Source organism: Magnolia sinica, chromosome 3, assembly GCF_029962835.1.
Source record: "Magnolia sinica isolate HGM2019 chromosome 3, MsV1, whole genome shotgun sequence".
NCBI classification, from domain to species: Eukaryota; Viridiplantae; Streptophyta; class Magnoliopsida; order Magnoliales; family Magnoliaceae; genus Magnolia; species Magnolia sinica.
The window spans coordinates 72,779,324-72,923,502 of NC_080575.1; the positions used below are offsets into that span (position 1 = coordinate 72,779,324).

Here is a 144,179-nt window from a genome sequence, read left to right on the forward strand (position 1 = left end):
ACCCATATGCCAGGTTCCGATCCTGAGATCCTACAAAGAGGATTTTCCAACGTACATTTATCTCGTAAGAAGGATAACCACAAGTTTACCCAAATCACAAAAGCAATATCATCATCATATATCCACTAATATAAACTTTATATACAATGCTGAAAAGGGAAATACATATGTTAAAATAAAATCAAAACTCTAGAAGACACCTGCACGCTCCAAGATCATCGCCGCTACGAACAACGCCACCTGCACATATCTATCATGCCTAAGCTTATAGAAAGCTTAGAGGGTGGTGAAAGTGTGTGCGCAAGATAAGTGCCAAGCACACAATTATAACGTCATAATCATACAAGGTCAGAAATACTTGCGAGATTATGAATCATATGATATCAGAGTAAGTAGAAATATTGACAAGTCCATGAGTCATATAATATCAAAATACGTAATACAAATCAGCTATACAAATGAGGAGTTATAGAGAGCCAAATATCAGATGCCGAGGGTACAATGCAATATGTAAATTTTGCTAAGTCCATCTAAGCCATATAAGTGCAGAAACATAGCAACCCAAAATGTCATATGCTGCGGATGTTATGCAATATGTGATGTGAATGAAATGACCAAGCTGGAGTGTCAAGCCGGGATGATAGTGCGTAGTATCGTAGGCTATGGGATCCATCACAACGGACTTCTATCCAAACCAGTCCCATACCGAAATTTGGATAGTCAGACTCAATATGGTAAACTCCTGATCTCAGGTTCGTCGCGCACCCCAACCGTAATCCTGGCCATTGTGAAGGTGCACATAACAAATAGTTGCTCACCACCAGGCTAAGTGGATAGTGAATGAATGAGTATGTAACTCCTGCTCCACAAATCAGTACTGTACATCTCTTGGATCATTACCAGGGTCTAGTACACTCTACATGGAATCGCCGCCCACTGACACGCGACCAAGTAAGTGGAAGAGACCTCGCTATCCGCCTGGTCAGTAGTCCGTCAATATCTACCTGGCATGTCGATAGCGGACCCATTCACGAGATGGTCAAACTCAGCCTAGTTATGCCACCTACCCTCGGGCGGGTAAGGCCACACCCCCTCCCAACCGACCACAACATAGTGGGAGACACGGCCTACTGGTATATGACCCTCATGCACTCATATATATCCACTCGGTCTCAACGTTGGGGCGTCCTCTAGTACGAAGAGGGTTTAGGGATTTTCACCTAAGGCATCTATGATAACATGATACTAATAACATATTTTCGGTATCCCATTTGGCCATTCACGATATGCCTGTGAGGGCATACAGTAATCACAACACACAATGCAAGATGCATGAGTCATACAATCCAGTCATGCATTAATCATGCGCATACCGTGCGCTCATGTGAGATAACCTCTACCTATCAGGGAATCTCATAACCTGCCCAATGACGTATGCAAGGGTCAACCACATCTCATAACAAATATGCAGATGATGCGTATGGGCATGTATCATGATCCTATGCTTTCACATAATCATAATCAGTATCAATAACCGGCATCGACAATCGGTCACGACAATGTGGACATTTAACCAACATGCCCCCAAGGAATGGCCTACATAGAGCCTAACATATGGTGGACCCATTACCTCACAGAAGGGCCAAATATACAACACCATGGGCCTCACTCAAGAGCCTAATAAACATCACGATGGGCCTTTCACATGGGCCTAACATACATCACAATGGGCTTCATCGCCAGGTCATCAAATGTATCTCAATGGGCCTCATCACATAAGCCTTATATACATCACATTGGGCCTTAAAAACGGGCTGAATATACATCACAATGGGCCTTAAATACGGGCCGCATGTACATCACATTGGGCCTCAAACATGGGCCAAATGCACATCACAATGGGTCTCTAATATGGGCCGCATATACATTACATTACGCCTCGACAATCGTCCCCAACAATCAGAATCAGCCTCAATAATTGACTATATAATCAGAATCGGCCTATACAATCGGAATCAACCTCGACAATCGGCCCCGACAATTAGAATCGGCCTCGATAATTGGAATCAACCTCGACAATTGAAATTGGAATTGGCCTCAACAATCGACCTCGACAATCGGAATCGGCCTCGACAATTGGAATCAGAATTGGCCTCAACAATCGGCCTCGACAATTGGAATCGAAATCGGCCTCAACAATCGGCCTCAACAATTGAAATCGGTATCGACAATCAGAATCGGCCTCGATAATCGAAATCAGTATCGACAATCGGAATCGGCCTCAATAATCGGCCTCGACAATCGGAATTGGAATCGGCCTCCATAATCGGAATCGGTATCGACAATCGGAATCGGCCTCGACAATCAGAATCGGTATCAATAATTAGAATTAAAATTGACCTCAATAATCGACCTCGACAATCAGAATCGACCGCGATAATCGGGCTTGATAATCAGAATCGGTATTGACAATCGGAACCAGCCTCGACAATTGAAATCGGAATCAGCTTCAACCATCGGCCTCGATAATCGGAATCAGAATTGGCCTCAATAATCGGCCTTGACAATTGGAATTGGCCTCAACAATTGGCCTCGATAATCGGAACAAGTATCAACAATCGGAATTAGAATCGGCCTCAACAATCATAATCGGCCTTGACCATCAGAACCAGCCTCAATGATCGGCCGAACAAGGCCTAAGGGAAGGTCACAATGTGGACATTAACCATCATTGTCCATCAATGTGGACATTTAACCAACATTGCTCCCAAGGAGTGGTCCACATAGAGCTAATAATATCGTGGGCCCATGGCCTTATACAAGGGCCTCATACAATTACCATGAGCTGTATCAATGAGCCACACCAACGGGCCTCATATACATTAAGTGGGCTATATTAATGTGTTGAACCAACGGGCCTCGTATACATCAAATGGGCCACAATACATGGGCCTAATACACATCACTATGGGCCGCATCACATGGGCCAAAAATACATCTTAATGGGCCTCATCATATGAGACATAAACACATCACATCAGGCCTTACCCATGGGCCTCGAATACATCACAATGGGCCACAACCCGTGGGCTTCAAATACACAATAGGTGGGCCCTACACATGGGCCTATATACATTACAAGTTGGCCCTGCACATGGGCCTCAAATATACCTCATGATGGCCTCATGGATGGGCAACACCAATGGGCCTCAAGTGGGCTTAGACCACACCAAAAATCATTTCAATAGTTGTAGGTGTAATAAGTGTATCACTGTACACTATCATTCCATGGGGCACATGGCCCACTAATGATGGTCAGCATTGTCCAAACATTGACCAGGTAAATCAGAACCATCCAAACATTTCCCATGTAAATCAGCACATCCAAACATTACTTATGTAAATCAGCATCGTCCAAACATTACCCATGCTAATCAGCACCGCCCAACCATTATCCCTGAAAATCAGCACCATCCAAACACTGTCTAGTACCATCCAGCACCATCTGGACTGTATGGATGAAATAAATACATCATGGTGGGGTCCCATAAAACCTGGTGACGTCAAAACAGGTGGGACCCATAGAACTTGCTAACATTAGTCCAGCGGTGGGTCCCACCATTTAGACGGCTTGGATACAACATATACATCATGTGGGACCCACAGAACTTGCTGACGTCAGTCAGCAGATGGGTCCCACCATCTGGACGACTGAATATATATGTAACGCCCTGAAATTCGGGGGTGGAGCATAACTCAGCTCCCATGTTCCAAAACATCACTTATGTAACGTAATTAATGATGGATGTATGTTGACTGTATTAGTGCATAAAATATGGAATAGATTAAGCCAAAACACAGATATGATTCAGGGATAAGTGAATAAAGCAAGCGGAAGACTTATAGAAAAATATGTGTACAAGTGTAAATCCCTGAAGTACATATACAAACCAGGTCGTATGAAAGTGTTACTTAACAAAATTATAAGTATCAAGTTACATCATTTAAATTCCCAAAAATAATCCCAGCATCCCGCGCATCAGACCAAGGCTCGCTAGAACCCGTCTGAAAACTGCATATAAGAGAAGGCAGCCTCATCATCATCCATCTCCCGCTCTGCCTCAGAAGTCGCATCAATATCTGCAACATCAGAACCTAAGACGGAGTCTGGTGGGTGTTTAACATCGCCCCAGAACGTGGGAGTGAGTGATCAACTCAGTGGAATAATAAGGCACTGGTTAACATGTTATCAGTTCAATCAAACAGTAATGATAAAGCAGAACAATTAAATAAATCCTAAGTACTCTTGTTAATGCAAGGATGTATGCAAAATGATGCGTGCCCTCACGCGTACACCCTTAGCGTCTTCATCTTACGTTACGCATGACACCACCTCAAAGTGCGCCACATCTACAAAGCACATGCAAATGCGGTGCATGGATATGATTACCAAGTTGTTATTAGTCTATTTCATATAGTAGGATTAGGAAGCTAAGATACCTTCCTCATATCACCATCCAAACAGTGATCCATTCTAGGGTCGTCAATCCTAGTCATCTCATACGATCATATATTTGAGGTCGTAGCAAAGGGCTCGTCACCAATCAATGCACGCCTTTCATACCTTCGTTACTACACCAAGGCTCGTCACCTCAATGCGGTATACAGGTATGTTCGAGGTCACTACAAAGGGCTCGTCACCAATCAATGTAGGCCGACAGCACGAATATAGTATCCCATACCACCATAATCGGCTCATGAGTTTAGTTGCTCACTGGTCACTACGGGAAGGCTCGTCACCCCAGCGTAGGCCGACAGCTCGACCACGATGTCCCATACCACCATGTCCGGCTCATGAGTCTTAACGGATCAAGGTACTATGGTTAATAGAATTTCACTGGTAAGTTCGGTACCCTAGATTCAAGCAATAGCGTCCATACATGGTGAACATACATTAGACAATCGGGTTACTTGACGAACTCGACTAGCACGAGCGTACGTTGGGTTGAACGACATAGAGTGCACAAACACTCCGCGTGGCCAAACCACTGCCGACAACTCTAATACGACTCGGGTTCGTCTAATACGTCCTACATGGCGAAAGCAATCTCAGCCACGACCATGAAGCGGATTACCGATTTCCTGGACTAATACATAGTCCCAAACACATTACACTACAACAAATATTCATATTGAATGTAAAACAGTAAAAGAACAGCAACTTAAATCAAGTGGTACTCAAGCATCTGAAGAATATCAACTTAACATAAATGTAAGCATAAGTAATGCTTGAATTTAAATAACATGGAATGTAACTTGCATAAACGAAATCATGCACATCAATAGGAGTGTTGAGAATCACTTCTCAACGCCCGCAATTAGTGTAATAAGTTACACTTTAGATCATTCATGCATTTCTACAAACACTTAGAATACATGGTACAACATACATGACGTATGTTGAAACACAAGCATTTGGACAATTCCTTTTACCAAGGAGTTGTCACACATACATCTAGCATACATACATGACAAATAATCATGGCAAACACAAGTGCATATTTTATACGTATACGGTACTTTATACATACACATAGAATACACAAATTTCAATATAACACATGAATATCAGGAACGCAAAGTAAACACAACATTTGGCATGCGAAATCTCATCCATAACAAGAATAAATCACTAACTGGCATTGAAAGCCTTGAAAACCATAACCTATACACTTAAAGTCCGCACCTTAAGCCAAAAAGAAACACCAAACTGATTTAGAAGAGTTGTCTTCGTCAACGGTGATAGAATACCCTAAAACAAGGATAGAAATGAGATACAACAACACCAAGACTATTCTAAGCTCTAACACAGATTAGGGTTAGGTTAACTTACCCCATGATGAACTCAGAACCGTCAGAATAACGATTCAAAGTGAAGGTTCAAAGATGAAGAAGAACAAGAAAGAATCCAAGATGATTCACTAACTTCTCTCTCACTATCTCTCTCTTTTCCACTCTCTCTCCAAGCTAGGGTTAGAGAAAATTCGTATGGAAAAGAGAGTTAGGGTTTAAGGACTATAAATAGGCCTCAAATTGATGAAAATAACCCCAGGGCCAAGGTATACTTAAGGTATAACCAAAACCTGACTCTCGCGTTCCAACGAAGCACTTCTGGTGGGCCTATAACCACGAAAGGTCGGACTTAAGCTCATTGACCATGGATCTAGGTCAGGCTAAGTTTTCGTATCGACCGGCTCTTCAGATCAGCCGTGGTGGACCACACTCAATTCAACGGTCACAGAATCTCGATCAGGTCCACAAGCACAAGGATATGCCTGGGCCACCTTCCCTGATCAGAGGGTAAAATTGGGTTAGAATTCAACGGTCAGATTGCTTAAAATCGTCGCGCAAGCGACACGACTCAGATTCATAAAAACTTATTAAATATCCAACCGTTCTCATACTCTTCACTCCGAACTCAATCAAATCGACCCAGAACATCACATGGACTTAATTTTCGAAGTGATGGTCAAGCCCAACATAGTGACCCCAACAGCCTAAGATCATCGCTATCGGACTTTCGACGCACGGTCCAGGTCCGATCCAGAACTTCCAAAAATTCCCCAGAACAACTGGATTTAGCGATGGATCCCAGATTTCAGAGTAACGTAGCGCTAACTAATCTACAAGTTTTGAGTCATGCAGATCCAATTTAAAGTGATTGATGCGAATTTCACAAGCAATCGAGTATAGCGTTAATTACCCCAAAAGCAACTACTTAAGGAAAGATTAGCACAAAATTTCCAAGGTCGTTACAATCTACCCCCCTTAAAGAAAATTTCATCCTTGAAATTCATACCTTCATATAATCCTCAAGGATCAGAGGGTAGGTCTTTCTGACCTTAGCTTCAGATTCCCAAGTAGCCTCTTCCACACCATGATGCGTCTATAGCACCTTCACAAGAGGGATAACCTTGCTACGCAATACCTGCTCCTTCCTGTCGAGAATATGCGTCGTTCGCAGTACATAAGTGGCATCCTCACTCAACTGCACTTGCTCCCAACTGATAATATGTGAAGGATCAGGAACGTACTTCTTCAGCATAGAAACATGAAATATGTTATGCACGCCCGCAAGAGGTGTGGGCAAAGCAAGGCGGTATGCTACCGCTCCCACTCGATCCAGAACTTGAAATGGACGAATAAATCTCGGCGTCAGCTTCCCCTTCTTACCGAACTGCAGAACTCCCTTCATAGGAGAGACCTTCAGAAAAACATGGTCTCCAACCTCAAACTCAAGCGGTCGACGCCTCGTATCAGCATAACTCTTCTACTTACTCTGCGCTGTCAGAAGTCGATATCAAATGATGTCAACCTTCTCTGAAGTCACCTGCACCAACTCCGGGCCAAGCAAACTACGCTCACCAATCTCTGCCCAACAATGTGGTGCTCTGCATGGGCGACCGTACAATGCCTCATAGGGAGCCATGCCGATACTCGCCTGGAAACTATTATTATACGCGAACTCTGCATACTGAAGACAATCATCCCAACTGTTCTTGAAATCCAAAACACAAGCTCGCAACATATCTTCCAGGACTTGATTCACGCGCTCCGTCTGCCCATCTGTTTGAGGATGAAATGCGATGCTGAACTTCAGTTTCACACCCATTACTTCCTGGATACGAGTCCAGAAGATAGATGTAAAACGCGTGTCTCTATCAGACACAATCTCCAAGGGAACTCCATGCAGACGCACTATCTCCTTGATATACAACCTAGCCAACTCGTATACAAAGTAAGTGACTCTGATCGGTAAGAAATGCGCCGACTTCGTTAATCGGTCGATGATCGCCCAAATAGAGTCATATCCCTTCCTCGTCCTCGGTAACCCAGAAATAAAATCCATAGAGATGAAATCCCACTTCCATTCAGCTATGGGCATGGGCTGCAACAACCCAGGAGGTCGGCGATGCTCTGCCTTGACCTGCTGGCACGTGAGACAACGAGAAACAAATTCAGCAATCTGGACCTTCATATTGTCCCACCAATAAGACCTCTTCATATCCTGATACATCTTCGTGCTACCTGGATGCATCGCAAGTTTAGAACTATGGGCTAACTCGAGAACCTCCCGTCTCAAGTCAGGGATGTCAGGAACACATAACCGGCCACGAAAACGTAGGCCCCCATCAGAACTAACACTCCAGTCGGAGTTCTCATCTGTACCAACCCGCTTCCTCATCTTCACCAAAAGCTCATCATCTGCCTGAGCTGCAACGATCCTCTCGTCGATAAGGGGCTGTACACGAATGTGTGCGATAACCTCATACGGCTCAACCACCGTAAGCTTCTGCTCAAAATCGTGCATGAACTCCAACATATCCCACTCTGCTATCATCAGTGGAGCCGCAAACTCAATAGCCTTCTTATGACTCAATGCATCTGCCATAAGGTTCGCCTTGCCTGGATGGTAAGAAACATCGAACTTGAAGTCCTTCAATGTCTCCATCCATCTGCGCTGCCTCATATTCAAATCATGCTGCGTGAAAATATACTTAAGGCTCTTGTGGTCGCAAAAGAGCTCGAACTCCTAACCATAGAGGTAATGTCTCCAAAGCTTTAATGCGAAGATGACAGCTGCTAACTCCAGGTCGTGCGTAGGGTAATTCTCTTCGTGTTTCCTCAACTGACGCGAAGCATAAGCAATCACCCTGTCCTTCTGCATAAGGACACAACCCAGGCCAACGCGAGAGGCGTCAGTATATATAATATACTTAACCCCTTGCTCTGGCAATACTAGCACAGGGGCGGACGTCAACTTGTCCTTTAGCTCCTGAAAAGCTAACTCCGCCTGCTCATTCCAAGCAAACTTCAAATCCTTCCGTGTCAACTGCGACAACGGTCTGGCAATCTTCAAGAAGTCTTGAATGAAGCGTCGATAATAGCCTGCAAGACCCAGAAAACTCCTTACCTCAGTAATTAAACCAGGCTGCTTCCAGTCCTGCACTGCAGCTACCTTGGCAAGGTCGACAGCTATCCCTTCCTTGGACACCACATGTCCAAGGAACTTAACTTCCTCTTTCCAGAAATCACACTTCTTGAACTGTGCGAAAAGATGATTCTTCCTAAGAGTATCCAAAACCGCTCTTAAGTGCTCCTCGCGCTCCGCCCGACTCGCCGAATAAATCAAGATGTCATCAATAAAAACAATGACGAATTGGAACAAGAATGGTCGAAACACCCTGTTCATCAGATCCATGAACACGGCCGGTGCGTTCGTCAGATCGAACGACATCATAAGGAACTCATAATGACTGAAACTAGTCCTGAAAGCGGTCTTCTGCACGTCCCCATCCTTGACGCGTAACTGATGATACCCTGACTGCAGATCAAGCTTCGAAAAGTACCGTGCCCCCTTCAACTGATCAAACAGATCATCAGTCCTGGGAAAAGGGTACTTATTCTTCACAGTTACCAAATTCAACCTGTGATAATCAATACACAATCACAAGGAACCATCCTTCTTCTTCACAAACAAAACAGGTGCTCCCCAAGGAGACACACTAGGCCGAATAAAACCCAAATCTAGCAAACCATCCATCTACTTCCTCAACTCCTCCATTTCACTCGGAGGCATATGATAGGTGGGTAAAGATATGGGCGCCGCACCAGGCATAAGATCGATAGCAAAATCAATCTCACGCTGAGGAGGTAATCCAGGAATCGACTCAAACACATCTTCAAATTCCTGAACTACCGGCGTACTAACCAATGCCAATTCAGCCATACTCTCCAACAGAGAAGAATAATAATCAATACGAAGAGGGTAACTGACCTGAACTGGGAAAGTAACAGTCTCGCCCTCAGGTCCATGGATCGTCACTGATCTAGCTTCACAATCAATCTCAGCTCGCAACCTCGAGAGCCAATCCATACCAATAATAACATCGTAATGATAAAGTGGTGCGACTAAGAAATCAACACGGATCGATCCACTTCCAAGATCGACTAAACAATCCAAACAACGCTTGCCCAAAGCAGAGGAAATCCCCGTAGCGGTAGTAAGCGTCACTCCTTGCATAGGAAAAGATCTCAAACCCAAAAGCCTAACTGCTGCATAAGATATAAGAGAAGTAGTGGACCCTGTATCCACCAACATAGAAACGGGAATACCTTTAATGTGTTCTGTCACCTCGAAAGACCTCGGCACTAAGTCAGACATAGGCGCTTCAGCTGAAAGCGCATGAACTCGAGCCAGCTACTGACGATTCAACGGAGGAACCATGGGCCGCTGAGGTGGCCTGAAGCTAGGAACTGTAGGTCTGAAGGATGGATGAGCTGGCACTGATCGAAGAGGTGGAGGAGAGATAACCTGAGGCATCGGACGGCTAATCCTCTGCTGTGGAGTAAAACCACTGGCTCGCATACGGGAGAAGTAAAAACGGTCCAAATGCCTTATCTTCCCACAATAGGAACATCGAAGATCAGCTCTCATCTGCTGAGCGGGCGGCGCTGAACGCCTTCGAGGAGAATTTGCTCGCGGCCTCTTACCGAGGAAAGGTGCACCCTGAAAGTCCGGTCGCGGCCTAAGAACCATCGGTGCTCGCATGCGGGACGCTCTATCCCCGTCCTGCTCTGCTCACAAGGACATGCTCACTAGCTCCGCATAAGAAGAAATGCTAGCACAGCAAATCTTTGATCAAATCTCAGGTCTCAATCCCTCAGAGAAACGTCGCATCCTCATCGGCTGATCACCCAGGATCAAAGGAATATACCGCCCCAACTCAGTAAACCAATTCTCATACTCCGTCACCGACAACCCTCCCTGGCGGAGGCGAAGGAACTTACTCTCCTTCTCATGTCGGTACGTAACAGGAAAATACTTCTCGCGGAAGCGCGCCTCAAACGCCTGCCACGACCACACAAAATTCTCCTCGACAGTGCGAAGAACACTGTCCCACCACAGATTGGCCTCCTTCTCAAACATGAAGGAGGTAAGCTCAACCTGCTCAACCTCAGAGCAGTGCAGTGGTCTCAGCATCTTAGAGATGCGGTCGATCCAATACTCAGCCTCCTCGGGTCTTTGAGAACCCGCAAAAGTAGGAGGTCGCAAGCGCTGGAATTGCTCAAAAGTGCTGCTGGCACTGGCGCTCCCAGATAGAGGCATAGGGGAAACAGGTGGAGTCGCCCCCACTGACTGAGCAAAGATGACAGCCATGGAAGAGAGGAACCCCTGCTGCTGCTGCTGAAACTGTTGCTACTGCATAAACAACATCATCTGCTCAAACCTATCAGTAGGCGAAGCAGACGAAGGTGCACGGTTCGGCTCAGGAACCGAGGGTGTGACTGGAGGAGCCATAGGTGTCGACCCAACACCGGCATGAGATGGACCCACCTGCGGATCTGACTGGCTATCGCTCAAGGGAGGAACCCCAGCAAGCGACTCAATCAAAGAGAGACGGGCCGAAGACTTCGAACCCTTAGGAGGCATCCCTACATTCAACAGAGGATGCAACCTGTCAGATTCTACGTCACATAATCCATCCACACAACAACACAACACAACTCCAAAGGCAAACAACATGCATTCCATTAATCAAAATCGTCGTAATACAAGTAGTGCAGCAATACATGAATCACGACTAGGAAATCATGTAAACAACAACATCTAACACTTCAAACAACCACAGCAACTAAAAACACCCACAAACAACTCCAACAACTACAACAACTACAACAACCCAACTACAAGCCAACAACGGCTACATACAGAAAGAAAACAACAAACAAAGCAAAAGACGGCCACGACGACAGCTACTCATCGGAATCAGGAGATAGAGGCGGAGCACCCTTATCCTGCAAGCAACACAAGATAGACTTCAGAGTTCGAGTCACCTTCTTAAACTTATGTTTAACAAGGCCTCGAAGATCAACAATATCCTGGCGTAAAACAACCTGCCCTTCTTCAAGCCGTGTAAGATGGGCATCTCTGGCAGTCTGCTCTGCGCCCAGCTATGGCGCCACAGGAGGAGAGCTATCACTCGAATCCTGTGCCTCATCTCCTTCCTCGTCCTGCTCTATTTCTTCCTCAATCTCCGCACCACCTTCAGCATAACTCTCTTCATCACCGCTCTCAGACTCAGCCTCACTCTCTTAGGCATGCTGACCAGAACCAACCTCTATCAGCTTAAGAGTCTTCAGATTGATATGACGAACAGGAACCGGCTTCTCAGCTCCAAGCTTATAACCAAACTCATGTGAAAGCTTGCAAATGAGGCGGCCGAATGGAAGCGACTTGGTCCTCTTACTTGAACGAGCGATGAGAATAATCTGGCGCAGGACGTACGTCGGCACACACAACTTCGCTTCCTGCCCCAACTAATATAGAAAATCCACCATCAGGCGCGTACACTCGCTGCGATTGCTCAACCTTGGGTATACATTGAACATAAATATGTGGTGAAGCAAACAGAAGTCGTCCGTCATGTAGGTAGCCAGAAGACTCCTATTCGGCTGCCATTCGACCACACGACCACACAAGGATTGGATGCGACGATCCCTCTCGCGCACACTGTCCACATTCTTCTCGTTGGCATGCACTTCACCGAGTGACACCTTCAGGAGTCGGGATATCAAAGCAACATTAACAATACCCACTCGACTGCTACCACAAGGAATCTTGAACTGCAGAGGCTCCAGCGAAGGCTCAAGAATATTTGCATAAAAAGCTCAAACAGTGCTAGCATTCGCGCGATAGTCGCCTTCGAACAAGGGACCCCAACCAGCCCCTTCTAGGCGCTCCAACAACATAAACTCACCAAACAGCCGCGGATCAACATAAGCCTCAAAAAGGACTCTACGGCCTTCATAGACTCCATGCGACAACTCCGCTAATAAGGTCCTATTCATGAGTGGCGGACGTGCTCGTGGCAGCACCTCTCGGCCTCCGTGCACGGGTTGGGTGGCTCGGCCCGGCTTCATCCACGGGCGCTCTCTTCTTCCCTATCAAGGAAAGAAGGGAAGAAATGGAAAAGATGGCCGTCACAATCTCAAAGAGGGCCATGAGAAATGAGAGAAAGAGAGAAATAGGAAGATGGTGAAGCTTCCACACACCAAATAGCCAAAAAAGGGGATGTAGAAGCTCAAATGAGAAGGAAAGAAAGGGAAATCAGCAATGGGAATGAGGATTTCGAAATAGGGTGATGGGTTTGCACGAAAAATGAAAGAAGAATAAGATTTGGGAGAGATTTGGAAGGATTTGGAGAAGGTTTTCAAGAAAGGGAAAGCTTGAGAGGGGTATTTGTGAAGGAAATAGATGAAAGAAAGGGTTTTAAAGTGAAAACCGTGGAGGGGTGGGCCACACAAGGCCTAGGATGCGTCGGCCCGCACTGGCCCGCCCGGCCTGGCCAGCTGGCCGGCGAGCCCTCGCCGAACCGGCGATGGTATCGCCGGTCTCTGGACCTTCCGGCGATGCCTCGCCGTTTTGGCGAGGTCCTCCTAGTCCCCCTTGCTTAGAAAAGTGTGGTTCCCTCCTGGGCCCCACTGGAAATGCCCCGATCGGCCCCTTGCATGATTTGACGCCTACCGGGCCATTCTGACAGAAATTTGATTAAAAGAGAGATTTCTTGAAGGTTTAAGGGTTAAAACAAGATGATAAACCATCTACACTCATTAATAGAAGATTTAGAAAAGGTTTCGGGTCGCTGTGTGTGATTAGGAGAGAGCACAGACTCGATATCGGCGAAGGTTTTCAGTAAACTTTCGCCGATCGAAGCTACGGAGCACAAACACAAAATCTACGATAGACGTGCACCCAAATACACTAAAGTGGCTACAACGTGCGGTGTGTGACCATAACCCAAGTCTGGTTTAATCCAGATCATGCTCTGATACTAACTTGTAACGCCCTGAAATTCGGGGGTGGAGCATAACTCAACTCCCGAGTTCCAAAACATCACTTATGCAACATATTTAATTATGGACGTATGTTGACTATATTAGTGCATAAAACATGGAATAGATTAAGCCAAAACACAGATATGATTCAGGGATAAGTGAATAAAGCAAGAGGAAGACTTATAGAAAAATATGTGTACAAGTGTAAATCCCTGAAGTACATATACAAACCAGGTCGTATGAAAGTGTTACTTAACAAAATTATAAGTATCAAGTTACATTATTTAAATTTCTAAAAATAATCCCAGCATCCCGCGCATCAGACCAAGGCTCGCTAGAACCCGTCTGAAAACTGCATATAAGAGAAGGCAACCTCTTCATCATCCATCTCCTGCTCGGCCTCAGAAGTCGCATCAATATCTGCAACATCAGAACCTAAGACGGAGTCTGGTGGGTGTTTAACACCGCCCTAGAACGTGGGAGTGAGTGATCAACTCAGTGGAACAATAAGGCACTGGTTAACATGTTATCAGTTCAATCAAACAGTAATGATAAAGCAGAACAATTAAATAAATCCTAAGTACTCTTGTTAATGCAAGGATGTATGCAAAATGATGCGTGCCCTCACGCGTACACCGTCAGCATCTTCATCTTACGTTACGCATGACACCACCTCAAAGTGCGCCACATCTACAAAGCACATGCAAATGCGGTGCATGGATATGATTACCAAGTTGTTATTAGTCTATTTCATATAGTAGGATTAGGAAGCTAAGATACCTTCCTCATATCACCATCCAAACAGTGATCCATTCTAGGGTCGTCAATCCTAGTCATCTCATACGATCATATATTTGAGGTCGTAGCAAATGGCTCGTCACTAATCAATGCACGCCTTTCATACCTTCGTTACTACACCAAGGCTCGTCACCTCAATGCAGCATACAGGTATGCTCGAGGTCACTACAAAGGGCTCGTCACCAATCAATGTAGGCCGACAACACGAATATACTGTCCCATACCACCATAATCGACTCACGAGTTTAGTTGCTCACTGGTCACTACGGGGAGGCTCATCACCCCAGCGTAGGGCGACAGCTCGACCACGGTGTCTCATACCACCATGTCCGGCTCATGAGTCTCAACGGATCAAGGTACCATGGTTAATAGGATTTCACTGGTAAGTTCGGTACCCTAGATTCAAGCAATAACGTCCATACATGGTGAACATACATCGGACAATCGGGTTACTTGACGAACTCGACTAGCACGAGCGTACGTTGGGTTGAACGACATAGAGTGCACAAACACTCCGCGTGGCCAAACCACTGCCGACAACTCTAATACGACTCGGGTTCATCTAATATGTCCTACATGGCGAAAGCAATCTCAACCATGACCATGAAGTGGATTACCGATTTCCTGGACTAATGCATAGTCCCAAACACATTACACTACAACAAATATTCATATTGAATGTAAAATAGTAAAGGAACAACAACTTAAATCAAGTGGTACTCAAGCATCTGAAGAATATCAACTTAACATAAATGTAAGCATAAGTAATGCTTGAATTTAAATAACATGGAATGTAACTTGCATAAACGAAATCATGCACATCAATAGGAGTGTTGAGAATCACTTCTCAACGCCCGCAATTAGTGTAATAAGTTACACTTTAGATCATTCATGCATTTCTACAAACACTTAGAATACATGGTACAACATACATGACGTATGTTGAAACACAAGCATTTGGACAATTCCTTTTACCAAGGAGTTGTCACACATACATCTAGCATACATACATGACAAATAATCATGGCAAACACAAGTGCATATTTTATACGTATACGGTACTCTATACATACACATAGAATACACAAATTTCAATATAACACATGCATATCAGGAACGCAAAGTAAACACAACATTTGGCATGCGAAATCTCATCCATAACAAGAATAAATCACTAACTGGCATTGAAAGCCTTGAAAACCATAACCTATACACTTAAAGTCCGCACCTTAAGCCAGAAAAGAAACACCGAACTGATTTAGACGAGTTATCTTTGTCAACGGCGATAGAATACCCTAAAACAAGGATATAAATGAGATACAACAACACCAAGACTATTCTAAGCTCTAACACAGATTAGGGTTAGGTTAACTTACCCTAAGATGAACTCAGAACCGTCAGAATAACGATTTAAAGTGAAGGTTCAAAGATGAAGAAGAACAAGAAAGAATCCAAGATGATTCACCAACTTCTCTCTCACTATCTCTCTCTTTTCCACTCTCTCTCCAAGCTAGGGTTAGAGAAAATTCGTATAAAAAAGAGAGCTAGGGTTTAAGGACTATAAATAGGCCTCAAATTGATGAAAATAACCCCAGGGCCAAGGTATACTTAAGGTATAACCAAAACCTGACTCTCGCGATCCAACGAAGCACTTCTGGTGGGCCTATAACCACGAAAGGTCGGACTTAAGCTCATTGACCATGGATCTAGGTCAGGCTAAGTTTTCATACCGACCGGCTCTTCAGATCAGCCGTGGCAGACCACACTCAATTCAACGGTCACAGAATCTCGATCAGGTCCACAAGCACAAGGATATGCCTGGGCCACCTTCCCAGATCAGAGGGTAAAATTGGGTCAGAATTCAATGGTCAGATTGCTTAAAATCGTCGCGCAAGCGACACGACTCAGATTTATAAAAACTTATTAAATATCCAACCGTTCTCACACTCTTCACTCCGAACTCAATCAAATCGACCCAGAACATCACATGGACTTGATTTTCGAGGTGATGGTCAAGCCCAACATAGTGACCGCAACAGCCTAAGATCATCGCTATCGGACTTTCGACGCGCGGTCCAGGTCCGATCCAGAACTTCCAAAAATTCTCCAGAACAACTGGATTTAGCGATGAATCCCAAATTTTAGAGTAACGTAGCGCTAACTAATCTACAAGTTTTGAGTCATGCAGATCCAATTTAAAGTGATTGATGCGAATTTCACAAGCAATCGAGTATAGCGCTAATTACCCCAAAAGCAACTACTTAAGGAAAGATTAGCACAAAATTTCGAAGGTCGTTACAATATAAAAATAAATAAATAAATCACAGTGGGTTGTACTTACCATTGTACATTTTTGGACGGTGAGGATTATACCCCAGCAGCTGTGTAGCTGGTGTAGGCGTATAATAGCCAATAGCCTATCACAGAGGTGGGTCCCACATGGGCCCACCATAATATATATATATATATATATATATATATATATATATATATATATATATATATATTTGGACGAGTAGCAGTGTCCAGGCCCTGGACGACCTGGATAATGCATCATGGCCTGGCCCACTGTTCAGTCATCTGGATGGTGTGGACCAAAGCACATACATCACGGAGTGACCCACCTCAGTGGCCAGTCCAGCAGGAGTGTGACACGTGTACAGGTGGGCCACAAAATGGATGGAATGGATGTAATACAAACATCATAGCAGGGTGGGCCACTGCTGGACGATCGGCCCACCCAACATCCCTACCCTGCTGGGCGTTAAACAGATGGACGGTTTTGATGAATCACATACTCACGGTGGGTCCCACTTAGACATGGGTTGCCCAGGAAGGTGGGTCGATCCCAACCTCCACCCAGTCTAGTGGGCTTATTGCAGACTGATTTCTGCTCGTTGTCACTGGGTCTGCCCTAATCTGGGTTCATGTCCTAAAGTAATCTCTCCAAAATGGATGGTATATGTCACGCCCCAGACTCAAAAACTAGGCTTACAAAATTCCCGATCACCGAATCCGGTACCGACAGCTTCCGTAGTACCCCATTCTCGGCTCCCAGCGCACATACGCCAGATTTTGATCCTGAGATCGTACAAGTAGGATTTTCCAATGTACATTTATCTCATAAGAAGCATAACCACAAGTTTACCCAAATCACAAAGGTAACATCATCATCACATATCCACTAATATAAACATTTGAATACAATGCTGAAAGGGAAATACTTATGTCAAAATCAAGCTCCAGAAGTCAGCTACATGTTCCAAGCTCCACGCAGCTGTAACCTAACATTACCTGCATGCATCTATCGTCCATAAGGTTATAGAAAGCTTAGAGGGCAGTGTAAGTGTGTGTAAAAGGTAAGTGCCAAGTATTCATTACAATGCCATAATCATACAATATCAGAAATACTAGAAGATCATGAATAATATGATATTAGAGTAAGCAAAAATACTCACAAGTCCATGAGTCAATCAATATCAGAATACGCAATACAGATTAGCTATGCAAATGTAGAGTCATAAAGAGCCAAATATCAGATGTCAATGATGCAATGTAATACACAATTCCTAATGAGTTCACGAATAGCGTCAACCGTACCTAGACCATATAAATGCAGAAACACATTAACCCAAAATGCCATATTCCGTGGATGTAATGCAATATGTGGTGCGAATGGAATGACCATGTTGGAGTGTGAAGTCGGGATGATAGTACATAATATCGTAGGCTATGGGGTCCATCACAAGGGACTTTTATCCAAACCAGTCCCATACCTAATTTGGATAGTCAGACTCAATGTGGTAAACTCCTAATCTCAGGTTAGTCGTGCGCCCCAACCAAAACCCTAGCCATTGCAAAGGTACACGTAATAAACAGTTGCGCACCAGCAGCTCGAGTAGATAGTGAATGAATGAATGAATATGTAACTCTAGCTCAATAAGTCCACATATCAGTACTGTTCATCTCTGGGATCATCACCGGGGTGTAGTACACTCTACACCAGCTTGTCGCCCCATCAAGCGCACAACTAGGTAAGTGGAAGAGACCTCACTATTCGCCTGGCCAGTAGTCAGCTAATATCTACCTGGCACATCGATAGCAGACCCATTCATGAGCTGGTTAAACTCAGCCTAGCTATGCCTACTCCCTCAGGCGGGTAAGGCCACACCCCCTCCCAACCGACCACGGCACATTGGTCTCGATGCTGGGGCATCCTCTAGTACCAAGAGGGTCTAGGGATTTTCACCCAGGGCCATCTATGACAGCTCGATGCTAATAACAGATTTTAGGTGTCGCATCTGGCTATCGACGATATGTTTGTAAAGGCTACGGCCTTGATGTTGTTAGGGCATATAGTAATCACAACACATAATGCAACATGTGTGAGTCATATAATCCAGCCATGCATCAATCTTGCGCATACCACGCACTCATGTGAGATAACCTCTACCTATCAGGGAGTCTTATAACAACATGCACAATGACATATGTAATGGTCAACCACAAGTCATTACAAACATGTAGATGATGTGTATAGGCATGTATCATGATGCTATGCTATCACATACTCATAATCGGTATCAATAACTAGCATCGACAATCGACCTCGAAATCAGAATCGACATCAACAATCGGCCTCAACAATTGGAATCGAAATCGGAATTGGCCTGAACAATCAGCCTTGATAATCGAAATCGGAATGGGCCTCGACAATCGAAATTGGCCTCATTAATCGCCTCAACAATTGAAATCGGAATCGGTATCGACAATCAGAATCGGCCTTGATAATCGAAATCAAAATCGACCTCAACAATCGGCCTCGACACTCGAAATCAGAATTAGCCTCAACAATCAGCCTCGACAATTAGAATCAGAATCGGCCTCAACAATCGAAATCGGTCTCGATAATTGGCCTCGATAATTAGAATCAGAATCGACCTTAACAATCTGCCTTAACAATTGGAATCAGAATTGGCCTCAACATTCGGCCTCGACAATCGGAATCGGCCTTAATAATTGGCCTCGAGAATCAAAATCGAAATCAGCCTCAACAATTGGCCTTGACAATTAGAATCAAAATCAGCCTCAACAATCTGCCTCGACAATTTGAATCAGTCTCGAAATCAGAATTGGCTTCAACAATCAGAATTGCCTCAACAATTGAAATCGGCCTCAATAATCGGCCTAGACAATCGGCTTAAGGGAAGGTCATAATGTGGATGTTTAACCATCATTGCTCATTGATGTGGACATTTAACCAACTTCGCTCCCAAGGGGTGGCCCACCTAAAGACAAACATATAGTGGGCCGATGACCTCACACAAGGGTTTAATACACTTCACAATGGGCCGCATCCATGGGCCAGAAATACATCACAATGGGCCGAAAATACATCTCAATGAGATACGACATATGGACCGTAAATACATAATAGGTGGGCCTCAAATATCTAGCAGGTGGGCCTCAAATAGCCAACAAGTGGGCCTCAAATATACATCACAGGTAGGCCTTACACATGCAGCAAGTGGGCCTAGTCATCACAGCTGGGCCTACTAGCGGTCCAACCAAAGAATGGCCTGGATAACATACACATCACGGTGGGTGACATCATTAAGTCGCATCAATGGGCCTAATATACAACAAGTGGGCTGCATCAATGGGCCGCACTAATGGGCCTCATACACATCAAGTAGGCTGCATCAATGGGCAGCACTAATGGTCCTCATAGATGAGCTATAAATATATCAAGGTGGACCTCACAGATGGGACACAAGTATATTAAGGTGGGCCTCACAGATGGGAGCTTGGATTACATCTAAAATCATCTCAATAAGTGTATCACTGTACACATCATTCTATGGGGCGCATGACACCCTAATGATGATCAGCACCGCCCAAACATTATCCAGCATTGTCCAGCACAATTTGAACAATGTGGATGAAATAAATTCATCATAGTGGTGTCCACCGTCCTATGGACGGAGTGGATATACAACACATCATCAAGGTGGGTCCCAAGTTGACAAAACAGGTGGACAGCTGTGGATATCAGTCCCACAGGACTGTTAATGTCATCACAGCAGTGGGTCACACTGTTTAGACGTTTAGGATGAATCACATACATCAAGGTGGGGTCCTCACAGCCCGTCCAAATGGACGACGTGGAATACAAAACATACATCAAGGTAGGGCCTTACATGGCACCGTCTAGTAATGGATGGTGCTGATGATCACATGGGTAAGACACATAAATCATGTGTGGGCCCCACAAACTGCTAACGTCATGGGTAGTGGTTGTCTAACAGTTGGACGGCCCAGATATAGAATATATACATGAGGTGGGTCCTGTAAGTGCTATGTTTTCTATCTCCTATGATTGTCAAATTTTGTAGTTCCAAAAGCTCTTGGAATTTGTATCTTGTTTAGTTTGTCTTCTAGTTCAAGAAGTTCCATTTTAAGATTCAAGTACAAGTTCAAGATGATTCATTTTAAGATTTAAGCATCACAAGTATAACAGTTCAAGTACAACATCAACTGATAGTTCAAGCTTTCAAAGCTTCATTTAATTTAAGACAATAGTCTTTACTTTAGTACTTAAAGCTCAAAGCGAAATACAACTCAAGTCTTCAAGTTCAAACTACAAATTCAAGCTTTAAAATGTTTCAAATTCAAGCTTCATGTATGTCAAGATAACAAGTTTCATGTTCGTCAAGATCAACTATCAACCGAAGCAAAAGAGTTTTCAATGTTCAAACATCACTTATAAGGTATGAATGATCCTAGTTTGACCATAGGTTTGGTCATTTAGAATGCATACTTTAATTGGATCACTTCATAAGTGTATAGACTATTTTTTGACTAGTCTTAGACTATGTTCGACTAGTCCTAGTACTGGTTCAACCAGTCCAAGAAAAGCCTCGACCTATCCTAAGTTTGTTACTAATTTTCAGGATTTTCTGTTATTGCCTCGACCAGTCCTGGAGACTGCTCGACTAGTCCAGTGAACAGTGCTCGACCAGTTGAGCAGGCTCGACTCAAAGTCCAACAACTAAATTGGGTCTCACACAACCAGTCATGGACAGGACTCGACCGGTCATGGAGGCTACTTGACTGGTCGAGCAGGCCCTTTGACCAGTTGTGAAACAACTTTATCTTATCACGCCTGAAATTTTCAAAGGTTTGTTAGTCCTTCGACCAGTCGAGCTATCCTCTACACTAGTCGAATGATCAATTTCTGCACTTATAAATAGAGCACGATTTTTAGAGTTTTGTATCTAATTCAAGCAAAATCAAGACACCACTCTAAGAGATAAGTTAATGATATTCTCAACCTATATTGTGCTCATTTAATATTCTATTTAATTAGCTTTTTTGTATTTGATTTTGTATTCTACATTCCAATCTTATTTGAAGAAGGGATTGAAGTTTTCCCATTTATTGGAATCAAAATCAAATCAAGCTAGCCCAAAGTGATTTAATCTAAAAAATCATTTAAAATTAGAACCATTACATAAGTGAGTGTGGACATTGAACATCTACGTTGAACTTTTACTCCGAATTGGCTCTACTAAGCCGCATCAAAGGAGAATATCCAGATAAGTATTTGACTATTTTGTAAATCAATTATTCTTTTGGTTTCTTTGAGATTGTGCTAGAAAAATATCTTTCTTTTGGTTTGTCTAAGGTGATCTAGAAAAATCAGAGTGTGTGGTTTTTGAATTGTGTAAGCCCACTTGAAAGACACAATTGTGAAGGTTTTAGGTGAACCTTGAAAAACCTATTTCTTAGTGAACGCCAATATCCACTGTGTGAGGATATTGGGAGTGGAGTAGTTGTGTGGGTGTTTTTCTAAACAGTTGGTGTACATACAAGCGAACCACTATAATTTCTGGTCTTGTGGTGATTCATTGATTGTGGATTTGTGTGAATGTTGTAATTTCCCTTTATGCATTTGTGGAGAATGTTATAATCTTTTTATGTATGTGTGGGAATGCTGTAAAATTTTCTTTATTATTTTATTCTTTATTCCTCTATATTAGTTTGAGATTTTGATACACAGACCGTTCTAGGAATCAGGTTGTCCTACCATAAACCATTGGTTTTTTATGTAAGCTTGTCCTCAGAACAACATTTGTATCAACCTCTCAATACTTGTACGTTTGAGGTTGTTATTCATTTCTACATTGTGAGATTGTTTGAGTGTTATCTTTCTTTTCAATTGTTTACTTCTGCATTTAATTTTTAATTTGGCATAGTCCTATTCGCCCCCCTCCCCCCCCCCCTCTAGGACTCTTAGCTCGGCCTTTTCAGGTCCACACGTGTGGGACCCACCACCACTAGCTATATGGTATGTATATATATATATATAATATTATATTATTTAAATATCTCATAGATCCAGCATACATGAGTGTTGGACGGCTTGGATGTACAATATATCCTCCACTAATCATCGTCTAAGAATGGACAGTGAGATATACAATGCATACATCTGTGGGCCCCACCTCCACACATGCCACACGTGTGAGGTGGCCCCACGTCCAGGGAAAAGTGGATGGAAGGTGTGGATGTACACATACATCTTGCTGATCCACACATGAATTGGATGGACGGTGTATATAAAGTGCATACATCAGGGTGGTGTCCCACCGTCCAGTTGCTGGATGGCTATGATAAAACATATAACATCAAGGTGGGCCCCCACCCCACACGTGCAGCACGTGTGGGTGGGTCCCACGTCAGATCACGTCCATCAAAGGGATGAACAACGTGCATAAAATGCATACATCATAATGGTGGTCCCCACCGTTTGGATCAAGTTGACATTTGTATTTTCTCTTCTGTCTAAGTCTGTCCAAGCGGACAGGCAGGTGGCATGCCACTGGACGTCAGTAAGGTGGGCCCCACAAATGGGATAGCGTGGATAAGATCATGGTGGGCCACATATCAAAAAGGGAGAGAGAGAGAGATGGAGATCAGAGAGATAGAGGGAGGGACCCCGCCACTATGGGCCCTCCTTATACGATGCATACATCAAGTGGGTCCTAAATCATGTGGACCCTTCATCAAAATTAAATGAAATGAACACCCACCGTAGGATTTTCTTCTTCCTTCTTCGACCAACACATTCTAAAGCTTCAAGGGAACAAGATTCAATGGTTGAGATTGATTTTGGAGGGTGAGATTAGGTGGTAAGGAGTAGGCCACATCTAATTTCTCTCATGGAAGTCATGGACGTCCAAGCTTGCTAATGGAGAAGGAAAATGAGAGAGAAAAGAGATGTAAGGAGAGTGGGATGGGTATGATGGGAGAAAAGGTGAGTGATGGGTAAAAATGTGATTGATGTGTACTTGACATGTAAGGGTGTGTAAGAGAAAGAGTTGACTTGAGGGGGTTGCTTGTACTTGACATGATGTGTACTTGATTGATATGATTGATGGGATTGATGTGATGAATTATTTTGGGATTAACAACGCGTAGCATTTTCCTCAAACTGAACGTTGGCCGACATCTCCTGGCCCGGGTGTCGCCTCGATGCGCGAGACGTGGCGTTGGAACAGCAACGACGACGTGGTCGCAAGGGTACAAATCTCAGGTTGAGCTGACTCTGGAATACGGGACATGACTCAGGATCATGCGTAAACGTCGATAACAGATTGTGGGTCACCGAAATTTGACAGAGAGGACCGCGGAGGCATACGAAAGAGTACGAGATAGGATACGGGTCTCACGGTGTGGATACCCTATACATACATCAACATGGGGTCTACAAGGGTGGGCCACCCCACTTCAGTAGATCAAGCTGATATCTGTGTTTTCCTGTTAACTAGGCCTGCATGACCGAGGACGGGCAACGGGCTGGCCCACTTGGTGAAGGGCTTGGATAAAATACATAAATCATAGTAAGGTTCTGGGCCACACAACACTAGACCAAGTTGATCTTTGCAATTTTCGTTCATTTAGGCCTATGTGACCAGCTTGTAACACAGGCCACAAACCAGGCTGCAAGTGGTTGCTGGCTAGTGGTCAGCATGGTGGCCCACTGGATGGATGACATAGATAAAATACATTCATCCTGGGGGCCATCAATAAGGGAGAAAGAGAGAGAGGAAGAGAGAGACGGTGATTGAAGGGCCTCACCACTATGGGCCTCTCTAATACATACATCAATACACACATCAAGATCGGTCCGCAAATGGGATCCATACCATTAATCAGTAGGCCCCACTTGTTCCATCTTCAAATAAATAAATCCTAAGCTGATAAAACACCCACCTTTGATCATGGACTTCTCCTTCCATCAATGCATTGTAGAACTCCAATAGATGAGATTCAACGGTCGAGATCGGTTTTGGAGGGTGGGGATGGGAGATATGAAGTGGGCCACACAAAGCTCTCTCATGGAGCTTGCTTGGACTTAGGTTGCTTGGAGAATGAGAGAGAGAGAGGTGATGGGAGAGAAGTGATGGGAGAGAGGGATGGTGAGTGATGGAAGGGTGTACTTGTGTAAGAAAGAGAATTGACTTTGGGGACGGGTGATTGTACTTGGGGATGGGTGTGAGTGATGGGAGTGATGTGTACTTGATTGATGTGATTGATGGGATATTCTCTTGAGATTGCAACATGCGGTATTTTCCTCGAACTGAACACGACACATCTCCTGGCCCGAGTGTCGCCTCGGTGCGCGAGATGCGACGTTGGAACCGTAGTGACAGCGTGGTCTCAAGGGTACAAGTATCGGGTTGAGCCAACTATAGAATACGGACATGACTTAGGATCATATGCAAACACCATTAATAGATCACGGATCACCGGAATTCGACCGGGAAGACTGTGGAGGCATACGGAACGATACGGGCTAGGATACGGGTCTCATAACTATAACCCAGGACATTGGTGTGTACCAATAGAGACCGTGCACTCAAATCCTATCTATCAAGGACTTGCGACCTCTACCATCACCAACCAATGTCCCAAAGCTTGATTTAAAATCACTACCAAATGAGCTTAAGTATGTATACTTAGGTAAAAATAAAACTTATCTTGTGGTGATCTCTTCATTTTTAGACAAGGATCAAGAGATTAAATTGTTGAATGTTCTAAGGGACCACAAAGGAGCCTTGGGTTGGACCATTTCTGACATCAAGGGTATAAGCCCTTCCATATGCACCCATCAAATCCACCTCGACGAGGACATCAAACCAATTAAACAACCTCAAAGGCATCTCAATCCAAACATGATGGAAGTTATAAAAAATGAGGTGATCAAATTGTTAGATGTGGGAATCATCTACCCAATATCTGATAGTATTTGGGTGAGTATAACTCAAGTAGTCCTAAAGAAATATGGAATAACTATCGTGTAAAATTCTAATAATGAACTCATACCAACACGTGTCACCACTAGTTGGCGTGTTTGCATTAATAATAAAAAGTTGAACCAGGTCACAAAGAAGGACCATTTCCCTCTACCATTCATTGATCAAGTTTTAAAGAGGGTAGCAGGTCACTCCTATAGCTTTCTTGATGGATATTCTAGATATAACCAAATAGGTATGGCCCTAGAAGACCAAGAGAAAACCACGTTCACTTATCCATTTGGCACGTTTTGCTTTCAAATGGATGTCATTTGGATTGTGTAAGGCCCCAACAACTTTCTAATAGTGTATGTTAAGTATTTTTTTCAAATATGGTTGGGAAGTTTCTTGAGGTTTTCATGGACAACTTCTTTTTATTTCGGAGTAGTTTTAAGGAATGCCTCAACAATTTATCTCATCTTATCTAGGTGTGAAGAGAAGCACCTTGTCTTAAATTGGAAAAAAATGTCATTTCATGGTTCAAAAGGGAATTGTTTTGGGCCATGTTATCTCTAAAAATGGAATCGAAGTAGATCACTCAAAACTGGACATTATAGCTAATCTGCCTATCCCCCAAACTATTAGAGATATTAGATCACTTCTAAGGCACGCTGGTTTGTATAGAAGATTCATTAAGGACTTTAGTGCCATTACTAGACCCTTGACTAATATTCTTCAAAAGGATGTCCCATTTAAGTGGACAGATGAGTGTGCAAGTGCCTTTAATAAAATTAAATCATCCCATACTACTGCACCTGTCATACGTCCACCAGATTGGACACTTCCTTTTGAACTAATGTGCGATGCAAGTGATTATGCCATAGGGGCTGTTTTGGGCTAAAGGAAAGATAAATGGCCCTACAATATTCACTATGCGATTAGAACTCTAAACTCGGCCCAAGTGAACACTCAACAACTGAAAAAGAGTTACTTGTAATAGTTTTTACTTTGGATAAGTTTAACTCCTACTTGCTTGGATCCAAAGTGGTCATTTTTACGGGCCACTCGGCTTTGAAATATTTGCTATCTAAGAAGAATGCAAAGCTGAGACTTTTGAGATGGATCCTCCTACTCCAAGAATTTAACTTAGAGATAAAAAAATAAGATAGGAGTAGAAAACGTAAAGGCCGATCACCTTTCCAAATTGGTGTTAGATGATTCCACTGAGGAGATGCATATCTAGGACACTTTCCCTTATGAACAATTATTTGTATTCTCCAAATTACCTTGGTATGCGGATATAGTGAACTATCTTGTAATAGGAAAAATGCCATATCATTAGAAGTTACAAGATAGGAAGCATTTTGAAACTGAGGTTAGGAACTTCTTCTAGGATTACCCGTATTTATATAAATATGGTACTGATCAGATTTTTTGATGTTGTGTCCCAGAGGATGAAGTTCAAAGTGTTATTTCTTTTTACCACATAGAAGCATGTGATGGCTATTTTTCTACTAAGAAAACCACTGCAAAAGTCCTACAGTGTGACTTTTACTGGCCCACCATGTTTAAAGACACCCATGCTTTCTGTGTTGCTTTTGATAGATGTCAAAGATTGGGAATAGTGTCCTAGTGTAACATGATGCCTTTATCTCTAATTTTACAATTGGAGATATTTGATTGTTGGGGTATTAATTTTATTGGCCCATTTCCATCTTCTTTTGGATTTCTTTATATATTGGTTCGTGTGGACTATTTTTTAAAGTGGATCGAGGTAGTTCTAAGTAGGACCAATGATAACTAAGTGGTTATACGATTCCTCAAGGAAAATATTTTTTCTAAATTTGGAACTCCAAAGGCCATCATTAGTGATGGCCGGTCTCACTTTTGTAATAGGACATTTGAGGCTTTGATGAAGAAATATGACATCAAGCATAAAGTGAGCACCCTATACTACCCACAAACAAGTGGGCAAGCTGAAATTTCTAATCGGGAAATCAAACACGCTTTAGAAAAAATTATAAGGTCAGATAGGAAGGATTGGTTCCTTAGACTATCCGATACTTTCTAGGCTTATAGGACTGCTTATAAGACCTCGATTAGAATGTCTCCATACAGATTGGTGTATGGGAAGGCTTGCCACTTGCCTGTGGAATTGGAAAAAAGAGCCTATTAGGCAATAGAGAAATTAAACTTTGATATTGACCAAGTGGACAAAGGAAATTAGAGTTGAATGAATTTGAGAAACTAGGGAGAGACTCTTATGAAAATTCTAAAATCTACAAATAGATGACCAAAGCTTTTCATGACAAAAATATCTTCAGGAAGAATTTTGAACCTCTGCAAAAGGTCCTATTGTACAATTCTCGTCTCCAATTCTTTCTGGGAAAGTTAAGATCAAGATGGACAGGGCCCTTCATTGTGAAGAATGCTTATACTCATGGGGCTATTAAAATTAAGAATCCATGTAATGGCAATGTGTACAAGGTTAATGGTCAGAGATTGAAGCCTTGCATGAAAAACTTTCATTTGGGTGAGGAGTCTGTCTCTCTCATGAGCTAGAATATTCATATTGATGCTCCTAGTCTGACGGAGCATTAATATAGGATTTGTATCATATTCAATTTTTTTTTAGTGTTACCTATCAGGTGAGTTCTTTATGGTAAGTATTATCCACTCTTTCTTTTATTTTTATTGTTCTCTACATTACATTTTCATTACATTGGGGACAATGTAGATTTTAGGTTGGGGCGTGTGGATAGTCATCCATGTGAGTTTTTATATATATATATATATATATATATATATAAGGATATGTTTATTTATTATTTTTTTTTTTTAAGTTTAAATTAATTTTTTAAAGTTTATGGGGAATCTTTTCAACATTTTGAAAATAATACTTTTATATAGAAGAATGTGAACATGATATTATGCGAATTCCAAAGGGAAAGTTAATATTTATTTTATGTTGATAGTAATCAGAATTCTGATAACTGAAAATTATAGACTTGAGTTCGATTATCTAATCACTAGTTTAAAATGAGTTGTAATTTGATGTACTGAATTCACAATACACCATAGTTAATTAAGTGAAGAATATGATATGTGAACTAGAATAACAAATTTTGATTCAAACAAGGTTGAATGAACTAGTACCATTGATATATGCTTATAAGAGAGAATATTGAAGAAGAAAAAAGTGATGGAAAAAGAAAAATTTATTATAGAGCATGAATGCAATGACCATAATAATCGTGTCAGTAATCCGGAGTAAGGATACTTAAGTATCCATTACTGTTACCATTACAAGTACGATACCTCATGTCATGCCCCAAACTCAGGAACTAGGCTCCCAAAATTCCTGATCGTCGAATTCAGTGTCGATAGCCTCCATAGTACCCCATTCTCGGCTCTCAGCGCCCATGTGCCAGATTTCGATCCTAAGATCCTACAAGGAGGATTTTTGACATGAATTTGTCTCATAAGAAGCATAACCACAAGTATACCCAAATCACAAGAGTAACATCATTACCACATATCCACTAATAAAAACATTCAAGTATGATGCTGAAAGGGAAATAAATGCTTATAATAAAATCTCCACAAAGCTTGGCCGCATCCTCCTCCTCCTACTCATCTATGACTGTGTCGAGATGTCACCTGCATGCATCTATCATGCATAAGCTTATAGAAAGCTTAGAGGGTAGTGTAAGTGTGTGCGCAAGATAAGTGTCAAACATGTAAATGTCAGAGTAAGTGAAAATATTAGCAAGTCCATAGAAATGTCATCAACCTCATCCAGGATATGCGATGCAAAAACATAACAAGCCAATGTCATATACTGAGAAAGTAATGTAGAAACATAATGGGTCAAATATTAAATACCAGATCCAATATAATATGCAATTTTGAAGAGCTACAAATACTATCAACCTCATCTAGGTCATATAAATGCAAAATATAGCAACCCAAAATGGCAGATGTCGTGGATGTAATGTAAAATGCGGTGCGAATGAAATAGCCAAGTTGGAGTATGAAGTAGGGATGGTAGTACTTGGTATCGCAGGCTACGGGGTCCATCACAAGGGACTTCTATCCAAACCAGTCCCATACCTAAATTTGGATAGATAAAATCAATATGGTAAACTCCTGATCTAAGGTTAGTCGCGCGCCCCAACTAAAATCTTAGCCATTGCGAAGGTACACATGATGACTTGATGGCGCACCACCAGCCTGAGTGGACAGTGAATGAATGAGTAAAATGCTGAGTATGTAACTCCTACTCCACAAATCAGTACTGTACATCTCTGAGATCATCACTAGGGTCTAGTACACTCTAAACTGGCTACTGCCCTGGCAGGCCGCGTAACCCAGCGAGTGGAAAAGACTTCACTACCTGCCTACTAGCAATATACCAATGCCTACCTAACTCGTCGATAGCGGACCCATTTGAGAGCTGGTCAAACTCGGCCTATCTTACAGCCCCCTCACTCAGGCAGATAAGGGTATACCCCCTCCCAACCGATCACGTCATAGTGGGAGACACGGCCTACTAGTATTTGGTACTTAAGTGCTCATGTATCCACTCGGTCTAGACATTAGGATGTCTCCTAACCATGGAGGTTTAGGGACTTTTACCCACGGACATCCAAAGTGCCCAGATGCTTAAACCAAACATTTTCGGTATCCCATCTAGGCATCCACGACATGCATGTGGAGGCCATAGCCCTGATGTCGCTAGGGCGTACAGTAATCACAATCACACAATGCAAGATGCAGGAGTCACACTCTCTAATCATGCATCAATCTTGTGTATACCGTGCACTATGGCATATGCAATGGTCAATCACATCTCATAACAAACATGCAGATAATGTGTATGGGTATATATCATGATGCTAAGCTATCATATAATCATAATCAGTATTAATAACTGGCCTCAATAATCAGCCTCGACAATCAGCGTCGACGATCGGCCTCAATATCCAGCCTCGATAATCGGCCTCGACAATCAGCCTCAACAATCGACCTAACAAAGGGCCTAAAGGAAGGTCACAATGTGGACATTTAACCATCATTGTCCATTAATGTGGACAGTTAACCAACATTGCTCCGAATGAGTGGCCCACATAGGGCCAAACATACAGTGGGGCCCATAGCCTCACATAAGGGCCTCAAATATCATAATGGGACACATCTCATGGGCTTTATATACATCACATAAGGGCCTCACATATCATAATGGGACACATCTCATGGGCTTCATATACATCACATTAGGCCTCATCGTGTAGACCTCATATACAACACATCGGGCCTTACTCATGGGAGGCATGTATATCACAATCGACCTCAGCACATGGGAAATAATATACATCAAAATGGACTGCTCACATGAGCCTCATATACATCACATCGGGCCTTACTCATGGGCCTAATATATATACCACCAGCTCGAGTGGATAGTGAATGAATGAATGAATGAGTATGCAATTCATGCTCCACAAATCAGTACTATACATCTTTGGGATCATCACAGGGGTTTAGTACACTCTACATGCAAATCGCCACACACTGACGCGCGACCATATAAGTGGAAGAGACCTCACTATCCGCTTGGCTAGTAGTCAGCTAATATCTACCCGGCATGTCGATAGTGGACCCATTCACAAGCTGGTCAAACTCAGCCTATCTATGCCCCCTACCCTCAAGCGGGTAAGGCTACACCTCCTCCCAACTGACCACGACACAGTGGGAGATGCAGCCTCCTGGTATTCGGCACTCGGGCACTCACGTATCTACTCGGTCTTGACGTTGGGGTGTCCTCTACTACTAAAAGGGTTTAAGGATTTTCACCCAGGGCCGTCTATGGCGGTCCGATGCCAGAATAGATTTACGGTGTCCCATATGGCCATCCACGATTTGCCTATGGAGGCTACGACCTTGATGTCGCTAAGGCGTATAGTAATCACAACACACAATGCAAGATGCATGAGTCATACAATCCAGTCATGCATCAATCCTGCGCGTACTGTGCGTTCATGTGAGATAACCTCCCCTTATCAGGGAGTCTCATAGCAACCTATCCAATGACATATGCAATGTTCAACCACATCTCATAACAAACATGCAGATGATGCGTATGGGCATGTATCATGATGCTATACTGTCTCATACTCATAATCGGTATCAATAATTGGCATCGACGATTAACGTTGACAATGTGGACATTTAACCAACATTGCCCCCAAGGAATGGCCCACATAGAGCCTAACATATAGTAGACCCATGGCCTCACACAAGGGCCAAATATGCAACACCATGGTCCTCGCTCAAGAGCTTAATACAAATCACAATAAGCCTTTCACATGGGCCTAACATACATCACAATGGGCTCTATTGCCTGGCCCTCAAATGCATCACGGTGGCTCTCATCACATAGGCCTCATATACATCACATTGTAAGTGCTATGGTTTCTAGCTCATATATTGTCAAATTTTGTAGTGCCAAAGCCTCTCGTAGAATTTGTGTCTTGTATAACACTCCTACATAATGAAGACTGTGCGTCGCTTTAGAACAAAGACTTCAAGAAATGCAAGTTTACATGGTCATGGTCAAGTACAACAACAAGTTCAAGATTCATAGATCAAGCTCCAAGTCAAGACAAAGTCTTTTTCTTCAGACCTCAAGCGTCTTAAAGTTACAAATTCAAGATTCAAATTGAAGCTTAGAAGGTTTCAAGTTCAAGCTTCATCATGTATTGATCACAAGCTTCATAAACTTCAAAGATTAGCTATCAACTGAAGGATAAGAAGTTTCAATGTTCATACATCATGGTTAAGGTATGAATGACCTTAGATTGACCTTAGGGTAGGTCATTTTGAATACATAATTCAATTATATTATTTTATAAATGAATGGTCTGTTTCTTGACTAGTCCTGGACTCTGTTCGACTAGTCCTAGCACTGACTCGACTAGTCCAAGAAATTCCACGACCAGTCCTAAATTTGTTACAAATTTTTAGAATTTTTTGTTAAGCCACGACCAGTCCTGGAGACTGCTTGACCGATCATGTGAACAGTGCTCGACTCGTTCACGACCATTCCTGTAGCTACGATTAAAGTCCAACAACTATTCCAGGTTCCACACGACCAGTCGTGGAGGTTTCTCGACCGGTCATGGAGGGCCTACGACCAGTTGTGGAATGACTTTATCCAATCACGCTCAAAATTTCAAAAATTAGTTGGTCCTACGACCAGTCGTGGTGTCCTCAGGACCAGTCATGAACGCAATTTCTTCACTTATAAATAGACGACGAATTTCAGAGTTTTTCATTTAATTCAAGTTAAATCAATACGATACTCTGAGAGATAAGTTAGTTATTATTTTAAGCTATATTATGCTCATTTAATATTCTCTTATATTAGCTTTCTTTGTATTTGATTTTGAATTTTCGCATTCCAATTTTATTTGAAAGAGGGATTGAGGTATTCCCATTTCTTGGAATCAAAATCAAATCAAGTTAGCCTAAGGTACTTTAAATCTAAAATCAATTTAGAACCTAGAACCATTTTATATGTGAGTATTGGACATTGAACTTCTACGTTGAACTTCTACTCCGATTTGGTTCTTCTAGGCTGCATCAAAGAGAATATCCGGGTATTTTATAGTTTTTGTAAATTCCTTTGTTTTGGTTTTCATTGAGATTGAGCCAAAAAAATCTCTATTGTGGTTTATCTGAGGTGATCCAGAAAACTCAGAGTGTGGGGTTTTTAAATTGTGTAAGCCCACTTGAAAGACACAATTATGAGGGTTTTAGGTGAACCTGGAAAAACCTATTTTTATAGTGAACGCTAATATCCACTACGTGAGGATATTAAGAGTGGGGTAGCTGTGTGGTCGTTGTTTAACAGTTGGTGTACACACAGGTGAACCACTATAATTCTTTGTGTTTTGTGGATTTTGTGGTTTCCTTTCTTTATTCTTTTTGGTTTAAGATTATGGGATGTATTTATGGATGTGAATGTTGTAATCTTTACATTTCAGCATTGTGGGGAATGTTGTAATAGCTTAGATATCCTTTTTTACTATTTCCTTTTTATTCCTCTTCAGTTTGAATTTTTGATACACAAATTGTTCTAGTAAGGTTGTCCTGCCATAAACACCTGGTTTTTATGGTGTAAGGTTATCCTTAGAACAACATTTGTATCAACCTCTCAATACTAGAATTTTGAGGTTGTTGCTTCCTTTGATTATTTACAATTCATTTGCCTATCTTATTGTTTAATTTAGTTGTTATTTTTTTATTTGGCATTGTCATATTTCCTCCCCCCCCTCCCCTCTAGGACACATAGCTCGGCCTTTTCACACTTTGGGCCTTAAACATGGGCTGAATACGCATCACAGTGGGCTTCAAATATGGGCCACGTATACATCACAATGGCATTAAACACGGGTCGAATGCACATCTCAATGTGCCTCAAATATGGGCCACATATACAACACATTGGGTCTCGACAATTGGCATCGATATCCGGACACAACAATCAGAATCAACCTCAATAATTGACCTCGATAATTAGGCTATACAATCGGCCTCAACAATCGGCCTTGATAATCGAAATCAGCCTCGACAATCGGAATTGGAATCGGCCTCAACAATCGGCCTCGACAATCAGAATCGGCCTCTACAATCGGAATCAGTATCGACAATCGGAATCGGCCTTGACAACCAGAATCAGAATCGACCTCAACAATCGGCCTCGACAATCAGAATTGGAATCGACCTTCACAATCGGAATCAAAATCGGCCTCAACAATCAGAATTGGCCTCAATAATCGGCCTCGACAATTGAAATCGGTCTCGATAATCTGAATCGGTATCAACAATCGGAATCGGCCTTGACAATCGAAATATGAATCGGCCTCAACAATCGGCCTCTACAGTCGGAATCGGAATCGGCCTTGACAATTGGAATTGGCCTCGACAATTGGAATCGGCCTCAATAATCGACCTCGACAATCGGAATCAGAATTGGCCTCAACAATCGGCCTTGACAATTGGAATCGGCCTTGACAATTATAATCGGCATCAACAATTGAAATCGATATCGACAATCGGAATCAGAATTGACCTTAATAGTCGGCCTCAGCAATCAGAATCGGCCTCGACAATTGAAATTGGTATTAACTATCAAAATCAGCCTCGACAATCAGAATCGGAATCGGCATCAACAATCGGCCTCGACAATCGGAATCGGCCTTGATAATTAGCCTCGACAATCGGAATCGTCTTCGACAATTGGAATCGGTATTAACAATTGGAATCGAAATCGGCCTTAACAATCGGCCTCGACAATCGGAATCAGCCTCGATTAACAGAATCGGTATCGACAATCGGAATTGACATCGACAACTGGAAACAGAATCGACCTCAACAATCGGCCTCGACAATCAGAATCGGAATCGGCCTCTACAATCGGAATCGGCCTCAACAATCATCCTTGACAATTGGAATCGACCTTGATAATCGGCCTCGACAATTGAAATCGGCCTCGATAATCAAAATCAGTATCAACAATCGGAATCAGCCTCAATAATCAGAATCGACCTCAATAATGAGCCTTGACAATTGGAATCGAAATCGGCCTTGATAATCGGCCTCGACAATTGGAATCGGCCTTAACAATCGATATCGATATTGACAATTGGAATCAAAAATTGCTTTAACAATTGGCCTCGACAATCAAAATCAGCCTTCACAATCGGAATCGATATCGACAACAGAATCGCCCTCGATAATCGGCCTCGACCTCAACAATCGATCTCGACAATCAGCATCAAAATCGACCTCAACAATTAGCCTTGACAATCTGAATTAGCCTTGATAATCGGCATCGACAATTGAAATCGGCCTCGACAATCAGAATCATAATCGGCCTCGACAATCGAAATCGAAATCGGCCTCAACAATCATCCTCGACAATCGAAGTCATAATCGGCCTCAACAATCGACCTCGACAATCAGAATCAGCCTCAACAATCGAAATTGGCCTCGATAATCAAAATCGGTATCGACCTCGATAATCAAAATCAACCTCAACAATCAGAATCGGAATCATCCTCAACAATCGAAATCGGTATCGACAATCGAAATTGGCCTAGATAATTGGAATCCGTATCGACAATCGGAATCGAAATCGAAATCGGCCTCAATAATCGGCCTCGACAATCAAAATTAGTATCGACAATCAGAATTGGCCTCGATAATCGGCTTCGACAATCGAAATCGGCCTCGATAATCGGAATTGGCCTTGATAATCGGCATCGACAATCGGAATCAGAATTGAAATCAGCCTCAACAATCGGCCTTGACAATCAAAATCGAAATCGGCCTTAACAATTGGCCTCGACAATTGGAATCAGCCTTGATAATTGCCTTGACAATCAGAATTGGCCTCGACAATCGAATTGGCCTCGATAATCAGAATTGGCCTCGACAATCGGCCTCGACAATTGGAATCAGTAAGAACAGGCCTAACAAGGCCTAAGGGAAGGTCACAATGTGGACATCTAACCATCATTGCCTATAATGTGGACATTCAACCAGCATCGTTCCCAAGGAGTGGCTCGCATAGGGCCAAATGTACGGTGGGCCCATGGCCTCACACAATGGCCTAATGTACATCACGATGGGCCTTACCAAATGGGCCAAAAATACATCACAATGGGCCTCATCATATGAGTAGGAATATATCATAATGGGCGTCACTAAATGGGTTGGAAATACATCACAATGGGCCACGTCATATGGGTCGAGTATACATCTTAATGGGACACGACCCAAGGGCCTCAGAACATCATAATGAGCCACAACCCATGAGCCTCAAATACAATGGGTGGGCTGCATCAATGGGCCTCATATACAATAAGTGGGCCGCATCAATGGGCCGCACGACATGAGCCTAATACACAACACTATGGGCCTCGACACATAGGCCACAAATACATCATATTGGGCTTCATTAGATGGGCCTCATCATATTTATAACAGGCCTGATGGGGTAGCTCATGGTGTGACAAAATAGATGGGTATACTTCAAGGTGGCCCTACACATATAGTAGGTAGGCCTGCACCTCTAAATGGGCCCACCCGATGAACAACTTGGATATACAACACATATCGAGTGGAATACAAAATATACATCGTGGTGGATTTCCAACAGATGGATGGATGGTGTGATAGAAACAAGCATCGAGGTGGGCCACTGTGCACATAATGCAGATACAACACTGCATCAAGGTGGGACAGTACATGACACCACCCAGATGGACGGTGCAGATGAAACACATACTATTAAGCTGGGTCCCACGGAATGTGGTGATGTCAATGCATAGCAATATAGCTAGTGTGGGGATCCCAACCAGTCCGTCCAGTAGGTGGGTCCCACATGGGGCCCACTACACACCTATATATATGATATATTATATACATTATTATATATATATTTAAAAAAAATAATGTCCAGAAGTCAGATGAATGGACGATTGGGTGTAAGACATGTACACCATTCACATACACCGTCCAAGTGGATGGTGCTGGATAGAAATACATACATATGGATGGGCCCCACGTCCTAGAGAAATGGATGGAAGGTGTGGATATACGCATACATCATGGTGGAGATCCACCGTCCAAACCAGGGACAGTGTGGATCAAACCATACATCATGGCGGTCCCCTCGGCAGTGGACGGTGTGGATCTCACACTAGAGAGGTGGGTCCCACATATTGCTGACGTCAGCAGGAACTGCTGCTGCTGTAGCAAGTAAATGCACGGCGTGGATGAAATCCACATCTCAGGTGGGTCTCACTGTCCAGATTTGCTGGAAAGTGTGAAACTCACATCAAGGTGGGCCACGTCCCACACGAATGGCGACCACATCAGGGCCCACCGTCCTTACGGATGAACGGTGTGAATACAACAAATACGTCGAGGGGGCCCCAGTGCAACCAGCCTTGCTACTGGACGGTTGGGATGTAAGGGACGTACATCAAGTGGGTCTCATCGTGGGTAGCAAAGTGGACCCCGGATGGACAGCAACGTGGATAAAATACACACATCATAGGTGGGGTCCACAGCACCGTCCATCAAGCTAGACCATTACACAAGGAAAAAAATAAAAAAATAAAGAGAGATAGAGAAACGTGAGAAGGGGAGGGACCTCGCCACTATGGGCCCTCCCTATACATTCATGATGGGTCCTATAACAAGTGATCCCTAACTAAAAATAAAATCCAACGGTCGATCACCCACCTCAAGATCTCTTCTTCCTTCTTCCACCAACGAGTGCTAGAGCTCAGAGGAATCAAGATTCAACAGTTAAGATTGATTTTGGAGGGTGGAGATGGGAGGTAGGAAGGTGGGCCACACCTAACTCTTTTTCATGGAGAGCCTGGACATCCACCTCCCATGGTTGCTTGGGAGAATGAGTTTGAAATGGGAGAGAGAGAGAGGAGTGATGGATGGATGGAGTGGGTGTTGTAAGAAATGGAAATGGGAAGTATGGGTTGGTTTGAATTTGGTGTAAAGGTGGAATGGATGGGGAGAGAGAGTGTTGACTTGGGAAAAAGAGGGAATGGGTGCATGTACTTGGGATAGGGTGAGGTGGCATTAGGGTATGGAGGGTGTACTTGACTTGATTGATGTAACAAGTTGTAGAGATTCTCTCAGAATTTGCAACGCATGGCATTTCTTCAGAATGAATGCGAGCCCATATCTACTGGCCTGGGTATCACATCGGTGCGTGAGACACGGTGTTGGAACCACGGCGACGGTGCCGTCATAAGGGTACAAGTCTCGGGTCGAGTCGACTCTACAATGCAGGACACGACTTAAGATCACACACAAATATCGATAACAGATCGTGGGTCGCAAGAATTCGACCGGGAGGACCGCAGAGGCATATGGAACAATACAGGCTAAGATACGAATCTCACACTAGGTTTGCTGGGGAGGTGTATATTCTCCCCTCCAAAGAGGTCATTGTTGTTGAAAAATGGGGGCACTCATTCTTACAATGCCCCGTCTCACCACATCTGAAGCAAACTTTCGTGAACGGCCTCTGTGGTGGTGCTGAAGGTGTTGCTGGCGCTCGAAAGGATGGACTGTTCCTATGCCTCTGCGGCCGTTGACGTTGCTGCTGGTGGGAACTACTAGAGGGGGTCTTCCTCTTCCGATCTCTTCTGTGGTCATGAACCCTCTGCCAATCATTCCTTTCTACCTTATAAATCTGAACCCTCAGAATTACCTGCTCAAAGGTCGGGAGCATGTATCTGACGACATGGGTCCTGAGGTCAAAACGTAAGCTGTTCTCAAAACGGCAGGCCTTTCACTCCCATCATTAACCAAATACGGCATGAACCTCGATAACGACATGAAACGAGCTGCATACTGTGCCACAGACATGTCTCCCTGAACCATGGTTCAAACTCTAGTGCTCGCTACCGACGAAAGTGGTGGGGGAAGTATTGTTGGTCGAATCGGTCAATGAAATCCTCCCATGTCTAGACGAAGTCAGCTCCTACAACACGAGTGATGGAGGTCCACTAGTGCTCCGCCTCACCCTAGAGATGAACTATGGCTAACTGGACCCACTGACGGGTCGTACATCCTATCGTATAAAAAATCTTCTCCACTTCGAAGCGCCATCCCTCGGCTACTGTCGCGTCTAACTCACCCGAAAAACGCGGGGGATCGAACTGTCAGAACTCTTGGAGAAGGGCGCTCATGCGCTCCTGCTCTGCCTAGGCTGGTGAAATAGCGGATCGCCTACCCTGCCTCTGAAGGATGGCGGCCATGGCCTGTAACATCTACTGAAGCTGATCTGCACTCACGGGCATTGTCGGGGCTACACTAAATTCAGATGGAGGTTCAGGAGTCTCGGGTGGGGGAACGAGAATCTCAAGTGGGGGACCGAAAGTTGCTCGGGTCACTCGCTTAGATGTCATGTCCTATAAGAAGGAACAAGGGCCTATTATCCTCGAACACTCTCAAATATACACACAATGAGGAGCTATATCAGAAAATCTCTAAGTTATTTAAACTCGGAGACCTAATCATTCTAAGTTCTCAACAATCATAGAGTGTAAGGTAGCTATCAATAGATATGTGATGTTATCTTCAGGTATTCGTAAGTTATGCTCTGATACCAACTTCTGTCATGCCCCAAACTGAGAAACAAGGCTCACAAAATTTTTGATCGTCGAATTCGGTGCCGACAACTTCCATAGTACCCTATTCTCGGCTGCTAGAGCCTATGCACAAGATTCTGATCATGGGATCCTACAAGGAGGATTTTTGACATGAATTTGTCTCATAAGAAGCATAACCACAAGTATATCCAAATCACAAGACTAACATCATTACCACATATCCGTTAATAAAGATATTCAAGTACAATGCTGAAAGGGAAATACATGCATATAATAAAATATCCACAAAGCTCGGCTGCATGCTCTTGCTCCTGCTCAGCTACGACTGCGTCTAGACGTCACCTGCATGCATTTATCGTGCATTAACTTATAGAAAGCTTGGAGGGTGGTGCAAGTGTGTGCGCAAGATAACTGCCAAGCATGCAAATTTCAGAGTATGTGAAAATACTAGTAAGCCATAGAAATGTCATCAACCTCATCCAGGATATGCGATGCAAAACCATAACAAGCCAATGTTATATACTGCGAAAGTAATGTGAAAACATAATGAGTCAAATATCAGATACCGAGGATGCAATACAATATGCAGTTCTGAAGAGCTACAAATACCATCAACCTCATATAGGTCATATAAATGCAAAACATAACAACCCGAAATGTTAGATGCTGCAAATGTAATGCAAAATGTGGTGTGAATGAAATAACCAAGCTGGAGTGTGAAGTCAAGATGATAGTACATAATATCGCAGGCTATAGGGTCCATCACAAGGAACTTCTATCTAAACCAGTCCCATACTTAAATTTGGATAGATAGACTCAACGTGGTAAACTCCTGATCTAAGGATGGTCACGCACCTCAACTAAAATCCTGTCACTGTGAAGGTACACATGATGACTTGATTGTGCACCACCAGCCTCAGTGGATAGTGAATGAATGAATGAATGAGTAAAATGCTGAGTATGCAACTCCTGCTCCACAAATCAGTATTGTACATCTCTAAGATCATCACCGGGGTCTAGTACACTCCAAAATAATTACTGCCCTAGCTGGTCGCGTAGCCCAGCGAGTGAAAAAGGCCTCACTACCCGCCTGATAGTAGTATACCAATGCCTACCTGGCTCATCGATAGTGGACCCATTTGGGAGCTGGTCAAACTCAACCTAGCTTACAGCCCCCTCATTAGGGTGGATAAGGCCACACTCCCTCTTAACTGACCACGATACAGTGGGAGATGAGGCCTACTAGCATTCAGCACTCGAGTGATCATGTATCCACTCGGTTTAGACGTTGGGTTATCTCCTGGCTACGGAGGTTTAGGGACCTTCACCCATGGACATCCAAAGTGCCTAGATGCTCGAACAAAATATTTTCGGTGTCCTAACTAGCCATCCATGACATGCATGTGGAGGCCATAGCCCTGATGTCGCTAGGGCATATAGTAATCACAATCACACAATGCAAGATGCAGGAGACATAGTCTAATCATGCATCAATCCTACGCATACCGTGTGCTCATGTGGGATAACTCCACCTATAAGGGAGTCCCATAAACCACCTACAATATGGTATATGCAATGGTTAATCACATCTCATAACAAACATGCAGATGATGCATATGGGTATGTATCATGAAGCTAAGCTGTCACGTACTCATAATCGATATCAATAACCAGCCTCAACAATCAGCCTCTATATCTAGCCTCGACAATCAGCCTCGATAATCAGACTTAATATTCGGCCACGATAATCGACCTCGGCAATCGGCCTCAATAATCATTCTTGATAATCGGCCTCGATATCCACCTCGATAGTCGGCCTCGACAATCAGCCTTGACAATCGACCTTAATAATCAGCCTTGATATCCGGCCTCGATAATTGGCCTTGACGATCGGCCTTGACAATTAGCCTTGATAATTGGCCTTGATATCCGGCCTCAACAATTAGCCTCGACGATAGCCTCAATATTTGGCCTCAATAATTGACCTCAATAATCAGTTTCGATAATCGGCCTCGATATTTATCCTCGATAATCAGCCTCGATATCCAGCCACGATAATCGACCTCGACAATCGGCCTCAATAATTGGTCTCAATATTTAGCCTCAATAATTGGCCTTGATATCTATCCTCAACAATCAGTCTTGATAATTGGCCTCGATGATCAGCCTTGACAATCGGCCTCGATATCTGGCCTCGATAATCGGCCTTGACAGTCAGCCTTAATAATCAGCCTAACAAAGGGCCTAAGGGAAGGTCACAATATGGACATTTAACCATTATTATCCATTAATGTGGACATTTAACCAACATTGCTCCCTATGAGTGGCCCATATAGGGCCAAACATATAATGGGGCCCATGACCTCACATAAGGGCCTCACATATCACAATGAGCCTCACATATCATAATGGGACACATCTCATGGCCTTCATATACAACACATCAGGCCTCATCGTGTAGACCTCATATATAACACATCGAGCCTTACTCATGTGCCACATGTACATCATAATCGGCCTTGGCACATGGGTCATAATATAGATCACAATGGACCACTCACATGTGCCTCATATACATCACATCGGGCCTCACTCATGGGCCCAATATACATCACAATGCACCTCATTACATGGGCCAAATATACATCCCAATGGGTCACATCTCACAGGCCTCATATATATCATAATGGGCCACAACAATGGGTCTCATATACATCAAGTGGGCTGCATCACATGGGCCTCATATACATCGCAATGGCTACATCCATGGGCCTCAAATACATTATAATGGGCCTTATTCCTGGGCCTCAAATACATCATAATGGGCCACATCCCATGGGCCTCTAATACATCACAATGGGGCCTCTCACATGGGCCTAATATACATCATAATGGGCCTCACCCATAGGCCTCAAATGCATCACAATGGGCCACATCCCATGGGCCTCATATATATCATGATAGGCCACATTACATGGGCCTAATACACATCATAATGGGCCACATCACATGGGCCTCTTATACAATCAGAAGGGGTCTCATGTAATCACAATGTGCCTAATACAATCACTATGGGCCACATAATTACACCATACGTCTATTTTTAGAGATCATTTTAGAGTATTACTCAAAAGTGAATCATATCAAGAGATCATCTGCACCATACCACAAATAACAATGGAGATAATGATTTTCACTTTTAAACAATGTACAAGGCCCACCACAACATTTATTTTCTGACCAATCTATTTATAAAGCCACAAAGGCTTGAATTAAGAGGGAAAACAATTTCATATTAATCCAGGACTTCTGTGACCCAAAACAGTTTCAAGGGTGGGCATTCAATCTCCACTAATTTTTTGCAATGTGGTCCACCTGGTATACAGTTGTATATAACATATACATCACAGTGTGCTCCACCGTCCAACCATCTGGATGGTGGGAATTACAAAATAGGTGGACAACACTGATGTAAATAGATGGATGACATTGATAAACACATGCATCATGTGGAGTCCACACGTGCATGGGTTCCACGGCTGCTATGTAGCATGGATCAAACACATACATATCATGTGTGGCCCACGGATGCATGGTGTGGATATAACATGTACCACATGATTAGTCCCACTGATCATACATCAACTATATAGCTGGAGTGAGATACACCAATCGATCCTCTTCCCATCGTCCAGTGATTAGACGGTGAGGATATACAATACATCATTAAGGCGGGCCGCACAAATAGGCGGTGTGGATCAAACCACATTGCACATAGCAGCTATGTAGCTGGTGCGCGGTAGACCAACCAATCCACTACAAAAGTAGGTGGGTCCCACCATAATATTTTATTATATTAATATATATTATATATATAATATATACATTGAGATGTGTCACACATAGGTGGACGGTGTTGAAGAAACACACGTCTGGTGGGTCCCATCGTCCTCGTTGCTGGACAGTGTCGATGCCACACGACATCATGGTGGGAACCCATGACTTGGATGGTCAGGATCAGACCCCCATAACTTGCTGACATCAATCACAGCAGCTATGTATCTGTTGTGAGATATACCATCCAATCTGCTTCCCACATCTCACGTGGATGGTGTGGATTGCAGGGATGAAACTCATACATCTGGTGGGTCCACACGTGTGACCCACCATGGATTGAAACAAAGTTGATATTTGTGATTCACCTCCATCCAGGTCTGTCCAAATGGATAGCAAGGTGGGACCATTAGACGGGGCTGGACATTGGATGCAATGCCAACATGGTTGGTCCCACTTGGGTGGATGACATGGATAAAATACATACATCAATGGTGGGCCATAAGATGGGAAAGAAAGATAGAGAGAGATAGAGAGATGTGTAGTGGAGGGACCTCCCCACTATGGATAAAATACATACATCATGGGCTTATTGCCTATGCTAAATGCAATCTAGATTACCTGCGAAAGTGGTGTAGTTAGAATTTTTTTTCATTTTAATTTTGTTTTTAGAATTAGTTTTTATTCTTATTTTTATTTTTCTTCGCTTATTTTGCTCGGGACTAACAAAATGCTGGCTGGGGCGTGTATTAAGACTCAAATATTACATAATTTGGCCCATTTATATCTTGGTTTTATAAACATGAATCAACTTAATGTTCTATTTTACTCATGTATGTATTGTAAGGTGAATTTAAGAGCTTGGATTAAAAATGTGTGTTAAAAGCATGAATTTGTTGCTCAAGAATCACCAAAGTAAGGGATGGATCTTAGGAGACCAAGATTGAAGAATTTACATGCCAAAGATCCAAGAAAACTAAGTGAGGAATAAAAAGAATCGAAGATTTGAAGTGAAGAATCCTAAAATCGTCCTGAAAAAGTGTATTGTGAAGCTCTGAAGTCTATTTTGGAAAACTGCCCAAAGTGAAGTCTGTTTTAACAAACTGTGCAGCGAGAAGTCTATTTTTAAAAATTGCATATATTTGAGGTGGTTTCTAGAGTTTTCCAACTTTGTACAAAAAGTGGATTTCCCCACTTATAAATAGGGCTTCCCAAGGCATTCCTAAGCATCATTAAAAGCATCCAAGAGCAAGATTTAGGATTTTTAGAGGGTTTTCAATTTTATTTAAGTTTTATAAATTAATTTTTTCTTTTAGATCATTTCTATTTGCATTTATTTCTTTCTTGTTGCTTTCTTTCTCTATTCTAGTTATGTTTTTATAGTTTCCTCTAGCGCAAGCTAGAAGGGAAGCACATATGTTTAATAATTCTTTATGTTATGATGATTGATTGTTTTAACGATAAGAAGAATGGTGTATATATGTTATCTATTGTTTAGGTTTTGTTTTTTATCCTTTTGCGAGATCCATATGATTCCATCATATGAGATTCACATTGATGGATAGGCTTACCCTAGATCAATCAAATTTCCTAGATAGGAGAAGTTCTCAACCTGCTATATTTCTTTGATTCACTATCTCATTGATATTGAATTCTTAAAATCACTGGCACTTGAGAATATATATCAATAGTGGAGCTCCATGATTTTTTAATATTTTATATCATTTATTGAAATACTTAAACTATTTTATTTTCCGATTAGGCTGACCATAGTGCTCAAATCCTAGTTGTGTTATCCAAGTCATCATGTTTTTGGAACACTAACCTATGTGTGGAACTTTGAAGCATGGGTGTTGTTTTAATTCAGTTGAATTACATCATTTCAAAAATCCTAAAATCAAATCATCAGTTTAGTTTTTTTTTATTACTTAGTTTGTTTTGTATTTGATTTTCTCATTCTCGCAATTCATCTCCCTATGGGATCAACCCTGTATTCACAGGATATTACTTATGAACCTTTGCACTTGGAGCCAAGCAATCATGTGACAACCACGACCCGCATTTGCTAACAACCACGACCCATATAACATGACAACCATGATCCATAACAGCCTTAAGCCACGATCCATACACCGTCACAAACACGACCCATGTAATCGGACAACGATGATACATGGTTATTGGCCGAATGAGTTGGGCATTGCATAGGGCAGTACACGACATGGATTATCGACGGCTTGGTGCTTATGTGTTTCATCCGTGCCGTCCATAATCCATGCCTTGCCTTGTCATTCTAGGGGTAAGGCATCCATGCCATCCATAATCCATGCCGTGACATTTTAGGAGTAAGGCATCCACACCATCCATAATCCATGCTGCCAAACTTTTGCCATGTCATTTTAGAGGTAAGGCCAAATATCAGCTGACAAGGTCGATAGAAGTGGATACTGCCCAAGTCGGGACTTTTTGGGCCTACAACGAGCTAGTTGAGAGGGTGGATGGATCGGATCACCCCATTATGGGCCTTAAGTTATGGTACCAACGGTTTTGTAGAAAAGGAAGTCAACACATTGAAAACCACAACCATGATCCAGGCAACATGACAACAACAATCCATATAACATGGCAATTACAACCCATATAACATGACAATCACAACCCATATAACATGACAAACATGACTTGTGCAACATGGCATCTATGACACATGCTAATCACGACCCATATAACATGAAAACATCGATCCTTATAACATTAAAAATATGATCCATGACAACTACAATCCATATAACGTGACAACCACGACCCATATAACACAGTCATTGCCAGAAGAGAAGCTCAGTGATGCATAAGACTATACAAGTTTCTTCCACTTAAGTTTGCAAATGGAGATATGTCTCCTCCTCACTCTCATAATCACTAGATAATAACTACAACCCTTCCCTTTGGATTCAGTGCAACCCTTTGAAATCAGCGCGACATGATAATAACTACGATCCATAACAACCACGGCCCATATAGTATGAAAACCATAACCCATGCAACATGGGACTACTTACCATACAACATGACAACCATGACCCATGCAAAATGGGACTACTTACCATACAACATGACAACCACGACCCATGCAGCATGGGACTACTTACCATACCACATGACAACCACAACCCATGCGGCATGGGACTACTTACCATACCACATGACAACAAGGACCCATGCAGCATGGGACTACTTACCATATCACATATCAACCACGACCCATGCAGCATGGGACTACTTACCATATCACATGATAACCACGACCCATGCAACATGGGACTACTTACCATACAACATGACAACCGCGACCATATTTACAACTCAATATGGAGAGCAGTTCTCTTGCACGAGCACGCAGTGAGCTGAAAAGCTCTGTTGAGAATGTCTTGTTTTAGCCTGATCATAAACTCTGTTGAGAAGGTTAGGCTTAAACATGACATTCTCAACAGTGTTTTTCAGCTAGCTGGTGCCATTCAAGAGAACTGCTCTTCATATTGTGTTGTAATTATGGTTGTGGTTGTCATGTTGTATGGTAAGTAGTCCCATGTTGCATGGTCATGGTTGTCATGTGGTATGTGAAAGTGCCCTAGTTTGTCAATTAGTGTAAGTGTTGAGTCGATGAGTCAAGTAGGCCCCATATGAAGATTGTTCGAGACATTGCCTCAACCGGATGTGTGTTGAGAGCTCATCATAGGTAAACTTAGCCTCACATCCCATGTCCCAAAACATCCAGGTAAAGAAAAGACTTTAGAAAAACTTAGAACAACATTGGTGTTAATAGTATGAAAACATGGTTCCAAAATGGTAAATTCTTTAAGTTTTCAGCTAAGTTCGATATCATCGATTCTTGGTCGATACAATCAAACACTTAGTCTTGATGATATCGAAATAGTCTCGATAACATCGATTTGAGTCCTCTTTATGTCTAGCAACCACAAGTATTTTGGACACAATTGTCGATTAACCGAAAGTACCATCGATAACATTGAATTTTAAATATCGATGATATCGAAGGACTGTCGATGATATCGAAAGTCTCTGAGCTCTATCCAGCAAAGGCTTAGCAAATATTCTAGATATTGCTCGAGGAATTGAAGGACAATCGATATCATTGGCATTCAAATCTCGATAATATCGACAAGTATCGATGACATCGAATTGGGACAAGTTGTGTCCAGCGAGTTTTTTGAAAGAAAAACATCTAAATGTCCGAGGAATCGAAACCCACATTGATATAATAGAAATTTAAATCATGATGATATCGATATAGACTCAATATGATTGAATTAGGATAAAAACTGTTCCAGCAAACTTGAGAAGGAAAATCTTATGTGAATGATTAAGGAATAGATATTGTCTTGATATGATCGTAATTCAAATATCGATAAAATCAATATGGAATCGATATCATTGAATTGGGTCAAAAAGTGTCCAACAAGCTTACTTAAAATATTCATTGAAAAGATCGATGAATCGGAACCACTGTCGATGGTATCAGAATTTAAAATTTGATAACATCGACGGATGTTTGATGTTATCGATCTTCAGTCAAAAAGTTCCGGGTAGGTGCTTCAGCTAAATTTGTATTATTGAACCCTGACTCGATGAAATCGAAAGTATACGTTCGACGACATCGAGTCAGGATCGATGAGATAAAACATGGTGAGACTTGACATATTTTTTACCGTTGGGACTTTTTGCCTATATATAGGGAACTTGCTCTTAGTTGTTAGAGGGAGAAAAATAAAGAGAGCATTGAGAGAGTTTTACATACTACCTACCCTAAGCTCATTTTCTCATGAAAGTTCATCCTTCAATCCACCCTCATCATTGATATTCAATAGAGTAGATTGAGGAATGAACTTCCCCATTCAAGGATCCTCCAGCTACTATCTTAATGGTAAATCATTAAGCTGGGATACCTTGAATGCTTAAATGCTTGGAATCATTCCTTCTCTAAAATAGAAAATATTTAATAGAGTAGGATTCTAACATAACCATGACCCAACCTGTCGCCTTTATTAGAACATCATCAAGTCTTACGGATCAAGGGAGCTAAAGAATCTTCATCATCAAGGAGGAGATCTTCATCAACATGCTTAATGGGACTTACCTACTTATTTGTAAGTCATTAGAGTCCGGAGACCCTGTTGATCATTCCTTTTGTAGGATTGGGTCGCAGGTGATTCTCACCCCATTCAAGTCCTCATAAGAGGCCTCCAACGGGAGAGTACATGTGGGTGCTTTATGTTGACCCTTACTCTTGTGTAGGGCATAAACTTAGGTCCTTGTGTAGGTCCTTGACCTGTGTGGTCTAAAAGTTAGGTTCCTTGTGTGGATCCTTGATCTATGTGGTCTAAAAGGTAAGTTCCTTGAGTGGATCCTTTGCTCTTGTTTAAGGCATAAAACTTAGGTGCTTTGTGTTGACCTTTGCTCTTGTTAGGGCATAAACTTGTGCCTCAGTGTAGGCATGTTAGGTACCTTGTGTAGGTTGTATTGGTTTGAGGTAAACCTGATTTGAAACCTCCGTTAGTGAAATCCGGTACACTCAAGGGTTGAGTGCATCCGCTGAAAGTGGAGTAGGCATATAGCTGAACAACTATAAAATGACTATGTTTGAGATTGTTATTTACATATTCTCTTATTATATTTACTTCGAACGATCACATGATGCATGATTATTTAGAACTCTTAAGTATCACATCTCACACATAGTCACTCGGTGCATCCATCATAGACTAAATTTATATAGTATTTAGATATTGAATAGTCTTGTAATTGGATCCTCTATTTGGCTTGGAAGCCATTACGGTTAAAGTAAAGATATCTTGATAATTGTTATATAAGATCAAGATAATGGTAATAGGATTATAAATTATCATAACATTTTATAAAGTCCGATTCACCCCCCTCTAGGACACTTTGACCTATTCCTACTTCTACGAGAGCGGTCATTACCACAATTTTAGTATGGTAAGTAGTCCCATGCTACATGGGTTGTGGTTGTCATGTGGTATGGTAAGTAGTCCCATGCTACATGGGTTGTGGTTGTCATGTTGTATGGTAAGTAATCCCCCATTTTGTATGGGTCGTGGTTGTCATGTTATATGGGTCGTGGTTGTCATGTAATATCGGTCATGGTTGTTACGTTATATGGGTCATGCGATTGAAGAGAACTTTTCTTCAACAGAGTTTTTCATCTTACTAGGTGCCTATTAAAATCTCCGAGTTACCGGAGTTCAAAAATTGTCTTCAGAATTTCTTATGGAGACCGTTGAGCCTTAGGAAGATCGTTAACATCCCTGAGGAAAGAGAAGGGATAAAAAATAAAGGAAGAACACGAGAGGGACTCGATGCCTTCTTTGAATATCTCCATTATTTTGATTGAAAGAGCAAAGAAATCTATAAGTGCTTAAGGTGTTGCAATAAGGATTTTAGATCTGATTGGCTTGTGGAAATAATTTGAAACCCAAGTACCACTTTTATAGGCTGGTCAACCAAAGGTTAAGGTGCTGATTCTGAAGGGTCGCATTGATTCCCAAAGGTCGTGGTGATTCCCAAGGGTCACGCTGATTCCTAAGGGAATACGGGGAAGAAGCGACATTAATGCGATTTCCTAAAAAAGAATGTGGCGCTAATTTCAAAGGGTCATGCTGAATCCGTAGGGAATGGTCATGGCTATGACGAACAATGGGTCATGTTTGTCATCCACAATGGATCGTGGTTGGGAACCACAACCTATTGTGTATGACAACAACGACCTTGTCGTGTGATCGTCATTCACATGCCTATTGGAACTTGGTTTTTATCCAACGCTGGATCGTGGATCGGGGGAAAACAGAATGGCAACCACGACCCATATAACATGAGAACCACAACCCATATAACACGAGAACCATGACCCATATAACATGAGAACCACAACCCATTGTGGATGACAACCACAACCCACTGTTCGTCATATCATGATCATTCCTTTTAGATTCAGCGCGACCCTACGGAATCAACGCCACATTCTTTTTTAGAAAATCGCATTAATGTCTCTATTTCCCCGTAATCCCTTAGGAATCAGCGCGACTCTTCAGAATTAGACGCGGATTGCGTCCAACCCCCGCCCGGATGGTAATCCATCCGGGAAGGCTCTGTGGGGCCCACCATGATATAAGTGTTTTATCCATGTCGTTCAATGAGTTTCTCAGATCATTTTAAGATATTAACTAAAATATTAGGGAGTTACAAGGCTTAAGTGGACCATAAAGTGAGGATTGAACTTCCACCATTAAAAACTTCTCAGGAGCTGGAGAAGTTTCGGATTAAGCTGATATTTGTGTTTTCACTTCATCCACGTCTACATGACATTATGAATAGGTTGGATGGTAAAAAGACATCACATTGGCCCTTAGAAAGGTTTCAACAGTGTGTGTCATTATCAGTGCAGCTTCCTTTGGTGTAGTCCACTGGAGCTGTAGACTTGTCTCATTTTTTTGACAATACCTTAAAATGATCTGATAAAAGTGATGAACAGCATGGATAAAACACTTACATCATAGTGGGCTGCACAGATCCCTGCCCGGACAGATTACCGTCCGGGCGAGGGTAGGATGCAATCCGCGTCCTCGAAATCAGCGCGGCCCTCCGGAATCAATGCCTTGACCACTGGTTGACCAGCCTATAAAAGTGGTACTTGGGTTTCATTTCACGAAACAAAATCCTCATTGCAACATATTAAGCATTCGTGGATCCTTTATGGATGACAACCACGACCCATATAACGTAACAACCACGACCCATATAACATGACAATCACGACCTATATAACATAACAACCACGACTCATATAACATAACCACTACGACCCATATAATATGACAACCATGACCAAAATTACAATACAATAGGAAGAACAGTTCTCTTCAATGGGCACCCAGCGAGCTGAAAAACTCTGTTAGTGTAATACGCACGGATGAGCACGTTACTTTTCTAGCTTTGATGGATGGTAAGGACCTTATGTGCAAGTCACACAATGGCCATGTGCATGTATGGGCACGTCACCAAGTTAGTGTAATGTGGTAAGGGTCTTGGTTGTCATGAGGTAAGGGTCATGGTTGTCATGAGGCAAGGGTCGTGGTTGTCATGTTATATGGGTCGTGATTCTCGTGTTATATGGGTCATGGTTCTGATTTCCTGTTCCTCCCAGATTGCATCACAACCACAACCCATACCTCATGACAACCACGACCCTTACCACATCACAACCACAACCCTCATGGTTGTCATGTTATATATGTGGGTTGTGGTTATGATTTCCTGCTCCTCCGATATTGCATCACAACCACAACCCATACCTCATGACAAATTGGAAATCGAGCGGGGCAAAATAGAATCATCGGATGAGCGGGAGAGAAAGTGTTCAAGTTCTGAATTCTATTGCCTAACAGTGCCATCACAGACCTAATGTTATATGGACCTGGGGAGGACATGTTCGTCGGTGAATTTATTGGTGCTGTGAGAATAGAGTTTGAGAGATTTGCAAAAAGAAGACCTAGAATTAAGTGAACGATAATGTGGGATGGAGACGTTTATCTTGAATATCAATGAGCGAGGCAAACTAGAAAAATGAGTGAGGCAACCTATAAATTGAGCGAGGCAATCTAGAAATTGAGCGAGGTAATCTGGAAAAATAAGTGAGGCAACCTAGAAACTGAACGGGACAAACTTAAGAGATTTGCAAAAAGAACATATGGGTGGTGGTCATCTTATATGGGTTGTAGTTGTCATGGATGGCTGTTGTCATGTTATAGGAGTTGTGGTTCTCATTTTAAGGCAACTATAACCCTTACCATGATCCAACGTGGATGACAACCACGATCTAATGTGGATGACAACCACGATCACACGACAGAGTTCCAACCACGATCCATTGTGGATGTCAACCACGACCCATTGTTCATCATATTCACAAGTACATGGGATATACGATATCTATGTATGTCATGTTATATGGGACGTGGTTCTAATTTCCTACTCCCAGATTGCATCACAACCACGACCCATATAACACGTGGACCACTACCCATATATACATGGGATATTATTCAATATTTGCGTATGTCATGTACTAACTTTGATGGGTCGTGGTCCACTACAACTGCGACCCATATAACAACACAACCACTACCCATTTAACATGATAATTATGACCCATGACAACCATGACCCCTACCGCATTACAACCACCTAGGCCTATGTTATTATACAAATATCATTTGCATGACTATGGCATGACTTGCACTAACTTGGTGAGTACATTGGATATTTGATATCCCTTTGATTCTCCACTATCGTAGGTAAACATTCCCTTGTCATATACACTCTTTCCATCATAATAGCATAATATAGGCATACGACCCATACTCTTCTAATATTGGTTAATCTGTGAAAAAATTGAATGGGTACAACTCGTCAGGAATGCAAGATACTGGTTGTCATAATATAGGCCTATAACCCATACTCTTCTAATATTTATGTTTCTAACACTATCCAATATCTCAATAGCAAATCATGGAAGTTCAACTTGGCTTGTTGCACACTTATGGAGCTAGGAACCATAATGATCGACAGGTCATGAAGTGTGATAAGTTGAATGAAAATCTTATAAATATAGTCGTCGGTGATTAGGATGCCAAGACTACTTTTAAAAGCCAAGACCACTTTTATAGGATGTTGAACCAATGGTTAATGTGATTAGGATGCAGAGCGACTATTAATTTTTCGAAGTTAGGAATACCGTTTCTCAGGATTATGAGGAAGTAGCGACATTAATGCGATTTCCCTTAACAGGAATCCGGCGTTGATTCCTTGTGTATATGATGATAAGGGTTGTGGATATGACAAACAATGGGTCGTGGTTGACATCCATAATGGATCGTGGTTGGGAACCACAACCCAGTGTGTATGACAACCATGACCTTGTCCTGTGATCGTGGTTCACATGCACATTAGACCATGGTTGTTATCCACGTTGGATCATGGTTTTTATCCACATTGGAAAGTGGATCGGGGGAAAACGGATTGGCTACTTCCCCCGTCACCAGCCATGGGGCCAACCACGATACATCAGCTGACAACCGCGAATCATGTAACATGAAAACCATGACCCATATAACATGACAACCACGATCCATATATCGTGACAACCACAACCGATATAAACTATCAACCACGATACAAGCTTATGGGCCAAACGAGTTGAGCCCTGCACGGGGTAGTGAAAGGCACAATCCTTATAACATGATGACCACGACCCATATCATTTACCAACCATGACCCATGTAGTCACCAAGTTAGTGCAAGTCACGCCATAGTCGTGTAAACAATATCCGTATAGTAGCATAGGTCGAATCGGGTGGTTGTAATGGGATAAGGATCGTGGTTGTAGTTTCATAATGGTTGTGGTTATCATGTGTCATGGTTGTCATGATATATGGGTCATGGTTATCGTTACATAAGGGTCGTGGTTGTCTTCAAGATATATGGATTGTGGTTGTCATGAGGTAGCATGAGAACCACGACCCATATAACATGACAACCACGACCTATATAACATAACAACCACGACCCATGAAAATTATGACTAGTACAGCCACGACCCATATTTCGTGATAACCACCACCCATATCAAATGAGAACAACGATCCATGACAACCACAACATAACTGCCACTACTCCATGGGAAACCACAACCCATATAACATAATTACAATACAATATGAAGAATAGTGCTCTTCAACGGGCACCCAACAAGCTGAAAAACTCTCTTGAGAATGTCTTCTTTGAGTCAGACAATAAACTACAAAACCATGAGTCTATGGGAAATGAATAGGTCTCTTCAGTAGGTGGAAAAACTCTGTTGAGAATGTCTTGTTTGAGCCTGATCATAAACGTGACAACCACGACTCCATTGGAAACCATGACCCATATAACAAAACAACCACATTCCATATAACATGACAACCATGACCATAATTACAATACATTATGAAGAACAGTTCTCTTCAACGAGCACCTAGCGAGCTGAAAAACTTTGTTGAGAATGTCTTATTTTAGCCTGATCAAGAACTCTGTTGAGAAGGTTAGGATTAAAAAAGACATTCTCAACAGTGTTTTTCAACTCGCTGGGTGCCCATTGAAGAGAACTGTTCTACATATTGTATTGTAATTATGGTCATGGTTGTCATATTATATGGGTCGTGGTAGTTACGTTATATGGGTCGTGGATCTTCACTCTCTGGCAGTTGGTCCCTGGATCTTCACTTTTTTAGAAAAATGAAAGAAGAAGAAGAGGGTCTATAAAAGGTGAATAAAGGCGACATTTGGCCCTTCCCAAGCTCATAAATACTTTCATCCATGGCATGGGGCTGGTGTTTGGTGCTCTGTGGGCCCATCCATGATGTATGTGTTCCGTCCATTCCGTTTATCTATTTTTACAAATCATTTTAGGGCTTCATCCCCAAAAATGAGAGGGATATAGATCTCTAGGGTGGACCACAACATAGGAAAACAGTAGTGATTGGATTTCCACCATTAAAATCCTCATATGGCCCACGATACAATTTATTTGACATCCAATCTGTTGATTAGGTCGTATAGACCACTATGGATGACAACAACGAACCACTTGAAGGGTCGTGGTAATAACCAAGAGAAGGGTCATGGTTATCATCCATAGTGGGTCGTGGTACTTGTGTGACTGACAACCATGATCCACTGGAAGGGTCGTGGTTCTCATCCATAATAGATCATGGTTGGGAACCACCACCCAGTGTTTATGACAACCACGACCCTGTCCTGTGATCTTCTGGTTCACATACATATTAGATCGTGGCTATCATCCATGTTGGATCATGCTTGTCGACCACAACCCACTCTAGATGAAACCACGATCCATTACTCAAAGAGGCCTTGGTCCACATCACATTCTTGGGACTGTTTAAAATAGGTAACTTTTTCTGCACTTTGAAAACGTACAACTACTGATCCAAGGTCAAGGGACATTTTTGTTCAAAACATTTTATGAAGGTTGTCAGAAGGCCACCCTCAGAATATTTGACAGGCAGGACCATGAATCGAGGCCAATATGAAGGGTCGTGGTTATGAAGCACAAATGGTCATGGTTGCATGGAAAATGGGGCGTGGTTCAAATGCACAATGGATCATGGTTGTCATACACGTTGGGTCGTGGTAATGAAGAATAATGGATCGTAGTTGTATCCATCACCATATTCCATGACAAGCATGACCCATAACAGCTGACAACCATGACCTGTGTAAGTAGAAAGCCACGATCCATATAACATGACAACCATGATCCATGACAAGTGGTAGCCACGATCCAAATACCATCACAAAACGTGAAGTCATGGTTTTCTACTATGAATGGTGAAGGTTTGATCAAGGTGTGCCCTACGGTAAACTCCCTTTCACGTGATAACCAGAACCCTCAGCTTCTTGACTCTGATCTTCCTTTACCTTAGCAAATGCCTACAGTAATAAAAAATACTGACCTCGTAGTGGAAGAAGCTTTTCGATGAGAGAAACGATAAGGAGAAAAAAATGTTGCTGTCTGCCAGTTGGTCCCTAGATCTTCACTTTTCTAGGAAAACAAAAGAAGAAGAGGAAGAAGAGTGTCTATAAAAGGTGAATAAAGGTGACATTTGCCCCTTCCAAAGCTCATAAATGCTTCCATCCCCACCATGATGTATGTGCTTCATCCATGCCGTTCATCCACTTTTACAGATCATTTTATGGCTTGAACCAAAAAATGAGAGGGATATAAATCTCAGGTGGACCACATCGCAGGTAAATAATAGTGATTGGATATCCGCCATTAAAATCCTCCTAAGGCCAATTGTACTGTTTCTTTGATATCCAATCTGTTGATTAGGTCATACAGACACAGATGAAGGGAAGAAACAAAGATCAACATGATCCAGAACTTTTATTGCCCCCAAAAAGTTTTTAATGGTTTACGACAGTCATTCAACACTGTTTCATGTAATGTTGTCCGCTTGATATTGGAGTATACCTCATTTTTGGACTCATACTATAAAATGATCTTCAAAAATATATGGACAGCATGGATGAAACACATACGTGGTGGTGGGGCCCACGGACCGCCGAGCCCTAGCTATTGGCTGGTGCCCGGAGGAATAGCCAATTCACTACTTTCTCGGGGGTTGAAACAGAAGGTAACTTCTGTTTCACTCTGGGACTGTATGATTCCTGAACCAAGGTTAGGGGCATTTTCATCTAAAATAATATCTAAAAGATGTCAGAAGGCCACTCTTAGGATATATGGATTGTCGTAGATTTCTAGGTAATTGACTTAAACTTCGAGGCGACTATGATCAAATTCCCAATGCAATTCATGTGGAGAGAGAGGGGCTTGCAAGCTGCATGAGAACGGAGAAGCCAGGTCTTTTTACAGGGAACTTCACTTAACACAGGACTTTACTTGTAAAGTACATAAATGGTAATCTCAGTTCCAATTGACTGGACCAAAAGTTACAGTCCACCAAATGGATAGTCTCCAACCTATAAAATGCATGCTACATCCAACCCTTCAAATGGGTCAGCCCTTAGATGAGGATCACATATTGTAAAAATCAGCTCAATCTACTCATCAGGTAGGGCACACCATAAAAATAATGTTTAGCCATTGATAAATAGCTAAATACATGCAAGTTTGCCCTACTCAAAGTGTGGATGTAGCTAAGTTTGCTTAATAAGATCATCATGGTTGGGCTGATCTACTGGACAAGTTGGATGTCTTCACACATCAAATGTTAAAAGTTAGTTGCTGGGTGGACCATGGCTTGTGGTCCACTCTGTTGGACTTGACACCTTCTCAAATGTGTTGAATCTACACCATTGAGTGTGTTGATCCCATTAGTAATTAAAGGATGCAGATTGCGTCCTACCCCACCCGGATGGGAATCCGTCCTGGTAGGGCTCTGTGGGGCCCACCGTGATGTAAGTGATTATCCACACTGTTCATCATTTTTACTAGATCATTTTCAGGTATGAACCAAAAAATGAGGCAGGTCCAGGGCTTAAGTGGATGTTGAGGGTCAAATAATGCATATTAGACCCCAATTATTACTTGGTTTTATGAACATGATAATGCTTAACGTTCTATTTTAATCATGTTTTTGTTGTAAGGTGAATTTAAAAGCTTAGACTGAAAAGGCTGTTAAAGGCATGAATTTGATGGTCAAGAATCACCAAGGCAAGGGAAGGATCTTAGGAGATCGAGATTGAAGAATGCACACACCAAAGATCTGAGGAAATCAAATAATTGAAGATAAGGAGCTTGAAAATCATCCTGAATTCTAGATCATAAAGTTCTCGCTATCCGATTAGCATGAAATTTCATAGCATGCCTGGGGATCATAAATTAGCCGTTCACGCCGATTTTCATCCCTGAGATCAATATATAAGTAACTCGATGGGTAAAATCAGACAATAACCATCGATATTGGGGCCACTTGACCTTGGATATGCATCAACTTTGGGCCTAACCCCTTAGATGAGAAGAGAAAGTGAATGAATAAAGAGATTGGCCTGAAACATCAAGGTGGACCCCACTTCATGTGACCAGTATACATAGTGAGAGTGCATTCGCGGAGTACCGTGCCAGCTGATCTGCCAAATGCCGTTTGACCTACACTTTCCATAGAAAGAGAGAGACCTCTCTCCCTGTTTCCTGTCGTTAGGCGTTTTAAACCCAAACCGTCCATTGGGAGGTGATCAGGCCCACTTTCATCATCATTCATGATGATCGGAACCGTTCATCAGATCCACGGGCCAGTTTCAACCACACCATAGATCAGATCAATCCTAAATCAAATCAAGAAGATGAACAATCTCCATCCACTTCCTCTGCCATCCAAATAGAAAGAAAACAGACACAATCTGACTTCTGCACGCGGGGCGACCATTGCCCGGAGATTTTCGTCAATCCAGGCCATCCAAATCAAGAAAGCGGGAGATCCGGTCATGGCCACGTCGTCCAAAATGGTGAAACACCTCATTGACTTTTCCTCCATGAAAAAAATCCCACCGATTTTCATTTTTGCAAAAATGGTAGTCCTGTTGCGTAAAGACTCACTTATGGGATTGCACTGGCTACAAATCCATGGGCTAAGAACATACGGTGATGATCCAAAACCACCCATAATCTCAGCTGATAGATGAGGTGGGCCGGACTCAAATTTCTTGATTGGATTGATGCGGATCCATCACTCTCACATCTGTCTGGATGGCTCTGCAAAATGGGACTTCGCAAGATGTTTCCAACTTTGTTGCTGTGTAGGGTTACGCACGCATTGCCGACTTCCAGCTGACCTGCAACAAGTCTATAAAAAGAAAGGAGAGAGACATGAAGGGGATCGGATGTGAGAAACGGACGAGAGAGAGAGAGAGGAGGAGGAGGAGGAGGAGGAGGAGCGGACAACTGCCACAAAGTTTTTCTTCCTTAATAGTTTCTTCCTTTGATGTTATTTTTAAGAGATTTTTATCTTGATCATGATTATGATAGGTTAAACCTCTTAGCTAGGGCTAAGAGGTGAAGCTTGTAGCGTGATGGGGTGTTTTCTACGTCTTTGATTCATGTTTATGTTGAACTAACTTTGATTCTGGTTTGATTATGAGAAATACCTTTAGCTTTTAATGGTTTATTGTGACTTAAATTACAATAGATCTACGATAGCTCTGAGTATGTTCTTTTCATTATAGGGATTTTGAATTTGGGAACTCTATTGTTCACCATCGTCTCATGGACATGGTTGGATGATGAAACCCTTCCTAATGTTCATAATTCTCTTAGATTGGTTGAGGATTAGTTAAATTTTGTTGTTTTCTTTGTCTCATGGGCATGGTTTTGTGATGGAATCAATTCTAGTTCTCAAACCTCTCATCTCTTTAGAACTGGATCAAAGGAAGTTCATAATTGAATTTTAATTATCTTCTAACCGGGTGAAGATAGGACTGATTCCAGTTGTGTTCTTGAATCAAGCATAGATCTCCCTGATCTCTACAAGTGGATCCTTGGAAACCCTAGTTTCCCACCTTTGAATTTTACAGGTTTTGGTTTAATAACTCATCATTATTCTCTTGAATTCTTCTGATTTAGTTTACATCTTCTTCTAGTTCTAGTTCTAGTTACTCTCAGATTACGTACAAGGTTCAGTCCCTGTGGATTCGACCTCGGTCTTACTGAGATTATTACAATATCGTGACCTTATAATTGGGGTGTGAAAAAGTTTTTGGCCCCATTGCCGGGGATTGACAGTTGCATTTTTTGGATTAACTAGTTTTAGAATTAGGTTAAGATTAAGGTTTTTTTAATTTAGATTTAGATTTTTCTGTTTGAGTTTTAAAAAGTAACCTAACTTTCCTGTTTTGTAGGATTCCGATATAGACTTTCTAAGTTGATAATCTCTTTCTAATTTTTCTATTTTTCTATTTTTAGGATTAAGGTTTATTTTCTAGTTTTAGAAACTTTCCAATTCTAGGATTTCTATTATTTTTAAAAAGTAGTTTACTTTCTATTTTTATTTTTAGAAACTTTCTAATTTTAAATTTTCTATTTTAGAAACTGACTTGTTTTATTTTGTTTTGCAGGATCCTTACTTAGGAACTTCTAATTTGGTAACTTCTTTCCAACTCTTGTTTCTTTCTATTTCCTTTCTTCCTTTTTATGTTTAGGTTAGAATATGAGATTGAACTCTGAGAGTGTTTCATGCACAAGTGGGTCCGTGACAATACTCGACGTCTTTTGAGTGAAGGAGGATTGGTTGAATTTATCCATCAAAGCATTAGACACCACTCGAGATCCTCAGAGTTAATTGAAGTGATGGCTACAAATGAATCGGTTAATCAACCAGGCAGACAACCTAAACTTAGGGTTGAGGAAGTCCAGGATGAGAATGAGGTGCATTAAGCCCCCCCACCTCATACTTTATGAGACTACTTACAACTGGCGGGGGTAAGTACGCCTTCATGCATGGTCTTTCCAGAAAATACGGGACACATGGATATCAAGCCAGGGGTGATCCAACTCCTTCCAAAATTCCATGGACTTGAATCTGAAAGTCCATATTTGCACTTGAAAGAGTTTGATGAGATTATAGCCACTTTATATTTTCCAAATGTGTCTGAGGACACAGTCAGGCTGAAACTCTTTCTATTTTCTTTGAAAGAGAAAGTTAAGACGTGGTTTCATTCACTACGTCCTAGATCTATTGGCACATGGAATGATATGATAAAGGAGTTCATAAAGAAATATTTTTCACATCATAAAACGAATTAGAAATTCAATCATGAACTTCGCCCAATAGGAGGATGAAACATTCTTCCAATGTTGGGAGCAGTTCAAGGATCTTATTAGTTTATGCCCACAATATGGTTTTGAAACGTGGCACATTATATAATTTTTCTATGATGGTCTGACATCTTTCATGCGCTAATTGGTTGAGATAATGTGCAATGGGGAATTCATGAATAAAAATATCGATGATGTGTGGGACTACTTGGATAGACTTACTAAAAACGCACAATCATGGGACACTTACCCAAAATAAGCACCACTTCTAGGACCACTCAATCAAAGGAGAGGGGTGGATTATAACTTCTAAAAGAGGATGATGATATCAATGATAAAGTGTCTAATCTCATAAGGAATTTCGAGGCTATAGAATTAAAGAAGGATAAGGTTAAGGAAACTGTTTACGGTATTTGTGCTTGCAACGTTCACACAAATGAAAATTGTCCAACAATACCCGCCTTTCAAGAGGTGTTGAATGAGCAATCTATTTGTTGGGGCATAAAATAATGAAGAAAGATCAAAAGGAAGTTGGAAGAATGAAGAAGAAAGAAGAAGATGAAGCACCTTGTTCAGTAGTTGCATGGGTCGTGCAACTAGTAATTGATTGCGCAGATCGCGCAACCAACCTAATTCGTTAAACGAACCGCGCAACGAGCTTTCTCCATTATGCGGATCGTGCAACTAACTTCCTCATTGTGTGGGTCGCAGAACCGATGCCCTACATTACGTGGATGGTAGAACTGATTCCTCTATTGTGGGGGTCGCGCAACCAAGATCGGATAGCAATTATTATGGACGGTTAGATCTAATGCAAGTGGGCCCCATGGCACAATAATCGAGGGTTCGCACGTGTGGAGGCTTATAAATACCCCGCTCCTCCTCTCATTTGAAGAGAGAAGAGTTTTAGAAGAAGAGCATAGCTTTGAAAGAAGACTAAAGGTGAGGAGAAATCAGAGATTGGTTTCGTGATCCCGCGCAACCAATAAATTATTTACGAGGGTCACGCAACTAGTTCATCATGTGACTAATTATAAAAAGGGTCAAAATGCTGCCAAAATCGTCCAATTCGATCTTCATTGCTCCAAGTTCTTCTTTTACGCAAGGGAAAAGCTCAAAAAGGAGAAGTTGAATGATTAAATCGGCACAACATTCCTCCTATGGAGATGATAGAAGCAACTGTCGAAATGCTACCGAATTTGAGATTTGACATTCGAACTTTGTTAATTTCAATTTATGTATTTCAGATAATTTATCTTAGAATTAAGGGATACTAAATGATGTAAATGAACTCAGTATTAATAATACGATGATTGTTCTTCATATACTCTCTTTGTTATGTTCGAATAAGATAATTTTCCCCAAATTAAATGCATTTGTTTCTTGTTCGAAACAAAATGACGACTCCACTGGGGACTATTATACAAAACCAGAGATTCTGGGGATCTTTATTATTTGATACTAACATTGAGAGTATTATAGAACTTTTGTTGTAGTTTGGCCTATTTCGATGCCAAAATGGCAACTCTCAATGGGAACATCCTCCCCTTCATCTCTAAGATAGATTATTTGATTCTTCAAGAACTAACTATAATTATATTTTATATCTGAAGGAATCCAACTACAAATTACAACCAATGGAAATTTCTGCAAGGAAAGTGAACCTCCATTTCACATCAACCGGATTCATGGTAGAATATGCGCCGAATCAACCCCCGGAACACATGGCTCGACTTCTTGCAAGTAAAAGTAACCCGACCAAAGCAATAGTTGGAGTTGTATCTGCTTCGCCTCAAGCATCGGAAGGTGACAAGGATTGGACTGTTGTAATGTCTCACAGGGCGAGAGCACGGAACACAGGAAGCCACAGAATTAATCCACCTTCGTCAAGAGTTAGTAGACTGATAACACGTAATGTTGTTAGGAGGAATCCTGAACTTGTTCCTCCTGCGATATATCCCAAGTGAACAGTTCCGTAGCCAACGTCACGTAATTTCCCAGCTTTGGTGGCCCCGAGAGCTAGATGGACAAAAGAGCAAAAGGGTAAAGCACTGCTAGTAAGTTCACAGGTGTTTGTTTCACTCCAATCAATCAATGGCAACGGGGGCACAAAGAAGTCAAATGAAACCCCATCTTCCCCTCTTTTCGTAAGACCTATTACGTCAACGTATTCTTATCCCACTCCGACTATAGCTTCATCGAAGAGTGGAGAAGCCGCAGTACATATGGCCAGAATAAATCAAGAAAATATGTCAACTACAGTGGATTGTATGAATGAAATGGTGGAAGCACAAAGAGTACTAATGTAAGAATTCATAAATCTCAGAGAAGCCTTAACGACTCTCGCACATAATGTAGCCTAGATAGTGGCTCCCTTGATGATGGGAACAATGAATGGGCAAGAAAACCAATCTGAAGACTTTCAACCACCGGGGGCAGAATCACTGGGGTATGTCCCGGCAGTGAGAACCATGACATAAGATGAGGTGAGACAAGTCATCGAAGAAGCTATCAGAATAGAGAGGGAATGTGAGAATACTGGCTGCTTCAGATATTGAACACCATATCCAAGAGAAGTAGAAGACATTCCATTCCCAGCCAGCTTCAAACATCCAGATTTTCAGAAGTTTAATGGAGAAGGGTCACCAGAGGAGCACTTAATGCACTTTATTACTAGCATGGGAAATTTTTCTAAAATACCTTAGTATTGCTTGCGATTGTTTAAATCATCTTTAACAAACAAAGCATTCCGATGGTATTCCAGCCTGACCCCGGGGTCGATACGTACTTGGGAACAAATGCAGGATGCCTTCATGTCAAACTTCTTCTCTTCGGAGTGTGATGTTAGTATTACGAAATTGGCTTCCGTGCGGCAGAGAGAGGGGGAACCGATGGAAAAGTTTATAAATAGATAGAAGACATTGGGAACCTCGTATAGGCAGTAGCTGGAAGAAAAGGAACAGGTCAATATGTGTCTGAACTCCATGGAAACGGGAATCGCATTTGGACTCACCAGCGCCGATATCAGGACTTTCCGTGACCTAGCCACCAAGGCTTATGCTTTAGAGTTGATGACTCGGAAGATGCTGGCGTTTCACTATGAGACAGTTAGGAGAGCACCCAACAGGATGGCTGTAAATACCGTCGATCGTGAAGAGATCAAAGGCTGGGATGAAAAGAAGAATTGAATCAGCCAATAAACAGATACAGTGGAAAAAGGCCCAAAATGCTCAATTCTCATGAAGGGTTTGCGTTCGATAGGGAAGATGTTATTCCTATGATGAACTAATTATTAAAAATCAGTACAATAAAATTACCAGAATCCAAATGCCCTGAAGATGTGATAAGAACAAGAGAGAAAGATTTTTGCCGCTATCATCAACTGATGAGACATCCACCAATGTCATACGTTGAAATGTATAATATAATGGATGATAGACAGGAGTGAAATAGTGATTGGAAAAGAAAAAGAAAAAGGGCACAATAACAACAGTAAATATGCTCACAATTTGGGAAAAAGCCTAAGAGATGGAAGACAAAGAGGACTGTAAGATGACAAAAAAGGTAGCGGTGATTACGATACGATCAAGAAAGAAGATAACAAGCCCTACGAAGCAGAAAACAGGAATTATAAGAAAAGAAGTTGTTGAAAGACAAACGATGATGATAAGAAAGAAAAGAAGAATGTGACGGCAAAAGTGACCTACAATGTAGTAAGTCATTTGAAGGGCATATCGGCTCGATTAAGCATCTATGACGCGCTTAAGTTGACACAAGAATTTCGGTAAAGCTTAGTTCAAGTGTTGTCCAATCACGATGTCAGAGAAACCTTGTTAGCAGAGATGGAACATAAAGAATATCAAGAGCAAGATGACTGCCTGCCAGTCGTTTCCTTCACTAATGATGATCTGATCTATGATACAAGGCATAACAGGCCGCTCATGATGGAAGGGCATATCCATGGAAAGAAGATTAAACAGGTTATGTTAGATAATGGGTCTGCAGTGAACCTCTTACCACTCTCGATGTTGAGTAAGTTAGGTTATCGACATTCCGATCTACGCCCTAGTTGAATGATGATACAGGGCTTCAATTAAGATGGGCAATGCGCACTTGAAAAAATCACAGTGACGTTAGAGATAGGAAAGTTAACTACTGATGTCGTGTGCCATGTTATAAACGCAGTAACGACATGCAATCTTCTTCTAGGAAGGCCATGGATATATCAGTACCTCATTATACCCTCTACTCTGCATTAATGCGTTAAATACTGTAAAGATGGGATATAGTATAAAGTAATGGCTGATGCGAAGCCTTATACAGAAGTTGAGGCTTTCTTTGTAGACGTCAGTTATTATAAGGGGTTCGTTAAAGAAGAAATAAAGAATGATGAAAACAAAGTCCTAAGGGACATTCAAGTAAATGTGATGAAAGAAGAAACAGAAAAGGCAGAATCATCCAGAGCTGGAGAAACAAAGAAGAAATTCTATTTTGTGCCGAAACATTTGAGACAACCAGGGCAGTTGCCACTAACTCTATTATCACCTGAACAGTTGAAAATTTTACAGTCCAATTATACAATGCCATTACCGTATGCTGAAAGAAATAAGCCATTTTTGGCTATTTCGGGAAGATTTCAGGTCAGGGCCAGCGCAAAATACCCAGAACCAATAGAATTCTATGCCCTAGTGGAAGCAAAGACAAGAGAAGAGGCCAAGAATAATGTGTATTACAGTAAGCTGACACCACAAGATCTTATAAAATATAGCCCGGCAAGCAAGAAAATCATGAGAAACATGAGTTTTGATTACGAAGAGCCCACCAGCCTGAATCATGGGAGAGGATTTTTAATTCCTATTGGGGCTGGTCTGGAAAAGCAAAGAAAATTTCAAGGATTGGGGGCAGAATCATCGGTAAACATGGTTGCAACTGAGCGATTATCAGAAGAAGATCCTAAAATAGTCAAGCATCCTGAAATGACCCCAAATCAAATGGAAGATGGGGGACAGCCAACAATAGACAGTTTGTGGGAAGTAAACTTGGGTGCAAAGGAAGAGCCGAGGAACACATTCATCAGCGCCGGTCTTTCTGAACTGGAGGCTGAGAAATACGTTCAACTTCTCAAAGAAAATAGAGACCTCTTCGCTTGGACATATGCAAAAATGCCAGGTTTGAAGCCTTTAGTAGTAGTGCGCTGATTAAATATTTCCAAGGAAAAGAGGTCGGTTAAACAAGTGCAAAGGCAATTTCATCCGGACTTGGTTCCCATGATCGAAGAAGAAGTGAACAAGTTGATAAAAGTCGGGTTTATCAGGGAGGTTAATTATCCCAAATGGATATTAAACATTATCCCAATAAAAAAGAAAAATGGACAGGTCAAGGTGTGCGTTGACTTCAGAGGTCTGAATGAAGCTTGTCCAAAAGATGATTTTCCTCTCCCAATAACCAAATTACTGATTGACAGTACAACTCAGTATACTATCATGTCCTTCATGGACGACTATGTAGGATATAATTAAATTAGAATGACACTTGAAGATGAAGAAGCAACAACGTTTAGAACTTCGTTGGGGATTTATTATTATAAAGTTATGCCATTTGGCCTAAAAAATGTTGGGGCAACATATCAACGGGCAATATAGAATATCTTTCAAGACATGATGCACAAACATGTTGAGTGTTATGTTAATGACTTGGTAGTCAGGTCAGGAGATCATCAGGAGCATCGTGAAAATTTGGCATTGGTTTTTCGTTGACTTAGAAAGAAACAACTGAAGATGAATCCAGCTAAATGCTCATTTGGGGTGTCTTTGGATAAATTCCTCAGTTTTGTTATCAAGCACAGGGGCATTGAGATCGATCTAGGGAAAGTTAAAGCCATTAAAAATATGCCACCACCAAAGATATTAAAAGAATTGAAAAGTTTACAAGGAAAGTTGGCGTACATTTACTGTTTCATTTAAAATTTTGCAGGGAGATGTCAGCCATTTTCTCATATAATGAAGAAAGGTGTAGAGTTTGTATGGGACCGAGCCTGTCAGAACACGTTTGATTCAATACAGGAATTGTTGAAACAACCGCCGGCATTGACAGCTCCAATAAAAGGGAAGCCGCTTATTTTGTACATATCTACAACAGAGAATTCTTTAGGAGCTTTGTTGGCACAAGTAAATGAATTTGGGAAAGAGACCTCTCTTCATTATTTAAGCAGAACACTGATGGGCACGGAATGCAACTACTCTCCAATCGAGAAAGAATGTCTGGCACTGATATTCACAGTGTAAAAATTGAGACATTATTGTCTCTCTCATCACATAACTTTAATATTAAGACCGATGTTATCTAGGAGATTGGCCAAGTTGATGCTGCTACATTTAGAATATAATATTACATATGGGCCAACAAAAGTGGTATAGGGGCAAGCAGTAGCAGACTTCCTTGCGGCACACCCTGTGGCAGAGTGCGAGACCATTAGTGAAGATTTTCCCAATGAACAGGTTATGTTGACCGAGTTGCAAAGCCCATGGCAGATGTATTTCGATGGTGCTTCTCGAGCATCAGGAGTTATTTTCATCACACCTTAGGGTGATTTGTTGCCTTATTCCTTCACATTGGGAACTGCATGTACAAATAATGAAGCCGAATATAAAACTCTCATCATCGAAATAGAAATCACTTAGGAAATGAAGATAAAAATGCTGCATATTTTTGGAGATTCTAAATTGATCATAAATCAATTGATGACTGAATTCGAGATAAGAAAACCAGAGCTCTTGCCATACTGTCGGAAAGTGCAACAGTTATTAGAGCAGTTCTATCATGTTGAAATCAAGCATGTATTGTGGTCTGAAAATGCAAAAGCAGATGCTTTGGCTAGCCTAGCAGCAGTTCTATCTTGCCCGAATCAAAGTCTCTCCAAGTGACTATAGAATAAAGGAGATTTTTATCATCTTCAGAGGTCATTGATGAAAATTTTGAAGCACTTCCTATATTGTGTTTGGAGGTAAAGGTAACGACAGATGATTGACGTCAACCTTTCATAGATTATCTTAAATATGTTATCTTGCCAGAAGACTTAGCGCAGAGACAACAAATCAGGCAAAGATCAGGCAGATTCATCATATGTAGTGAAGTACTGTATATAAAATCTTACAATGGGATGCTACTACGTTGCCTAGATGAACAGGAAGCAGGCTAGATGTTGCGAGAAGCGCACTCTGGAGAATGTGGGGGACATTAAGCTGGCAAAAATTTATTCCATCGAATACATCGAATGGGGTATTATTAGCCTACCATGTTCAAAGATGTGATAGATTATGCGAAGCAATGTCATGAATGTCAGATTCACGGAGATTTTATACACAGTCCTCTAGAAGACTTGCACAGTTGGTTGCCTCTTGGCCCTTGTCTGCATGGGGACTTGAGTTATTGGTCCTATAAATCCACCTTCATCGAAGGGAAAACAATATATCTTGGCAATGATAGATTACTTATCCAAATGGATAGAAGTAATTGCATTGCGCAGTGTCAAGGAGAAAGAGTATTTTGAAGAAAATTGTTATAGATAATGGCTCTCCTTTTAAAAACAGAAGCATGGAGAAGCTATGTCAGAAATTCAGCATTCGTCATTCATTTTCAACACCTTACTATCCACTGGCCAATGGATTAGTAAAGGCATTTAATAAAATGATAGTCAAGATACTAAAGAAAATGGTGACAGGAAACAAGCGAGATTGGGACGAGAGATTGCAAGAAGCATTATGGGCATATAGAACTACCCACTGGACAACAACAAGAGCAACACCATACTCACTGGTTTATGGTATAAAAGTGGTAATCCCAATTGAAATACAAGTAACGTCACTCAGAGTGGCAATACATCAGTCTATTACAGATGATGAAAATGCAAAAATAAGTCTAAATGAACTAGATTTGCTTGATGAGAAATGCCTGGCAGCCCAACAGCGATTGCAATCATATCAAGCAAGGATATTGGCCACCTTTGATAAACGAGTCAAATATTGCTCTTTCAAGAAAGGAGATATGGTGTTAATGTTAAAAAGACCTATAGTGATCACCCACAGAACAGGGGGCAAATTTGAGCCAAATGGGATGCACCATATATAATAAAAGAAGTATACTCCAATGGAGCATACAAAGTCGTAGATCAAGATGGACAAGGTATCAGTATACCGGTCAATGCTTCCTTCATCAAAAGATATCATCCCTGAGGATACTGCTAATTTTGATCCAGAATATTATTAGAATAATGATTTTGTATCAAAAGGGGGCACGAACCACAACTATGTACTGTTAGATGAATGAATAAAGAAGAAATTTATGAGCGCATCAAGACTATACCAACAAGTGTTATAAAAGGAAAGTGACCATAATTATCATCATCAAGCGAGCTCTCTACAAAATCTTGTTGAAATTGGTATCATCACCAAGCTGATATATTGTGAACAACACATATGAATATCGTTGAAGATATTAGCAGAAGTGGTGACGTATCAATCTTAGTTTCATTCTCGCGACAACGATGGCCACCTACTATTATCTTTTAAGGCAGCATAGCCAAGCCCTATATGACCAACTATGCGTAAGGCCTATCATCATCGCCATTTGGGTAGCAGTGAGAATTAAGTGGCTCTAAAAAGCCCGTGAAGGTCATCATATGCATACCCATGCGGGCAGCGGACGGAGCCAGTGACTAAAAGTCCTAAAAGGTCAAAAAGTCCTCGATGGCTAGTCACGCGTCAGACCAATGCCCTCTATATAGCTTTCCGACAACGTTACGGGGAATGGATGAAAATTTCCTCCCGTGAATGGGTCCAACCTTGTATCAAAGAAAACGGGGGCTATAGTGTGAGCTCTTTGGCCATGTCCATAGATAGGCTAACCATGCGTAAGACCTCTTAAATCTCTGTCTTGATTTTAATATTAACTCATGAGGAAGGGCCTAAACCTACTCATTGATGGACTAGCAGCCCTACATTTGGTACCCAAAAGTCACCTTCTGAGCCCCATGAACTCTAGAGAGTTATTGTGGCCAACCCTGTGTGTAAATCTAACTGAGTTCACGGTCCCGGTAGCTTCACTGGGCCCCTCTGAAGGATCGTGGTTTGTGAACTCATCAGGCTATGAGAGCTCCAGTGAACTCCTAAGAGTTATAGAGACCATCACGTGAGACCCAACTCCACTACTCTGGAGTCTAAAAAATTGCGTGGCTCCACTACTCAAGAGGATAAACTATGTGTGATCATCTAACTAAATTGAAATTTAGTACCGCCTATCAAAACCAAATCACATAGGAAATTTCATACTAACGATCGTGATATGTTGATGTTTTTATCTCTTATGCTTCATTAAATATTAGGATATCTTACAATGCTTTGAGAATATTTCATATGTGGGTAAATAAATATGCTAGCAATAAATCATGACTTGAAAATTTATGAAAAGGACAAATTGTCTCAAAATATTGTGTTGCTTTGAAAAGAGGTTGCATGTTCTAAAAGAAATATATAGAAAATTTGTAATGTTGAAATACTATAAGAATACATGACTATATGAAATGTTTTCGAGTATGCCGATTGTTTGATATAATGACAAAATCATGAAAATTTCATGTTAAAAAACAACAAACAAACAAACAAACATTCAATATAGATTGTGATTACATTAAGTCTGGTCAAAATGTTTGATACTCAAAATCTTCTGTACAAAGTCAAATGTCTCAAAATGTGTTTATTCTTCTGAAGAGGACGAGTCTTCAATAACAATATGTTTATATTTTTGAGATGGGCAATGATGTCCTTCCCCTTTACACCTTTCTGATGGTAAAGGAGAATTATCTTGTAATATTTCCAAAGCAGGAGGAGGTTAGAACTGCAAGGAATCATCATTCTCTGTCAAAAATTTGTAAGTGTCCCTTAAAGGAGTACCAAAAGCTATCCATCCTTCAAGAACATCAACTAGCTTTACTCCATGAATCTCTTCTTCTGAAGAGATTCTTATGCAAAGTTGGCCTGGAGAAGGGGCACAATCCATTTCTTCAAAATAGTCGACACCTTGGTCCTTCTGGTAATCTTTCAGGCGAGGAGGAGGGATCCATATAGCATGATTTACCAGGTAACAATGGTCTACCAAGTAATATTGATGAACCCACCAGTGCATCCAATAGTAAGAAGCACTAACTGGATAATTGTAACTAGGAATGAGGAAATGTGATCCAGTGTGAACATTCATGAGTTGCTTCCATATTAGGGCCCAATTATATGGCCCAATGCCGTAACTTCTCATTGCTCTGGTAACAATATCACAAGTCTCTGGTATAGTTTGATCGAATCCAAATTGGTGAGCGAACCAATTAGGATAATATGGTTCACGCCAAAATACGTTATTCTCCCTCAAAGGAAGGGTACCAGATTTGATGGAAATAAGAAAAGAATGTTCACCAAATGAGATGGAATCATCATCAATAGCTTCTACGTCTTTAGGATAGGTAAAAAATGGAAATTGATGAAAGTTAATAGGATCATTGCTTTCTATTTTCCTAGAGATCCATCCATTTGATTTCTTAATCATATCTCTCAATTGATAATGTTAAAGAGGAAGTCGGTTAAGGTTCGAATATGCTCTTCCAGAATTAGCAAATGTCCAAGGAAAGTATACTCCTAGCTAGCCTATGAAGAAATGCCATGGAGCACAAATAGGAAAAGATTTAAAGACAGGATCCTTTGGACCAAGAACGACATCTCCGAAAGCACGATAAAGGGAACACAAAACTGAAGGAGCTAATGAATATTTTTGACCTTCCGCCATTGCACCTGCGACCACAAAGAAGGAAGTTCTAATGATGTCCATTTGATTAGAATCCGGGAATATCACTAAGCTTACCAATAAGCTAAAAAGGTGGCTAGTTCGCAAGAAGAACTGTATTCCGCAGTGTGTTTAATGTTCTTGTGAATGGCCTTGAGTTCTGGATGGTTATAATCTGCAAAGCTACCAGGATGAAGATATGATGATCGGGCTAAAATCATTTGTATTAAAATTATGAAAATATAAATTGAAAGGGAAATGACATACCACAACTTTTGAGAAAAATAAGCCAACCATTCGAGAGAAGTAATGCGATCAGGATGAGGGAAGCTGGCTAGTGCACTAAAAAGTTCGAGGGTGGTTCTGGAAATCTTGAATGTACCTCATCTTGTAGATGCTAGAGCAAGTTCTCAAATAGAAGGCACATATGCATAAAAAAATGTTGCCCATGATGGAAAGACCCGCTATGTAAAGTCGATCTCATAGCGTAATGCTCATTTCACCCGAAGGAAGGTGAAATGAACTGGTAATCGGAGACCAATGATTGAGAAAGCCTCTGAAGATAGCAGAATCCACATGAAAATGTTCAGATGTGGCTATAATTGCATCAGAAAGAGTAATTTGCTCCAGAATGGCAGTATGTTTCCTAACAACGGCACGGGCCCAGGCACTATAGAAATCACGAAGAGGCAGGAGTCTTGTAGCAAAGAAGTTCTTCGTATTCCGAGGTAATCTCTTAGAGAAGAACATTTGTTGAGCTTTCTTAAAATAATGAGTGGGGAAGGGTTGTTGAGGATCATTATATAGACGCAAAAAACTCATCTCATGAATTCTACCTGCTCTTTGATGGGGTCCAAATATCCCGTCAAGATCCCAGGTTCTTTCCTGACCCAATTGTCTGTAGAGACAGATATATCGACGATCAAAAGGTTCACTGTGCAGAATTGACCAATGACATTGCAGATTGATGGGAATAATAGTTTGATCGTCAGTAAAAGGGTTATGTAGATCCAAAGTCTCTTCGTGTATTTCTACGTGTTTCCAAGAGTGATGAAGAGGTTGTTCAAATTTCGAAGAAGATGGGTGGCTCTTTCTTTTTGGAAAAGGGGCTTGAGACTGATGCATGGTGGAGAAAATTGTCTAAGTCTGGAAAAATGGCCAAAAGGTTAGTTGCGCCGGTCATGCAACTAAAGTTCGTTGTGCGGACTCACACTATGGGTTTATACCTTGCGCAAACAGGATGTCTATTGCACTGGTCGCGCAACCAGATGCTGTTGTGCGGGGAAGAAATAGTGAAGCAGATCTTCACTGCAGAAAATGGAAAGTGAGAGAATGAATTTATAAGAAAAAAAGTTGAATAAAGTACTCGGGTGCTCGTTGCGAGGGGCCATGCAATGACTTCAGGAAGGTCAGTAATTTGTGAAAATTGATCCTAATCCTTTGATTCAAAATAACAAAGAACGGATCAAGGGGGCATCTGTTGGGGCATAAAATAATGAAGAAAGATTAAAAGGAAGTTGAAAGAATGAAAAAGAAAGAAGAAGATCAAGAACCTTGTTCAGTAGTTGCACGAGTCGCGCAACCAGTAATCGATTGTGTGGATTGCACAACCAACTTAATTTGTTAAACGAACTGCACTATGGGCTTTCTCCATTATGTAGATCGCATAATTAACTTACACATTGCGTGGGTCGCAAAACTGATGTCCTCTATTGTGCAGATCGTAGAACTGATTCCTCCATTGCATGGGTCGCGCAACCAAGATTAGATAACAATTATTATGGACAATCAGATCTGATGCAAAGTGGGCCCCATGGCACAATAATTGAGGGTTCGCACATGTGGAGGCCAATAAATCCCCACTCCTCTCATTTGAATAGAGAGGAGTTTTGGAAGAGGAGCAGAGCTTTGAAAGAAGATTGAAGGTGAGGAGAAGTCAGAGATTAGTTGCGCGGATTGTGCAACCAATAAATTGTTTACGCAGATCACGCAACCAACAACTTGTTGAGCGGGTCGTGCAACCAGGTCATCATATGACCAATTATAAAATGGGTCAAAATGCTTCCAAAATTGTCCAATTCGATCTTCATTGCTCCAAGTTCTCCTTTTACGCAATGGACAAGCTCAAAAGGGAGAAGTTGAATGATCAAATTAGCACAACATTCCTTTTAAGGAGATGACCAAAGTAACTGTCAAAATGCAGTCGAATTTGAGATTTGACATTCGAACTTTGTTAATTTCAATTTATGTATTTCAGATGATTTATCTTGGAATCAAGGGATACTAAAGGATGTAAATGAACTTAGTGTTAATAATACAATGATTATTCTTCATATACTCTCTCTGTTATGTTCAAATAAGATAATTTTTCCCAAATCAAATGCATTTGTTTCTTATTTGAAACACTAATTCCATGAATAATTACCAAAGACCTTTCAATGGACCTACCTCTAATACATACAATCCTAGTTGAAGTAAACATCCAAACTTCAGTTGGAGGAATGGACAAACTGCTACTCCTCAAGGGTTTTTCAATCAAATTCCTAATCTAGTGAAACCTCAAGAAGATCTGGTTCTAAAATATATTCAAAACCAAGAGCTTATCACTCAGGATATATTGTGAAAGTGCCCTGGTTTGTCAATTAGCGTGACTGTTGAGTCAGCAAGTCAAGTGAGCCCCATAGGAAGATCATTCAAGTGTCTGCCTCTACTGGATGTGTACTCTAAACTCATCAGAGGTAACCTTAGCCTCACATCCCATGTCCTAAAACACCCAGGTATATAAAATCCTTAAAAGTGGATAGCAAAACATAGGGTTTAAAGTATGAAAACTATTTTGCAAATCAAGAAAATCTCCAAGTTTTCAACTTTTATCGATATATCGAGATCACCTCGATGAGATCGGACACCAGTTATTGATGTCCTCGAAATGCAATCGATATCATCAAATTGAGGACCTTGTGTGTCTAGCAACCAACTTGATCTCTGGATAAAATTATCGATGAATCGATGAAACAATCGATATCATTAACATTTGAATTTTGAGATCATCGAGACGGCTCAATATAATTGAACTCTAGTTAGTTTGTGTCCAGTAAGCTGTTAAGGAAAACCATGTATTTGTCGATGACTCGAAGGGAGCCTCGATATCCTTGGAATTCAAACTCTGATGGTATCGATAGACCTTCGATGTTATCGAATTCGAAACAAACTGTCCAGCAAGCTTTTAGGAAAATCCTCTTTAAATGATTCGAGGAATCGAGACTCCCTCGATAATATTGATATTCAAATATTGATCATATCTAATCTAGGTTAATATCATCAAATTCAGATAATGGAATGTCCAGCGAGCATATATGAAAATCTTCTATAAAAGATCGATGAATCGAACTAGGTATTGATATCATCGATATTTAAAATCCAATGACATCGTTGGAGGATCAATAATATCTCATATTTAGCTTGCTCTCATGTTTTCATTATCGAAGAATCGAACCATGGTTCGATGAAATCGGAGTTTGAAATTCGATGACATCGAAGCAAGTTCGATATGATCGAGCTGTGTATAAGAGACCCAACTGTGATTGTCAGTAGAGTTCACATCATCGATCTGTCCCTCGATGTCTTCGAAAGTATACGTTCGATGATATCAAAGATGGCTCGATGATATCGAACTTTATAAAAAACTAACTATTTTATTACCGTTGGATCTCTTTGTGTAATACCCGTATCCTAGCCGGTACTATTCCGTATGCCTCCATGGTCCTACTGGTCAAGTTCCTGTGACCCGCCATCTGTTATTGGTGTTTGCGCACGATCCTGAGTCATGTCCTATATTCCAGAGTTGGTTCGATCCAAGACTTGTAGCCTTGCGATCGCGTCGTCGTTGTGTTTCTAACGCAACATCTCGCGCGCCGAGGCGACACCTGGGCCAGGAGATGTGAGCCCGCGTTCAGTTCGAGGAAAATACTGTGCGTTGCAAATACCGAGGGAATCTCTACAACACATCACATCAATCCATCAATCAAATGTCAAGTACAACACCCATCCCCAAGTGCAACCATCCATCCCCAAGTTAACTCTCTCTCTCTTACAATCAAGTATACACATCCATCACTCACCATCCCTCTCTCCCATCACTTCTTTTACATCACTCTCTCTCTCTCATCTCTCTCATTACTCCCAAGCAACCCCAAGGGAGAGCCAACGTCCATGGTCTCCCAAGGGAGAAGGAGGCTATGTGTGGCCCACTTCCTATCCCTCTCATCCTAGCCACTTAATTTTCATCTTCAACCATCAAAAGGAAGCCTTAGGAGCCAAGAAGGAGGCCGATCAATGGGTGAGCATTGTGTGATTTTGATGATTAGAGGGTCCACATATGGTCGAACCTATCTTGATGTATGCATTATTTATAGAGGGACCCATAGTGGCGGGGTCCCTCCATTACTCATGTCTCTCCATCTCGTCTCTCTCTCTCTCTCTCTCTCTCTCTCTCTTTCTTATGATGGTTATGGCCCACTTATTTCTCGTTGACCATTTTGTGGGCCATACCACTGCCCAAGTGGGACCCACCTCGTTGCCTTTGCTGGGTCCAATCTAGCCATTCATTTGGACTGGCCAGACCTAAGGGAAAACACTAACATCAGATTAATCTGAATCAGGTGCGCCACATCCTCATGCAACCCACCTTGATGATATGTATATCCATCACCGTCCGTCTATATGGTAGGACGAGGGACCCACCCACACGTGTGGGGTGGGCCCCTACCCTGATGATGTGTTGTACATCACACCGTCCAGCACCCCTGGACAGTTGCTTGCTGGACGATCGACAAATGTCAATATATATATATATATATTTTATAATATATATGTATGTATGTTATATATATAATATAATATAATATGGTGGACCCCACCAGATGTATGCATCCCATCCATCCATCCATCATCCAACAATGGACGGTGGAGCCCACGGATGTAAGTGTTTTACCCACACTGTCCACCATCCAACAATGAACGGTGGAGCCCACCTAATGAATGCTTTGTTCACATTGTCCTGTGGCCCACATGAGGCATGTGTTGCATCCCACCATCCATCTAGATGGTGGAAACCTTGCAGATGGGAGCTGCTATGTACGTCCGCAGGATCTGAGACCCAATGTGATGTGTGTGTTCTTTGCACACCATTCATCTGTTGGTGGGCCCTGACCATGATGTATATGTTATATCCTAACCGTCCATCTATTTAGACGTGGGCCCCACACCGGCCATTGGCTGTTGTACATCGTCAGCAGGTCAGGTGGGCCCTGGCCTTGATGAATGTTTATATCCAAACCGTGCACCCACGTGGGACCTACCTCTATCGACGGATTGGCTGGAGCACCTCTCACCGTCCAATATTCTGGACGATGGAGCCAGGTCACATGTGTGGCATCCACACCGTCCAAACCTTAGACGGTGGGGCCCACGTCTGATGTATGTGTTATATCCAACACTGTCCATCCATCTCCAGCTGGTGGAGCCCACTTTGATATTTAATGTTTTATCTATGTCCATGGCCTACACCATGTCGGCAAGTTTTGTGGGTCCCACCTATTTTAACATAAGCCAGTTCTGTTGGACCCCATCATGATGTATTTATTCCATCCATACCGTCTAGATGGTACTGGATAATGTTCGGATGGTGTTGATCATCGTTAGTGAAGCCATGTGCCCCATAGAATGGTAGTGTACAGTGAGACACATGTTGCACTTACAACTATTGAAATGATTTTTGGTGTGGACCAAGCCCACTTGAGGCCCATTGGTGCAGCCCATCCATGAGGCCCATCATGATGTATATTTAAGGCTCATGTGCAGGGCCCACCCGTGATGTATATATGCCCATGTGTAGGGCCCACCTATAGTATATTTGAAGCCCATGGGTTGTGGTCTAGTGTGATGTATTCGAGGCCCATGGGCAAGGCTTGATGTGATGTGTTTATAACCCATATGATGAGGGCCATTGAGATGTATTTCTGGCCCATGTATTGCAGCCCATTTGATGTATACGAGGCCCATTGGTGAGGCCCACTTGATGTACATGAGGCCCATTGGTGCAACCCATTGATACAGCCCACTTGATGTACATGAGGCCCATTGGTACGACTCATTGATACGGCCCACTTGATGTACATGAGGCCCATTGGTGCGGCTTATTGATACGACCCACTTGATGTACATGAGGCCCATTGGTGTGGCCCATTAATACGGAACATGGTGATTGTATGAGGCCCTTGCATGAGGCCATGGGCCCACGATATGCATGACTCTATGTGGGTCACTCCTTGGGAGCAATGTTGGTTAAATGTCCACATTGATGGGCAGTGATAGTTTAATGTCCACGTTATGACCTTCCCTTAAGCCTGGTTAGGCCCATTCTCATTATGCTCTAGTGGGTTAACCCAAACGAATGGGTCTCATTGATATTACTTGGACCATCATCGACCATCCATCTTTGGACCCCGCCTTGCGTCAAGATCAATTATTAATTCTGATTTGTCGACGCCGATTCTGATTTTGATTATCGAGGCCTATTCCGATTGTCGAGGCTGATTCTGATTCCAATTATCGAGGCTGATTTCGATTGTCGAGGCCGATTCTGATTCTGATTATCGAGGTCGATTCCAATTGTGGAGGCCAATTTTGATTGTCAAGGCCTATTATTGAGGCCAATTTTGATTCTGATTATCGAGGTTGATTTCGATTGTCGAGGTCGATTATCGAGACCAATTCTGATTGTCAAGGCTGATTGTTGAGGCCAATTCTAATTCTGATTCCGATTCTCGAGGACAATTCCGATTATCGAGGTCGATTATCGAGGTCGATTGTTGAGGCTGATTCCAATTTTGATTGTCAAGGCAGGATATCAAGGTCGATTGTCGAGGCCCAATGTGATGTATATACGGCCCATATTTGAGGCCCATTGTGACGTGCATTCGGCCTGTGTTTGAGGCCCAATGTGATGTATATGTGGCCTGTTATTATGTGTATTTAGCTCGTGTTTAAGGCCCAATGTGATGTATATGAGGCCCATTGTGGTGCATTTAAGGATCAGGCGATGAAGCCCATCGTGATATATATTAGGCCTCTATGAGAGACCCATCGTGATGTGTATTAAGCTCTCGAGTGAGGCCCATGGTGTTGTATATATTAGGCCCTTGTGTGAGGTCATGAGTCCACTATATGTTAGGCTCTATGTGGGCCATTCCTTGGGGGCAATGTTGGTTAAATGTCTATGTTGTCGAGGCCGATTGTTAATGCCAGTTATGATACTGATCATGAGTATGTGACAGCATAGCATCATGATATATGCCCATACGCATCATCTGCATGTTTATTATGAGATGTGATTGACCATTGTATATGCCACAGTACAGATGGTTTATGGGACTCCCTGATAGGTGGAGTTATCCCACATAAGCGCACGGTATGCGTAGGATTGATGCATGATTGGACTACATGACTCATGCATCTTGCATTATGTGATTGTGATTATTATATGCCCTAGTGACATCAGGGCTGTGACCTCCATGGGCATGTCGTGGATGACCAGATGGGACATAAAAAATGTTTAAGTTCGAGCATCTGGGCACTTTGGATGTCTGTGGGTGAAAGTCCCTAAACCTCCGAGGCCAGGAGACACTCTAACATCGAGACCGAGTGGATACATGAGCGCTCGAGTGTCGAATACAAGTAGGCTGCATCTCTCACTATGTCATGGTCAGTTGGAAAGGGGTGTGGCCTTATCTGCCCGAGTGAGGAGGCTGTAAGCTAGGCTGAGTTTGACCAGCTCCCAAATGGGTCTGTTATTGATGAGTTGGCAGGTGGGTAGTGAGGTCTTATCCACTCACTAGGCTACGAGGTCGGTAGGGGCGGTAGCTAGCTTGGAGTGTACTAGACCCCGATGATAATCCTAGAGATGTACAATACTGATTTATGGAATAGGAGTTGAACAATCAACATTATATTCATTCATTTATTCATTCACTATCCACTCGGGCCGGTGGTGTGCAACTAATTATTATGTATACTTTTGCAATGGGTAGGATTTCGGTTGTGGTGCGCGACTAATCTGAGATCAGGAGCTTACCGCATTGAGTCTATCTATCCAAATTTAGGTATGAGACTGGTTTGGATAGAAGTCCTTTGTGATAGGTCCCATAGCCTGCGATACCACGTACTATCATCTTGACTTCACACTCTAGCTTGGTCATTTCATTCGCATAACATATTGCATTGCATCCTCAGCACAGCATTTGGTTTACTGTGCTTTTGTATTGCATAACATAATTAAGGTTGATGGTATTCATGGACTCAGTATCTGATATTTGGCTTACTATGTCTCCCCATTGCATAGTTGATCTACATTGCTTCCTCAGTATATGATATTAGTTTATTATATTTTTACATCGCATAGTCTGGATAAGGCTGATGGTACTTATGGGCTTATCAGCATTTTTTCACATTACTCTGATATCATAAGATTTATTAACTTGATAGTATTTCTGATAGCATTTATGGACTTGTCAGTATTTTCACTTACTCTGATATATGGACTCGTCAGTATTTCCGCTTACTCTAATATCGTATGATTCATGATCTTACCAGTATTTCTAATATTGTATGATTATGAAATTGTATTGAATACTTGACACTTACCTTATACAGACACTTACACCACCCTCTAAGCTTTCTATAAGCTTATGCACGGTAGATGCATGCAGGCGGCATTAGGTTGCAGTAGCGTGGAGCTTAGAGCAAGTAGCCGACTTCTGGAGCTTTGATTTTCGATATATGTATTTCCTTTTCAGCACTGTATTCAACTGTTTATATTAGTGGATATGTAATGATGTTGTCTTTGTGTTTTGGGTACACTTGTGATTATGCTTCTTACGAGATAAAAATATGTTGGAAAAATCCTCCTTATAGGATTCTAGGATCGAAAATCTGTCGTATGGACGCTGGGAGCCGAGAATGGGGTACTACGGAGGATGTCGGCGATCAAGAATTTTGTGAGCCCGATTTCTAAGTTTGGGGTGTGACACTTTGCTTATTTAAGGAGAGCTTGCTATTGGTTGCTGATTGAGAAAAATAGAGAGAGCTTTGAGAGAGTAACTCACATCACCTACCCTAAGACCTTTTTCTCAAGGGAGTTCATTCCTCAATCCACCCTCATCATTGATATTTAATGGAGTTGATTGGTGAATGAACTTTCACACAAGGATCTTCCAGCTACCACCTTAATGGCAGATCATTGAGCTAGGATCCCTTGAATGCCTAAGATCTTGGAATTACTTTGTCACTTCAATAATTATCATTTAATAAAGTAATTACTAACAAAACCTTGACCCATGTCATACATTGGAGCATCATTAGTGTTGCGGTTCAAGGGAGAGGAGATCTTCATCAACGTGCTTAATGGGGCTCATCTACTTATCTGTAGGTCATTAGAGTCTAGAGACCCTACTGATCATTCCTTTATGTAAGATTCGGTCACAGGTGATTCTCACCCCTTTCAAGCCCTCATAAGAGGCCTCCGACGGGAGAATACGTGTGGGTGCTGTGTGTTGACCCTTGCTCTTGTAGAGTATAAACTTAGGTCCTTAGTGTAGGCCCTTGGCCTGTGTGGCCTAAAACTTAGGTACCGTGTGTTGACCTTTACTCTTATGTAGGGCATAAACTCTAGGTTCCTTGTGTGGATCCTTGGCCTATGTGGCCTATGCTCATGTGTAGAATATAAAACCCAGGTGTTGTGTGTTGACCCTTGCTCCTGTGTAGGGCATAAACTTATGTCTCATGGAGACATGCCTAGGTTCCCTACGTAGGTCCTAGAATCGACCTTGGGTAGGTTGTGAAGGTTAGAGGTGAACCTGGTTTAAAACCTCCTTCAGTGAGATCCCGCACACTCAAGGGTTGAGAGTGTCCGCCAGAAGTGGAGTAGGCATGTAGCCGAACCACTATAAACGATTGTGTTTGAGATTGATATTTTCACCTTACTATGTGTGTTTACTTTGAATGTTCTCATAAAGCTTGCTCACATGATTATTTAGAATTGATAAGAATTGCATCACACACACACACATAGTCGTATCTTTCATTCATCATAGACTAAGCTTGCAAACTGTTTAAATACTGAATAGTCTTATGATTAGATCCTCTATTTGGCTTGGAAGCCATTGGAGTTAAATTGGGTCATCTTGATAGGAGTTTGTTAAATCAATATTATTATAATAGGATTTTAAATCATCATAAAATTTTTATAAAGTCTTATTCACCCCCCCCCCCTCCCTCTAGGACACTTTGACCTATTCCCACTTCTACTAGAGCGGTCTTTACCGCAATTTCATATTGTTGTAAAGACCTCAAGGCCATACAAGGGCATGCGATAAAAAATTCAAATAAAAAAAAAGGGATTCTTCTAGCCCAACCTTTCCCCAATCCTAAACCACAATACGAAATAAGTGATCCAAGCTCTTCAAATCGGATGGAGCAAGCTAAATCTATCACCACTCTTAGGAGTGGAAAGACCATTGATAAAACCATTCTAGTTAGGGTTGAAAAGCCTAAGGACCCAGAGGAGGACAACAATGATAGATCTGGCCATCTAGTCATGCCCCATAAGAACTAGAACCAGAACTTCAAGGCAAGTCGGTTGCCCCATTCCCCCAACAGTTGGTTGCACCAAAACCTCTCTCTAACTCTTAGGACATTCTAGAGGTGTTAAAACAAGTGAAGGTCAATATTCTTCTACTGGATGTGGTTAAATAAATACCTTCATATGCTAAATTTTTGAAAGACTTGTGTACAACCAAAAGATGATAAAATATTCAAAGAAAATCTTTTTAACTAAAAAAGTGAGTGACATCCTAAAGCAAGATGTGCCATAGAAATTCAAAGATCTCAGTAGACCAACCATCACTTGTGTAATTGAGAATTACCGCATTGAGCATGGACTTCTTGATTTAGGAGTGAGCATAAATCTGATTCCTTACTCGGTCTACAAACAGTTAGGTTTGGGTGAATTGAAACCCACCCTAACTACATTATAATTTGTTGACCGATCAGTGCGTTTACTGAGAGGGATAATTGAGGATGTGTTGGTCTGGGTTGACAAATTCTATTGCCCAATAGATTTTATCGTCGTGGATACGGAACCCATCAACAACATAAGCACTTAGATTTCCATCATTCTTGGTAACTCATTCCTTGCCACTTCAAACACCGTCATTAATTGCAGGAATGGAGTTATGAGTATGTCTTTCGGGAATATGACATTGGAGTTGAATATCTTTTTCAATACTGGCTGACAGTTAGAGGATGATAATGATTTTCATGACATTAACATGATTGACTCTTTCGTGGAAGATATAACACCTTTGACCTTATCCTCTGACCATCTAGAGACGTGCCTGGCCCACTCCCATGATTTTGATGATGACATGATTAGGGAGATGAGTGTCATGCTTGATACTGTTGAGGCACAAAAGAGAGAGAGAGAAAGAAAGACAACAAACTTCCGTTGTGCGCAGATGGTCGTTATGCGCAGATAATCATTGTGAGTAGATGATCATTGTGTGCAGATAATAGTTATGCGTAGAGAATCATTGTGTATAGATAATCATTGTAGGAGATGCAAAGGGATAGTAATAGTCTCATCTTTGTAGGGGTTACAGAATTTGATCGCATCGGCAGTTGACTTGATCGAATCCCAGGCATTCTGAAAACGCCTCTGGTTGTGTTCCTGAATCTTTTCCTTAAAGGCTTCATCTTTGCTATTTTCTCTTGTTTTTTTTTTTAAAAAATCGTGGGAGTGGGAGAAGCTTCAGCAACAGAAAGATAAGTGTCGTATGTTCAGAAATTGGTAGTGGACTTTAACTAGTTGTCCCAATCATATTTGTGTCCTGTAGTAAGGGGTCCCTCTATCTCTCTCATTAGCACAGCTGTACGGATGTGGTTGGACAGGTGCTGGATGCGATCAACAAAGTTGATAATGGTGTGAGTCGGTTCTTTAAAGAAGGAAGAGTAACCTTCAGCAGACTTGGGTCTTTTCTAACAATGGGTTTCAACTGGTTGCGAGTCAGAGGTTGCAAAAATACTTGGGGAGGCATGAGGTCTTTTAGAGCTAGCTATCAAAAATCTACACAGGAATCAGTAAACAAGTTAAAATTAGGGAAAGAAGTTTGTTAAGTTCCAGAAGATTGAAGGAGAAGCATAAAAGTTTGCTTAGAAAAGGGCAAGCGAGTTCTAAGTAAAGTATACGTCTACATTGTGCGCAAGGTGTTGTGCGCAAATCATTATGCGTAGGATGTTGTACGCTACCTGTTCTTGCATGCTAGGTCCTGTTATGCGCAGAGAAGCATTGTGCGTAAGATGCCGTTGTGCGCAGGAAGGTTCGATGCACAAAAATTCTGAGGCCAGTGGAGAGTGAAGTAAAGGCAAGGAGTGGTGATCCTGTATTTATAGATTGACACTCGCCCGTTATGTGAAAATCATTGTGTAGGTCATTGTGCGTGACTTGATGTGCACAACTCATTGCGCGCTAGGACGTTGTGGGCCAAAATTATATGAACTGCACAACGAAGAAAGAGAGCAAAAATTAGTTAGGATAATTGAAATATTGATCCTACATTTTTATTTTGTAGGTAAAAATAAAAAATGCAGGATCAAGAGGGCATCTGTTGAGGCATAAAAAATGAGAGAAAGAAAGACAGCAAACTACCATTGTGCGCATATGATTGTTTTGCACAAATAATAGTTGTGCGCAGAGAATCATTGTTCGCAGAGAAGCATTGCGCGCCGAAGGGAGTCAATCCACACAATAAAATCTGCACAGTGGAGATCGCACAATGGAATTCATACAATAGAGATCGCATAATGGAGTTCGCAAATAGAGAGAACACAGTGAAGATTGCGCAGTAGAAATTGTACACTCTGGACCGCACAAGGGATACCGCACAATAACTACGTGGCATGTTCACATGTGTGAGAGGGCTATAAATACCCCATAACCCCTCTAAGGGGGTCATTAGCATCCAATCGAGGAAGAGGAAAAGATCTTGGAAGGAGAGAGAGGTAGAGTCTACACTCATTGTGCGGAACAGAGGTTGTGCGGCGCACAATACTATCAGTGCACAACAAGATGGAGTGCACAATAGCCTCCAGTGCACAATAGTGCCCAATGCACAATAGTCTCTAATGCACAATAGCCTCCAGTGCATAGTGCTTCCAGGATATAGTGTCTTAGTGCATGATACTCTTATGCACAATGCTGCCAAATATTTGTTTTATATTACAATTCATGAATATTCTATTTTGTAATCAAAGGAGAAAAAAAGATGTAAAAGAACTTGGAATGAATAAATGATGTGATTATCTTCTTCATCTTCTTTTGTTCATCATTAAGTGAATGAAATTTTCAAATCAAATGCATTTATTTCTTGTTCGAAATAGATATTGCGCCGGTACTTGAAGTTAACCGGTGGAGGCCACAATTTGAAGACTTGCCCCAAACTAATGTAGTGCCTTTACCATCCAACCTCAACGCACCAAAGCTTGACCTATAACCTTTGCCCTCTGATTTAAAATATGTCTATTTAGGTCAAGATGAGACGTACCCAATGGTGATTTCTACCCATCTTGAGTAAGAACCGGAGAGTATGCTCATATCTACTCTCATTGATCATAAGGGAGCCCTTGGATGGACGATTGCAGACCTCAAGGGAATTAGCCTTTTGATTTGTACTCACTGCATTTATCTTAAGGATAATGCGAAGACCTCTCGGCAATCACAACGTAGACTAAATCCAAACATGAAGGAAGTGGTTAAAGTCGAAGTTCTTAAACTATTGGATGTGGGTATCATATACCCTATATTTAATAGTCAATGGGTGAGTCCAACTCAGGTGGTTCCTAAGAAGTCCAGAATCATCATCGTAGCCAATGCCAATAATGAACTCGTGGCAACTTGTAATGACCTTAAAAATTTTGTGCCAAAACCCGAGTACTACCTCTGTTTTCCTTAGAAGCTTTTTAGGGTAATTAGCGCTATACTCGATTGCTTGTGAAATTTGCATCAATCACTTTAAATTAGATCTGCATTACTTAAAATCCGTAGAATAGGTAGCGCTTTGTTACTCTGAAATCTGGGATTCATCGCTAAGTCCAGTTGCTCTTGAGAATTTTTAGAAGTTCTGGATCGGACCTGGACCGCCCGTCGGAAGTCCGATAGCGATGATCTTAGGCTGTTGCAGTCACCATGTTGGGCTTGACCATCACCTCAAAAATCAAGTCCATGTGATGTTCTGGGTCGATTTGATTGAGTTCGGAGTGAAGAGTGTGAGAATGGTTTGAAATTTAATAAGATTTTATGAAATCTGAGTCGTGTCGCCTGCGTGACAATTTTAAGCAATCTGACTGTTGGATTCTAACCCAATTTCACCCTCTGATCAGGGAAGGTGGCCCAGGCATGTCCTTGTGCTTGTGGACCTGATCGAGATTCGGTGACTGTTGAATTGAGTGTGGTCTGCCACGGCTGATCTGTGGATCCAGTCAGTACGAAAACTCTGCTTGACCTAGATCCATGGTCAGTGAGCTTAAGTCCGACCTTTTGTAACGACCTTAGAATTTTTGTGCTAATCTTTCCTTAAGTAGTTGTTTTTGGGGTAATTAGCGCTATACTTGATTACTTGTGAAGTTCACATCAATCACTTTAAATTGTATCTGCATGGTTCTAAACTTGTAGATTAGTTAGCGCTACGTTACTCTAAAATCTGGGATCTATCGCTAAATCCAGTTGTTCTGGGGAATTTTTGGAAGATCTGGATCAGACCTGGACCACGCGTCGAAAGTTCGATGGCGTTGATCTTAGGCTATTGCGGTCACCGAGTTGGGCTTGACCATCACCTCGAAAATCAAGTCCATCTGATGTTCTGGGTCGATTTGCTTGAGCTCGGAGTGGAGAGTGTGAGAACGGTTGGAATTTAATAAGCATTTATGAAATCTAAGTCGTGTCGCTTGCGCGACGATTTTAAGCTATCTGACCGTTGGATTCTGATCCAATTTCACCCTCTGATCAGGATAGTTGGCCTAGGCATATCTTAGTGCTTGTGGACCTGATCGAGATTCCGTGACTGTTGAATTGAGTGTGGTCCGCCACAGCTGATCTGAAGAGCCGGTCGGTATGAAAACTCAGCCTGACCTAGATCCATGGTCAGTGAGCTTAAGTCCGACCTTTCGTGGTTATAGGCCCACCAGAAGTCCTTCGTTGGATCAAGAAAGGCTTACTTTGGTTATAACCTAAGTATACCTTGACCCTGGGGTTATTTTCATCAAGAATAGGCCTATTTATAGTCCTTAAACCCTAGCCCTCTTTTCCATACGAATTTTCTCTAACCCTAGCTTGGAAAGAGAGTGGAAAAGAGAGAGCAAGTGAGAGAGATAAGTTGGTGAATCATCTTGGATTCTTCTTTGTTCTTCTTCATCTTTGAACCTTCACTTTGAATTGTTCTTCTGACGGTTCTGAGTTCTTTTGGGGTAAGTTAACCTAACCCTAACCTATGTTAGAGCTTAGATTAGTCTTGGTGTTGTTGTATCTCATTTCTATCCTTATTTTAGGGTATTCTATCGCCGTTGATGAAGACAACTCGTCTAAATCAGTTCGGTGGTTCTTTCCTTGCTTAAGGTGCGGACTTTAAGTGTATAGGTTATGGTTTTCAAGGCTTTAAATCCCAGTTAGTGATTTATTCTTGTTATGGATGAGATTTCACATGCCAAATGTTGTGTTTACATTGTTTTCCTGATATGTATGTGCTATATTGAGATTTGTGTATTCTATGTGTATTTATAAAGTTCCGTATACGTATAAAATATGCACTTGTGTTTGCCATGATTATTTGTCATGTATGTATGCTAGGCGCATGTATGACAACTCCTTGGTAAAAGGAATTGTCTAAGTGCATGTATTCCAACATACGTCATGTATGTTGTTCCATGTATGCTAAGTGTTTGTAGAAATGCATGAATGATCTAAAGTGTAATTTATTACACTAATTGTGGGCGTTGAGAAGTGATTCTCAATACTCCTATTGATGCGCATGATTTCCTTTATGCAGTTACATTCTAAGTTATTTAAATTCAAGCAATACCTATGCTTACATTTATGTTAAGTTGACATTCTTCAGATGCGTATGTACCATGATTTGAGTTGTTGTTCCATTAATGTTTTACATTCCATATGAATATCTGTAGTAGTGTAAGATGTTTGGGGCTATGCATTAGTCCAAGAAATCGGTAATTGACCCTATGTTCGTGGTTGAGATTGCTTTCGCCACGCAGGACGTATGAGACGAACCCGAGTCGTATTAGAGTTGTCGGCAGTGGTTTGGCCATGCGGAGTGTTTGCGCACTCTATGTCGTTCAATTCAACGTGCGCTCGTGCTAGTCGAGTTCGTCAAGTAACCCGATTGTCCGATGTATGTTCACCATGTATGGACGCTATTGCTTGAATCTAGGATACCAAAGTTACTAGTGAAATCCTATTAACTATGGTACTTAATCCGCTATGACTCATGAGCCGGACATGGTGGTATGGGACACCGTGGTCGAGCTGTCGGCCTACGCTGGGGTGACGAGCCTCCCCGTAGTGACCAGTGAGCAACTAAACTCGTGAGCCGATTATGGTGGTATGGGACACTATATTCGTGTTGTCGGCCTACATTGATTGGTGACGAGCCCTTTGTAGTGACCTCCAGCATACCTGGATACCGCAAGGAGGTGACGAGCAGAACTGTGGTAGTAAAGGCATGAAAGGCGTGCATTGATTGGTGATGAGCCCTTTGCTACGACCTCAAACATATGATCGTATGAGATGTCTAGGATTGACGACCCCAGTATGGATCACTGTTTGGATGGTGACATGAGGAAGGTATCTTAGCTTCCCAATCCTGCTGTGTGAAATGGACTAATAACAACTTGGTAATCATATTCATGCACCGCATTTGCATGTGCTTTGTAGATGTGGCGCACTTTGAGGCGATGTTATGCGTAACGTAAGATGAAGACGCTGAGGGTGTACGCGTGAGGGCATGCATCATATTGCATACATCCTTGCATTAACAAGAGTACTTAGGATTTATTTAATTGTCCTGCTTTATCATTACTGTTTGATTGAACTGATAACATGTTAACTAGTGCCTTATTGTTCCACTGAGTTGATCACTCACTCCCACGTTTCTGGGGCGGTGTTAAACACCCACCAGACTCTGTCTTAGGCTCTGATGTTGCAGATGTGGATGCGACTTCTGAGGCAGAGTGGGAGCTGGATGATGACGAGGCTGCCTTCTTCTATATGCAGTTTTCAGACAGGTTCTAGAGAGCCTCGGTCTGATGTGCGGGATTATGAGATTATTTTTGGGAACTTAAATGATGTAATTTGATACTTACAATTTTGTTAAATAACACTTTCATACAATCTGGCTTGTATATGTACTTCAGGGATTTACACTTGTACACATTTTACTATAAGTCTTCCGCTTGCTTTATTCACTTATCCCTGAATCATATCTGTGTTTTGGCTTAATCTATCCCATGTTTTATGCACTAATACAGTCAACATACACCCATCATTAATTATGTTGCATAAGTGATGTTTTGGAACTCGGGAGTTGAGTTATGCTCGACCCCCGAATTTCAGGGCGTTACACCTTTCGTGGTAATAGGCCCACCGGAAGTGCTTCGGTGGATCGAGAGAGGCTTGTTTTGGTTATACCCTAAGTATACATTGGCCCTGGGGTTATTTTCATCAATGTTTGGCCTATTTATAGACCTTAAAACCCTAGTTCTCTTTTCCATATGAATTTCCTAACCCTAACTAAGAAAGAGAGGGGAAAAGAGAGAGAAAGTGAGAGAGAAGTTGGTGAATCATCTTAGATTCTTTCCTGTTCTTCTTCATCCTTAAACCTTCACTTTAGAATCGTTATTCTGGCGATTCTGAGTTCATCTTTGGGTAAGTTAACCTAACCCTAATCTGTTTTAGAGCTTAGAATAGTCTTTGTGTTGTTGTAGCTCATTTCTATTCATGCTTTAGGTTGTCTTGTCGCCGTTGACGAAGACATATCATCTGAAATCAGTTCGGTGTTCCATTTCTGGTTAAGGTGCGGACTTAATCGTATAGGTTATGGCTTTCAAGGCTTTCAATGCCAGTGAATGGTTTATTCTTGCTATGGATGAGATTTCACATGCCAAATGTTATGTTTATTTTGCGTTCCTGATATGCATGTGATATATGGAGATTTGTGTATTCTGTGTGTGTATAAAGTACCATATGCGTATAAAATATGAACCTGTGTTTGCTATGATTAATTGTCGTATACTTGTGCTAATTATATGTGTGACAACTCCTTGGCAAAAGGAAATGTCCAAATGTGTATATTTTTACATACGTCATGTATGTTGTATTATGTATTCTAAGTGTTTGTAGAAATGTCTGAATGATCTAAAGTGTAATATATCAATCTAGTATGGGCGTTGAGAAGCGATTCTCAACTCTCCCACTAGTGTGTATGATTTCCTTCATGCAAGTTACATTCCTTGTTGTTTAATTTCAAGTCTTGCTTATGCTTAAATCCATGTTAAGTTGATATTCTTCAAATGCTTGTGTACTACATGATTTGAGTTGTTGCTCCATTACTATTCTAAATTGTAGATATGAATATCTGTTGTAGTGGAATGTGTGTGGGACATGCATTAGTTCAGGAAATTGGTAATCGACCTTAAGTTCGTGGCTGAGGTTGCTTTCGCCACGTAGGACGTGATTAGACGAACCCAAGTCGTATTAGAGTTGTCAGCAGTGGTTTGGCCATGCGGAGTGTTTACACACTCTATGTCGTTCAACCTAACGTGCGCTCATGCTAGTCGAGTTCATCAAGTAACCCGATTGTCCAATATATGTTCACCATGTATGGACGCTATTGTTTGAATCTATGGTACCAAACTTACCGATGAAATCCTATCAACCGTGGTACCTTGATCCGCTAAGACTTATGAGCCGGACATGGTGCTATGGGACACCATGGTCGAGCTGTTGGCCTACGCTGGGGTGATGAGCCTCCCCGTAGTGACCAGTGAGCAACCAAACTCCTGAGCCGATTATGGTGGTATGGGACACTATATTCGTGCTGTCGGCCTACATTGATTGGTGACAAGCCCTTTGTAGTGGCCTCGAGCATGCCTGGATACCGCATTGAGGTGACGAGCCTTAGTGTAGTAATGAAGGTATGAAAGGCGTGCATTGATTGGTGACGAGCCCTTTGCAACGACCTCAAACCATATGATCGTATGAGATGTCTAGGACTGACGACCCTAGAATGGATCACTGTTTGGATGGTGATATGAGGAAGGTACCTTAGCTTCCCAATCCTGCTGTATGAAAAGGACTAATAACAACTTGGTAATCATGTTCATGCACCGCATTTACATGTACTTTGTAGATGTGGCTCACTTTGAGGTGGTGTCATGCGTACGTAAGATGAAGACGCTGAGGGCGTACGTGCGAGGGCACACATTATTCTTCATACATCCATGCATTAACAAGAGTACTTAGGACATGTTTGATTGTTCTGCTTTATCATTACTGCTTGATTGAACTGATAACATGTTAACCTTTGCTTTATTGTTCCACTGAGTTTATTACTCACTCCCACGTTCTGGGGCGGTGTTAAACACCCACCAGACTCTGTCTTAGCTACAGATGTTGATGAGACTTTTGAGGCAGAGCGGGAGATCGATGATGATGAGGCTGTTTTCTCTTTTATGCAGTTTTCAGACGGGTTCTAGTTTTCAGACGGGTTCTAGTGAGAAGATCTTATTGGTGGGACAATATGAAAGTCCATATTGCTGAGTTTGTCTCTCGTTGTCTCACGTGCCAGCAGGTCAAGGCAGAGCATCGCCGACCTCCTGGGTTGCTACAGCCCATGCCCATAACAGAATGGAAGTGGGACTTCATCTCTATGGATTTTATTTTTGGGTTGCCGAGAACGAGGAAGGGATATGACTCTATTTGGGTGATCGTCGACCGATTGACGAAGTCGGCTCATTTCTTACCTATTAGAGTCACAAACTCTGCAGACGAGTTGGCTAAGCTGTATATCAAGGAGATTGTACGTCTGCATGGAGTTTCCTTGGAGATTGTGTCTGATAGAGACATGCGTTTCACATCTATCTTCTGGACTCGTATCCAGGAAGTGATGGGTGTGAAATTGAAGTTCAGCACCGCGTTTCATCCGCAGACAGATGGGCAGACAGAACGCGTGAATCAGGTCCTGGAAGACATGTTGCGAGCTTGTGTTTTGGATTTCAAGGATAGTTGGGATGGTTGTCTCCAGTATGCAGAGTTCGTGTATAATAACAGTTTCCAGGCGAGTATTGGCATGGCTCCCTATGAGGCGTTGTATGGTCGCTCATGCAGAGCACCACATTGTTGGGCAGAAGTTGGCGAGCGTAGTTTGCTTGGCCCGGAGTTGGTGCAGGCGACTTCAGAGAAAGTTGACATTATTTGACGTCGACTTCTGACAGCCCAGAGTAGGCAGAAGAGTTATGCTGATACGAGGCGGCGACCGCTTGAGTTTGAGGTTAGAGACTATGTATTTCTGAAGGTCTCTCCTATGAAGGGAGTTCTGCGGTTCGGTAAGAAGGGGAAGCTTACGCCGAGATTTATTGGTCCATTTCAAGTTCTGGATCGAGTGGGAGCAGTAGCATACCCCCTTGCTTTGCCCACACCTCTTGCAGGCGTGCATAATGTATTTCATATTTCTATGCTAAAGAAGTACGTTCCTGATCCTTCGCATATTATCAGTTGGGAGCAGGTGCAGTTGAGCGAGGATGCCACTTATGTACTGCGACAGACACGTATTCTTGACAGGAAGGAGCAGATATTGCATAGTACGGTTATCCCACTTGTGAAGGTGCTATGGACGCATCATAGTGAGGAAAAGGCTACTTGGGAATCTGAAGCTGAGATCAGGAAGAGCTACCCTCAGATCCTTGAGAAATATGAGAAGGTATAAATTTCGAGGACGAAATTTTCTTTAAGGGGGGTAAATTGTAATGACCCTGAAAATTTTATGCCAAAACCCGAGTACTACCTCTGTTTTCCTTAGAAGCTTTTTGGGGTAATTAGCGCTATACTCAATTGCATGTGAAATTTGCATCAATCACTTTAAATTGGATCTTCATGACTCAAAATCTATAGAATAGGTAGCCTATGTTACTCTGAAATCTGGGATTCATCGCTAAGTCCAATTGCTCTTGGAAATTTTTAGAAGTTCTGGATCGGACCTGGACCGCGTGTCGAAAGTCTGATAGCGATGATCTTAGGCTGTTGCAGTCACCATGTTGGGCTTAACCATCACCTCAAAAATCAAGTCCATGTGATGTTCTGGGTCGATTTGATTGAGTTCGGAGTGAAGAGTGTGAGAACGGTTTGAAATTTAATAAGATTTTATGAAATCTGAGTCGTGTCACCTGCGCGACGATTTTAAGCAATCTGACCATTGGATTCTGACCCAATTTCACCCTCTGATCAGGGAAGGTGGCCCAGGCATGTCCTTGTGCTTGTGGACCTGATCGAGATTCGGTGACCATTGAATTAAGTGTGGTCCGCCACGGCTGATCAGTGGATCCAGTCGGTATGAAAACTCAGCTTGACCTAGATCCATGGTCAGTGAGCTTAAGTCCGACCTTTCATGGTAATAGGCCCACCGGAAGTGCTTCGTTAGATCGAGAGAGGCTTGTTTTGGTTATACCCTAAGTATACCTTGGCCTTGGGGTTATTTTCATCAATGTTAGGCCTATTTATAGACCTTAAAACCCTAGTTCTCTTTTCCATACGAATTTCCTAACCCTAACTAAGAAAGAGAGGGGAAAAGAGAGAGAAAGTGAGAGAGAAGTTGGTGAATCATCTAAAATTCTTTCCTGTTCTTCTTCATCCTTAAACCTTCACTTTAGAATCGTTATTCCGGCGATTCTGAGTTCATCTTTGAGTAAGTTAACCTAACCCTAATCTGTTTTAGAGCTTAGAATAGTCTTTGTGTTGTTGTAGCTCATTTCTATTCTTGCTTTAGGTTGTCTTGTCGCCGTTGACGAAGACATATCTTCTGAAATCAGTTCGGTGTTCCATTTTTGGTTAAGGTGCGGACTTTAATCATATAGGTTATGGTTTTCAAGGCTTTCAATGCCAGTGAATGGTTTATTCTTGCTATGGATGAGATTTTACATGCCAAAGGTTATGTTTATTTTGCGTTCCTGATATGCATGTGATATATGGAGATTTGTGTATTCTGTGTGTATGTATAAAGTACCGTATGCGTATAAAATATGAACCTGTGTTTGCCATGATTAATTGTCGTATACTTGTGCTAATTGTATGTGTGACAACTCCTTGGCAAAAGGAAATGTCCAAATGTGTGTATTTCAATATACGTCATGTATGTTGTATTATGTATTCTAAGTGTTTGTAGAAATGTCTGAATGATCTAAAGTGTAATATATCAATCTAGTATGGGCGTTGAGAAGCAATTCTCAACTCTCCCACTAGTGTGTATGATTTCCTTCATGCAAGTTACATTCCTTGTTGTTTAATTTCAAGTCTTACTTATGCTTAAATCCATGTTAAGTTGATATTCTTCAAATGCTTGTGTACTACATGATTTGAGTTGTTGTTCCATTACTATTCTAAATTGTAGATATGAATATCTGTTGTACTGGAATATGTGTGGGACTATGCATTAGTCCAGGAAATCGGTAATCGACCTTAAGTTCGTGGCTGAGGTTGCTTTCGCCACATAGGACGTGATTAGATGAACTTGAGTCGTATTAGAGTTGTCGGCAATGGTTTAGTCACGCGGAGTGTTTGCACACTCTATGTCGTTCAGCCCAACGTGCGCTCGTGCTAGTCGAGTTCATCAAGTAACTCGATTGTCTGATGTATGTTCACCATGTATGGACGCTACTGTTTGAATCTAGGGTACCAAACTTACCGATGAAATCCTATCAACCATGGTACCTTGATCCACTAAGACTCATGAGCAGGACATGGTGGTATGGGACACCATGGTCGAGCTGTCGGCCTACGCTGGGGTGACAAGCCTCCCCGTAATGACCAGTGAGCAACCAAACTCGTGAGCCGATTATGGTGGTATGGGACACTATATTCGTGCTGTTGGCCAACATTGATTGGTGAAGAGCCCTTTGTAGTGACCTCGAGCATGCCTGGATACCGCATTGAGGTGACGAGCCTTAGTGTAGTAACGAAGGTACGATAGGCGTGCATTGATTGGTGATGAGCCCTTTGCAACGACCTCAAACCATATGATCGTATGAGATGTCTAGGACTGACGACCCTAGAATGGATCACTGTTTGGATGGTGATATAAGGAAGGTACCTTAGCTTCCCAATCCTGCTGTATGAAAAGGACTAATAACAACTTGGTAATCATGTTCATGCACTGCATTTGCATGTGCTTTGTAGACGTGGCGCACTTTAAGGTGGTGTCATGCATAACGTAAGATGAAGATGCTGAGGGTGTACACGCAAGGGCACGCATCATTCTTCATACATCCTTGCATTAACAAGAGTACTCAGGACATGTTTGATTGTTCTGCTTTATCATTACTGCTTAATTGAACTGATAACATGTTAACCTTTGCTTTATTGTTCCACTGAGTTGATCACTCACTCCCACGTTCTGGGGCGGTGTTAAACACCCACCAGACTCTGTCTTAGTTGCAGATGTTGATGAGACTTTTGAGGCAGAGCGGGAGATCGATGATGATGAGGTTATTTTCTCTTTTATGCAGTTTTCAAACGGGTTCTAGTGAGCCTTGTTCTGATGCGAGGGATGCTAGGATTTCTTTTGAGAATTAAATGCTGTAATATGATACTTGTAATTTTGATAGTAACACTTGTCAGTACGACCTGGTATGTATATGTATTTCAGGGATTTGCACTTGTACACATATATTTCTTTAAGTCTTCCACTTACGTTCTTCACTTATCCCTGAATTATACTTGCAGTTTGGCTTAATCTATTCCATGTTTTATGCACTCATACAGACAACATACATCCATCATTCAATATGTTGCATAAGTGATGTTTTGAAACTCAGGAACTGAGTTATGCTCGACCCCTGAATTTCAGGGCGTTACACAACTAGAGTTACTACTGGTTAGAGAAAGTTCATTGACTACATGAAGTTGAATACTGTCACGAGGAAGGACCACTTTCCTTTGCCCTTCATCCATCAAATTTTGGAAAGGCTAGCTGGTCATTTATATTACTGTTTCCATGATGGGTATTCGGGCTACAACCAGATAGAGATAGCTCCTGAAGACACTACAAGAAAACCCACTTTTACCGATGAAAATTTTCGTCGCTAAATCTACATTTTTTGTAGCTAAAAGGTTTTACCGATGAATTTTTTCCATCAGTAAAAGACTGAAGGTAAAGGTTTTTACCGAAGAAAATTTTTTCGTTGATAAAGGAAACACTTTTACCGACGAATTTTTTCGTTGGTAAAAAATAAGTAAAAAACTTTTACCAACGAATTTTTTTGTCTGTAAAAAATAAGTAAAAAACTTCTACCAACGAATTTTTTTCGTAGGTAAAAATATTTACAAAACTTTTACCGATGAATTTTTTCGTCAGTAAAAAATAAGTAAAAAACTTTTACTGACAATTTGTTTCGTATGTAAAAATATTTCACGATACTTTTACCTATGAAAATTTTCGTAGGTAAAAATATTTACAGAACTTTTACCGACGATTTTGTTCGTAGGTAAAAATATTTCACGATACTTTTACCTACGAAACTTTTTGTAAGTAAAAATATTTACAAAAATTTTACCGACGACTTGTTTCGTCGGTAAAAAATAAGTAAAAAACTTTTACCGATGATTTTTTTTCTTAGGTAAAATATTTCATGATACTTTTACCTACAAAACGGTTCGTAGGTAAAAATATTTACAAAACTTTTCCCTATGAAAAATTTCGTAGGTAAAAACAAGGATGAGACTTTTACCCACGAAAATTTTCGTAGGTTAAAAACGTGGATGAGACTTTTACCTACGAAATATTTTGTAGGTAAAAGTCTCTCTTTTTTTTTTTCAATATTCTAGCACAAAATTCCTGATATACACCTATTACAATATATTTCATCATATTCTTCCTGATATACACCTGTTAGATAATATATTTCATCATATTCACATCTAACTAAACCCAAACTACGTAAATCCATCCAAACATAAACTACATTCATCCAAACATAAACTACATCCATATAAACACAAACAATCTTATCCACATCACATTCATCCACGCATAAATACATATAAGTTTAACATCATAAATAAAATACAAAAAAATTATTCATAGCCTATTTCCTGGTGGGGCTCACAAAATTCAGTGTGGTGAACACATCGCCGACTGTGCACACACACCTAGGTCCTTACTCATGCCTTCATGGTAGATTCAAAATAGTTTCAATACAAGGTCATGTGTTCAAGTACCCATTGTGGTCGTAAGCGACTCTGGTGTGTGAGTGTGTGTTAAAAGAAAAAGAAAGAAAGAAAATGCTAATTTATCTTTTGGGTTGAGTCTAATGGTACTTGGTAATTTTTCATCAAGTAGAAATTATTATTAGTTGTTTTTAGAAAGGTGAGATTAGGCCACTTATAATTATATTAAGATGATAAAATGTTGTATGTATATTTGAGCAGACATCACAAAATAAACAATCCCATGAAAAAAAGTAAATGAAAAGAGAGAGAACATATGAGAGGTGATCCTTATCTCCTTTGATGGATTCAAGTTGCATGTGTCCTACCCAACTTCCTATAAGGAGAAGTTATATAGGTCATGGAATAATGTTGGTGACAAATCCACCTTGTCTATTAATATTATCATATTGTGTTAGGACATGACTCTAAGAATAAGATAAATCCAAATATCAAATAATCTATGCTATAAGAGATGGTGGAGATGGAAATAGATGCATTGTGATGCTTCAGTTCGAGTATGCTTGCCAACAAAGTAAGATTTTCTTGTTTATTGCCATGTGATTGGGCTACATTATTACATCAATCAAGTTCGGGTTCAAGATCAGGTTTAGGTTTGGGTTTTGAAGTTTAGGTTTAGGTTCAGGTTTAGGTTAGGGAGTTGAGATTAGGATTAGGTGTAGGTTTAGGTTTAGGGATTTGAGAATACATTTAGGTTATAGGTTTAGGTTTAGGTTATAGGTTATAGGTTTAGGTTATAGGTTTAGGTTTAGGTTTTAGGTTTAGGTTAAGGTTCGGTCATAGGTTATAAGTTTAGGTTATAGGTTATAGGTTAAGGTTTAAGTTATAGGTTTTGGTTTAGGTTAAGGTTATAGGATTAGGTTTAGGTTAATGTTTAGGTTTAGGTTATAGATTTAGGTTTAGGTTATAGGTTATATGTTATAGCTTTAGGGAATTGAGAATAGGTTAAGGTTTAGGTTTAGGAAATCGGGTTCAGGTTCGGGATCGAGTTTAGGTTTGGGTTTTCAAGTTTACGTTTAAGTTTAGGTTAGGGAGTTGAGATTAGGATTAGGTGTAGGTTTTGGTTTAGGGATTTAAGAACACATTTAGATTTTAGGTTTAGGTTTAGGTTTAGGTTATAAGTGTAGCTTATAGGTTTAGGTTTAGGTTAGGTTATAGGTTAAGGTTTAGGGAATTGAGTTTAGGTTATAGGTCATAGGTTTACGTTATAGGTTACGGTTTGGGCTATAGGTTAAGGTTATAGGTTTAGGTTTAGGTTATAGGTTTAGGTTTAGGTTTAGGTTATAGGTTTTGGTATTTGAGAATAGGTTTAGGTTACAAGTATAGGTTTAAATTATTGTTGTAGGTTATAAGTTTATGTTAATGTTGTAGGTTATAGGTTTAGGTTATCTGTTTAGGTTTAGGTTTAGGTTTAGGGATTTGAGAATACATTTAGATTTTAGGTTTAGGTTTAGGTTTAGGTTTTACGTTTAGGTTAAGGTTACAGGTTTAGTTTTAGGTTATAAGTGTAGGTTATAGGTTTAGGTTTAGGTTAGGTTATAGGTTAAGGTTTAGGGAATTGAGTTTAGGTTATAGGTTATAGGTTTAGGTTATAGGTTATAGGTTAAGGTTTAGGTTTAGGTTATAGGTTATAGGTTTATGTTATAGGTTTTGGGATATGAGAATAGGTTTAGGTTATAAGTATAGGTTTAGGTTAATGTTGTAGGTTATAAGTTTATGTTAATGTTGTAGGTTATAGGTATAGGTTATAGGTTTAAGTTTAGGTTTAGGGATTTCAGAATACATTTAGGTTTTAGGTTTAGGTTTAGGTTTTATGTTTAGGTTAAGGTTACCGGTTTAGGTTTTACGTTTAGGTTCATGTTATAAGTGTAGGTTATAGGTTTAGGTTTAGGTAAGGTTATAGGTTAAGGTTTAGGGAATTGAGAATAGGTTAAGGTTTAGGTTTAGGAAATCGGGTTCAGGTTTAGGGTTGGGTTTTCAAGTTTAGGTTTAGGTTAAGGAGTTGAGATTAGGATTAGGTGTAGGTTTAGGTTTAGGGATTTGAGAATACATTTAGGTTATAGGTTTAGGTTAAGGTTATAGGCTTAGGTTTAGGTTTAGGTTTAGGTTATAGGTTATATCTTTAGGGAATTGAGAATATGTTAAGGTTTAGGTTTAGGAAATCGGGTTTGGGTTCGGGATCAGGTTTAGGTTTGGGTTTTCATGTTTAGGTTTAGGTTAAGGAGTTGAGATTAGGATTAGGTGTAGGTTTAGGTTTAAGGATTTGAGAATACATTTAGGTTTTAGGTTTAGGTTTAGGTTATAGGTTTAGGTTAAGGTTATAGGTTTAGGTTATAGGTTTAGGTTAGGTTTAGGTTTAGGTTATAGGTTATAGCTTTAGAGAATTGAGAATAGGTTAAGGTTTAAGTTTAGGAAATCGGGTTCAGGTTTAGGTTTGGGTTTTCAAGTTTAAGTTTAGGTTAAGGTGTTGAGGTTAGGATTAGGTGTAAGTTTAGGTTTAAAGATTTGAGAAAACATTTAGGTTTTAGGTTTAGGTTTAGGTTTTAGGTTGTAGGTTTAGCTTATAGGTTTAGGTTTAGGTTATAAGTGTACATTATAGGTTCGAGTTTAGGTTAGGTATAGGTTAAGGTTTAAAGAATTGAGTTTACATTATAGGTCATAGGTTTAGGTTATAAGTTACACGTTATAGGTTAAGGTTTAAGTTATATGTTAAGGTTTAGGTTTAGGTTATAGGTTTAGGTTTAGGTTAAGGTTTAGGTTTAGGTTATAGGTTTTGGGATTTGAGAATAGGTTTAGGTTATAAGTATAGGTTTTAGTTAATGTTGTAGGTTATAAGTTAATGTTAATGTTGTAGGTTATAGGTTTAGGTTTAGGCTTAGGTTTAGGGATTTGAGAATACATTTAGGTTTTAGGTTTAGGTTTAGGTTTAGGTTTTACGTTTATGTTAAGGTTACGAGTTTAAGTTATAGGTTTAGGTTTAGGTTATAAGTGTAGGTTATAGGTTTAGGTTTAGGTTAGGTTATAGGTTCAGGTTTAGGTTAAGGTTTAGGTTTAGGAAATCAGGTTCGGGTTCGGGTTTTCAAGTTTAGGTTTAGGTTGAGTTGAGATTAGGATTAGGTGTAGGTTTAGGTTTAGGGATTTGAGAATACATTTTGGTTTTAGGTTTAGGTTTAGGTTGTAGGTTTAGGTTCAGGTTCAGGTTATAGGTTCATGTTTAGGTTTAGGTTTAGGTTATAGGTTATAGCTTTAGGGAATTGAGAATAGGTTAAGGTTTAGGTTTAGGAAATCGGCTTCAGGTTCGGGATCGAGTTTAGGTTTGGCTTTAGGTTTTAGGGTATAGGTTATATGTTTAAGTTATAGGTTAAGGTTTAGGTTATAGGTTTAGGTTAAGGTTATAGGTTTAGGTTTGGGTTTTGGTTATAGGTTATAGGTTATAGGTTTAGGTTATAGGTTTAGGTTTAGGTTTATGTTATAGGTTTAGGGATCTGAGAATAGGTTTAAGTTATATGTTTAGGTTATAGGTTTAGGTTTAGGTTTTAGTTTAGGAATTCGGGTTCAGGTTCGGGTTCGAGTTCGGGTTATATGTTTCGGTTAAGGTGTAGGTTTAAGTTAAGTGAATTAAGTTTAGGTTATAGGTTTAGGTTTATGCTATGGGTTTAGAGATTCAGATTCGGATACGGGATCGGGTTTTGGTTTGGGTTTTCAAGTTTAGTTTTAGGTTTAGTTAGGGAGTTGAGATTAGGTGTAAGTGTAGGTTTAGGTTTAGGGATTTGAGATTAGGATTAGGTGTAGGTTTAAGATTAGGGATTTGAGAATACGTTTAGGTTTTAGGTTTAGGTTTAGGTTATAGGTTATAGGTTATAGGTTATAGGTTTAGGTTTAGGTTATAGTTTTTGGTTAAGGTTATAGGTTTAGGTTTGGGTTTAAGTTATAGGTTATAGGTTTAGGTTATAGGTTTAGGTTTAGGTTTAGGTTTAGGTTTAGGGATTTGAGAATAGGTTTAAATTACAGGTTTAGGGTATAGGTTTAGGTTTAGGTTTAGGTTATAGGTTTAGGGATTTGAGAATAGGTTTAGGTTATAGGTTTAGGTTTAGTTTTAGGTTAGGTTTTAGGTTTTAGGTTTAGGTTAAGGTTATAGGTTAAGTTTAAGGTTATAAGTTTATGTTTAGTTTCGGTTATAGGTTTAGGTTTAGGTTTAGGATTTCAGGTTCAGGTTTGGGCTCGGGTTTGGGTTATATGTTTGGGTTAAGGTGTAGGTTTAAGTTAAGTGAATTAATTTTAGGTTATAGGTTTAAGTTTAGGTTTAGGTTTAGGCTAAGGGTTTAGGGATTCAAATTCGGGTTTGGGATCAGGTTTAGGTTTGGATTTTTAAGTTTAGGTTTAGGTTTAGGTTAGTGAGTTGTAATTAGGATTACGTGTAGTTTAGGTTTTAGGATTTGATATTAGGATTAGGTGTAAGTTTAGGTTTAGGGATTTAAGAAGACATTTAGGTTTTAGGTTTATGTTTAGTTTTTAGGTTATAGGTTATAGGTTGGGATTAAGGTTATAGGTTATGGGTTTAGGTTTAGGTTAAGATTATAGGTTTAGGTTTGGGTTTAGGTTATAGTTTATAGGTTTAGGTTATAGGTTTAGGTTTAGGTTATAGGTTTGGGGATTTGAGAATAGGTTTAGGTTATAGGTTTTGGTTTAGGTTTAGGTTTGGTTATAGGTTATAGATTTAGGTTAAGGTTATTGGTTAAGGTTAAGATTATAGGCCTTGGTTTGGGTTAGGTTATAGATTATAGGTTTAGGTTTAGGTTTAGGAATTCAGGTTTGGGTTCGAGTTCGTGTTATATGTTTGTGTTAAGGTGTAGGTTTAAGTTAAGTGAATTAAGTTTAGGTTATAGGTTTAGGTTTTGTTTTAGGTTTAGGCTAAGGGTTTAGGGATTTAGATTCGGGTTCGGGATCAGGTTTAGGTTTAGGTTTTCAAGTTTAAGCTTAGGTTTAGGTTAGGGAGTTGAGATAAGGATTAGGTGTAGGTTTAGGTTTAGGGATTTGAGATTAGGATTAGGTGTAGGTTTAGGTTTAGGGATTTGAGTATACGTTTTGGTTTAAGGTTTAAGTTTATGTTTTAAGTTATAGGTTATAGGTTTAGGTTAAAGTTTAGGTATAGGTTTGGGTTTAGGTTATAGGTTATAGGTATAGGTTATAGGTTAATGGTTATAGGTTTAAGGATTTGAGAATAGGTTTAGGTTTTAGGTTTAGGTTAGGTTATAGGTTTAGGTTAAGGTTATAGGTTAAGGTTAAGGTTATAGGTTTAGGTTTAGGTTTAGGTTTAGGTTATAGGTTATAGGTGTAGGTTTAGGTTTAGGTTATAGGTTTAGGTTTAGGTTTTAGTTTATAGGTTAAAGTTATAGGTTATATGCTTAGGTTTAGGTTTTTGTTTATAGGTTAAAGTTATAGGTTTAGGTTATAAGTGTAGGTTATAGGTTTAGGTTATGGTTAGGTTATAGGTTCAGGTTTAGGTTATTGAGTTTAGATTAAAGGTTATAGGTTTAGGTCATAGGTTATAGGTTATAGGTTAAGGTTTAGGTTTAGGTTATAGGTTTAGGTTTAGGTTTTAGTTTATAGGTTAAAGTTATAGGTTATATGTTTAGGTTTATGTTTCTGTTTATAGGTTAAAGTTATAGGTTTAGGTTATAAGTGTAGGTTATAGGTTTAGGTTATGGTTAGGTTATAGGTTCAGGTTTAGGTTATTGAGTTTAGATTATAGGTTATAGGTTTAGGTCATAGGTTATAGGTTATAGGTTAAGGTTTAGGTTTAGGTTATAAGTTTAGGTTTAGGGATTTGAGAATACATTTAGGTTTTGGGTTTAAGTTTAGGTTTTAGGTTTAGATTAAGGTTATAGGTTTAGGTTATAGGTTTAGGTTTAGGTTTAGGTTTAGGTTATAGGTTATAGGTTATAGGTTATAGCTTTAGGGAATTGAGAATAGGTTAAGGTTTAGGTTTAGGAAATCGGGTTCGGGTTCGGGATCGGGTTTTGGTTTGAGTTTTCAAGTTTAGGCTTAGGTTTAGGTTTTGGTTAAGGTTATAGGTTTAGGTTTAGGTTTAGGTTTAGGTTTAAGTTAACGTTATAGGTTATAGGTTTAGGTTTAGGGAATTGAGATCAGGTTAAGGTTCAGGTTAATGAAATCGGGTTCGGGCTCGGGGTCTGGTTTACGTTTGGGTTTTCAAGTTTAGGTTTAGGTTTTAATTAAGGAGTTAAGATTAGGATTAGGTTTAGGTTTAGGTTTAGGGATTTGAGAATACGTTTAGGTTATAGGTTTAGTTTATGGTTCTAGGTTTAGGTTTAGGTTTAGTTCTTAGGTTTAGGTTAAGGTTACAGGTTTAGGTTATAGGTTTAGGTTTAGGCTATATGTGTAGTCTATAGGTTTAGGTTTAGGTTTGGTTATAGATTAAGGTTTAGGGAATTGAGTTTAGGTTATAGGTTATAGGTTATGGTTTAGGTTTAGGTTACGAGTTTAAGTTTATGTTAAGGTTTAGGTTTAGGTTATAGGTTATAGGTTTTGGGATTTGGCAATAGGCTTAGGTTATAAGTATAGGTTTACGTTATTGGGCTCGGTTATAGGTTTAGGTTATAGGTTTGTGTTAATGTTGTAGGTTATAGGTTTAGGTTATAGGTTTAGGTTTAGGTTTAGGTTTAGGTTTAGGTTTAGGGATTTGAGAATACATTTAGTTTTAGGGTTAGGTTTAGGTTTTAGGTTATAGGTTTAGGTTTAGGATAAGTTTTAGGTTTAGGTTATAGGTTATAGGTTATACGTTTAGGGAATTGAGATTAGGTTAAGGTTTAGGTTTAGGAAATCGGGTTCAAGTTCGCGATCGAGTTTTGGTTTAGGTTTTTAAGTTTAGGTTTAGGTTTAGGTTAGGTAGTTGAGATTATGATTAAGTGTGGGTTTAGGTTTAGGGATTTGAGAATACATTTAGGTTTTACGTTTTGGTTTAGGTTTTAGGTTTAGATTAAGGTTACATGTTTAGGTTATAGGTTTAGGTTTAGGTTATCTATTTAGTTTATAGGTTTAGGTTTAGGTTAGGTTATAGGTTAAGGTTTAGGGAATTGTGTTTAGGTTATTGGTTATAGGTTTAGGTTATAGGTTAAGGTTTTGGTTTAGCTTACAGGTTTAGGTTTAGGTTAAGGTTTAGGTTTAGGGTATAGATTATAGGTTTTGGGATTTAGGAATAGGTTTAGGTTATTAGTATAGGTGTAGGTTAATGTTGTAGGTTATTGGTTTAGGTTATAGGTTTAGGTTAATGTTGTAGGTTATAGGTTTAGGTTTAGGTTTAGGGATTTGAGAATACATTTAGGTTTTAGGTTTAGGTTTAGGTTTTAGGTTATAGGTTTAGGTTTAGGTTTTAGGTTTTAGGTTTAGGTTTAGGTTAAGGTTATAGGTTATAGGTTATAGGTTATAGGTTTAGGGAATTAAGAATAGGTTAAGGTTTAGGTTTAGGAAATCGGGTTTGGATTCGTGATTGGGTTTAGGTTTGGGTTTTCAAGTTTAGGTTTAGGTTAGGGAGTTAATATTAGGATTAGGTGTAGGTTTAGGTTAGGGATTTGAGAATACATTTTGGTTTTATGTTTAGGTTTAGATTTTAGGTTTTAGGTTTAGGTCAAGGTTACAGGTTTAGGTTAGGTTATAGGTTAAGGTTTAGGGAATTGAGTTTAGGTTATCGGTTATTGGTTTAGGTTATAGATTATAGGTTATAGGTTATAGGTTAAGGTTTAGGTTTATGTTACAGGTTTAGGTTTAGGTTAAGGTTTAGGTTTAGGTTAAGGTTTAGGTTTAGCTTATAGGTTATATGTTTTGGGATTTAAGAATTGGTTTAGGTTAATGTTATAGGTTATAGGTTTAGTTTATAGGTTAATGTTGTAGGTTATATGTTTAGGTTATAGGTTTGCCTTTAAGTTTAGGGATTTGAGAATACATTTAGGTTTTAGGTTTAGGTTTAGGTTTTAGGTTAGGTTAAGGTTTAGGTTTAGGTTTAGGTTATAGGTTATAGGTTATAGGTTTAGGGAATTGAGAGTAGGTTAAATCTTAGGTTTAGGAAATCGGGTTCAGGTTCAGGATCGGGTTTAGGTTTGGTTTTCAAATTTAGTCTTAGGTTTAGGTTAGGGAGTTGAGATTAGGATTAAGTGTATTTTAGGTTTTAGGATTTGAGAATACATTTAGGCTTTAGGTTTAGGTTATAGGTTATAGGTTATAAGTTTAGGTTATCCGTTATAGGTTTAGGTTATAAGTGTAGGTTATAGGTTTAGGTTTAGGTTAGGTTATAGGTTATGGTTTTGGGAATTGAGTTTAGGTTATAGGTTATAGGTTAAGGGTAGAAGTTTAGGTTATGGTTTAGGGAATTGAGTTTAGGTTATAGGTTTAGGTTTTAGGTTAAGGTTATAGGTTTAGGTTATAGCTAGGTTATAAGTGTAGGTTATAGGTTTAGATTTAGGTTAAGTTATAGGTTAAGGTTTAGGGAATTGAGTTTAGGTTATAGGTTATAGGTTATGGGTTAATGTTTAGGTTATAGGTTATAGGTTTAGGTTTAGGTTATAGGTTATAAGTTTAGGTTTAGGCTAAGGGTTTAGGGATTCAGATTCGGGTTTGTGTTCGGGATCAGGTTTAGGTTTGGGTTTTCAAGTTTAGGTTTAGGTTTAGGTTATGGAGTTGAGATTAGGATTAGGTGTAGGTTTAGGTTAGGGTTTTGAGAATCCGTTAAGGTTTTAAGTTTAGGTTTAGGTTATAGGTTTAGGTTATAAGTTAAAGTTTACGTTTAGGTTTATGTTATAGGTTTAGGTTTGGGTTTAGGTTATAGGTTTAAGATTTGGTTATAGGTTATTGGTTTAGGGATTTGATAATAGGTTTAGGTTAGGTTATAGGTTACAGGTTTAGGTTAAGGTTATAGGTTTAGGTTTAGGTTTAGGTTATGGGTTTAGGTTTTGGAATTCAGGTTTGGGTTATATGTTTGGGTTTAGGTGTAGGTTTAAGTTAAGTGAATTAAGTTTAGATTATAGGTTTACGTTTAGGTTTAGGTTATGCTCCGACACATATTTAAGGTTGCACTAATAAATTCGAGCTAATAGATAAACACGACCTGTCCAAATAGCCAGGCCACTCCAATATTCTCCATAGGAAATGGACAGCTTCTTCATGGTCATAACAATGGTTCCCACCTTTTAGGGACCCCCGCTCAACATCCGGATAGCTCCGACGCACATCCGGGTCTGCTCCATCAATTTCAAGGTAATATATAAACACGGGCCTATCCAAATAGCCAGGCCACCCATATTGTTGTCCATAGGAAATGAACAGCTACTCATCATAGTCATAACAAAGGTTCCCACCTTCCAGGGACCCCCACTCTTTTAAATCCTAAATTAGTTACCCATCTAAGGTTGGATAGATTGTAAAACTTTCATATTCCCATTTGTTAGTCTACACTGAAAATCCGGCAGCATCTCCCCATGCCTCTCCAGATAAGTTGATCTTACATTACATTCTGATGTAAAATATCTAAAGCAATGTAATGATATTTGACATTGGATACGGAACGGAAGAAATAAATCCAAAGAGAAATGAGGAGATGGACCACAGATCAGGCATGAACATTTAAATAGATTATATGAAAGCATACTATCCATCTAATCTTAAACTATCCAAAATGGGACAATTTAAGCGATTTCTATGCCACTAAAAACACACCATATCTATGTATGGTCCCATAGAAATCCTCAAATGGGTAACTAATTATCTAACTTACAAATCACAATTATAAGTCACAACTATAAAGTAACTAATCACAATAATAATTTAGGACAAAAAATGTAATACATAAGCTCATTAAGGTTTGTAAGGACAATTTTAGGCAACAAAAGGCAATGGAACAATATACACATTTTATCTTCATACTGAGAACAGAAATATAATGCTAAGCAAACAAACATTTCTAGCAAACTTTTACGTGAAAGAAAAGCTTTAGAATGTAATATCTTAAAGTCAAATGTGTACTTAGCAATCAAGGAATAAATAGGTTATACTGAAATTGCTATTAAATGGAAAGAAATATTTCATAACGTAAACAATCAAAAACCAAAAAATGAAACAGATCAAGGGCTCAAGTGGACCACCTATGAAACAGTGGGGATAACGACACCCAGACTTTAAAACTTCCTAGGGCCCACCATAATTTTTATATGCCATCCAACCTGTTAAAAAGGTCACACAGACCTGGATACAAAGATACAGATTAAAGAGAAAACACAAATATCAATTTGATGCAAAACTTTTGTAACCCAAGAAGTTTTTAATGGTGGGCGCCATTTCTTATCGTGTGGCCCATTTGAACTCTTGATATGCTTCAAAATGGATTGATGTCAAGGATAAAACACACACATCATGGTGGGCCGCCTTGCACTTGGGATCACCAAATCCCTAGCCAAACCAAATCCCTCACAGAACACTTTGGTGGCCAATAAGCTAGGCCAAAAGCAAGTTCCCATCCATTTCGTAAAACATGGACCTGTAGGTCCACCATTCAAATACTCACCCCACCAATGTCAGTTGAGATGAGGTAAGCCACGCCACACATCAGTCTTGTAGGTAGGCAGGTGATACTGCAAACCCTGATCAACCGTGGCCCTCAAGGCTCATACAAACATGGCTACCAGCCAAACCAATTGCAAGTGCAAGTAAGCAAGGAAAAAAATAAAATCCATATGGGTATTGAAATAAAGAAAATGATGCATGAATATAAGTGCCATGCAGTTGTGTAATTTTCTCCAAATCCCTAAATCCCTAAATCCCTAAATCAGTATTGAGATTAAGAGAGATTGAGAGAAAGAGAGAGATACCTCATGGTCAACTGAGCTTTAGAGGAAGAGAACGAGTTCTTATTTGAGTTGGAGCCTCGATCACAAGTCCACGCTAAAAATAGGGTTCCAGAGCTCTGGGGGGGGAGAGAGAGGGAGAAAGAGAGAGAGAGAGAGAGAGAGAGAGAGAGAGAGAGGATGCGAGAGAGACAGAGAGAAGGGAGAGGATGCGTGAGAGAAAGAGAGGACCGAGAGAGATAGAGCGAGAGGATGCAAGAGAGAGAGAGAGAGGACCGAGAGAGACAGAGAGACAGAGAGAGAAGATGCCGAGAGAGAGAGGACCGAGAGAGAGAGGGTGCATGAGATTGAGAGAGGATTGAGAGACAGCGACAGAGAGGGTGCGGATAGAGAGAGACTTGAAATCTCTTGACGGAAATGGATTGGCTACTCGCCCTGACACCAGCACCAATGACTAGTGGTCGGTGCTCAGTAGGCCCCACCATGATGTATGCGTTTCATCCCAGCCATCCATCTATTTTTCCATATCATTTTATGGTTTGAGACAAAAAATGAGGTATATCCCAATCTTAACTGGACCACATTATAGGAAATAGTGTTGAATGAGCGTCGACCATTAAAAACCTTTTGCGGGCCATAAAAGTTTTAGATTAATCTAATTTTTCCCCTCATATGGGCCTGTATGACCTAGTCAACAGATTAGATGTCAAATAAAAAGTATAGTGGGCCTTAGGAGGGTTTTAATGGTGGATATCCAATCACTATTGTTTTCATGTGGTGTGGTCCACCTGAGATTTATATCCCTCTCATTTTTGGTATCAAGCCCTAATATGATATGTCAAAATGGATGGATGGCATGAATGAAACACATACATCATGGTGGGACCCATAGAGCATGACCACCAGCCATGAGAATGGTGTTAAGGGGAGTAGCCAATCCATTTCCCTCTTGGACGTCCTATGGTGGCGACACCAAGTTTTGTGGGGCCCACTATGATGTATTTGTTATATCCACACTGTCCATCCATTTTGAGATATCATTTTAAGTCATGAGCCAAAGAATGAGGCAGATAAAAATCTTTAGTGGACCTCACCATAGAAAACAGCAGGAAGAGTGATTCCCACCATTGAAACTATCTTAAGGCCAATCGTAATGTTTATTTGAAATCCAACATGTTGAAAAGTTAAAAAATACATGAAATATGGTAAAACACAAATATCATCTTGATATAAAACTTTTGTTGCCTCTAGAAGTATTTAATGGTGGGCGTCACTGTCCCACTGTTTTCTGTGCTAGGGTCCACTGGAGCTTTGGATTTAACTTGTTCTTTGGATATTGCCGTAAAATGATCTCTCCAAATGGATATTGCCCTTAAATTATCTCTCCAAAGGTGTGGATATAAAACATACATCATGGTGGGGCCCAAAAGTGAGAAGTATATAAATATCAAGTGGACGACACCACATAAAAATAATAATAATTGGTTATCCATCATTAAAACCCTCCTAAGGCCCACTGTACTTTTTATTTGACATCCAATCTATTGATTAGGTCATACAAGCCTAGATGAAGGGGAAAAACTAAAATCATCTCGATCCAAAACTTTTATGGCCCCCGAAATGTTATAAATGGTTGACGCTCATTCAACAATGTTTCCTGTAATGTGGTCCATTTCATTTTGGGATATGCCTCGTTTTTTGTCTCATGCCATAAAATGATCTTTAAAAATAGATGGACAGCATGGATTAAACACATACATCATGGTGGGGCCCACAGAGCACCATCCACCAGCCATTGGATGGTGTCAGGGGGAGTAGCCAATTTTTTCCCCTTATTTGTGGTGTGGTCCATTTAATTAATCTTTGGATATGAATCATTTTTGGGATAATTCTCTAAAATGATCTCAAAAAGTGGATGAACAGTGTGGGTTAATCCTGAATTTTTGGTTAATCCAAAACTCAGCATGACCATGCCACAAGAAATAGTGTGGAATAATGATTTCCACCGTTGATACCTTCCTTGGGCCCATAGTAACGTTTATTTGACATCCAACATGTTCATAATATCAAAAAGATATGAATGAAGAGAAAACACAAGAAGATATGAATTATTGTGGGCCAACTATGATGACAGTGCAAAATCTACTCCGTCCATCATTTTCTCCGAACCATGATAGAATAAGATCTAAAAAATGAGATAGATCTATTGTCCAAGTGGGCCATACTACGGGAAACAATGAGAATGGAAACATTAACCATTGAAATCTTCACGGGGATCGCCATGATGTTTTATTATAAAATATTTCAAAAAAAATTAAAATTAAAATATAGATTATGAAATAATTTTTATTTTCAAAATCTGAAAATTTTTCTCATATTTTAATTTTTTCTCAAAAATTTCAAAATGCCGATTTTTTTTCTTCAAAACCATCATTTTATTTTCAAAAATTTTCTCAAACATTGTTAAAATTTTTAAACTTCTCAATATTCTTTTTCATGTGATATTACAAATCATTTAAATATTACTTTTTAATTATAAAAAAATTAAAATTTTCCACTCATATAATATAAAAACTATATATATATATATATATATATATATATATATATATATATATATACTCAGAATATCAAAAGGATATGAATGAAGAGAAAACACAAACATCAGCTTGATCTAAAACTTCTGTGAATGTTATTTTTAATGGCAGACGTTCAATTCCCACTTTGTAGTCCACTTAAGCCTTGGACCCGCCCCATTTTTTAGTTAATATCATAAAATGATCTGAGAAAAGCATTGAACGATATGGAGAAAGTTAATCCATGACTTGGGTAGGCCAAGAGCTTAAAAATAAAGTCAATCCATGACTTGGGTGGGCCACACCACTTAATATAGTATAGAGGTGTTTCTTTAAAACATTCATAATCATATATTAGGCCTGCCTAAATGTGATTCACATATCCAATTGTCCCAGTTGGATGAGGGGTCAGACCAAGTTTCAACCGCATCCAAAACTCATGTGGGCCCCACCAAGTGCTTTTATATTTTTTAGGATGTCTTCACATAGTTTTATATGGTATGGCCCACTTGAGTTTCGTATACAGATGATTTTTGAGATATCTCATAACCTAAAGGGGACACACATAATGAGTGGGTTGGATATGTGAATCACATTTAGGCAGGCCCAATATATGATTATGAATGTTTTAAACGAAACCCTTCTCCACTACATTTAGGTGATTTACTCGTTACCCTTACCAGAGTAAACTCTGTGGGGTCCACTGTTATTTATTTATTTTATCCACTCCTTTCATCCATGTTAATAGATAATTTGAGGTCTAAAGAACAAAAAGGAACCATATCGAAAGCTCAAGTGGACCACTCCACAGGAAATAGTGTGATTGAACCTTTACCATTTAAAATCATTATTCCACACTATTTCACGTGGCATGGTACACTTGGGTTTTGGATTTACTGAAAATTTAGAATCAATCCACACCATTAATCCACTTTTTAAGATAATTTTAGAGAATTATCCAAAAATGGAATCATATCCAAAAATTAAATGGACCACACCAGAAATAAGGGGAACAGATTGGCTACTCCCTTTTGAAAAGGCCAAGCTATATGTCCTAGAGGGGGGGGGGGGGGTGAATAGGACAGTGCCAAATAAAACTTATAACAGCGAAATAATAAAGAATATGATAGCCAAAGTAAATCACAATGCAGTAAATTAAAATAACCTTAAAATTCAGATCTTGAGAGGTTGATACAAACGTTGTTCTAAGGACAACCTTACACCAAAAACAGAGTTTATGGTAGGACAACCTTATTTCTAGAAAGATCTTTGTATCAAGTCTCAAACCGAAGAGGAATACAAAAAATAAATACAAACTGAATTGAAATAACTTGAATAAAAAATGTATTGTTCTAGGGACAGCCATACACCATAAAAATGGCAGGGCAACCTTGCTGGAACAACTTTCAAATGAAATTGCAAATCAAGCTGATAAAGGAATAGAAGAAAATAAATTCTAAACTATTACAACATTCTCACAAAGCTTGAATTAAATGATTACAACATTCACCACCATACATACATCCCACAAAAGAATAAAAAATTACAAAAATAAATCAATCAAACACAAGGGTTTATAGTGGTTCGCCTGTGTGTTCACCAACTGTTAAACAACAGCCACACAAAAAGCTACTCCACTCCTAATATCCTCACACAGGGGATATTAGCGTTCACTAAAAATAGGTTTTCCCAGGTTCACCCAAAACCCTTACAATTGTGTCTTTGTATGTGGGCTTACACAATTAAAAAAAAAACCCCACTTCTGAGTTTTCCTGGCTTTCCTCAGATAACCAATATAACAAGATTTTTCTGGCAAATCTTGAAAGAAACCAAAATAATAGAAAGGAATTTACAATATGTAAAATACCTGAATATCTCCTTCGTTGTAGCAGCCCGGTAGAACCAAATCAAAGTAGATGATTGAATGTCCAAGTTCAATGTCCAGTACTTGATTACAATGGTTCTAATTCTAATAGATTTTAAATTAAACCAAATAGGGCTTGCCTTAATTGATTTTGATTCCAAAGAAAGGAAATAATTCCTCTTATCAAATCAGATTGGAATAGCAGAAACAAAATCAATTAAATAAAGCTAAGGAAAGAGAATATTAGATAAGCACACTTAGCTTAGATGGAGCACAGAATTATCTCTCAGAAGTTCGACGAAGATTGGCTTGAATACTTTAATTAATTTGATGATTTCTTCTGAGATTCGTGCACTATTTATAAGTGAGAAGATTGGGTCTTCGACTGGTCTAGAGTGCTCTTCGACTAGTCGAAGCACTAATAGATATTTGAAAAATTCGACGGGATTTGCTTTGACCGTTCTACGACTGGTCGTAGGTTTCCTTCGACTGGTCGTAGGTCCTGTAAATCTTCGCTGGACTTCGAGTCGAAGATTTTACAACTAGTCGAAGATCAGTCGACACTGTTCCTACGACTGGTCGAACAGATTCCTGGACTAGTCGAAGGCTAACAGATTTTATCCGGAATTTGTAACAAACTTACGACTCGTCGAGGAATTTCTTAGACTGGTCGAAGCAAGTCTAGGACTAGTCGAAGAACAGACCAATCACATGTAAAATAAACATTCGGTTTATGTATCCGAAATGACCTACTTCTAAGGTCAACCTATGGTCAATCAAACCTCAACCATGAAGTATAGACATTGAAACATTCGGAACTTGAGACCTTGAAGTATGAGCCTTGAAGTCTTGATGTAGATCAAACCTTGATGTAGCTCAATCTTGAAAGTGTACAAACTGCCTTGAACACTTCTTGAAGTCTTGCAGCTTGATTCTTGTCTTGTGAGCAGTTCTTTCATTCAAGATTGATCCTTGTACTTGTGAGCAGTTCTTTCATTCAAGATTGATCCTTGTACTTGTGAGCTTTGCTTGATGTGAGCTTAGCTTGTTCATGAATGTTGATCCTTGAGAGAGCTTCACTTAAGCAAGTTATATATAACATAACATTGATTTTGGCACCACAAATTTGATAACAGACAGGGATAAAAACTATAGCACTTACAATCTCCCCCTTTGTCAAATTGGTGACAAAACACATGATCAAGATAAACAAGAGTAAAACAACTGGTTAATACCTGCAAATCAATATTTAACCAGTTTCATTCAACAAGATCAAACATATACTCCCCTTGACTCCCCACTCCCCCTGAGTAACATAACCAATGCTACTCCTCTCATAATCACATTAAGAACAAACCATTCTCCCCCTTTTTGTCACAATATGACAAAGGAGAACTAAATAAAGGAAGTCATGAGAGGAAACATGAGGAAGTAAGAGAGTATAGCAAAAGAGTCATAGAGATACTCAAGATAGCATCACATATATCCAGTATAAATATTACATCAAGAACAAATATCCAGCATAAAATCCAATTCAAACTCAAGCAAACAAGTGCTAAGTAATAGACCAGAAGTCTCATAAAAACTAGTCAGAACTAGAACTTGAAGACGGAGCAGGAATAAAGGGATCAAGTTGGTGCATGCCTTTGTTCAAGCGCCTAAGATATTTGCGCATGTACTTGAATTGTAAATCATGAGCAACAGACATGTTTTCCAACTTAATATTAATATCCTCAACTTTATCCTCTAATGCACTCAGACGTGCATCAACATCAGATGGTACAAAATCTAGATCATTTGCTGAGTCAGAATCCAGTTCCTCAAAAATGTCATCCATATTAATGTCAACACCAGCTTCTTCAGGACCACCACCACCACCAGCTTGTTCAGGAAGCAGATCCAACTTCATTTTATTAATATTTGTATTGTTGAAGATCAGATGATGGATAGGTGCTTCATCAACAGGCATATCGACTAACATATGAGTAGCCAATACAGTCATAAAATAGGCAAATGGAATGTCACCATGACCAGGATGGAGTCGAAACTGAATAATGAAATGACAGATTAAGGATGGCAAACAAATCTGAGTACCATTTGAGATAGCATGGATAACACGAACCATAAACGAAGTCAAGTCAGATTTATTACCTGAACGAGGATACAGATTAGACACAAAGATTCTATGGAGAATTCTGTATTTGGGTAACAAATACCTTGCGGGGAGCGCATTCCCTTTTTGAGTCCATTGAACATCCATGTTGCACAAGTCTCTAGTGAGCATGCGTTTTTCAGCCATTGAGGGTTTATCAGTTAAATTATGAATAGGAATACCCTCATCATTCACAGGGATTTCCATAAGGGCTGAAATTAAATGACGATCAACATCAAAAGGCCCTTCTCTAGTAGAAATTTGAAAAGTTAAATTATCCTATGAAAATGCACTAATACAAGTAAACATGGATTGGGCAATGGACCGGTATGCAGGCCCACCCCAATGTAATAAGTTAACCCAACCTATAGCTTCAAGCATAGGAAGGATGTCAAAAGGTGCAATATGATTAACATCAACAGGATGCTCAACAATAACATTACGTGATCTAATGTCCCTAACATATGATGGATCATCATTAGGAACAAGAAGATGACGCTTAGAGATAGCGGTCGATTTGGAGGAAGAAGAAGGACCACGTGAAGTAGTTTTTCTACCTCTAAAAGCCATTTGCAACAAGGAATTAAAGGAATAAAGAAGTTGCAAAGGATTGAGAAGTGGGTTTGCTCAAAACAGATTTTTCAAAATCTAAACCCCAAATCTCAATGATTTTCAAAATAGAAAGCTTCAAGAGAGAAAAGGAAGCAATCTAGACACTAATATGCAAGAAAAATGGGATTTGGAACACTAACCTTAAAGGACTTGAAGGATGGGTTTGACGAGTCGAAGTTCGGCTCCAAGGAGAAGAAAGAAGAAATGAGGAAGAAAGTGAAAAATCCCCAATTTGAAGTGAAACCCGTATTCCACGACTGGTCATGGGTATCTACGACCGGTCGTAGTACGACTGGTCGTGTATACTCACGACTGGTCGTACAAACCCCAAAAAATCAAATTTCTTGCAATTTAAACAAAAATTGAAATTTAATCTAGCAAATATATAAAATATTATACAAGAAGGCATAAATTATTAATTTAAAATGCACATGCCAAGATCAAATTTCATCTTTTTGAACCTACTTTTATCAAGAGGTTTTGTGAAAATATCAGCACGTTGATCTTCAGTAGGAATATATTCTAAAGATATAACTTTTTCTTCTACTAATTCCCTTATATAATGAAATCTAATGTCAATATACTTAGTACGAGAATGCTGAATAGGATTTTTTGAAATATTTATCACACTGGAATTATCACAATGTAATAACATAGAATCCTGTTTAATTCCATAATCACTTAGCATTCGTTGCATCCAAACAAGTGTAGCTCAATCTTGAAAGTGTCTTAGCTTCAGCTGTTGAAAGTGATATAGAATTTTGTTTCTTACTAAACTAGGAAACTAGACAATTTCCAATGTAAAAACAACCACCACTGGTTGATTTTCTATCATCTAGATTACCAGCCCAGTCAGCATCCGAGTACCCAGCTAATAGGACATTGGTTTCATGAGGATACCAGAGACCGAGATTTACAGTACTTGCAACATATCTAATAATTCGCTTGACAGCAATCAAGTGAGATTCTTTTGGATCAGATTGATATCTTGCGCAAATACCAACACTTAGTGAAATATTAGGTCTACTAGCAGTTAAATATAACAAACTGCCAATCATACTCTGATAAAGTTTTGAGTCAACATTTTTACCATTAGAGTCTTTTGAGAGTTTCAGGGTAGTACTCATAGGAGTATCGAAATTCTTGCCATTCTCAAATCAAAATCTCTTGATTAGATTCAAAGCATACTTAGATTGAGAAATGAATATTCCTTCAGGTTGTTGCTTTACTTGCAATCCAAGGAAATAAGTCAATTCCCCAACCATGCTCATTTCGAACTGTGATTTCATCAAATCTGCAAACTCAGTAGTCAAGTCAGTACAAGTTGATCCATAAATGATATCATCAACATAAATCTGTACCATTAAGATATGATCATTATGTTTCTTAACAAACAGAGTTTTATCAACAGATCCCATTTGAAAATCATGACTTAAAAGAAATTTCGTTAGTTTCTCATACCATGCCCTAGGTGCTTGTTTTAATTCATAAAGCGTCTTTTTAAGCTGATATACATGATCAGTATTTTTGGAATCTTCAAATCCCATTGGTTATTCAACATAGACTTCTTCATGTAAATCGCCATTTAGAAAAGCACTTTTCACATCCATCTGATAGATCTTTATCTTTTTAAAACATGCAATGGATATAAATAGTCTGATAGATTCAAGGCGTACTACTGGTGCAAAGGTTTCATCAAAATCAATCCCTTCAATTTGAGTATAACCTTGTACCACCAGTCTAGCCTTGTTTCTAATTATATTTCCACATTCGTCAGACTTATTTTTGAAAATCCATTTTGTTCCAATGATGTGTTTATCTTTAGGTCTTGGTACGAGATACCAAACATCATTTCTTATGAATTGGTTGAGTTCATCTTGCATTACAACAATCCAGTTCTCATCAGCCAGAGCTTCTTTTACGTTAGATGGTTCAATTTGGGATGTAAAACATACATAATTACATATATCCTCAAGTTGTCTACGGGTGCGAACACCGGTGAGAGGGTTTCCAAGAATTTGTGTGGTTGGATGATCTTTAATAGTCTTCAACTCAGAATCAGTCTGATTTGATGAAGTATCAGGTTTATCAATGATTAGTACTTCATCATTATCTGAATTAGAAATTGGTGTGTTTAAGTGATCATCAATGACAACATTAATGGATTCTTGAATCACACCAGTCCTTTTGTTCAGAACTCTATAAGCTCGACTGTTTAAAGAATATCCTAGAAAGATCCCTTCATCACTCTTTGTATCGAATTTTCCCAAATTTTCATGATCACGTAAAATATAGCACTTGCTGCCAAAAACTCGAAAGTATTTAATAGTAGGCTTTCTATTGAACCATAATTCGTAAGCCGTTTTATTATTATCTTTGCTAGTGTAGACTCGGTTAATAATATAGTAAGCTGTGTTGACTGCTTCAGCCCAAAGATTTTTAGAGAGCTTCATGATATTCAACATGACATTAGCCATTTCTTGAAGCACCCTATTCTTTCTTTCTACAATTCCATTTTGTTGTGGAGTTTTGGGAGCAGAGAATTCATGTAATATACCTTGGTCGGTATATACCTTGGTCGGTACAGAACTTCTCAAAATTCAGATCCATGATCACTACGAATTTTACTGATTTGAGAGGATTTTTCAGTTTGAATCCTTTTGAGAACTTTTCTTACTTCTTCAAGGGTTTCAGATTTATCCCTTAAGAAGACTACCCACGTATATCTGGTAAAGACATCAACTATTACCAGGATATACTTTTTTCTCACCACGACTTTCCGTTCTGGTAGGTCCTATCAGATTCATGTGGAGAAGTTCGAGTGGTCTAGATGTGGTATTTGAATTCACCTTTTTGTGTGAGTTCTTTGTTTGTTTGCCTATCTGGCACTCACCACATATTTTATCTAATTTCTGAAGTTTGGGTAAACCTCTTACAAGTTCTCGTTTGCTCAATCGATATAAATTTCGATAATGTACATGTCCAAGACATTTGTGCATAAATCAGTCTCGTCTGTATGAACCATGTAACATGTTTGATTAGATGAGCTGGATTCACTAATAATATAGCAATTTTCAGACGTTCTACGTCCAGTTAATATTACAAAACCCTTATTATTTAGTATTTCACAGCTTTGATTAGAAAACCGAACATTATGGTTATTATCACATATTTGTGATATACTAAGCAAGTTGTGCTTTAGGCCTTCAACGTATGAAACATTTTTAAACACTGGAAGATTAAAAAGTTGAACCGTACCTTGGCCTATAATCTTGCAGTTGCTACCATCACCAAATGTGACTGAACCATCAGTCATATCTTTCAGATCGGTGAATAAAGCTTTGTCACCTGTCATATGTCTGGAGCATCCACTGTCTAGGTACCACTTTGAATGACTTGTTGCTTTGAAAGCAGTGTAAGCAACCAAGCAGGTAACTTTAGGAACCCATTTCATAACTGTTTTGGGTTTAGGAACATAGTTGGTCTTCTTTTGTGTACATTTGTAGGAATGACCTATAGAGTTAGATTTTAAGAGCTCCTTGAGTAAATCAACTATCTTTTCAGCTAGTGGATTTCATTTCTGATTAAAGTTGACATGGCTGTTTCTAGGTTTTTGAAAAGTTTTTGAATTTTTAGAAAAATCTTGATAAGTACTTTTCCCTTTTGAGTTTGAGGACTCTCCTTTAACAAACATAGGAAGAGTATACTTTTGTTTAGGAGGTAAATTTTTATCATAGCCCAACCCGGATCGATCGCCACATTTTCTAAATCCAGATAAAAGTTTCTCTAACTTTGGATCACCTTGGTCATATTTCCATGTGTCCTTTAGACTCAGAAGAGAAGATACTTCAGTTTTAAGTTTCTCAATTTCAGATTTTTAAATCAATAATTAGTGAGTTTTTGAATTCCAAATCGCAATTTGATTTTTCAAAACAATTTGAAATTTGTGATTTTTCTAAGACAAGTGATTCAAAACAATTTTTGAGTTTAGAAAACTTTTCTTTTTGAATTTTAAGTTTGACAGCAATTTTACAACTTTCCTTATATAGGGCATTGTAAGCGTCTTGAAGATCATCTTCATTTTCACATTCACTATTTAGATTTTCTTCACTTGTAGAGTCATTATCTGAAAATGTGAATTTGGCTAGAGTCATAAGAGCTTTAACCTCATTGCCCGACTCAGTTTCAGAATCTTCTGATTCAGAAGAACCTTCAGAATCAGATGATTCATCCCATGTAGCCAACATACCCTTCTTCTTGGGTTTGTCCCTTTTAGGACATCTATTTGCTGAGTGCCCATATTCTTGACAGTTGTAACATTGACTGTCTTTCAAAGATTTTCGAGATTTGGGTCTAAACTTCTTTTTATCATTTGATTTTTGAAAATCAACCCTTATCTTGCTTTTGAAAATCTTGTAAAATTTTTTAGCTAAAAGAACCATATCATCTTCTGAATCAGAATTTTCTTCTGAATTACATTTAGAAGATTTTAGTGCGATAGATTTACCTTTAGGAGCTTTAAAGTTTAACTCGTAGGTTTGTAGTGAACCAATTAGTTCTTCTACCCTCATATTATCCGTATCACGAAGTTCCTGGATCGCGATTACTTTAGAATTGAACCGTTCAGGAAGTGAGCGTAATATTTTTGCACACACTTTACTTTCTGGGATTTTATCGCCAAGACCCCACATTGAGTTTACAATGTCATTTAATCTAGTGTAAAAGTCCATAAACATTTCATTTTCCTCCATATGAATTTCTTCAAATCTGGTTGTGAGGAGTTGGACTTTAGATTTTTTGACAATTGTAGTACCCTCGTGTGTCATTTCTAATATATCCCAAGCTTGCTTTGCAGTATCACAGGAAATGATTCTTTTGAACTCATCCAGTGATAGTGCGTAAGTAATTGCATTTAGTGCTTTAGCATTTGCACTACTCTCACTTTTCTGAAGAGTGGTCCATTGGTAATATGGTGTGACTTTCATTGATTTTGAACCGTCAACCCCAGTAACTTCCATGATAGGAGGATTCCATTCAGTCACTGTGGCTTGCCACACATTTTTATCCATTGATTTGAGGAAGATCCTCATTCTGGCTTTCCAATAGGCATAGTTGGAGCCATCAAAGGGTGGAGGCCTAGTGACTGAAAGGCTATCAAAATTTGACATCTTAAATAGCTTAAATCGTTAGCTCAGGAATTAAATCCAAGAATAAAAAAGAGCTATTAGGCTCTGATACCACTTGAAAAGGCCAAGTTATATGTCCTAGAGGGGGGGGTGAATAGGACAGTGCCAAATAAAACTTATAACAGCGGAATAATAAAGAATATGATAGCCAAAGTAAATCATAATGCAGTAAATTAAAATAACCTCAAAATTCAGATCTTGAGAGGTTGATACAAACGTTGTTCTAAGGACAACCTTACACCAAAAACAAAGTTTATGGTAGGACAACCTTATTTCTAGAAAGATCTTTGTATCAAGTCTCAAACCGAAGAGGAATACAAAAAATAAATACAAACTGAATTGAAATAACTTGAATAAAAAATGTATTGTTCTAGGGACAGCCATACACCATAAAAATGGCAGGGCAACCTTGCTGGAACAACTTTCAAATGAAATTGCAAATCAAGCTAATAAAGGAATAGCAGAAAATAAATTCTAAACTATTACAACATTTTCACAAAGCTTGAATTAAATGATTACAACATTCACCACCATACATACATCCCACAAAAGAATAAAAAATTACAAAAATAAATCAATCAAACACAAGGGTTTACAGTGGTTCGCCTGTGTGTTCACCAACTATTAAACAACAGCCACACAAAAAGCTACTCCACTCCTAATATCCTCACACAGTGGATATTAGCGTTCACTAAAAATAGGTTTTCCCAAGTTCACCCAAAACCCTTACAATTGTGTCTTTGTATGTGGGCTTACACAATTAAAAAAAAAACCCCACTTCTGAGTTTTCCTGGCTTTCCTCAGATAACCAATATAACAAGATTTTTCTGGCAAATCTTGAAAGAAACCAAAATAATAGAAAGGAATTTACAATATGTAAAATACTTGAATATCTCCTTCGTTGTAGCAGCCCGGTAGAACCAAATCAAAGTAGATGATTGAATGTCCAAGTTCAATGTCCAGTACTCGATTACAATGGTTCTAATTCTAATAGATTTTAAATTAAACCAAATAGGGCTTGCCTTAATTGATTTTGATTCCAAAGAAAGGAAATAATTCCTCTTATCAAATCAGATTGGAATAGCAGAAACAAAATCAATTAAATAAAGCTAAGGAAAGAGAATATTAGATAAGCACACTTAGCTTAGATGGAGCACAAAATTATCTCTCAGAAGTTCGACGAAGATTGGCTTGAATACTTTAATTAATTCGATGATTTCTTCTGAGATTCGTGCACTATTTATAAGTGAGAAGATCGGGTCTTCGACTGGTCTAGAGTGCTCTTCGACTAGTCGAAGCACTAACAGATATTTGAAAAATCCGGCGGGATTTGCTTTGACCGTTCTACAACTGGTCGTAGGTCTCCTACGACTGGTCGTAGGTTTCCTTCGACTGGTCGTAGGTCCTGCAAATCTTCGCTGGACTTCGAGTCGAAGATTTTACGACTAGTCGAAGATCAGTCGACACTGTTCCTACGACTGGTCGAACAGATTCCTGGACTAGTCGAAGGCTAACAGATTTTATCCGGAATTTGTAACAAACTCACGACTCGTCGAGGAATTTCTTAGACTGGTCGAAGTAAGTCTAGGACTAGTCGAAGAACAGACCAATCACATGTAAAATAAACATTCGGTTTATGTATCCGAAATGACCTACTTCTAAGGCCAACCTATGGTCAATCAAACCTCAACCATGAAGTATGGACATTGAAACATTCGGAACTTGAGACCTTGAAGTATGAGCCTTGAAGCCTTGATGTAGATCAAACTTTGATGTAGCTCAATCTTGAAAGTGTACAAACTGCCTTGAACGCTCCTTGAAGTCTTGTAGCTTGAGTATTGTCTTGTGAGCAGTTCTTTCATTCAAGATTGATCCTTGTACTTGTGAGCAGTTCTTTCATTCAAGATTGATCCTTGTACTTGTGAGTTTTGCTTGATGTGAGCTTAGCTTGTTCATGAATGTTGATCCTTGAGAGAGCTTCACTTAAGCAAGTTATATATAACATAACATTGATTTTGGCACCACAAATTTGACAATAGACAGGGATAAAAACTATAGCACTTACACCTTTGACACCATCCAATGGATGGTGGTTTGTGCTTTGTGGGCCCTACCATGATGTATGTATTTAATCCATGTCATCTATCTATTTTTAAAGATCATCTTATGGCATAAGACCAAAAATGAGGCACATCCCAATATGAAATTGACCACATTACAGGAAACAATGTTGAATGAGCGTCAACCATTCAAAACATTTTGGGGGCCATAATAGTTTTCGATTAACATGAGTTCTGTTTTTCCCCTTCATCTAGGCCTGTATGACCAAATAAACAAATTGGATGTCAAATAAACAGTACAGTGGGCCGAGGATTTTAATGATGCATATCCAATCACTATTGTTTTCATGTGGTGTGGTCGATATTTATATACCTCTCATTCTACCATGATGTGTGTTTTATATCCACACCTTCAATCCATTTTGAGACATCATTTTAGGGCAATATCCAAAGAACGAGTTAAATCCTAAGCTCCAATGGACCCCAATATAGAAAATAGTGGGACAGTGACGCCCACCATTAAAAACTTCCAAAGGCCACAAAAGTTTTATATCAAGATGATATTTGTGTATCGATACCACAAAAGTTTTATATCAAGATGATATTTGTGTATCGATACCATTCATCCATTTTGTCAGCTCATGGAGCACAACTAAATTCCTGTTGGACCACACCACATTTTGGATGAAGCTTATATTTATTTTTTTAATTTTTTTAATTTTTTAATTTTCCTTTGTCTATGTATGTCTGACCTAATCAACAAGTCGGATAAAAATAAATATTACAGTGGGCACTAAGGTGGGCCCATGAAGTTTTTAATGGTGGGTGTTTAATTACCATTGTTTTTTTGTGTCGTAGTCTACTTAAGATTAGTTGTTGACATGCAGCTTGAGTAGCGAGTGTGACATCACTAAGTTCTGTGGTCCCATGATAATATATTCTTTGTATATACTCCGTCCATCTATTTGGAGAGATCATTTTAGGGAAATAGGTAAAGAATGAGTCTAATCTGAATCTCTAGTCGACCACACCATAAAAAAGAGTGGTGAGAGTGACGCCCACCATTAAAAACTTCTAAGGCCCATAAAAGTTTTTGATTAAGCTAATACTTATGTTTTACCTTCTTTTGTGTCTGTGTTAACTTGTGAGCAGTTTGGATTTCAAATAAACATCATGGTTGGCCTTAGGAAGGTTTCAACAGTGAGAATCACTCTCCCCACTGTTTTCTATCGTGGAGTCTACTAAAGCTTTGGATATGCCTCATTCTTTAGATAACACCCTAAAATGACATCTCCAAGTGGATGGACGGTGTGGATACAACACATACATCGTAGTGGGCCCCACAAAACTTGGTGACGTCTACATAACCTGTCAGTAGCTAATCTGTGTCCCCCACTCCTCTCTCTCTCTCTCTCTCTTGCCCTAATCCTCTCCCTCTCTCAACCTGTTAGTAGCTAATTCGCGTCCCCCTCTCCTCTCTCTCTCTCACCCTAATCCTCTCCCTCTCTCTCTCTCTCTCTCTCTGAACTTGTCAGTAGTTAATCCACGTCCCCCTCTCCTCTCTCTCTCGTCCTAATCCTCTCCCTCTCTCTCTCTCTCTCTCTCTCTCTCTCTGTCTCCCTAACCTTTCTTGTGTTTCTTTGATCCATGAACGCCCTGCCCATGTATGCCCTCGCTCTCTCTCTCTCTCTCTCTCTCTCTCTCTCTCTCTCTCTCTCTCTCTCCCTGTGAAGCTCAGTTGACAGGGATTTGTCGAACGTGACGTATCTCTCTCTCTCACAATGTCGATTTAGGAATTTGGGGATTTAGTAATTTATGGATTTTTGATTTAATGTGGACCCTCATTTAGGGATTTGAGGATTTTAGGGCTTACAGATTTAAATGTAGACCCTGAAATGGAGTTTTTTTTATTTTACAAATTAGGGATTTGGGAATTTTAGGATTTTGGGGATATAAGGATCCAGCCAAAATTAGGGATTTCTAATTTACATGGATGGATGGTTAGATGGTTAGACATGTACATATGCATGGATGTATGATTGGATTGGATGCATTTATATTTTGCAAACTCATTCTGGTTACTATTGCACTGATATTTTACAATGACACATGCTTTTAAAGCCCCATAAAATGGGAACTTATCATGTATGCCTCTTTTTACAATTATTTGATTACTAAATGTCCTAAAAGGTCCAACCAATTCAATTATAAGGCCCAAACCAACCACAGGCTAACCAGTTTCCAAGGCCTAATCATTTTAAAGTATTGCAATTGGCCTATTTGAGTTAGGTGCAAGGGTACTAAAACCTATATCTGTACTCATGTTGGACCTGAAATGAATGCCCATATTTATACCTGTCAAAGTATTGGGTACCACCTATGATTTCAAATCTTTGAAAAAGATTTAATCATTTAATCAAAATGTTAGAATTTATAGCTGGATTAGGACTGTTGGTGTTTCTTCCATGGGATAAAAAGTAATATATGCTATGTAAGATTTACAAAACTTTTTAAAAGAATGTGGTTAATGGTGTGAATGGTGTACACACTTCATACACCAATTGATGAGTTAGGTGGTATGCACCCAACTCATTGACTGCAATGTAAAATGGTTTGTAGATGACTTCATGGAAAGCTTGAATCAGTGGAAATTGAGTACCACTATAATATGCAAGTACTACTATGTTAGTGGTCCACTAGCGTGTGAAGTGCATGTTCCATTTAACATCACCTAATGATATTCTCCAACCTGATAGTGAGGTTTGGACCGATTGTAGGGCTAAAAACGAGGTTCAAGCCCAGCCCATGACTAACACTTAACCCACTTATTTCCTGAGAAATTAGACTAAGTCTCAGATGTGCGTCGGAGCTATCCGGATATTGAGCGGGGGTCCTTGGAAGGTGGGAACCGCTGTTATGACCATGATGAAGCTATCCATTTCCTATGGATAGCATTGGAGTGGCCTGGCCATTTGGACAGGTTGTGTTTACGTATTAGCTCGAATTTGTTAGAGCAGACCCTGATGTGCGTCGGAGCTATCCGGATGTTGAGCGGGGGTCCCTGGAAGGTGGGAACTACTATTATGACCATGATGAAGCTGTTCATTTCCTTTAGAGAGCATTGGAGTGGCCTGGCCATTTGGACAGGCTGTCTTTATGTATTAGCTTAAATTTGTAGGAGCAGACCCGTGTTTATGAAAATCTTCATTTATGCTCATGTTAATTTTGTGTAATTTGAAATGAACTTAACCATACCCTAAACCTAAACCTAAACCTAAACCTGAACCTATAACCTAAACTTAATTCACTTAACTTAAGCCTACACCTAAACCCAAACATATAACCCGAACCTGAACTCGATCCTGAATTCCTAAACCTAAACCTAAACCTATAACCTATAACCTTAACCTAAACCTATAACCTATAACCTAACCTAAACCTAAACTTAAACCTATAACCTATAACCTCAACCTAAACCTATAACCTATAACCTAACCTAAACCTAAACCTAAACCTATAACCTTAACCTAAACCTATAACCTATAACCTAACCTAAACCTAAACCTAAACCTATAACCTAAACATGTAACCTTAACCTAAGCATAAAACGCAAACCTAAACCTAAAAACGAAGTGTATTCTCAAATCCCTAAACCTAAACCTAAACCTGTAACCCAAACCTATAACATACAACATTAGCATAAACTTAAACGTATTCTAAAATCCCTAAACCTAAACATAACCTAAACCTGTAACCTTAACCTAAACCTAAACCTAAAACCTAAAAGTATTCTCAAATCCCTAAACCTAAACCTGCACCTAATCCTAATCTCAACCCCCTAACCTAAACCTAAACTTAAAAACCCAAACCTAAACCCGAACCCAAATTTAAATCCCTAAACCCTTGGCCTAAACCTAAACCTATAACGTAAACCTAAACCTAAACCTATAACCTAAACTTAATTCACTTAACTTAAACCTACACCTAAATCCAAACATATAACCCGAACCCGAACCCGAATTCCTAAACTTAAACCTACACCTAAACCTAAACCTAAACCTATAACCTTAACCTAAACCTATAACCTATAACATAAAACTTAAACCTATAACCTAAACCTATAACCTATAACATAAAACCTAAACCTAAACCTAAAACCTAAACATAATCTCAAACCCCTAAACCTAAACTTACACCTAATCCTAATCTCAACTCCCTAACCTAAATCTAAACCTAAATTTGAAAACCCAAACCTAAACCCGATCCCGAACCAGAATCTAAATCCCTAAACCCTTAGCCTAAACCTAAACCTATAACCTAAACTTAATTCACTTAACTTAAACCTACACCTAAACCCAAACATATAAACCGAACCTGAATTCCTAAACCTAAACCTATTACCTATAACCTTAACCTATAACCTTAACCTAAACCTATAACCTAAACCTAAACCTTAACTTATAACCTAAACCTTAACCTATAACGTATAACCTATAACCTATAACCTAAACTCAATTCCCTAAACCTTAACCTATAACCTAACCTAAACCTAAACCTATAACCTACACTTATAACCTAAACCTAAAACCTAAACCTAAACCTAAAACCAAAATGTATTCTCAAATCCCTAAACCTAAACCTACACCTAATCCTAATCTCAACTCCCTAACCTAAACCTAAACCTAAACTTGAAAACTGAAACCTAAACCCGATACCGAACCCGAACCCGATTTCCTAAACCTAAATCTTAACCTATTCTCAATTCCCTAAAGCTATAACCTATAACCTATAATCTATAACCTAAACCTAAACCTTAACCTAAACCTATAACCTAAACCTAAACCTAAACCTATAACCTTAACCTAAACCAAAACCTATAACATAAACCTTAACCTATAACCTATTACCTATAACCTATAACCTAAACTTATTACCTATAACCTAACCTTAACCTAAACCTAAACCTATAACCTAAACCTATAACCTAAAACCTAAACCTAAACCTTAAACCTAAAACCTAAAACCTAAATGTATTCTCAAATCCCTAAACCTAAACCTACACCTAATCTTAATCTCAACTCCCTAACCTAAACCTAAATGTAAAATTGAAAACCCAAACCCAATCCTAAACCCGATCCTGAACCTGAACCCGATTGATGTAATAATGTATAGCCCAATCACATGGCAACAAATAAGAAAATCTTTCTTTGTTGGCAAGCATACTTGAACTCAAGCATCACAATGCATCTATTTCCATCTCAACTATCTCTTATAACATAGATTGTTTGATATTTGGATTTATCTCATTTTTAGAGTCATGTCCTAACACAATATAATAATATTAATAGACAAGGTGGATTTGTCACCAACATTATTCCAAGACCCAGATCACTTCTCCTTATAAGAAGTTGGGTAGGGCACATGCAGCTTGAATCCATCAAAGGAGATAAGGATCACCTCTCATATGTTCTCTCTCTTTTCATTTATTTTTTTCTCCATAGGATTGTTTATTTTGTGGTGTTTTCTCTAATATACATACAGCATTTTATCATGTTAATATAATTATAAGTGGCCTAATATCACCTTTCTAAAAACAACTAATAATAATTTCTACCTGATGAGAAATCATCAAGTACCATTAGGCTCAACCCAAAAGATAAATCAACATTTTCTTTCTTTCTTTTTCTTTTAACACACACTCACACACCAGAGTCGCTTACGGCCACAATGGGTACTTGAACTCGTGACCTTGTATTGGGACTATTTTGAATCTACCATGAAGGCATGAGTAAGGACCTATGTGTGTGTGCACAGTCGGCGATGTGTTTACCACACTAAATTTTGTGAGCCCCACTAGGAAATAGGCTATGAATAATTTTTTATATTTTATTTATGACATTAAACTTATATGTATTTATGCGTGGATGAATGTGATGTGGATAAGATTGTTTATGTTTGGATGGATGTAGTTTATGTTTGGATGAATGTAGTTTATGTTTCGATAGATTTACGTAGTTTGGATTTAGATGGATGAGAAGAATGTGAATATAATGAAATATATTATATAACAGGTGTATATTAGGAAGAATATGATGAACTATATTGTAACAGGTGTATATAGGGAATTTTGAGCTAGACTATATATATATATATATATATATATATATATATATATATATATATATATTTAAAAGAGACTTTTATCTACAAACTATTTCGTAGGTATAAGTTCCATCCACGTTTATTTACCTACGCAATATTTGATAGGTAAAAGTCTCATCCACGTTTCTAACACTTTTTTATCGACGAACATTTTCATCGGTAAAACTCCGTGCTAAAATTTTCAAAGTGAAAATATAACACTTTTACCGACAGAAATTTTTGTCGGTAAAAACATTATTCCCGAGGGTTTTAGTTCGTTGGTAAAACTCAGCGTGAAAATATTCCAAGTTACAAAATATAACATTTTTACAGATAAACGGTTTCGTCAGTAAAAGTTCTTTGTGTGCTTTTTATCGACGAAAAGGTTCGTCGGTAAAACTCAGCGTGAAAACATTATTGCCGACTGTTTTAGTTCGTTGGTAAAACTCGGTGCGAAAATTTTCTAAGCAAAAAATATAACACTTTTTTCGTCGATAAAAGTGGTTTTATGCTTTTTACCGACGAAACTTTTTGTTGGTAAAAATATAATAATTTTTGTAAAACTTTCTATTTAAAAAATTATTATATTTTTACCTACGAAAATTTTCTTCGGTAAAAACATTATTCCCGACGGTTTTAGTTCGTCGGTAAAAGTCTTACCGCGAACTTTTCAAAATAGCGACAAAAATTTTATCTTAAAATTTATTATATTTTTACCAACAAAAATTTTTTCAGTAAAAACATTATTCCTGATGGTTTTAGTTCGTCAGTAAAACTCAGGGCAAAAATTTTCAAAGTGAAGCATATAACACTTTTACCGACGAAGATTTTCATCAGTAAAAGTGGTTTTGTGCTTTTTACCGATGAAAATTTTCGTCGGTAAATGTCTTATCGCGAACTTTACAAAATAGCGGCAAAATTTCTATCTTAAAATTTATTATATTTTTACCGACGAAAATTTTCCTCGGTAAAAAGATTATTACTGATGAAAAAAAATTTCGTCAGTCAAAGTGATATTTTTTGTAGTCAGATTTGGAAAAGACCATGTTTACATCTCCCTACGGTACCTTTGCTTACCGAAGGATGTCCTTTGGACATGTAATGCCCCTGCCACTTTTCAGTAATGCATGATACATATTTTTTCTGACATGGTGGGACAATATCTAGAGGTCTTCATGGACGACTTCTCTGTCTTCGGTCCATCTTTCAACAATTACTTAAAGAATCTTAAATGTGTGATGAAAATATGTGAAGAAAAGAATTTGGTACTCAATTAGGAGAAATGTCATTTCGTGGTTTGTAAGGGAATTGTCCTTGGATATATCATATCATCTAAAGGAATCGAGGTAGATAAGGTAAAAATTGATCTTATTTCTAATTTACCTCCACCCAAGAACATACGAGACGTGTGATCCTTCTTAGGACATGCCAACTTTTACAGAAGATTCATAAAGAACTTTAGTCTCCTCTCTCATCCTTTATGTATTCTACTTCAAAAGGATGCACCATACGAGTGGACTGAGCAATGCCAAAAAGCTTTCGCTAAGCTTAAAGGCATGTTAACCACTACACCTATCATGCAGCCACCCGACATGAGCCTTCCTTTTGAACTTATGTGCGACGCGTCAGACTATGCTCTTAGGGTGATTTTAGGCCAGAGAAAGGAAAAGAAGCCCTGCGTTATCCATTATGTAAGTAGAACCCTAAATCCTACCCAAGTGAACTACTCAACTACGGAAAAGGAACTCTTAGCCGCAGTGTTTGCTTTGGACAAATTTAGGTCCTACTTGATCGGATCCAAGATCGACATTTACACAGATCATGTGGCACTCAAGTATCTTCTTTCTAAGAACAATGCTAAGCCCCAACTGATTAGATGGATCCTCCTACTTCAAGAATTTGATTTGGAAATAAAAGATAAAAGGGGAGTAGAGAATGTAGTGGTAGACCATCTTTCTCTCCTTAATCTCTCTGATTCCCTTGAGATGACACATATAAATGACATGTTCCCTGACGAACAATTGTTCAAAGTCTCTCATTCACCTTGGTTTGTTGATATTGCTAATTATCTTCTGCAGATTTCACACCAACACATTGGACTGCGTAAGATAAAAAGGAAATTTTCACTGAGGTGCACAAATTCTTCTGGGATGATCCATATTTTTTAAAATATTACCCTGTCCAAATCTTAAGGAGATGTGTGCCAGACGATGAACATCAATGTGTCATCTTCTTCTATCACTCATAAGCCTATGAAGGTCACTTTTCTTCAAAAAAGACCATGGCCAAGATTCTGTAGTGTGGGTTTTACTGGCCCACTATGTTCAAGGATACTCATGAGTTTTACAAGGCTTGTGAGCGTAGTTAGAAATTGGGAGCATTGTCATATTGAAATATGATGCTCTTAAACCTCATCCTTATCATAAAATCATTTGATTGCTGGGGCATTGTAACGTCTCTTATTTTTACCAACTTGGAGTTGGACGTCCTTAGGCAATGGGTCTATCGTAATGTCTTATCGGCTTAGGACGGAGCGATCGAACTTAGCGACGTTAAAAGAACCTTGGACCAAGCCATCCATCTAATCTAAATACTGAAGTCTTAGCCTAGGGTTCAACTATAGAAGGGACCCCTCTTTGCTCTCATGACTCACATAGAAGCCCTAGGGGCTTCACCTAGGGCCATTTCTACTTCATTTATACCCAATTTCTAGTCTGTTATACCCTTTTCACTCTCAAGTCATCACCTCATTCTCTTCCCAAGCTCTCGAAACTTAATCCCTAAGTCTCAAATCTTCCTTTCAACCCATCTCCTTCAAAAATCTCACCTTCCACCATCTTATTCTTCAAATCTTTCTAAGTACTTTCATATTAGACACAAATCCTAAAGCTCAAAGGATAAAAAACTATAATTAAACTAAAATTTAATATAAATAGTAAAAATAAAAATAAAGTGGACCTTAGCCCATTAACCTTATGGAATATCACAAAATAAATAATTTATTTGGATAGCTTAGCTTCTCCGACCCCAAAATCATATATTGCACATCAAATAACTCATTCTAGATTGAGAAATATACTAATTTTCAAATATCAAGAGGCAGAGCCACTACCAGACACCACAAAGGATAGAGGTGCCACTGCCAGATCAACGGTGCACTACCACTGGGTCCAAAGGAGCACAATGCCACTGCAATGATGGTGGCACACCGCTGGTGCACCAAATTTCGGCGGACACCCGCCGAAATTTTCTATGATTTTATGTCTTTTCTAACCAACTTCAAAAAGTCATATCCCCCTCAATATAACTCCAATTTAGGTGATTCAAAATCTAGATTGAATCTTGATATGTCTATTTTTATATATAAATAAATAAATAATAAAATAAAATTTTTAATATAGTTAAATCTTGGATGATATGAGAATTGTCCAAAAATTATTAGTTTCAGACAGCCAGTACTTCCAGAATTTTGAGAATTTTTCTAGGATACAAAAATTAATAAAATTTGGTGGAGATAAATTAAAATTTATGATGAACTAATAAAAAATTAATTAAAATAATATACATACTAAATATGCCAAAAACATTATATGAAATAGAGTTATTAAAACAAAAAATTTCCTACAACTACACGTTGTCAATGGGCTGCGTGTATTTTTTCATCTTAGAATTTTTATACTTGCCATATTCATAGAAATTGCTTCTAATAATACAAAGAATCATCCTAGATGATTAAATTTAAATTTTCTATTTTAGTATATTTTACTAAATCAGGTAATTTCAAGTATAGTTGAATTAGGGTTCTTGATTAGGGTGATTATGACCGAATCATCATTCTCACTAGTTGCGAATAGTCTACACTATGAAATTATATAATCAAAATCCTAATCATTTATAACAAGAAATCCCTCTACCCAATTTATTCCAAAAATGTCTTGATTACCCGAACAAGCTTTAAACCGCTCGTTAATGGGCCACTAGTTTCGAAATTGTAGAGTAATGTCCATCTCACCGGGCCTGATGTCTCATGTGGATGCTAAACCATAGAAGTGCTCAGAAATAGTCAAATTGCATTACCCAGCTGGCACTTGCAAATTGTGAGTCGCCTGGCCTAATTTGGGGAATGTCTGAAATTTACCTATTTAGCCCCGTAACTGATGTTGCAAATGTGGGCTTTTTGTCCATCGAATCTTTGCCAAATTTACACCAAAGGATGGAAATAAATTCAGGACCATGCCTACAAAATTTGGCCATTGATCGTGAAAAGGTGACTATTGATCGCAGACTGAGCCATTCCGGCAAAACCCTGCATCCGTTTTCGATCAAACTTTACCCAGCCCTTCATCGAGCCATGGACCGCCAATCCTATAAATTTCATGGCCAGTGGGGCATCAGAGCAACCCCTATAATCCAAATCAGGCCCTATTTGGCCATTTTTGGGAATTTTCAAACCTTGGGGCCAATTGAAATAATCCCACCCATATAAGCTCCAACCCTTCTCTCTCCCAGCCATTTCTAGTAGGTGAGAGAGAGAGAGTGAGAGAGAGAGAGAGAAGAGAGAAAGTGGGACCCACCACCTTGCATGCACCCTTGGTAGAGCTGGGCATCGGACCGAGTCGAATCGGATTGGACCCAACTCGACCAGGTCCGAGTTCTACATCGCCTGACCCGAACTCGGTTAGATCCGGGACCGAGTCCAGGTCCTCAGACCCAATCCGATCCTAATTCCTGCTGACCTGGACCGATCCGAGTTCGACTCGGTCAGGAAAACCGAGTCGGAGCGAGTTGGGCAAAGTTCAGACCGTTCATTTTTGCCAACGGTGTGGAAATCATTATTCTCACTGTTTCTTATGGTGAAATCTACTTGATTATTAGATATACTTAAAATTTAGCATCAATCCCTCAAATGATCTGAAAAAACTGATGGACGGTGTGGATAAATCAAAAAAATTAAGATGGCCCCCACATAGTTTACTCAATGGATACAATATCTCATCGCGAAATCAGCTTCTCGAAGAAGCATTGTACGAAGGGCAGCAGATTGCGTACCGAGTAAGTCAGTATGGTAAGCGTACTGAGTAAACTCCGTGGGCCCCAGTGGCATTCATGCATTTTATCCACTCCGTCCATCTCTTTTGAAACATAATTTTAGAGCATTATCCCCAAAAATGGAGTATATCCAAACCTCAGAAGGACCACACCACCGGAAACAGTGTGAATTGAACATCTACCGTTGAAAAACTCTTGGTGACAACAGAGGGTTTAGATCAAGCTGATATTTGTGTTTTCCCTTCATCCATGTCTTCTGATCTTATGAATAGGTTGGATGACAAATAAACATCATTGAGGGCCTTAGAAAATATTCAACGGTTGAAATCAATACTTCCACCTTTTTCAGTGGTATGGTCCACCTAAGTTTTGTATATGCATCAATTTTGGGTTGAACCCATAAAATGATCCGGCAAAACGAATGGATGGCGTGGATGAACTACATGGATTTGCGGTGGGCCCAATTGAGTTTACTCAGAATGATGAGAGCGTAGTAACTATTGCGCAATCCAAGAAATATAGCCTAATATAGGCTATATAGCTAAACCAGCTATACGTACCTTCTCTAGGTACGTGGCGTGTGAGGAAGAGCACTGACGCTCCTCAAGCTCCGAGTTGTACGAACGGTTCAAAGGAGATAAAAGTTTTATGGGCCCCACAGTGATGTATTTTTATATCTACACCGTTCATCTATTTGTAGAGATCATTTTAGAGTATTATCCAAAAAAAATTATGTCCAAAGATCATCTGGACCACACCATTACAAAGCAGCGGAGATAATGATTTTCACCATTAAACAATTTGTAGATCCACATAACGTTTCTTTTCCATCCAATCTGTCCATAAGGTCACAAAGACCTGAATGAAGAGGAAAAGCAAATCATATTGATCCAAAACTTCTGTTAACCCAAAAAGAGCTTCAATGGTGGACGTTCAATCCCCACTGTCGTCCGTAGTGTGGTCCACTTAATAGTTAGATCTAAATTTCTTTTTTTCCTCAAGCATTAATAAGATATTGCCAAATGAATGGACGGTTTGGATATAACACATACCTCGTGATCAGACCCACAAATCTCACTGACATTACACCAGCTAATCTGCTTCGTATACCACCCAATCCGCTACCGTCAGTTTGGGTCTGACTGACAAGACGACAGCATGTAAACACCTCCTTCCGCCAACCATCCTTCAACGATTCGGATTGCATACTGAGTAAACTCTGGCGGGCCCACCGTGAATGTATATGATCTATCCACGCCGTCCATCCGTTTTTCCATCTTATTTTAATAGTTGAGACCAAAATTTAATCATACCCAAAGATCAAATGGACCATACCAAAGGAAAAAGTTGGAATAATGATTTCCACCGTTGAAACCTTTTTAGGGCCACGGTGATGTTTATTTCTCATCAAACCTGTTCATACGATCACACGGACACGGATGAAGGGGAAAAAACAAATACAAGATTGATCCAACACTTCCGTGGCCCCCAAGAAATTTTCAACGGTAAATATTCAATTCACACAGTTTCCTGTGGTGTGGCCCATTTGGGGTTTATATATGCTTCATTGTTTTGGGCAAGCCTTAAAATTATCTGATAAAATAGATGAATGGTGTGGATAAAATACATAAATCATGGTGGACCCCACAGAATTTACTCAGGGCGCTTAGGGTACTGAGTTACGCAGTACACTGTCCGCTTCCCTTCTTCAATCAACGCTGCTGCGACTCTCTCTCCTGCACACAGCTACACACCATTTCGAGCCTCTGAACCCAACGGCAGAAAATGACGGATTTGATCTACCAGAAGACATACAGCTAGCCTTCTTCTTCAACAAAAAGAGAGAGACGTATATATAGACAGATAAATATATATAAAGAGGGAGTTGGGTTTTTTGGCGCCGAATGAAAAAGCTAGGCGGTAAAATTTTTGTTTTTCGAAAATATGCATGGGCAGTAAATCTTTAAAGAGAAAGAGAATTTTGCAAAAATAAAGAGATGTTTACATCCCAGGTCGAGTTGGGTCGGGTCGGTTCGGACCCTTTCGGTCCGGATTTTCGGATCGGTTCTGTCCGGATGCACTACTATCCGAACCCAATCCGAAAAAAAATCGGATATAGATTTACAGACTCGATCAGGCCGATCTAGGCCGTCGGTTCTGTTCGGAACGATACCGAGTCAGGTCGGATCGGGTCGGACCCACCGGATCGGGTCTAATATGCCCACCTCTAACCCTTGGTGGCCGGATCATGCCATCCAATCCTCGTGCTTGACGAATTCGTGCAAGACCTTGTCTCTGTTCCCGATCTCATGTCTTCCATGGATGAATCTGAAGATTTTGGGTCGGAGTCTCTACTTACTTGCTAGGTAAGAGGTTTCCGTACTTGTCTTCCATCTTTTTCTTTCATTTCGAGCCATTGGGGGTTTGGAAACCCTTTTCTTTTGTTTCTGTCGATTCTCGCAAACCCTAATGGCCTGTTTGAGAGCGTAGATTGGGAACCCCTAGGATTGGAAACCCCAGGATTGGCAATGCTCTCGGTGTGTTTGGCACCCTGAAGAGTGAATCAACTTTAATTCAAAATTACTAATGCATGGTATATTTATAGGGGTCTGAATTTAATTACTAAATCAAATTTAATATCCCTAATTAGTGAGATATATAATTTTTAACAGTATGGTTGTGATAAGCCCACTGAATTATATGCTTTACCTAAAAATGATAAAATTTCAAGTCTCGGATGGACTGCAAGCACAAGATCATGTCTGAGTGACTAACCGACGATTTTTAATCGTTGATTAATATGGACATTATTTGGACAGTGCTGATTTACACGGATAATGTTTGAATGGTGTTGATCATCATTAGTGGGCCATGTGGCCAATAAAATGATAGTGTACAGTGACATACATGTTACACATGCAACTATTGAAAAGATTTTTGGTGTAATCTAAGCTCTCACCGTGGATTGGAAACCTCCACCAATCCCCTCCAATCCACGGTGCCAAACGACCCCTAATGTTAGGATTGAATATGTTAGGGATTTAAGTCACAATTATCGATTGGAGTGGTCTATACTCTTACGAGAGCCATAATCGGGCCCCATTCCATTAAGGTTTAGGTTGTGCGCCGATTTCGAGTCCCTATTCATCAAACCGAGTTGTGGATTAATCAAATTGAGTTAGTTAAGCCATAATTCATTGTTTAATATTTAATTATGAATAAATCCATGTCATTAATGATAATCTTATACTTAAATTTAAGTTTGAAGCGTTTTCCTAAATTCCAACGCTAGGGCCGCACTCGAGTACTGAATTTTAACTCAAAGGTGAAGATCTACCCCCAAGCTTCTACTTGGCATTTTAGAATAATCAAATGCATTTATTTACTAATTGGTTGCTAACATGCTCAATGAAATGCTTGAATAACATGAAACTCTTAATATTATAAAATTCTTGGATGTTAAATGCTTGGAAATATTAGGATTATTGAATTGTATTATGGTGGTGGACTGACCTTTACAAATTACACAAATATGTGGATAGCCTACTTTAGGGAAGCTATCCCAGGCTTATACGGTTGATCAGAGTTGAACACAGATGATCGACAGTAATTGGCACTACTCGGGATGCTTTGCACCCAATGTCGGTTTGTCTGAGGTCCTCCATAGTCGTTCGCATTAGTCTAATGCAAGCTCGATCATTCTTGTGCCTGGTGATTGTATAACATTCAATAGAATCTGGGATGCCACCGTTACCATTGATTTAGTCTACTCATAACCCTTATTGATATGATCTCAAGACTCATGAGTCGATAATGGTGGTATAGGACACCGTGTCCGAGCTGTTGGTCTATGCTAGGGTGACGAGCCTCCCTATAGTGACCAGTGAGCAATTAAGACTCAGGAGCTAGGCATGGAGGTATAGGAAACTGTGTCCGTGTTGACAACCTACGCTAGGGTGACGAGCCTTCCCTTAGTGACCATCAAGCACTAATGGAGGTGATAGGTCCTTGTTCGAATGACCCCCGTCAAATTATCCGACCGATGGTTCCATGCCAGAGTACCGTTCGAATGACCTGGGCATGAATGGAATTGGGTGATGAGCCCCTTTCCTTTGTGTTGATTTGGTTTAATGTGATAAGCCCACACCTCAGAACTGAGCGATCATACTCGGTTTAGGTGACGACCCATATCGGGTTGATCCTCATATATTTAGGTATTATACCATACCTTTGGAGTTGTTGATTTGTGAAATAAATGGGTGACACCTAAATTTGGATCAAGGGACACTGGTAAGGAGGCGTTACATGCGGTAATAAGCCATGTGATCCGGATAAGGATTCGTGATATAACGTCGGTATCTTAGCCTCACCAATACGAATTAAACTTAATAATTACTCGGCTAACATGGCCATGCATCACACTGCATTAGTTAGGATGTGCTGAAAAAGTGTTGGAGTTGCACCGTTTGAGAAAGTGCTGTCATATGCGAAATAGGCTGTCGGAGTCGCGTGTGAGGGAGTGCTGTTTGGAAAGGGCATGCATCATGTCATATCTTCATATATACATTTAACAAGAGTATTTAGAAATTGTTTAATTTCTTGTTTACCATTAACTGTGCTGATTGTGTTGGTAACATGCGTAACTTGTCTAATAATTGTGCGTTAAAGATAACATGCTTGAGTGTATAAAATGTATTAATATATATTTGTTGTGAACCTGCTAATCACTAAAATGTCCCAAGTAACAATCTTGGAGATATTTCTTCACTATGTTAGCATTTAACGCCTTCTATTTGACATATGTAGATAACTCAACAATAGGACCATTAGGTGCTGCGCTCAGGGCGCCCAGTAGATCTCTAGCTTCTTCCCGCTTGGTAACTGTTCTTCTATTCCTATTCCAATTATTGTGATTTGTATAATTATCATTTGAACGAATACCATATTTTAATTGTATCTTTACTATCAGCCCCATATTTATTTATTTTTGTTATCTCTACCTCGCATTGGATCCACAAATTTAAATTACGCTACTCTGATTGCTCGTGCTTAGAACTAAAGTGAATCTGAACTAGGTCACACATACATTTTCATTTAGTTAACACCTGAAAACTTGGGATCGGAGTTTATGTACTCGGATGCTGATTTTTGGGGTGTTACAGGTGGTATCAGAGCGGAGTAATGAGATAACCAGGCCCTTGGGAATGAGGATTATACAAACCACAATGATCAACAAATGTTGGGTCATTTAGAGTTTTGGAGCTAAAATTGGTACTCCTAGATTTTTTAAAAAAAAATCTGGCAATTTAGGAAATTCAATAAATTAATAACATGAACCAGATGACCTCCTTAGCTAGTATGGTCATGTGTGAAGTGCTCGAGCGCAGTTAAATTTAAGTTCGGGCAACTCAATTCCAATCAGACAACTTTTGACCCTAAGCGATAGAACGATTTCTTATATTAGAAATGGTATGAAATCATCTAGCGTATGAGTATAGTCTTTAAATTACAACTATTGGATTACTGGTACTCCTAAGTTAAGACTAGGCTACTGGTTATATTAAGGAATGTAAAAGACTGATTATGCTAAGATAATTGAAAGATAAACTTAGTTGGTTTGATTAGGTTGGAGTGAGACCCCATTCCTTCGTTGGATCACCTTGATACTTATAGTCATATTTAATAACTCTTAGGAAGGTTCTTTTGACTTAGAACTATTCACACTCAGAGGAAACTTATATATCCCTCAGATTGAACGTTAGGTCAAATCAACACACCCTTTAGAATTGCTTCTCAAGGACTTATTACAATCGGGTACATGGAGTAGAAAAACTATATATAAACGAAGTATTCGCAGTTTGAATAGAATTCTCAATCCTGGTAGTTACCAATGAAGTCAATACTCTGATCAAGCAGAAGATTGGGATCAACTAGGATTAAGAATTGATACGACAAATTTCTGTCATGGCTAGGCAGAAGTTCTATGTATCTGGCTCAAACCTACTACACAACCTTCCTTTCGTGTTAGCCCAACCACTTACAACAAAAAATTTATTACTTCGCCCTTGAGAAGTGTTAAGGATATCCAATAGGGATTTTTTTTTTTTGAGGCCTAAGAAATTTCTCAAATGGGCAACAGATAGTTAGGAATTAGGTTCTGAATCACAGACCATTCTGGCATACATATTGTGCATATGAACTTAAAAAGATATTCTGCCTGTTAACCTATTATGTCCAAATTTCTTATGTACTAATAATGTATAGATTATCTTACATTATTACACTATATATGATTAAAGAGGGTAAGTCGGGACCGTGACAAAAGTCCTTCTTTGGTAGAATTAGGCATCTTGCCATAAACTCACACCTGTGCCTGAAATCAACCCCAACACCCATCATTTTTAGCCATAGGTACCAATGTCATAATACACATCATCGATGAAAAGAAGACCAATGTATTGAGAGATCGCTTCCCATTTCATATCAAAGATAAGTCTCAAATTTTAACTCATTCTGACATACAGATCGTCACACAAATTCTCGAGCCCTGAGAGTAGAAACAATTTTAAGGGGGGTAAAAAAGTTATGAACCTAATCGGGTTAATTAGGTATACACGTTTACCCACTCATAGCACAACAGAAGCAATGTGGGCTAATAGCCCACTAGCCCAAGATCGAAGGAAATTGATCCAAGTTATATGTAAGGTTAGGTAACTAAATAGGATCAGAATCTTCCTTAGAATGTCAATAATGAAGTCATTGAAGGAAAGCAATTAGGGTTTAAGTATTAGACCAATTCATATTTAAAATAAAAAATAAAAATTGTATCACTAAGAATAGGCCTAACAATGGGCACGAGCTGAATTACAATAACCAAGGTTAGTGTATCCACAAATATGTGTAACATCTCGGACCTCAGGCGGAAATCCCTAAAGACCATATACTGTGGAAATTAGACGAAAATCAATTAAGTACTAAATTGAATTAATCGGTGGATTAACTTGAACCACTATCTATACAAACTACAAGACCCAAAACCAATAAAATCGCTAACTCAACATTACTTGAAAACTTAGGAGAAATCGCAAAATCCAATTGCTCTCGGGAGCACATTGAAACTCTGTATCGGACTTGGACCACGCGTCGAAAGTCTGATTACCGTGAAACTATAAGGTTATGACCACCTTATTAGGCTTGATAACCATCGTGGGAATCGAGCCTAAATAGTATACAGAAATGCACAACTTGAGTCTTAAGCGAAGTGTGTGAGAAACGCGAATATCTTTAGAAACTGACTTGAAACTTAAGCAATTTGGGTCATTCGCTTATGGGAAAAATTGAAGACTTCAGACCGTTAGATTCTGACCAAACTATATGCTTGGAGCAAGGAAATTTCCCTGCACCTATTGGTATACTTGTGGCCCTGATCGAGTAACGACGATCATTGATCTGATACGGGTCCTTCACGGCCGATCCGGTTGTTAGATCATACCATAAACATAGTCCTGGCATAGATCCATTGTCAGGGAACTTACTCCATGATGTGGGTAAGAAATGGACCTTCCTGAGGGCCCTGTTTGTTAAAAACAGGCACCCTTTGGCTATAACCCAAGTATACCATGGCCCTGGGGCCATTGACATCACTTTTGGGCCTATTTAAAGACCTTGAACCACCCCTCTCTCACTCCATACGAATTTCTCTAACCCTATGAGAGAGAAGAGAGAAAAGAGGAGAAAAGAGTGAGGAGCAAAGAGAGAGATCAATAGATCGTTGCTGGGATTCACTCCCACTACACCACGTCCTGTTTCGCCTCCCCACCATAACTACACCGTCGATTCTAGCTATGATTTGGGTCAGAAATCCTAATCCTAATCTTGTTTTAGGAACTAAATAGAGGAATTAGCAAAATAACTAACCTATTTCGATGTTTAGGTACTGTTGTTCTGTATATGGGGATGTAGGATTCGAACTGAGTTCGAAATGAGGAATCCGACGGAAGGTGCGGACTATAAACGTTTAGGTTATGGTTTTCAAGGCATTCAATGTTAACAATGATTTATGTCTGACTTGATTGTTTCCATATGATCTTAGTTACAATGTATTCAATAAATTATACATGTGTGTGAACTATGTGAATATATAATGCATTCCATGTGTTTGTTGAAATGTTTGAATGAAATTGAAATTATGATTTTTGCCTGCTATGACAATTAAGCTATAATATGTGTTTGTTGTATGAATGACAACTCTTTTATAAAAGGATTTGCTATAATACATGCTATAACTAAATTAGTTCATATATGTAGAAATGTGTAGTCTAAGTGTTTGATAAAATGTCTGAATGAGAAATTGCTTGATGAATCGCTTTTAATAAGGGTGTTGAGATAGGATTCTCAACTACCTTAACCATATCTATAAATTCCTTCATGTAATGTAAATTGTTACTGTGTGATTTATGGATGAAACGCGTATGTATAACAACATGTTTAATGTGTTTGATAAAATGCTCAAATGAGAATTATGTTTGAATTGTTTGTTAAATATTGTTATGATTAACATGTATGACTACCTATTGCATTTGAGTTTGATTGGAACTACTATAGAGTCCAGGCAATCTGTAACAGTTCCCGATTGAGTAGCCGAACTAGTTTCACCACATAGGATACTTTCAATGATTCTAAGTCGTACGATGATTGTCGACAGTGGTTAGGCCACTCCGAGTGCTTATGCACTCTATGTCGATCAATTGAATGTGCGCTCTATCAATCGCACTTATCAAATAACCCAATTGGCCTATTGTGTGTTTACCATGTATGGACACTACTGCTTGAATCTAAGGTACCACTTACCAATGTAAAGCCCATTTAACTATGGTACCAAGATCCGCTAAGACTCATGAGCCAGGCATGGTGGTGTATGGGACACCGTGGTCGAGTTGTCGGCCTACGCTGGGGTGACAAGCCTCTCCGTATTGACCAGTGAGCAACCCAAGCAAGTGAGCCGAATATGGTGGTGTATGGGACATCGTATTCAAGCTGTCAGCCTATGTTCAGGTGACGATCCTCCCTAGTGACCTTGAGTATAAACTAGGCATACGCTGAGGTGGCGAGCCTCCCCGTAGTGACCTCGAGTGTAAACTCGTGAACTTACCTATCCACTGCTTTCATCAGGGGTAATGCCCTACAACTTGCCTATTATATGTGATTAATTAGAATTGACGACCCTAAATGGATCATTGTTTGGGTAAGTAATATAAAGGGAGGTACCTTAGCTTCCGAATCTGCTGTATGAATTAGCCTAATAAACTACTTGGGTAACACGACCATGTACCACATTGCATGTGCTTTGGTAAGAAAGCGCACGTCTAGGGAGTTTGTCATGCGCGATCATTAGATGAAGTCGCTGAGGGAGTGCAGGAGAGGGCATGTAACGCCCCGAATCTTCAGGACCCGAGTACACGACTCATTTTCCAAAAACTCGAGTGTTAACCTTAAAGGATGGTCAAAGTTGAGTATATATTTTTCTTTTATCAGAGTCAGAGTAAGCAGAGGAGCGTAGAATGGACAAGTAAGCATGAAGGAAAATTTCAAATTTCATTTAGAATATATAAGTGGTTGCCCATAATGACTTATACAAACCAATGTCTCCAAAATTAATAAATATAAGAATTACATGATACAATACATGAGAAATAGTAGAATGCACATAAATTTGAGCCGTAAGACCCCTCAACTTCTCAAGGTAGATATAGTCATGCAACTCTGGCACTTGAACCCG

General features: G+C 39.9%; 1 long non-coding RNA gene across 1 annotated transcript in view; it reads right to left on the reverse strand.

Moving 5' to 3' along the window:
• Window positions 1-143,978: 143,978 nt before the first annotated feature.
• The window catches only part of LOC131238547 (uncharacterized), a 607-nt gene continuing 406 nt past the window's right edge, over window positions 143,979-144,179 (reverse strand). The window contains exon 2 of the long non-coding RNA XR_009167913.1: window positions 143,979-144,179. This exon is cut by the window's right edge and continues 268 nt beyond it. This is a non-coding gene — a long non-coding RNA (uncharacterized LOC131238547).